This window comes from Lithobates pipiens, unplaced genomic scaffold, assembly GCF_037356315.1.
Source record: "Lithobates pipiens isolate NorthernLeopardFrog02 unplaced genomic scaffold, aLitPip1_a1.2 Scaffold_18, whole genome shotgun sequence".
NCBI lineage: Eukaryota > Metazoa > Chordata > Amphibia > Anura > Ranidae > Lithobates > Lithobates pipiens.
In genome coordinates, this window is record NW_027507758.1 from 291,591,056 (window position 1) to 291,735,234 (window position 144,179).

A 144,179-nucleotide genomic window follows, 5' to 3' on the forward strand; every position below is an offset into this window, starting at 1 on the left:
GGAGGGGACGGGGGGTAGGGTAAAATGAGGTTGAGAGAGTAGAGAAGATGAAATCAGGAGAGGTGGGTGGAAACAATCCCCAGTGCGTAGGAAAGTAATGCATCAGAGGGTTGGGCGATAGGAACCACTGCTTAAGACGAGTAGAAAATGGAAGAGTAACGCCACTGCGTGACAACATGAAATCAACAATGAAATAAGCTGATAAAGCTAAGAGAAAAAACATGCTAATAACAGTACAGTGCATACATGAGCACTATCGGTCCTAGGTGGGGTTAAACATGGTAAGCATACGGAGTACCTCCTGATCCCGGGGTCCACGAGGTAAAAATGTTAATATTGAACTGGTAACAACAATCACACATCACTTTAACCATGTGCCTTATGATACTAATAATGCGTGGTATACTTCCTTACTTCCACATTGTTATGTTATGGGAGTACCCAGGGAGGCCCACAGGAATCCCCCCCACACACGGGATATATTGCAGAACTAGGGGGGTGGTAACAGTCCCAGTCCCTCAAATCAGATGTGGGAGGAAAAATAAAATGACCTAATTTCCCCATCTTTTACCACCCCGCTCCCCACTTCTTCACTCCTGGGTAGGAACAGTTAGTGCAAGAATTGAAAACTGTGGTAAAAAAAAAAAGGACAAACAAAACCAAGTAGGATTGCACAGCAAAAGTAACAAGGTCAGTGTGCACATCAGGCAGGCGGTTCCGGACCATCAGTCCAGGAAACATGGCTGTAGGGCCTTTGCCCTAAGCTGGAGTTGAGAGAACATGCTCTGCTCCAGGGAAATGATTTTCAGAGTACTGGACTCTGAAAATGTCAGTTATCAGGCAACTTTTGGGAGGCAGATCATTGTGAATTAAATGGAAGGCCAGGGGTGATAGCTGGGAGAGGCCAATCTAGCAATGAGACCTGTGGAAGCTCCAGGGTGCTCAGAAACCGTGGCAGGTCACCCAAGGTGCGAAAGAGGGCTGTCTTGCCTTCATGATGAACCCGTGGTTAAAATGGGAACCTCCATTGATATTTGATTTGCTGCTCCTTCAAAAGTGATGTAAGGGGTTTCAGAGAGCGTCTCATGGCCACGTTTGGCGGGAGAGGTCTGGCAGCAGCATGACAGGAGTGTAATTGTCTGGTGGAATCTTGCGCGCTAGCGGCTAATGGACCCTGCATAGGGTGTCACGGATGAAGGATGAGTCAGGGTTCTGTGGTCCCAAGGTCCTGTGCAATTCAATGTGGGTGTCTTTGGGTTGTTGGAGTAACTGGTTGAAAATGACGGTTACAGCCCCTGCCAGGTCTTTGTACGCAATTGTTTCTGGGATACCACAGATTCTGATATTGTTTCATCTGTTACGGTTTTCAATGTCATCCTGGTGGTACATGAGCTGTTGTAATAAGTCAGTATGGGAATTCAGTGTTTCTTAATGGGATTGTAAGGTGATGCATGTACCTTCAGTAGTGCTCTCAATATCCTCCATGTGGACCCCTATGTCCCTCTTTAGCTCTGTGATCTCCTGTCTGTAAGTAATCTCCATGCGGGAGACATATTGCTCAAAGTCAGATTTGGTTGGGAGGGATCGCATGTAAGTGTGGAGGGATCGCATCTGCGATTCCATGTCCCATCCGTCACCTGAATTCAGGGATGCCTGAGAGTGGCTGTGGGGGCTATGTAGTGAGGGCTCTAAATCAGCCAGGGAGGCAGAGCGGCCTCTGGAGCGTACCTGCATGGTGTCTTATGGCTCTGAGAAGGCCAGGGACGGAGGCGTAGGTGCCATCTTGGATTTCCCCTGTATGCTGTAGAAGCCTGTGTCACAAACCTGCCCAAATAGCTCTGTGTCCGGTCGTTGGTGGGCTTAGGTTGTTCCTTGGGCTTTCCCTTGCCCATCGGTGTGGTTTGGGGACGGTGTGGATCACTGTGGTGGAGTTACAGCTTCGTGGAGATCGTCAGGACCGGAAGCTGCTGCGATATGCGTCCTACAGCTACATGTGCTAGGGCACACACGCACGCCCCCCCTAAGGAACTGGCTTATTTAAATAAAGACAGGGATCACCTGAAAGTAGCATTACTTTTGTAAAATGTTGTGATGGGTGGATTAATTTCCATGTCATTGCAATTAAACATCACATTTGGTCCAATACATGTGATGTAAGTTCACATGCACATCAGCTGCAAAGACGTCAGTGAAGGGAGTAGTATGTTCTTTTTAGTCATTGTTACATTTATTGAATTTTGTTTTTTCTTTTACCCTTGCTTTCATAAAAACGACGATTTAAAAAAGGATTGAGAAACTGCAAAGTGCAGACCACTCTGGGGATGTCATGAAGGAAGATGACCAGCAGAAGGTCGGATATTTCAGTAGTGAAATAAGAAGGCAACAGATCCTGGGACCTAATCTTAGAATCAGGGATATCATTAAAATCATTGCTTACCTTAAACGCTTCAGCCTGGGAAGATTTTACCCCCTTCCTGACCAGAGCTTTTTTTACAATTTGGCACTGCGTCAATTTAACTGACAATTGCGGTCATGCAATGCTGTACCCAAACTAAATGTACGTCCTTTTTTTCCCCACAAATAGAGCTTTCTTTTGGTGGTATTTGATCACCTCTGCAGTTTTTATTTTTTGCGCTATAAACAAAAAAAGAGCGTAAATTAAAAAAAAAAAAAAAAAATATCCCCACAAATGTTTTTAAAAAACAGGTTTCTCTATCAGTTTAGGCCAATATATATTCTTCTTCGCAAAAGTTATAGCATCTACAAACTATGGGAAAGATTTATGGCATTTTTATTATTTTTCACAAGTAATGGCGGTGATCTGCGATTTTTAGCAGTAATGCAACATTGTGACAGATAGATCGGACACTTTCGACAAATGTTTGGGACCATTGACATTTATACAAAAAAATGCACTGATTACTGTGTAAATGTCACTGGTAGGGAAGGGGTTAACACTAGGGGGCAATCAAGAGGTTAACTGTGTTCCCTAGTTAGTGTTGCTAACTGTATAGTGATTATACTGATTATAGGACTGACTGGGGGAGGAGACATCTCGCTGTTCCTACTTAGTAGGAACAAACGATAGGTCTCCTCTCCCCTGACAGAACAGGGATGTGTGGTAACACACAGAAATCCCAGTGCTGGCACTTGTGCCCACGATCGCGGGTAGTCAGCAGCGATCGCGCCCGCTGGCCGCGTGCATTGGGTCTCCTGCCGAGCTGCTGGGGCGCGCTCTCCCCCTGGTGGCTCTTAAAGGGAACAACGTATTCATACAGGGTTTTGCTCAGCAGAGCCATTCTGCCGACGTATATCGGTGTGAGCTGGTCGGCAAGTGGTTAAAATGTCAGTGCATAAAGCAGATCTCCAACTCAAAACAATAACCCTCCCCTTTCCTCAGTCAATATGCAACCTTTATTTTCTGTCCTGTAAGAACCTTACAGCTTCTCTAAAAATGTGTCTCAGCATCACAGCTGGAAGTAGGCAGATTGTTGCAGTGAGAAGAAGCATAGATGAAGGAAACAAGTGGTAGTGGAACTGGAGAGAGGACACCCTACTCAAAGTGGTCAATTTAAAAATAATACATTTTGCGAATGTCTGAAGTATTCACAGTACCATCACGAATACTCCCTAAATTTTCCTTATACATTTATTTCCTGTGATTGTCAGCTCCATCTAGTGGCTATAATGCAGTATTTTCATGATTGATGCACATACAGTATTTCAGGAAGATACTGCATTATGGGCACTAGATGGAGCTGATAATCTTAGAAAATAAACATATTGAGTATGGGGACTATTCATGTCGGTTGTGTAAATCCTTGAGACATTCGCACATCATATTCTTTTTCGTAAACAGGCCACCGAAGTTTATCTAAAGGCAATTTCATTTTTTGTATTTTGGATGGATCAGGGAAGGTTTTGATTTTTCTCATTTTAGAGAGATTTCTTCTTACTTACTGTTGCATCTATAGCAGTGTTTCTCAACTCCAGTCCTCAAGGGGCCCCAACAGGTCATGTCATCTCCAGAAAAGTCAACAATATATCTTCACGTTTTCGGACAGCTGTCATTTAAAATGTGACAAGATACTAGGGAAAATCTGTATAATGGCGAGTTTACATGAAATAAAGGGGTAAGGTAGAACATACATAATGATTTGAGTATCCTAAACTGTTTGTCATATACAAATTCACAAACAGGACTTATGATACTTTTACTAGATTTTTTCCTTTGCAATGATTATATTTAGATTAGCTGACATATATCTGCCTTCTTAGGAGCGACACATGATATGTAATGTCAGTCTCATATTCTATGCATGATTTATACTACCGGCTGTCAAGGTTCTCATGATCTCACTACTACCTTATTCATGGTGCTATTTTTTGTACAATGTCTGCTATATAATGTTACAAGCAGGATAAATTATTTTCTTGCTGCCCTGGTAATATGCATGCATCTCTCCAGGAAAGTGCTTGCTTATGACATCCAGTTGTACTGTGTATCGTTTTTCAATTGTAAGTGTGCTTTAGCCTCTGGCGGTATGATTATTTCAGATTTTAGGTGCTGAAAGCGGTACCATTATTTTGCATGGAAATTTGGCATTTTATATTGTAGGCCTGTAATTCTTAAAAATAATTCACTTAAATGCATCCAAGCAAGAGTCTAATAAACATCCCGGGTATGATAAAAAAAAAATTGAAATACGAAATCATAAATTATATATAATAACTAATTATAACAAATATTATAATAAAAATTATTCAATAGAGTTGCAGAATTGTCGCTGTCATTACTTTTAGTGTTTGATGACAAATTTCCCCACAAATTACTATCGCTCAATTCTGCAAGCGATTCCAATTTATTTTCACTGTTTTCTAGCTGGTCTATAACCACTTTTGATGTAAACATTTTTTTGGTTGCTATGGACAATCTCCAGTTTCCCGGCATAAAGAATAGTATTTATAATATAAAACTGCATCACGGACACTGGACAAACCACTAGGGACAAAGGGGATGTGTAATTATTTGATACAGTACTGTTATCTGTAAGATTACTGTAGCTATACTGTTTACTTTTTGAATTTGGCGCCAAACTCCGTCCCCATGCGTCACAACGCTCGCAGGGAACGGAGCTCTGCGCTGTCACAGATTGAGCGAGACACGGCAGCTTGCTGATCACAGCGGGGAGACATCGCTGGATCCAGGGGACAAGGCAAGTAACCTCCTACATGGATCCAGCGATGCGATCCCGAGTCTGACTTGGGAATACCGCTTATGGTAATGAAATCTCACCCCGAGCCAGACTCGGGAATACCGCCAGGGAGGTTAAGTGAAGTATCTGACACTCCAGTGGTGATTTCAGTTTCCATTATTACCAACTTAGTTGTAATTTTTAAACATGCAAGTTATAGAGGAACCTTTTAGATCTACTTACGAGTGTAGTAAAATTAATCTTGGCTAGAATAGGATATGGTGAAAACCCACGCCAGTTTTTTTTTTTTGCCAACCATGTTCTGTTTAAAAGATTTCTCTTTACATTCTATCTTCTAGACGCAACAGGAAATTGAAACAAATTACTCAAACATGAGGTTCATCCTGGTCACCAGGACAAATCTAGTATAAAATAATCGCCCTAGCACAGACACAGAAATCAATAAAAACTTAAAAAGTATTCTAATCCTTCCACACTCCAAAACGAAAATAAAAATGCCTTTACATGTACTTTAAATGAGAGAATGAGAGATGCAGGGGCAAAGCTCTTTTGAAAAATAAAAAATAGAAAAGTGCAGCACTCAAAAAAAAAAATCACTTATAAATGATAATAGTGAAATACTATGAAAAGTGACAACGCAATTAATAAACAATACTTGATATAACATACACCAGTGCTCTATATGTGCAAAAACAGTGGTAGTGTAATTAAAGTCCTTATGGATGAGAAAAAATATAATCAAAAGGATAATCCAAAATCCTATTGGTAAAGTCCAAATAGATCAAGAAGCAAGTAGTAGTGATGGTGATTCAAACAGTGAAGTAACAATATGCAGTCTAATGTGTGATATTCAGTGGGTGAAGAAATGAAAGATCCGCCACCATGAATATTAGGAGGCTTACCGGAGCGATTGGACACAGATGGGTGTACACCCACTGGGTCAATCGAACTTGAGTTAGTGGTAATACCAATTTCAGTGTCACAGATTTCAGGAAACGGTTAGATAACTCTCAATGTTGTATAAAAAAAAATAGCCACACGGATAGTTACCAAAGGAGAGAAATATACCTGTTACCCAAGATCCACAAGTATCCGCTTCACCCACCCGGTAGACCAATAGTAAGCAGCATAGATTCAATAACATCTCGGATTGGTCAATATGTCGACTTTTACTTGCAGCCATTGGTAAAACAAATTCCGTCATATTTGAAGGAAACCACAGATACCATTAAACTAGTATAAGTATATAGTACTAAGTCGACATATAGGGAGATTGTTAGTTACAGCTGAGGTAGAATCGCTGTATACTTGTATTCCACACGATTTGGGAATAGAGGCTGTTAACCATTATTTGGAATGTGACCCTTCCCTTACAGGCAGAGCCAGTATATTATTGAATTATTACAGTTTGCTATGGCTCATAACTACTTTTGGTTTGATCATTTTTTTGCAGCAGAAAGGCGTAGCAATGGGGGCGAAATTCGCCCCTAGTCTCGCCAATCTGTTTATTGCGAAATGGGAGGAGAATGTTGTCTATTCTGAACACAATCACTGTTCTTGTGGGCCAGATATATAGACTACATCCTCCTATGGGATGGTAACCCTGAGTTTCTTTCCTTAATTATAATGATAGAGGGATTTTTTTTGATGTTTGAATTCAGCACAACAAAAGTTGACTTCCTGGTTTTGGAGATAAGCATTTGTTCACGCAAGTTCATATTTCAAACTCATTTTAAGTCCACTGATTGGAATAGCTTCATACCGAATGACAGTCATCAAATCGGTCCCTCAAAGCCAATTTTTGTGGTTACGCAGAAATTTTACTAATGTTGATACATTTTTGATTCAGGCTCAGTCACTTAGATCGAGATTTATTGAACAAGGATATGATCCAGTTGGTATTGATTGCAAACTACATAAGGAACTGCTTTCGGTCATAGCTACCTTATCAACAAAACCTCCATGTGAACCTGATGAATCCTTTAAGTGTTCCATATTTACATCATTTTCAATACTGCATAAGGATGTTAAAGCGATTATTAATCACCATTGGAACGTGCTTAGGAATGACCGGATTTTGGGGACCATCCTACTGGAACAAGCCAAAGTCATCTTTAGAGGGGCCCCTTCCCTGAGAGCTAGGGTTGCTCCCAAGGTTATTGATCCTCCTGAACACCCGACATTTTTCCATAATATAGTTGGATATTTTCCATGCAAGAAGTGTATGGTTTGTCGTTACAATTCCTGTGGATCGTTTTTAGCGAGTGTACAACCAAACAAATTTCCATTGTTATGGTGGTCTGGTCTGTGCGGTGTCATGTACTCGTCTTTGAATGAACATTGCGGCATGCTCTGGTATGTTTTTTAATTTCGGCTGAGCCTCTTTTTTTCTAACACCTTAGAGCAGGGGTGTCCAAACTACGGCCCTCCAGTTGTTCAGGAACTACAATCCCCATCATGCCTAGTCATGTCTTTGAATGTCAGAGTTTTACAATGCCTCATGGGATGTGTAGTTCTGCAACAGCTGGAGGGCCGTAGTTTGGACACCCCTGCCCTAGAGAATAAAATGGCGGTCATTGCAATACTCTGTCAGACCGTATTTGCACAGAAGTCTTACAAGCACACTTTTTTTTGGAAAAAATGCACTTTTTTTAAATTAAAAAATAAAACAGTAAAGTTAGCCCTTTTTTTATATTGTGAAAGAGAATGTTACGCCAAGTAAAGCGATACCCAACATGTCACGCTTCAAAATTGCGTGCACTCGTGGAATGGCGACAAACTTTTACCCTTAAAAATCTCCAGGTGACGTTAAAAAAAAAAAAAATTCTACAGGCTGCATGTTTTACGTTACAGAGGAGGTCTAGGGCTAGAATTATTTATTTCGCAGCGATACCTCACATGTGTGGTTTGAACACCGTTTTCATATGTGGCCACTACTTAAGTATGTGTTTGCTTCTGCACGTGAGCTTGTTGGGACGGGTGCGTTTAAAAATTTTTTTCCTTATTTTACCTTTTATTTTTACACGGTTTAAAAAAAAAAAAAAATGGTCACTTTTATTCCTATTACAAGGAATGTAAAAAATACTTGTAATATCAAATATAGGATCTGGGGTCAAAAAGACCTCAGATCTCACATTTAGACTAAAATGCAATAAAAAAATATATATTTTCATTAAAAAAAAATGGCCCTTTAAGAGCTGTGGGCAGAAGTGACATTTTGTTGTCGCTTCCATCCAGCAATTGTATGGTGACGGGTGGGAGCCATCTTCCACTCACTCATCTCCATACCCAGCTAGTGACAGAACGTGATCGCCTCCACCAACACCTCCGGTAAGCCCTCTCCTGCCGATAAAAGTGATCTCACGTCAAATCCGACACAGAGACCACTTTTATCATGTAGCAGACCACCACCCGCTGAAGGGGATACCAGGGTTATGGAACTAGCTGCTGCCACAACAATGAGATCCTTCAAACAGCCAACGTAAAACTGCGGCGGGTGGTCAGTATGTGGTTAAATGACCCCTGTTCAAAAGTCTGCATGTCCTTAGTTCTTAATAATGTGCATTTTACCCTTTAGCGTCAATGACAGCATGCAGTTCTATGTCATAGTTGTCCATGAGGCCCCAAATTCTTTCAGATGGTATAGCTGCCCATTATTTGTCTTGCATGAACCTCACTTTTTTTCTGTTGTAACCACTGGAGTGTCAGCTTGGCCTTGTGCTTAGGGTCACTGTTGTGCTGGAAAGTGCAAGAGCCTCAGCTTTTGTGCAGAAGAATGCATTCTTCTTGCCATCAATTTTTAAAAGATTCCCGTTTCTTTAGAGCTCATTTTTTTTCTGTTTGCCAGTGTACAAACATCCTGTAGGCAGAAGTATATAACCGGATAGTTTCAGAATTCCTGTGTCCCTGAATGATTTAAAAAAAATAATCCACTGGCATTTGTCTTTATTGTCCTGATGGTGTAAAAAAAAAGCTAAAATTAAAAGGAAAAACCCAATCAATGACTCATGAATTAAGCACTTTATTGAAGCTTTATTGTGGTACAGAATTTCAATACAGGTCCAATGATTAAACAATGTAGAGGAAATAAAGACACTAACATTTCCCCTCATCCTACTGAGTTAGAGAACCTAAACACAGTGATTGATCTTATTCCACCCCCAAATAGGTCAGCAATATCATTTGATGTGGTATATGCTTAGGTACTTTACTTGTGCCTAATGTAAAGTAGTAACGGGGGGGGGGGGGGGGGTTGCAATAATTTAGACATAAGGCATTTCAAATATTGGTCCTCAAAATGAACACATGTTCAAATACCCTATTCAAGCAATAAACTGCTTGGAAACATCTGGAATGAAACATCCAAATGCACAGACATTTAACAGTGTCTAACACCACCAAAGCTAGTGCTATATCATATCCAGAATGGATATATAAATATTAGGATGTAGGCTCAAAAGCAACAAATGTCACTCCTGCAATACACTTGTTTCAAAAAAATGCAGCCACTTTCTGAAAAGCTTAAGTTGATCCTTATACAATTTCCATTATGCTTTAAATTCTTCATTTAAATATTACCAGTCCAGATTTCCCAGTTACTTCTCAAATTACATGATGGTAATGATGTATAAAAAAAAAAAAGTAATCACTACACCATTTCACAAAGGAGAGCTGATTAGGTCACAGCACTGTCAAATACAGAAGAGTAGTCACATGCACAATGTCACATGGTTTCCTTTTTGAGTGACAAAAGAAAAGGCAATATCTGGACTGGTTTACAACATATTGTACCTGCACAATCAGAAATAGTTACTGAGTTTTGTAGAGAACAATCCAGGCCAACGCTGTCAGAGCATTGAGACTGCAACTCCCAAGTCACCTGTAACTAATGCCTTTATTGCATGAACCAGATATTTGTGTAACACATTTTAGAAGCACCAGAAGAGCCAAGTCCCAAAGCTGTATCACCAGTAGGCTAGTTAATAGCCTTCGCCTTTATTCAAGACCTGTCACTAGATGCTATGCTACTGCAGAACTTTGTGTGTCATTTTCTTAGGTAGAAGTTTGCCTACAGGGGAACCTCTGTGCACCATTTCTCAATTTTCTGCATTCTGAACGAAACCTGCTGCTTACATGTCATACATGTGGTGCATGTATTTCAGTATACAGGTGATTAGTGTTATACAAGAAGCAACAGGGCATGTGCTATTGCTATCAATTCTGGGCAGACAGCCTGTGTAGACTTACAAGTGCATATCTATTAACAAATAAAGCTCCTTTTACAATCCAGTGAAAGAAACCCTACAGGAGGTGGAGAAGAGATGACCATAACCAAGTTGGATATGAGGAACACGCTAAGTTACAAATGAAACCACCCAAAACATGCAGAGTTCTACAAGGAATGTAATATGGGGAATTTCAAGGACACTCCCCTTCAAGGTGGTTACCCTCTTACAAGATGCAGTTCAAGCAAACTGGTCTGACAGCACAGAGCATTAAGCCTTTATGACCAAAAAACAACAAAGTAATAGTGATTAAGTGGCAGACCCCACCACTACTTTGACCAAAAGCACCTGCCTACAGTTTAAATTTTGCACTTACAGCAATCATCCACTACCTTGTCAGCAGATTTAGCACTCCAGAATGTAGGTCTACCCTACCAAGCTTCTGCCCATTTCTCTCAAGCCTACCATGATTCTCTCTACTTCTCTCACAGCCTACCATGATCTGCTTGATCCTTCACAAGGTATTTGTCAATAAACGGCAGAAAAGAGACTTTCCTTTTACCCATGCATTTGTCTAGGGTGAATGACGCCAGTAAAAGCATCTACATTAGCATAGTACAAGTAGCTTAAATTTAGTTTGTGCAAACTGATGTATACATAATTGCAGAGAATTCCATCCTTTTAGCTGGCAAATGAATTGTAGTTGGGCACTTGTAAAACTAGTTGTGTACTCCTAAATGCTTGCACATTACTTGACCTAAAAGGGTGTATGACACAAAGCAATAACACCTGTATCGAAACCCTCCAATGGAAGCTGAAATAAATGAACAGTCATCTTAAAAGCATACCTATTCTCTGAAGTTAAGTATTTTATTTAATTAGGCAGGCATTGAGAGGAAGGATAGCGATCTCTAAGAAGTTTCCTTGGATGCAGAAAAGCAGAACTCATTGCATTCCAGTTCACATAATCTGGAGCTGTAGCAGCAGTGCACCAACCTCAGCTGAGTCTTAGAAATAAAAGACGCCGACGTTGGTACCCTAATGTAGAGCTGATGCAGATCACGCAACCCAACATGTTGGGTTTGGATTACGTGATCTAGATTGCTGTGGAAACTGCCAATTGCAACCAACACACACATGGGCACGTTTTATCCCCATTCCCACCCCAACACTACCCAACTTTATAAAAAGTCATAACTTAAGAGTTCAAGTCCACTTTAACACTGTGCGACACAGACTGGAAATGACTGCCACCAAAAAAGCTTTCATACATATTGTGCAAAAATTCACTTGTATTACAATACTTCATCTTCCTGTTTATTTTTTAACATTTAAGCCCCTTTCACACTAGCGGACTGATAGGACCTTCCGGTCTCCTCTATAGACCAGCGAGTGTAAACGAACATGTGTCTACACCAGTTGACATCCAATCTGAAAAAAAGACCCAGAAGGATGGGGATCTGTTCCTTATCCAGATGGCATGTTTATGTTGATGTTTACATTCGACCAACCATAGAGGAGAGCAGACCAGCCATATGCCTACCAAGCGGGGATCAGAGAAAAGCTTTCCCACTGAGCAGGTGGACTCCAATGGAGCCCCTCTGTGTGGAAGGGGCCTTATTTTGATCAATGTTTCCCTATGGTCAGCTGCCCAAGTAATGCAAAATATAGATGTAGGCTGCACCTAAACCACTAGTAGAGTGCTCAGGGAGGTGCATTTGTATTTTCATGATAAATACAAAAATAAGGTGATGTCCTCTACAGTTTCATCTAGGTTCTATCCGTATTAAAAAACAGAAATGTAATTTGTGAAAAAAAAAAGGAATTACATATAGCCAGAAAATGTTCCCAGTGAAAATACGGCACACATGTAACTCTACAGTTAAAGCACAAGTCAAACAAGTTATGTGGACACAGGACAGACTAATGGGGACGAAAGCCTTGTCTGTGGGGAATTTTTGGCGACACCTGTAGAAAACCTATGCTGCCCGTTGAACTATGTGCATTTTTACAATTATGATACAGTCTAGTACAGTATGCATTTAACTTCTCTACATGCACTTCAATTTCACAGCAAGAGTGGCATAGAATACCTACACACAGGAGAGAGCATTCATGCAAATTACCTAACTCCTTAATATAATAATGGTTACAATTCAAACTTCTAGTAGGATAATAGTCAAGGCTTCCAGCTACTAGGTGATGGTTGTGGAAAAGATGGATCCTGGCAACATTAGCTAGCAAGCACCCACCACCTGCTTTATTGGTTTTCTTTTTACGCTTTCTCATATTCTCTAATCAACTCTGCTGTGGCTGGCACTTAGCAAAACTGGTAAACACAAAATTGTAATCATTAAACTGAGCAAACTGGCGATCAAGCTTCTTGAAGCCATCAATCTTCTGAGCACAAGTGAATGAAGTACGACATTTGGAGCTCTGTGGGGGAGAGAGAAAAATACAGTCAAAGATCATATCCTTCCTTATACTGAACATTAGAAGAGCAGTTTATATGACTTGTCAGATGGAACTACCACATGGAATTAAAATACAAGAGACCAAATTGCTTTAAGCCGGGCGACATGGATCAAAATTCAGCCGTTCAGTAGGGTCCAGCCAAATTTATATGAATGTATGGGCTAGGTGGTTGTACACAAGTCGATCGACTGACCTGTGTACAACCAGCCTGTCAGTTTTTTCCCAAAGGATGAGTGTTGCCAGCTATAGTAATTGTATTGTAGCCTTCCCTGCCAGCAGAATACAAAAGCGCACTTTGAGAACTTCCTGTGACACTGAAATTGGGTAGCATACCCTTTTTTCTCTTCTTTAAAACTAAGGCTGAATTCTATATGGCCAATCAAGGATTCATTTTTTTATTCAATCAGCAGGAAAAAAAAAAAAAAAAAACTGCTTTCCCCCACCCACACAATCGATGTGGATGGGGGAAATTGTTTTTTTGCATTCAAATTGCTGCTTGAACAAAAAATGAATCTTGTATGGCCAGCCTTAGGTTTTAAAAAAATGCATTTGCTGCCCAATCCTAATGTGCCATGGAGCTCCTAAGCTTATATTAAAGCTAGAAGGCCTCAGCTACAAGATTGGTACACAAATGTCCCAGTTTTAGGTCTCGTATATTAATCTTACCACTTCAGCCCTGGAAGGATTTGCCTCAATGACCAGGCAATTTTTTGAGATATGCCACTGACAATTGCAAGGTCGTACGACACTGTACCCAAACAAAATGGACGCCCTTTTTTCCCCACAAAGAGCAGGGTGCACAAGTGTGCATCGCCACGCTATCGTGCCTGCGCGAGCAGATGTACAGCTACAGCAATTTGCGCAGGAGAGCCAACCTGCCGCCATATAACGACGTTGGCTAGTAGTTAAATGAGCAATTTAGGTTGAATTTATATGTATGCATTGCAACAAGTCCTAAAGCGAAGTTCTGGTAAAAGCTGCTATAGTATCTCGCTGTATATTTGCATTACCATTTGGAATGGCATCCCAATGCGCACACAGTATATGGTAAGAGAAACCATCTATATTACAGCACACAGTAATAATGATGTTAATGCTTTGCCACAGCGCAGGTGCTCAATTTCATGTGTTGTGGGTCCATTAAATGGTCCTCCTTAACATGTGTCAATGTACAAAAGGGTGAACAAGAACGGTTCTGAAAAGTCTTGTTTAGAATATTTGAATAGTTTATTTGCGTGTTCAAGGTCACAATCAAGCCATGTGCTCATATTTATGAACAGTAAACTAATGCCTCTCAAACTAAGCATTTAAAAGTAGTTATCAAATAAAAGCCTGTTCTGATGCTCTTTTCAGTTTCATCAGTTAAACAAAGCCTTACCTGATTAACAAAGAGGGTGGTCACAAATTTCCTTGGCTTGAACACATCCACAACTTTACTAATCAAATCATCATAGCTTGTCCGCGACACATTAGTTTCAAAGCTAACATAGGAAAATTCTGGCTCTGGAGTGATGTGAATAGTCCAGTAAGTTCCCTAAATAAATAAAATGTATATATTAGCAAGCATGAACACACATCAAATAAAGTGGTAATCCAATCTGTTCTGAAAATACTTACATCTGATTTCATCCCATTCATTGAGTAACCACAAGGACTAAACATTGTAGCATCAATGACAGAACCTGGTATCAGGTCACGAATTCCACTCATCTGAAAACAAAGAAGTTTTTTTTTTTTTTATAAAAATGCTGTAAAAACTGCTCTAATTTGAAGGCATTATCGGATAAAGTGAAATATGTGGGCTCACTCTACCTTTCATTCTCTGCCCTGTTACAACAAAAACTGGCACTTCCAGATTGCCTGGTAACATCCTTGGATTGTTTTCAGTGACCAAGGATCCCCAAAACCTGTGATGCCATTTTGCATACTGTATATTGATCACATCTTCTATCACTTTGTTCTTTCCTACCTTCTACTACAACTATCCTACTGGCCACTGAGCCCACCTATCACTGGTATTGCATATCCTGCTACCATCTGTAAATCTGTGATATTCAAAAAAAAGTGCAAGGCAATGGCATAATGTGCTAGTATGCATCATATACTAGCACATTATGAAATACTTCCTTTGGAACGGAGCCCTCCAGCTCTGTAAATTCACCGCTGAGAGGGCCAACATGTTGCCGTCTGTGCAAGCTCCGGCTATATGTTTGGCCAGAACCATGATGTCACTACTGCTCATGAGCCGCTGTTTCTGGCACTGGCTCTGACAGTCCGCCATTGTAAGCCAGACCATAAGCTAGAGCACATGTTCCAATGAGCTCAAGTTTAGGAGATTCACAGTACCTACAGGTAAGCCTCCTTAGGCCCTTTTCACACTTGTTCGACCTGAAAGTCACATGATTTTACCCCAATTTTTTTGCCATGATTTTGATGCAACTTGAAGCAATGCCTGTGTAATCTTGAGGTCTATGGACCTCAAGCTGCATCAAAGTCAGACCAAAGTAGTGCAGGGACTGACTTGAAGTCACACAGATATGAATGGTACTCAATGGAAATCTAGGGGTACGACTTGTCATGCGACTTTTCAGTCCCAAGTCACAGGACACGCGTGAAAGGGGCCTTATAGGCTTACCTGTAGGTAGTGGTAGTAAATTCCGTACTACCACTTCTAACAGTTATTGGTAGAAAAAGGATGCCATCATCCTCCAGATCACCTAAAGCGGCTCCCAGTTTCCCCCATATGTCTAGACTGTATTGTTTACTCTTGCTGCTGTCAGCAGTTGATGCAATACTCCGAGTACTTATGTGAGGCCTAGAAGTATAGCTGTAGTATTTTTCTTAGAAGTATTAGATATATAAGCGGGTATTTTTACTAACCTGTATCCCCAAGTACTGAATTCTTTTTACTGCCTCTGCTTTGGATTAGCTACATTCCACACTCAAAACTAAAATAAACGGTATCTGAGCAACTTATTGGCAAGCCTAGGCAGTATGAGTGTGTAAGCCGATTGTGAAGATACTTTGCAGAATGTAGCCAATTGCATTGCAGAGGAGATGGTGACTAAAAGGGACGGTACCTGCTGATGAATTTTTAAAAAGGTGCACTTTAAAAGTTAAGTTAGACTTCCCGGCAACTTGTTTTCCAGAAGTATTTTTTAGGACAGCTCCCGAGAGAGTGACCATTGGACCACAGGAAACACCTTCCTCCAGATCTTTAAAAAGGGAGGCAACTCCCTACCACACCTCAGTTGTAGAAGAGAACCTCCGGTCTTGGCTGGAACACAAGCATGTACGTTAGTCACATCATAGCATATTAAACCAATACGGCGGGTCATTGCCGTCCTGAAAAACTTCTGGAAAACAAGTAACTTGAATTTTCCCAAGGCATCTTTCAGGACAGCACTTGAAAGGATAACAGAGACTTACCCCCTTAGGGCGGGACAACAGCCTGCAGGACCTTCCTACCAAATGCCTGGTCGCTGGCAGATGTGAGGTCCAGCCTATAATGTTGCACAAAGGTGCGGAAACATGACAGGGGTGGCACCAGCTCTCTCACACCAAGTGTCCGCAAGCGCTCTGGTTAAGTGTGCACAAATTCCTGCATATGCCTTCAGAATAGATAATTTCAGCCATCTGGCTAAAAAATCTTTAGAAGCCTGGCAACCTTTCCTGTTGCCTGGAAAAAACAAAATGAGTCTGTTCGCCTAAAGTCTTGTTTTTCTAGGCAACATAAAATCCTTTTGACGTCCAACATATGAAAAAAAAGTCCTTCTCCGATGGGTTAGCACAGAAGGTTGGAAGCACAATGTCTTGTGAATGATTATGTATTGAAGCAGCGTGTAGCTCACTGATCCTAAGTGCTGAAGTAATGGCGATCAGAAAGAGCTTTTAGAGTAAGACATCTGAGAGATGCTTCTTCCAGAGGCTCAAATGGGCTCTTTGCTAGGCCTTGCAGGACTACTGACTGATCCCATTTGGGGAAACTAAGCGGTACTAGTTTGGATTTTGTAAAAGCTCTAAAAAAATATATTATCTGACTACCAGTGGTTCCGAGGCCACTGATTTTTCCAATACTGCAAGTGCAGCAACCTGCACTTTCAAAAAGGTACTGACTGCTATTCCCTTATCCGCTCCATCTTGCAAGAACTCCAAGATGGAAACAAGGCTCCCTGGGTCTTGGTCATTTGAATTATAGGCCTTCCAGACCTTAGTATAGATGGCTCTTGTTACCCTTTTCCTGCTTGATAGTAATGTTATCACTAAACGGTCTGAAAACCCTTTGCTTTTTAGGAGCTGCTCTTCAGATATCAGGCTGTGAGAGACAGGCTGGCCACTTCTGGATGATTTACTGGACCTTGGATTAGCAGATCCTGTCTGAGAGGTAGATACCAGCAAGGCTTGGTCGCCATTCCCAAGCTGAGAACCGGGCCCTTTTCGGCCAAAATGGAGTGATTAGGATGACTGGTACCTTCTCCAGTTGAATTTTCTTTAATACCAGTGGGCTCTAAGAAGCCTGTCAAATTCTTCCAAGGTCAATTTAAATTTAGACAGGGTTACTGCCCCCTCACCCTCCTCCTCCTCTTCTGAACCTTCACTGGAAGGAGCGGGAGATTGTTTGGTAGAAGGGCCTTCCAAAAGGTTCTCTGGTGCAGAGAGCGACACCTAGGAAGACTCGGATGCAGAGAGCTGACTAGCCCTTGGATTAGCCAAAGAGTCAAAGAATGATTGAATCATGGCATACAGCTCCTTTTTGACTGAGGCCACAAAGTCATCACAAACGGAAGCCGATTCCTCTTAAACTAAGGAGGCAATGCAGGTACTGCATAAGGCTTTCTTCCAATTCTCTCCCATTTTAGCCTTGCATGAGGGGCATTTCCTTTTGCCCGAATCAGATCTTTTGGCCCAAGAGGAAACAAAAGGGGTTAAAAAAACAAACAAAAAAAATGAGGCCCGGAATCCCAAGTAAAGGAATGGGCAGATTTTAAGCTGCCCCCTACCTGAGCCTTGTTGGCACCTGTCCCCACCTCTGTAGAGCCCAGAGAGTCCTCCATTGTGGGTGTGCAGCACCTCATTTGTGGCTTTACTCTCCACTTCCGGACTCCCATAGTGCCACGGCACCTGACTGGAAATAGATGCAAGCACCAACTCTGCCTCTTACCCCTGTGCCGGAAATGACACCGACCCGCCCTTAAGTGAGGTCACTTCTGGTGCGGCCAAGACATCGGCCACAGAAAAATGGTGGCACTGCACGCATAGCCACTGTTTGGCCGGAGCAGAGCGGGCCGGATCCACTGTGGCACAAAGGGGGAAGAGGAGCCCGTACATACTGCTGCAAAGCCTGGGTAAGTCGGGAGGGCTGAGGTCCTAAAAAAAAAAAAAAAAAAAAAAAAAAAAAGTAACAGGTGAGGAAACCCTGTCCAACAGGCACACCTGATATACCATGGCTCCTCCCCCGTGGATGTTCCCTCTGGGCTGCAGGAAACAAACTAAAGTGTGGTAGGGAGTTGCCTCACTTTAAAGATCTGGCGGAAGGCGGTGTTTCCTGTGGTTCGGTGGGAGGAGTCACCAACTCTCTGCTGTCCTGAAAGATTCCTTGGGAAAAAGTGAATATACCAATGAAATAAAATGTCTATTTTTGTATTAGGTCTGTAGAGTGTTGCAACCACAATCAGTGCAACCTAGGTGCAATGCAAAGGCACTGAAAATGGTTGTAAACCCTCAGGGACAACTTTCACCTACAGGTAAGCCTAGATTAAGGCTTACCTGTAGGTGCTTGCAATATCTCCTTAACCTACACGGTTTAGGAGATATTTGCAAAAAAACCTGTACCGATGTCTACGGCGTATGCACGCCATAGACCATGGCACAGGCGCACTGAGCGTGCCGTTTCCGAGGGCGGCTCCCGTGCGGGAGTGACGTCATCGCAGCTCCGGCCAGTCACACAGCGAGTCCGCGAACATGGAAATCACTCCAGGAGATATGGCGGTGACGGAGGAGGGGAACGAGGAACACTGCGTGGGCTTTGATCTCAGGTAAGTAATTCACAATGAGCTAGTATGCTACTCATTATGCCTTTGTCTTGCAGGGTGTGATTTTTTTTCAGAGGGTTTATTGTCCTCTTTAAAGCTTTCCCCTTCCCTGTATCTTCTGGTGATGGACAGTCCTCGATGTAGAGTGCAGCACTATTATGGTGGCAACATAACTGAATTGCAGAGATGATCCTTCAGAAGGGGAGTCCACGACACCCTGTACTCACAGTGCGTCCTACTAGTTGTAAAGGAAAGACATTTATCTTAATGCATTCCCTGCATTAAAGTAAAAAATGTGTTTTGCATCACCCCCATTATACTTACCAGAGTCCTTTCTCGATCCTGTGCTGTGCTTGTCTGCAGCAATGCTGGTCTCTTTCCTCAAAGAACAGATAGGCTCCTGTTGTTATCAAATGAGAAGGGCAGGGCTGAGTCACAGCGTGTCTATGTATGCACACAGCATGAACTGGGAATCAGTCGGCAAGTGCTCCCATAGAATGCATCTTGCTATGGTGGCACATGCAGAAGAGGTGTTGCGACTCGCGTGGGGGGGAGGTTTGGAGCCGCTCTATGCAATATTGCATTTAGAACTGCTTCAGCTCTGAGGAACCACAATTAGTGATGAAGATGACGAGTATGGTAGCCAGAGCTGCTTTTATTTTAAACCTTTGTTGGGGGGGGGCATTTAAAAAAATTATCCAGAGTTGGCTTTTTGACCTGTAAATGCATTTAAAGCACAACTAAAGAGTTAGAGTGTGGAGATGGATTAGAACACTTGCTTTTCTTTCACTGTGTGCCTCTTATGAATATTCACACTGTGTGCCCCATTTACCATTACCTCCAACAGTGGAATTGAAAAATCCCAAATTCACTGTTGTCACCAGAACAGGAATAGAGAGGAAATCTTTCAATGGCGACATTGGTGCTGTCGACAACTAGGATTCTCACACTCTGGAGAAATTTCCTCGCTTTCTGTTTTGGCTATAGGAAGTAAAGAGAAATCCCCATAATAGGACAAAGATGTCTAAAACACTGACAGGGTTTATAACCCTCCCTTACACTATCCAAAATGAAAAAGTGTTACCTTTAGTTCTACTTTAAGTCAGCCCACACATTAATTTCACAAAAGGTGAAGTGCAGTAGAGGATTTTACATTTCAAGTTCAGCTTACACGAGTGACATCATTTGCAGTAACACCATCTTTCATGTAGAACTGGTCCATTATTTCTGGGTCAAGCTCACTCATCAAAATTTCCAGTGTTTGGTCTGGCTGATTGATGACAAAACCCTCTGGGACATCCAGAGTATACAAGTACCTATCAAAAAGAAAATAAAGAACAGTAGTTTGTTACTTTTGCATCTATTTCTAAGGTTTGACCTCAGCCCGTGCTTAAAGAATAAGTTTACCTTTTTTAAAAAAATAAATGCACACACATCTTTTTGTAGTTTTTTTTTTTTTTGTTTACTTGGAGCCTGAAAAGCATTGCACCAGCAATCAGCAGATCACAAGTTCCATGCTCCTGGACTCCTGCAGACTTGTCAGTGTATTGGTCTATTCATACAGATACACAGTAACAAGAGACAATGGCGCTATGGTAGTTAATTGAGAACTACAAGCCAACAGGCGCAAAGGCTGTTGGGATTTAGTTTCCCATTCACAGCACTCTGAATGAATGATGCCCAGCCATGTTGTCTTCAACTAGTGAGAGTGTGCCTGAAGATGACTGTTTGCTGTCACTGAGAGGAGAGGCTGCATCTGCTGGAACATGTAACATGTTCCATAAGTGAACTAATCCTTTAAACTGTAATAGTGGCAAACGCTCCAACTACACTACATTTCATACTGCAGACCATTAGGCTGAATAATGCCTTTGCTACAGGGCAGATTTTAACCATTCCCCAAAAGTAGTGCAAACAATGTCCGACAAGCTACAGCAACCAAATTTTACTTTAGTTTTGTCAGGTCATTTAAAATGACTACGGGTTACTATTCTTTGCATAGCTTTGAAGAATCAAGTTTATGCATAAAATCTAGAAAAGTATCCATCAGGATCCCCAAACTGGGAAACACGTACACAGGGTGCCATATTTGAGGTATATTTTGCATGTACAGAGTTCTTTATAAAGAAAATGAATACCCAACTCGGGCCAAACTTAAACTTCATTTCAGCTGTTGGGGTGATTTTTTTAACCATTAGGTGCATTTGACATTCTGACCTGCAAAATGACCCAAGCTCCATAAAAAAGATTTTGTAATCACATTAACTTGTATAGGGAGAAAAACTATTTAGTGGCAAACAAACTGCTGACACAGGGAGATTTACTAAAACTGGCGCAATCAGAAACTGGTAGCAAATCAGCTTCTAACTTCAGCTTGTTCAATTATGCTTTGGCAATAAAACCTAGAAGCCAATTGGTTTCTATGCAGAGCTGCACAGATTTTGCACTATTCAGTTTTAGTAAAAACAAAAACAAAAAAAAAACACAAACAGATCCCAATACAAGTGGTTTAAAGCATATACAGCCAGGTGTGCTCTCCACACTGATCTAGAGCAAATACCCTCTAGTCTTTTCATAAAAACTCACCAGCAATCAGAATTCATACGTCCCATGCAATAAGCTGCTCCATCTAAAACGAGAGGGAGAAAAAAAAGGTTTAAAAAAAATCATTGCTTCAGAAGCATTATCAAAGTTCTTAATCAAGGAACTGGCCAATAACGATTATTCCATAGAAATCAAAGAAACCGTTGAGCATGTTCGAAAACATTTACAAAGAAAATAACAAATGAGAATGAGTCTGAAGTTCAGTGTTGCCATCTGCTCCAAGGTCATGCATTGAGCGAATTTCTGCAACCTGTGGTTGCAGGAAAGAAATTGGCTCAATTCCCCCATCACAGACAGTGCTGAGGGGAATCCCTCTTGCCGATCCATTGTATTCTCCTGGTCAGGGAAGCCATCCCTGCCAGAAGACAGTAATATTGCTAGTGGCTATAACTGCTAGCGATCGCATGTAAAATCTTGCAGGCTAGTTGTACCCAAGTTGATTGTTTAACTTGGTACATTCAGCCTGCCCATATATGGTTTCAAAATTCGAACAGTCTATGGTTGGCTTAACACCACTAGTCATACAACAATCATCCTCATGGACAGACATACAACTTACTTGGAAAGATTTCATTTAGGAATTCAACTTCTTCCTGGAAATTTCTGTGCGGGTATTCCTGGTGGTCTGGTTTCATAAAATTTTTCCGTGAATAAAAAAAGTTCTACAAAATAAGACATTGAAACATTTAAAAAGGATTTGGCCAAACAAGATTAAAAAAGATGAAAAAAAAAAATTCAGACTAGACAGCAGAAAAGCGATGGTAGAAACCAGCAATACTTACAGTATCTCATAAAAGTGAGTACACCCCTCATTTTTGTAAATATTTTATTATATTTTTTCATGTGACAACACCAAAGAAATGACACTTTGCTACAATGTAAAGTAGTGAGTGTACAGGTTGTATAAGTGTAAATTTGCTGTCCCCTCAAAATAACTCAGGACACAGCCATTAAATGTCTAAACCGCTGGCAATAAAAGCGAGTACACCCCTAAGTGAAAATTTCCAAATTGGGCCCAAAGGGTCAACATTTTGTGTGGCCATTTTGAAGCACTGCCTTAACCCTCTTGGGCATGGAGTTCACCAGAGCTTCACAGGTTGCCACTGGAGTCCATTTCCACTCCTCCGTGATGACATCACGGAGCTGGTGGATGTTAAGATCTTGCATTCCTCCACCGTCCTTTTGTGGATGCCCCACAGATGCTCAATAGGGTTTAGGTCTGGAGACATGCTTGGACAGTCCATGACCTTTACCCTCACCTTCTTTAGCAAGGCAGTGGTAGTCTTGGAGGTTTGTTTGGGGTCGATATGTTGGAATACTGCCCTGCGGCACAGTCTCCGTAGGGAGGGGATCATGCTCTGCTTCAGTATGTCACAGTACATGTTGGCATTCATGGTTCCCTCAATGAACTGTAGGTTCCTATGCAGCCCCAGACCGTCACACTCCCACCACCATGATTGACTGTAAGCAAGACACACTTGGTCTTTGTACTCCTCATCTGGTTCCCGCCACACATGCTTGACACCATCTGAACCACATAAGTATCTTGGTCTCATCAGACCCAACAGGACATGGTTCCAGTAATCCATGTCCTTAGTCTGCTTGTCTTTAGCAAACCGTTTGCAGGCTTTCTTGTGCATCTTTAGAAGAGTCTTTATTCTGGGATGAAAGCCAGGCAGACCAATGTGATGCAGTGTGCGGCATATGGTCTGAGCACTGATAGGCTGACCCCCCCCCCCCCCCTCCAGCCCTTCAACCTCTGCAGCAATCATACGTCTATTTCCCAAAGACAACCACTTGATATGATGCTGAGCATGTGCACTCAACTTCTTTGGTCGACCATGGTGATACCTGTTCCGAGTGGAACTTGTCCTGTTAAACCGCTGTATGGTCTTGGCCACTGTGCTGCGGCTCAGTTTCAGGGTCTTGGCAATCTTCCTATAGCCTAGGCCATCTTTATGTAGAGCAACCATTCTTTTTTTTCAGATCCTCAGAGTTTTGCCATGGGGTGCCATGTTGAACCTCCAGTGACCAGTAAGTGATAACACCACATTTAATACACCTGCTCTGCATTCACACCTGAGACCTTGTAACACTAACGAGCCACATGACACCAGCGAGGGAAAATGGCTAATTGGGCCCCAATTTGGACATTCACTTAGAGTGTACTCACTTTTGTTGCCAGCGGTTTAGACATTAATGGATGTGTGTTATTTTGAGGGGACAGCAAATTTACAAGGTTATACAAGCTGTACACACACCACTTTACATTGTAGCAAAGTGTAATTTCTTCTGTGTTGTCACATGAAAAGATAAGATACAGCTTAAACAATAAAATGTGTATTTATTATATTATACAAGATTTCTATAGCGCCAACAGTTTGGACAGCACTTTACAATGGGGGGGGGGGGGGGAGCAGCACAATTACAATACAGAAGAGACAGAAGGGCCCTGCTCATGCAGCTTACATTCCAAAGGAAGGGGGTGGCAGTACGAAACGTAATAGCTGTGGGGGGTGGCTCAGGTAGTTCCTAGGTGGGTGTGGGATAGGCTTCCCTGAATAAATGAGTTTAAGGAATTCCTAAAGGTGGACAGGGTAGGGGCTGACCGCACATACAGGGGGAAGGAAGAGGCTCTAGAGACGTCCTGGAGGCGAGCATGGGAGGAGGTTACAAGGGAGCTAATGAGCAGGAGGTCTTAAGAGGAGCGGAGAGGACAATATGGGCGATATCTGCAGATAAGGTTGGTTATGTAGCTGGGGGTGATATTGTGGATGGCTTTGTATGTTGTGGTTATTATTTTGAATTTTATACGGTGGGGTAGAGGAAGCCAATGACGGGATTGGCAGAGAGGAGCAGCAGTCACGGTTTTCAATTGGTACTAAAATTGACCAAGAATATCTTTAAAGTCATATTAAACCCAAAGCCTAGAATACCATAATGCAGCCTACCAATCATTTGATCATGGTGGCTGCATTCGTTTTAGGCTCCCCCACCCCCCACTTTCATGTTCACCTGGTGATCTGGCCAATAACACCTCCTGTATTATAGAGCCCCCACTCTGGATGAAGGAGTAACGACACCTTTGGACAGCAGCATTGTGAGTCTGGGAGGAGAGGAGTGAGATGTACTAGCATATTTAAATACACTAACAGATAAAAGCAATGCTCCATCTAACAATTTTTAAGCAGTTACAGCAACAGTTTTGTTCCTTTTGGGAAAAAAGGTTTTCCATAAATATATAAAAGCTGATCATTGTAAGCACACCTGTCAGTAAGAGTTTCTCAATCCTCCAGCTTACAGCTGCAGGATAGATTGTTCTATTGAAAAACAGACTTACTGGCAGGATCACCTGGCTAAAATAAATACAATTTCCTTTTCGGTTTAATACAAATTTAAATACTTTAATCAGTATCCTTAAAGGGGGAACTGTAGTCTTAATGTTTTTGCTATACATATAAAAGTCACTGCGTTTGTCTTCAACTACAATGTTTCGGTGTATAGCTTTCATTTTACCTGTATATACAGTATATGGCACAGCCAGGTTTACCAACTACACATACAAGCTGTGCTTCCTTTGTACCTTGCTGATTACAACGGCAAATCAACTGGCAGCCAGAAAGAAAAAAAAAAACACAAACAGGCCAACCAGACAACCTGGAGCTCAGCGAGAACAACCTGGAGCCTACCTGACCATCAAAAAACAAACCAAACCCTAGACCACAGTCTGCAGAACCTTGCGTCCAAAAGAAGCACCCAGAGATGCCAGTAGATCCACCTTGTAAAATTTTGTGAAAGTGTGCACCGACTCCCAGAAGTGTTGAAAGAAAACCGCCAAGGCCGAAACCTGGTCCTTGACAGTACTCAAGGCCAAATTCCTTTAAACACCCCCCTGAAGAAAACGCAAAATCTGAGCCACCGAAAAGGAACATGGGTGAAACCCCACTCACACCATGAAATGTACATGTCCAATAATATACCTTACTGGAAGTAGACTTTCTAGGTTTGAGCGGTGTCGGAATCAGGGATGCAGATAAGCCCCTATCCTTCAACACATGGCTTTCAATAGCCAGGCCGTTAAAGCCAGCGAAGGTAAAGCAGGGTGGAAGATCAGTCCTTGGGATAGCAGATCCTCACTGAGAGGCAGTGGCCAGGGGGGGTGTCTGCAACCAGGCGCACCAGGTCAGCGTACCAGGGCCAACGAGGCCAGCCCGAGGCCACTAGAAGGCTGAAGGAATTCCTTTGGCCTCAACCCTGTGCAACTGCCGCGGCAGAAGCTTGAGAGGAGGAAAGGCGTAGATCAGATACTAGCCCCACGGAGCGACCAGAACATCTGAGGAGTCCACCAGAGGGTCCCGAGACCTGGCCACAAACCTCCTATTGGTTCGGGATGCCATCAGATCTACCTCTGGACATCCCCAGCGTAGACAGATCTGTTGAAATACCTCCTGATGGAATGACCACTCCCCTTGGTCCAATACTTAACGACTGAGCTAATCTGCCTGCCAGTTGTCCACCCCTGGAATGTGAACAGCGGAGATAGCCAGGATGAAACGCTCTGCCCACCGTAGGATGCCGGCTACTTCCAGGCCAGCTAACACACATCTTGTTCCTCTCTGGTGGTTGACATAGGCCACCACTGTGGCATTGTCTGACTGGATCCGTATCAGGAGCCCTTGAAGTCGATCTGTCAATGATCCAGACAGTCTGATCGCCCTGAGTTCCAAGATGTTGATAGGCAGCCTGGATTCCGCCAGCGTCCAGTGACCCTAAGCCAAGCTCAGGCCCAGGACGACTCCCCACCTGGACAGCTTGGCATCGGTGGTGACCACCGCCCAGTACAGTGGGAGAAAGGATTTTCCCTGCTGAAGAGCTGGGGAACTAAGCCACCAGATCAGGGACCCTTTGGTTCCTTGACTCAGCCGAATCTGACTGTCTAGAGATTCGGAACATTTGTCCCATTTTAACAAGATCTTCCCTTGCAGGGGTCTCGTATGGAACTGAGCGAACGGGACCACCTTGAACATAGACACCATCAGGCCCAGTACCCGCATGCAAGTCCGCAGGGAGACCCACATGCTGGACAGTAGCAAGCGGGCTGCTGCCTGTGATTTCTGGCATTTCTCCTGCAGAAGGAAGACTCTGGCCCACGTGGAATCCAGATACACCAATATTTCGAACTGGAAACTACGCAGACTTTTGGTAATTTATCAGCCACCCAAAATATGCCAGAGTCTGAACAGTGAGCTCCATGTTGCCCCTCAGGGCTGCTGGGCACTCTGCTCACAGCAGAAGGTCATCCAGGTAGCCTAGAACAACAATTCCCCGCTGGCACAGCAGCGCCAGAACTGGGGCCAACACTTGAAGACCCAAGGAGCAGAGGCAAGACCAAAGGGTAACGCCACAAACGGATAATGCGCCTCAGAATGTGCAGGTAGGCATCCTTGATGTCGATGGAGGCAAGAAAGTCCCCCTGATGAAGAGATGCCACCATGGAGTGAATGGACGCCAGTCTGAACTTCTGCACATAGTGGTTCAGGACCTTGAGGTCCAAAATATATTGAATAAAAGCCCTGGAAACGCAGGACCCTGGAACAATCACCCCTTGAAGCAACAGGCCTTGCACTGCGCCCCGGAGGGCTGACAAGCGGTCCGGAGACAGATGCAGATTGGATGGAAAAAATCTGCTTGGGGGACAAGTCTGGAACTCAATCTTGTAACCAATCACTTTGTGGACCCACTTGTCATGCACCAGGGAGGGCCACAGGCCCGGAAACCAGCGATGACGTCTCCCCACCCAGACTGCGGGTGAGGGTGCCTCTTCATGCCGAAGGAGCTTCATCTGGGGGTCTGGAGAAGCCTGCTCTCAGTTTGCCCAACCAGGGGTGCTTGGGAGCTCCCCAGGGGGGCTTGAAAGATTGAGCCTTTGTCAGTGGACCCCGAGGGATCAAAAAAGCTTGTGCCAAAATGGGCCATGCTTGCGACTTGGCTCCTTCCCCTTCTTTAACTGTGGAAGAAAAGTACTCTCCCCCCCATGACACTCTTATTATCCAGAGTGGCCCCAAATGAATGCCTTGAAAGGGGAGATCAGCTAGGGCCTTTTTAGAGGCTTGATCCACAGTCCAACACTTCAGCCACAATACCCGTCTAAAGCACTACCACTGAAGCAGATAGCATAGATAGCAAAGGAGTTGCGTCCAAAGAGGCAGCGCAGACCGACTGCAGCCCCTGGACCAGTCGGTCTGCTAATTCCATGAAGGCAGGAGGAAACTGGTCAACTTCCAGGTCATGGTGCAACAGCCCTATTCTGTCAGTGTTTGTGACACCAGAGCAATAGCCAAAACCAGCCAAAGCGCCGAACCCGCAATAGAGAACATAGTGTGGCTCAGAGACTCTGCCTTCCAGTCAGCCAGGTCTTTAAAGGCTGGAGAGTCCTCAACCAGAATCGGAGGTTTAATTCAACCGAGAAACTGGGGGATCCACCACAGGTGGAGTTGTCCAGCTTTTGAACAGACTCTCCTCAAAGGGATAACGCACAGGGAAACACTTTGGGATCACAAAGGGGCGTTTTGGACGTTCCCATTCTTTACAGACAAGCTTGTCAAAAAAGGAGAGACAAGGGAACCATTTTGCTGCGTGGTGCACCTCCACCGCAGCCACATCCTCCATTTTTAAAGTTTCCCACACAGAGGCAATCAGTGCGTCCACCAGTGCTTTCTTGTGCGCAGCCACTGGGGCAGAGGAATCCTCTTCACTGTCCAAAAGATCTAGGAGTGTGGCCATAGACCCCGCAGGGTGGGCCCCGTCCACGGCAACTGAATCAGATTCAGGATCTGACAAAACAGATGAAGCAGGGGAAGGCAGGGGATGCTTCTTGCTAGTCTGCTGCCCAAGAGCCACCTCCACCCAGGACACAAAAGGACTCCAGGGCCGCCGTCAAGCTGATGACTGGGAACCAGAGGGACCTACAGCCTCTGACAGGGGGTCAGGTGAGGAAAAATGCTCCCGAGACTCTATAGGAGGAGGAGGAGGGGGGGGGGGGAGGGAGAGCCCCACACCAAGAGTGACCACTACAATGGGACACCGCCCACACCAGAGGGGGGGTGTATATCACCTAGGACTGCCCATGGGCGTAGCCAAGTATTTTTTCTGCCTACGATCCTACTCCTGTAGGGGGCGATATAACCCCATGGCTCTGAATAAAGAAGGCTGTGTCTGTCAACGAATGAGAAATACCTTATTTACAGAGCCGCTGGGCACTCAAGTGACCCGCCAGAGCTCTTTCCTGCTCCAAGCATTGCAGAGGGAGAAGTTGCTAATGTCAGCTGGGAGGAGAGGAGAAGATCTCCAGCGGGTCACGCGAGGGCCCAGCAGCACTGTGAATAAGGTACTTTCCACAATAAAGTTACACAAAGAAAGACACTGCATACTATATAATCTTTTTACATAATGGATTAAATGATTTTACAAGGACACTATTGTGTTTTTATTCTTTATTAAAGTTTATTTTTCCAAAATATTTGAGTGTGCAAAACCGCTGGGCAAATACAGAGTGACAAACTGCAACGATTGCCATTTTATGCCCCAGGGCAGTGATGGCGAACCTTGGCACCCCAGATGTTTTAGAACTACATGCAGAGTGCATGAGCATCATGGGAAATGTAGTTCCAAAATATCTGGGGTGCCAAGGTTCGCAATCACTACCCTAGGGTCTGCTAAGAAAAAAAAAAAGCATAATGTTTGGGTATTACAAGTAATTTTCTAGCAAAGAAATATGGATTTAAACTTGTAAAGTGTTACAGGTCGGCAAGTGGCAAGGGAAAAAAACAAAACTTTTCAGTAATAAGCAGAAAATCTAGGTTAAAGCGGGAGTCCGCCGGGACTCCGCGTTTTTTTTTTTTTTTTTAAAGTCAGCAGCTACAAATACTGCAGCTGCTGACTTTTAAAATAGTGACACTTACCTGTCCAGCGCGCCCGCGATGTCGGCACCCGAAGCCGATCTCTAGATCGACACTCGGGTGCTGCCGCCGCCATCTTGGGTATGGGAATCAGGAAATGGAGCCTTTCGGCTTCATTTCCCGGTTCCCTACTGCGCATGCGCGAGGCACGCGGTGCAATCAGGACGGTCCCCGCTGCCTCTGGGATCTGTGTGTTTCCCAGCAGGCAGCGGGGCACTTGCGCAAAGGGGCAGGCACTTGCGGAAAGGGGCATAATCTACGCCCCTTTCCGCAGACAGCTATCCTGGAAGTGGGTGCAGTTACCTGGATTATCCAGGTAACTGCACCCCCCTCCCCCCTGAAAGGTGCCAATCGTGGCGCCGGAGGGGGGGGGGGGGGGGACGCCGATGAGCGGAGGTCCATTTTAGGGTGGACCTCCGCTTTAACAATTATTCACATTTGTGAATCTCCCTGGACAGTAACAATCACTTCAGGTCTGAACTAGAAAAGAACTCAACTTACCTGAATGGAATCAAACCCGCAATACTCCCTAGCGAGCTCTAACAGGGGAACCAGTGCTTGCAGTAAGAGGGTGGTACCACATGTCTTCAAAATGAAACGTCTCTTGGAGACAAACATGCTACTCTCACTGTATATAAGAAAAAAAAAAAGAAAAAAAAAGTTAAGACTTTTTGCAGTTGAGAGCAAGAAAATACAAAATTACTAAATGCTTGCAAGTGGTAAGAGCCAAAGTACAGGGGAAAGACTAGGGTTCCCTTATATGCCGACTTAGGCATAAAATTCAAAGTGCAGGGCAAACAGGATCACTTGATGCAGACCACCGCAATCCTACTTTCCTTTTTGCTCTTCTGCTGCTCCATTCAGCTATCAGAGAAAGAAAAGCAAACAGTCATCCCAGATTTAGCTCACATAGGGCTATAAACTACCCTGAGATAGAACCGATCTACCTCTTATCGCATGCTCCTTTATACCCAGAGTTAAAATTCTAAACATAACTTCCCAGCTCCTCAAACATTACAGAAAAAAAAGGAAGCCAAGCAGGATTTTCTAGTCCTGGAGTTTTTTTTTTGTTTTAGAAAAGTGCATTTAAAAAATGGTAAGCAGCAAATTGAATATATTTTTTAAAGTTATACTATGTGAATGGAAACATGTAACAAATAAAAAGTAGTGGTTATCCCAAATTGGCTATAAAGTGGAAGTACACCAAGTATGAGCCTAGTGACAAGGACATTTCCTACACAGAGCCATCTGCCTTGGCAAAAGGTTGCAGGTGAAAGTCAAATGACGGACTTTATACTGGGGTATTGAGGCAAGACAAGATACATCAAGGATTCCCCCAATTGCTCAAAACACAAAAATTTTTAAGGCCTCATGTACACTGGACATTAAACGTTATAAAAAAAAATGACAGTAGCTTTGCAGTGAGTTTTTCAACGTTTTCGCAATAGCGTCTTTTGATTTTTTGTTTTTTCTTCAATGGATCAAAAACTTTAAAAACGCTGGTGAGTCACGTTTGAGCATTTATCAGCTTTTTTGTGGTCAGAAAAAAACGGCTCCTGTGCGCGATTTTAGGGCGTTCAGACAACAGCCCATAAAAGCCACTGCTGATAAATGTCCAAAAACATCTATGTGTGCATGGACACATAGGATAACAGAGGTGTTTACGGGCTGTAAAAAAATAAAAAATAAAAAAAAAACTCCCAAAAACAGCTGTTTACGTGCATGGAGCCTTAATGCTTTTACAAAAAATTATGTAAACTGAATTTCTGTCACACTGGTCATTTTAGAAGTTAAAGCGGGGGTTCCACCCTAAAGTGGAACTTCCGCTCATCCGAAACCCTCCCCCCCTCCGGTGTCACAATTGGCACCTTTCAGGGGGGAGGAGGGTGCAGATACCTGTCTAAGACAAGTATTTGCACCCACTTCCGGGCATAGACTCCCACGGGAGTCTGTGCCTCTTCCTGTCCCTGCGTGCTGTCTGCTGGGACACATACGGGTCCCAGACACAGTGCGGACAATTCCTATTGCGCTGCGCGACTCGCGCAGTAGGGAACCGGGAAGTGAAGCCGCAATGCTTCACTTCCTGATTCCCTCACCTAGAATGGCGGCAGCAGCAGCCAAGAGGTCGATCGGCCTCGGCTGCCGACATCGCTGGATCCTGAGACAGGTGAGTGTCCATTTATTAAAAGTCAGCAGCTGCAGTATTTGTAGCTGCTGGCTTTTAATAATCTTTTTCACAGTGAAATCCCTCTTTAACTACCAAGCTAATCAAAATAAACTTTTGTAACATAATTACCTGAGTACATAAGCTTCCTGCTTGTCAGTTTTTGTCACACTTATGATCAGACAATGAACATTCTCCAAAAGTTTGTCCCACTCAAACCTGAAACAGAAAACATAGCAAATATATTACATAGGAGAAACCAGTATTCAAACGTCAACATATCTTTAAATCAGGATGGATTTGATTTAAATCACAGGTGAAAATTCTTGATTTAAATCATAATTTTTAAAGAGCAACTGTCATCTGTCCCCTCAGCGGCTGCTCCTCTGATCTGCTGTTGACTAACCGACAGTCCCATACACTTTAATGGGACAACTGGTGACGCGCGTGATGGCAACAGGTGAGTGGATGCCTGCTAATGGCCACTATCATGATGGGCCTGAAATGACAGGTGCTCTTTAAATGTAAGGACTTCTTGCTGGTAGTTAGAATCTTTAATATTTGCAAACAAAATGAAGGTTTCCCATTTTAGATTTTAGGTTAATCACACATAGTTGAACTACCCAAATTCTTTAATTAAAACAACATTGTCAGTACACGTTATTTCAGCTTGTAGGGCTTGGATCCATACAGTTTACCAAAAATTTAAATATTGCAGAATATACAGCCTCATGCTACATAACAAAGCTCCATTTCATGCTGAATAAACTAAACTAGTAATGTATCTTAAATATAAAAACATCTTTATATACTTCAAAAGCATTTTTCTTAAAAAATAAAAAATATTAAAAATCTGATTTAAATAAAAAATAAAATAAAAAAAATGACTAAAAATAGTTTATCTACCCTACTTTAAGTGCACAAAACTTCAGTAACTGCAACATACACCATGGGAAACTGAATCAAAGCCTTGACGCTAGGGTCCACATAAGGAATTTACAGAGTTCTGCATAATTTAGTTGATAAACCAAAAGTGAGAAATTAGTTAACCTCATGCCGAGCAGGCCATAGCCAAAAGACGGCTACAGCGCGGTCAGGCTTGTTCTGGGAGGGCGTCCATGGACGTCCTCCGGAACTTGCTCACCGCACGCCCCATGGGGAGTGCGCATGGAAGTGTCCGCGCTCACTGGGTTACGGAACCCGGTGCAACATGGATCGCGGTAAAGGGCCAATGACAGCGGGCCTTTACCACGTGATCGCTCCCTTCAATGAATAAGTGATCACAATGTCAACTGGGGTCATGCAGAGGTCCAGCTCTCCTCTCACCGATACAGTGTGAGAGGAGACAAGAGAGATTGAGTGTCAAACAGTCAGTGTGACTAATTTGCAGAGTACAACAGTGCCCAGCAATGCCACACAAGTGGCACTACAGTGCTCATCTGTGCCACCTCTGCCACTTCAGTGCCCCATCAGTGCCCCATCAGTGCCATTACAGTGCCTATCGGTGCTACGTCAGTGCCACATTAGTGCCAATACAGTATTTATTTGTGCCATCAGTACCACATCAGCGTCACTAGAGTGCTCATCTGTGCCACTACAGCGCTGCCTTATCAGTGCATCCTCAATGTGGTGTATTAGCGTACAGCAGTGCACCCTACTCAGCACCCAGCAGCGCAGCCTCAGATCAGCCTCATCAGCACCCAGTGCAGCCATATCTGTCCAAGTGTCCCTACCACAGCAGTTTGTCACCACAGCCCACTGTCATCAGTATGCCGAGAAAAAAAAATTCCCACTGAGGAGGCATACCAACTGCTTAGCATGACCAATGTGAGCAGAGGGGAGCTCTGAGTCCGATTCTGAATATGAACGTTACAAGCAGTGGGTCTGCTACAGAATCAGAGGAAGAGCAAAGCGTGCCCATGAAACAAAGGCATTCTGGCATGGAGCAGCAGGCTACAAGAAACCAGATCCACCATCCACCAGAAATGCAGTGGCATAAACTAGCAGCCCAGTGCCATCCACCAGTAGCACAGTGCCATGCAGAAGAAATGAAGTACCACTGCAGCAAAGGCCAAGAACTGGCAGGGTGTCATCTCAGCCCCAAAGTGTTAGGTCCCATGCCGGCCTTCCCCATTTTGCTTTGAAAACACTCTGTGGCTTCCACCTAATTCAAGGGCAGCAAATATCCCCCCCTTTCACCACCCAGCCAGGTGTTCACATGAACAGAGAATTTTGCCCCTATTGATTTTTTTTTAATTTAATTTTTACCCAAGACCTATTATCCTCAATCATGGCCCAGTGTCACCTCTATGCACTGCAATTCATAACAAGCAACCCTGGTTCAAGTTATGCCCATCCCTATGAGTGGAGAGCATTGACAGTAGACTGATTAAAATTTTTAGGCCTAATGTTTAATATGGGACTCACAAAAAATGAATTATACTCCTATTGGTACACCAACCCCATCCACCACATGCCAAGATCAAGATACCTTATGATAAACACGTTTCCTCCATTACAATGACAATACCCAGTGTGCCCTCCCCATGCCTTCAGCCGCAATCAGGGGATAACCTGACAGGCTGGTTGTACTGAAAAAGTAGTAAACTTACTTTACTATGACCTATAGGTAAGCTAATAAGGCTTACCTATATAGGTAGTGTAAATATCTCCTAAATGTGAATCATTACAGTACGTGCAGCCAGTGACATCACTAGCACATGTGCTCTGAATGGCCACCCATGGAGTTTCTTCAGAGCACTGTGCTGTGAACAGTGATGTCATCGCAGCTCCTGCCAGTCAGAGCCTGCAAACCCAGAGGAAAGACAGGTGAATATGGGAGCCCCTGCAGCGCTGACATCGCAGAGCTGGAACAGCTTCGTTTTAAGGCAAGTTTCACATAACGTGCTTATATGAAATGCATACAAGCACATTATGGATTTACCTTGCAGGAAAAAAAAAAAAAAAAAAAAAAGTACAGTGATGTATACAACCGCTTGAAGTCGGTCAATGGTACCAACCAGGCTGTCCATACATGGATCAAAAGCAGGAACCAGCCTAATTTCAAGCAATTTGTTAGCATTTGGCCCACTCAAACAACATTTTCCAGCTGTCTAACCACTTAAGGACCAGGCCCCTTTTTCAGACTAGGTGTTTACATGTTTTTTTTGCTAGAAAATTACTTAGAAAAAAAATATATATATAATGTTTGGGGGTTCCAACACCCTAGAGAATAAAATGGCAGTCATTGCAATACTTTTTTTGAATAAAAAAAAATAAGATAACAGTAAAATTAGCCCAATTTTTTTATAATGTTACGCCGAGTAAATTGAAAGCCAACATGTCACACTTCAAAATTGCGCCCACGGAATGGCGTTAAACTGTTATCCTCAAAAATCTCCATAAGCAACATTTAAAAAAAATTCTACAGATTGCATGTTTTGCGTTACAAAGGAGGTCTATCTCTAGAATTCTTGCTCTCGCACTAACAAATGCAGCAATACCTCACGTGTGGTTTGAATACCGTTTTTTTTCTTATTTTACTTGGTTTTATTTATTTGTATACTGGTAAAAAAAAAAAAAAAAACGATCAATTTTATTCCTATTACAAGGAATGTAAACATCTCTTGTAATAGAAAAAAGCATGGCAGGTCCTCTTAAATATGAGATCTGGGGTCAAAAAGTCCTCAGATCTCATATTTGGACTTAAATGCAATAAAAAAATAAAAATAAAATAAAAAAAGTCATTTGAAAAAATTACATTGAAAAAAATGTTCCTTTAAGAGGTATAGGCGGAAGCGACGTTTTGACGTCGCTTCCGCCCTCCCATGGTATAGAGACGAGCGGGGGCCATCTTAGCCTCACTCGTCTCCATACCCAGCAGAGAAAAAGGACCTAATCGTCTCTGCCACTACCGACAGCTCCGGTAAGTGGCGGAGGGCACAGGAGAGCAACGGGAGGGGGGTGGCACCACTCCCGCCGCTGATAACTGATCTTGCAGCGAACCCGCCGCAGAGACCACCATTATCATACACACGACCGGCGCCTGAAGAGATGGATATCTCGGTTGTGGCAGCAGCTGCTGCCATTATCAAGGTATTCCTCTTTAAAAAATGGACGTACATCGCCGTGCGCCATCGTAAAGTGGCTAAGGCAGGCCATACACAGTGCAAATTTCCTGCAACCTGGGGAAATTCACACAATTACCCCCATCATCACAGACCGGATTGACAGAAAATCCCTCCTGCTGAACAATTGTCTTCTCCCACTCCCTGCCATGAGAGAACAGCGATTATTGCTAGCCACTAGTAATAGCAAGAGAATCCAGCAGGCTGGTTGTACCCAGTTTGATTAACTTGGTACATTCAGCCTGGCCATTAACCGTTTGAATCTTGGCTGATCCCTGCTGAACCGGCCAAGATTCTAACTGCATATGGTCTGCCTAAGGTTTGAAGGATGCATTCTCCAGACTGACCGTTTCAGCTATTTGATAGGATTCAGATAAAGGCTCATTGAAAGGTACTTCAGATTAGTCTGACGTGGGCTGCAAGTAACGATTATTTGCATAATTAGTTGGCAAATTATGGTTTTGATTAATCAGATAACAACCTTAACAAAAGTGTGGTGTATAACTTAGTTAAGTTTAAAAAAAAAAAAAAAAAAAAAAAGGCAATTTATTCTTAACCGCTTCCAGCCCAAGGAACGTCCTCGACTTTGAGCGGGTATATCTGAATAATGCCTGCAGCTACAGGCATTCAGATATCGGCTTTTTCAGCCGGTGATTGCATACACCATAAGAATGATCATAGCGGCTGATCCACTGCTTGATCGTTCTCACAGGTGGTGGGAGGGGATGATCCCCGCCTCCGGTACTTCTACCGACTCAACGCTTCTATCGGTGAGTCAGAGAACGGATCCGCCGGCCCCAGATGGCGATCAGAGATTTCCGGCGGACCATATGGTCACCGAAGTCTTTATGATTGTTCAGAGGCCAGGCACGATGTTATGATGTCACGCCCTGCCTCTGCATTTAAACAAATGGTCCCGCCTTGGCTGGGAAGCTGAGAGTTTATTTTTTGATCTCAGGCTTCCCAGCCTAGGAGGTGAGATGTGGGGACTCATTGACCCCATATCTCACTGTAAAGAGGACCTATCATGCCATATTCCTATTACAAGGGATGTTCCTTGCAGTATCATTTACACAGGAATCAGTGCTGGTGGAATGGGGACAAACTTTTACCCTTAAAAATCTAAACAAAAATTTTACAGGTTACCAGTTTTGCATTACAGAGGAGGTCTAGGGCTAGAATTATTGCTCTTGCACTAATGATCGCGACAATACCACATACTGTGCTTTGAACACCAGTTTTCTATGTGGGCACTACTCACGTATGCGTTCGCATCTGTGCACGAGCTCGTCGGGATGGGGCACTTTAAAAAAAAAACTTCCCTTTTAATAGAAAAAAGCACAACAGGACATCTTAAATATGAGATCTGGGGTCAAAAAGACCTCAGATCTCATATTTACAATAAACTGAAATAAAATAAATTAATTTTCCTTTCAGAGCTATGGGCGGAAGTGACGTTTGGACGACGCTTCTGCCCTCCCATGCTATGGAGCCAAGCGGAGGCAATCTTCCCCTCACTCAGCAGCCAGGCATCCACGGGAAATGATGCAATAGTTTGCAAATACCAACGTGTCTGGCAAGCGGCAGAGACAACTGGAGCACAGCAGGAGGGGAGTGGGCACCTCTCGCCACCGATGAAAGTGATTTTGCGGCAATCGGCCACGGAGACCACTTTGAAAGAGAAACGCACTGCGTTTCTGCAAATGCCAGGGTTATGGCAGCTGGCTGTTGCCATAACCCCGGTATTTAGAGTCAAAGTACCAATGTAAGGTACGCCGCTTTGCGTGAAGTTGTTAAAGCAGGGCTTGACAAATTTGCTTAGAATCTAGTAGCCAGCTTAAAAAGTTAGGAGCCAATTTAAATCTCTGCCCAGCACCCAGAACTGCATGTCTGGGGCATTGGGCAATAAAAATTGCTCATGCCTGATGCCAAGCGAAAAAGAATATTTAAAAAAAAAAAAAAAAAAATCAGCTTTTGTTTTGTTTGTTATAAGATTTTGCAAATAATTTTTTTTTCTCCTTCACTGATGTGCTCTGATAGGCTGCACTAATGGGCACTGATGGGCTGTTTATCCAATCCTTCAGGTCGTTTATGAATTAAATAGGACCTCCCTCCTGAGTGAAATTTATGAAAGTGTGGAAACCATGGGCCACTCATAATGCTGTTATGCAACTGGACCACTTTTACTTTCAACCAGAGGTGATTTATGATATGCACATTGTTACTATGTGATGGTCTGCACCCCTCCTTACCCTCCCCCCCAACCCCCTCACTTTCCTCTGCTTTTTATTTTTTGGGGCCTTCATCTGCTACGGTAGTATGTTCAGGGGGTGAATACGACCTTCTCCATAAGGGTGTCGGCAGCCCCAATCAGCTGAGATGCAGACCCTGCGAGTTCATGAAACTCCTATGCACAGCTATATATCTGAAGCATGTTCATGTGGCCTTTTTGGCTGTTATTGTATAAAAAGCCATCTTCTCTTGCACTGCTCTCATTATTGACCCACTGGCCCATATTGTATGTTTTTTATTTTTTTATTTAGGCATTACCTGTTTTATTGAGATCTTGTGCTGTACATTTTTTCTAAAAAGCTCAATACATTGTAAAAAGACACAGACAGCTTGGCTCAGCCCCGACCTCCATGCCACTGGCTTTGATTGACACTGGGGCATTGTATTCCGACACTGACAGGGTACACTGATCAGTGGTTGTAGCAGCTGACTGCTACAACCACTTTCCAGCATGTCCCTTGTACAGAAGTCAATCACACGGTCTATGGCCAGCTTTGTCCAGTGTTTCAGAATACTATTCTGCCTACCACAACTAAAGACTGGGGGCAGGGAGACTAGGCAAAAAAAAAAATGAAGCTGTCAAAACAGTAACAGGCATTTTAAAGCAACTGTTAGCAGTCAGTAAAAAAGATCTTAGTAATTGTTCTTTAAAGCAACCATGTCAGGTAAGCACAAAAAAACAAACAGCTGCAGCTGTCCCCACAGAGGAATGGAGATGGGGCAATTCACACCTTTCAAGTGTAATAATGCATTGAGTGCATCACCACATTGCATGTCACATGCATTAGCATATTGCAGTGCCATTTATTCTCCGTAGAATCACAACACAGCTCATGCTGTATCAGAAAAAAAATGTGAAAGTGTTTTTTTCATGTTAGTGTTCACTCATTAATGCAATAGACAAAGTCTAGTGCGAATAGGTCCTAAATACTCATGTCTCCTGCTGGCTCTTCTACTGAACACTGCTCGGCTGGAGACTGTACATTTTCCTGTGAAGTCTGCTGAGAAAACAGACCACCTACAGTAGTAGCCAACAGCTCCCAGACCTCCACAATACTACTATGTTCTGTATTGAAATAAGGGCCAGCAGGACTACTGAAGGGTCTGGAAATTTTCAGTTTTGACTTCTCCGTAAACTTCACAAATCTATTGCTCTACAATGAACAGAATGGGCATTTTTCATGCTACACTTGTGTGCCCTGACAGGGTAAGCAAGGCTATATCACATTTACTCTATAGAACATAAAGCTGCAAGGCAATGTCATAATGCATACTAGCACATTATGCAAGACCTACCTTAGAATGAGGCTGACATCTTCCCTCGGGTTTCCTTCTGGGTTCATGGCCCCTGGCTACATGAGTGGCCTGAAGCCACAATGACGTCGCTCAAGCACTGAAGCTGGACCTTCAGAGTACATGCTCTGGGGATGTCATTGGCTGCATGCTCTGAATATCTCCTAAACTGTGCAAGTTTAGGAGATAGCCACAGTACCTACAGGTAAGCCTCTGATTGGTCGTGCAGTCATCTGGGACCTGTCACATGTCCCAGATCACCGACAGGAGGGAGGGGGCAGAGCTGAGCCCTTCCTGTGCCGAGGGGAAGTGATGTCACCAGCCCAGGCACTGAAGGAGGCAGACTATGAGGGACCCCCTAGCAACAGGCATTTAGAGGCGAGTTAAAAAAAAAAATTCCAAACATTTTTTTTTTTTTAGGAATTTTAATTTTTTTGTGTGTGGACCACCACTAATTACACCCATCTCCATTTTAGACGATTAAAATCAGTTTTAGTCGACTAAAATGTACTGGAGATTTAGTTGACTAAATACGACTAAAACAATTGCACACAACTTAAATGGGCCTAAAATTAAAATGCCATTTTTGTCCTAAGACCAAGACTAAATCGAAATTTGCTGCCAAAATTAACATTGATGAACACTGAGCAGCGTATGCAAATGCGTGCATTCTCTGCACACTTGGGCTGCGCTGGAATAACTGACTCCCACACACACGCAAGAGATGTCATCCGCCCCCAGCCAACCAAGAGGCCAAAAACCACCACCAGGGAAGATAGAGGACAGCAAAAGATGTAACTGCTGCATCACTGGAAGATGGAGGCGAGTATACTAGGGAGATAGTTCCACATTAAATTGATCAGCAGATGTTTGTGGAAAGTAAACCTGTTTGTTCAATATTTGTGAAAACCTTCCAGTGTTTTTACCTGCCTTTTTAAAAAAAACGCTAATATCTATTGACAACTCTATTCAATTGTCCTCAAGTACAATATACTATGCATACAAAAACTCGATTAGCCTGACATCAAAACTCAAATCGCATTCAGCAGCTTCTACCAGGTGTTCATTTACATGGTGCAATGCCCTGAAATAGAGAAGTCTTTGTATGAAAGCTGAACTTTAGTCAAGCCTATTCATATACAGCTGACATATTTGCAAACTGTTTAAAGTGACAAACTCTGGTAAAAACAAACAAAAAAAAGCTACTTTCTACAACCCCAAGTTAGGACATTATGTAAAATCTACATAAAACAGAATGCAATGATTTGGAAACCTCCTACGCGATCACATGTTCATTCATGCTGGGTATGGAGAGTGAAGGGGGCGCAAAGATGGCCCCCACCCGTCTCCGTACCACTGCCGGGGGAAAGCAATGTCAAGACGTCACTCCCGCCCAAACACAAATTTTTCCCTATTTTTCCCTATACACTTTTGTTCTGTTGGAGGAAATATTACCGCCAACCCAACGGAAGTTTGTGGCCTTTGCCGACTTTTTAACTACTTTATATAGTAAGTCTTCTCAGTTTCCTCTCGACCTGGCAGACTCCTTTCATGACCTTAATCTCCCCCCCTTTCCTCTGGGGCACAACCCTCAACGCAGACAATTCTGAAGCCAAAGCAGCCCAGGCCATCAAGGGTATCTGACTCTCAAAGGCCCCAGGCCCAGACGGCTTCTCCAGCCTGTACTACCGCAAGTTCTCTCTTGCTCCCCCACTTGGCAGCCTACTTCAATAACATAAAACAGGGAGCACAGCCTGCTCCTGACTCCTTTGCAAGCTCATACTTCTATGATTCCCAAGACCGAAGAGAATGTCCATGAACCTCAGGCCTTTCGCCCCATTTCTTTACTAAATGAGGACGTGAAACTCCTGGGCAAGATCTTGAGCTTGCGTATTAATATGTACGCTCCCTGTTCCACAGGGACCAGGTTGGCTTTGTCCCAGGTCGCCAGGCGGGGGACAATGTCAGGAAGGTGGTCCATTTGATCACCTTGTTACATCAATGCAAAATTCCGGAGTTTCTCCTCTCTATAAAACTTTCGACTTCAGCGGTAGGGTTTTGAAGACTCGATCCTTTCCTGTCTGGCAGGGCTCTACTCCTCTCCCTCAGCTGCTGTCCACTATGCAGTCCGTTCATCACCCTCCTTTCTTATATTTACAGGAACACGGCAGGGGGCATACCTTTCTCCTGTCTTTTGTATCCTAGCCCTTGAACCATTGGCTATGGCCCTTACAGCTGACCAACATTACAGGAATCCCATACGCGAGCGAGAGTTACAAAGTCAGTATGTTTGCAGACAATGCTCTCTTGACCCTTACTAATCAGAGATAGTAGGAAAGCGGTTCAAGAGATTGCAGGTTGGGTAGGGAAATTGTCTGGGCTCCAGATCAATTCACACAAAACCACCACGCTGAATATCTCTTCCGGATTCCTTGGTCTCGCACCTCCAATCTACCTTCCCATAAATCGCTGGGATGGCTCGACTCTAGACTACCTGGGTTTTAAGCCGACTCCCTCCTACTCTTTTCCGCCAATTTCTATCCTTTATTGCTCTCTATCATGGAGCTTATAACATCTTGGAGTTTCCCCACACTTTCTTGGATTGCCCGTATGCATGCTGTAAAGATGACCATCCTTCTGATGCTTATATTTTTTCCAAACACTGGCAGTTCGAGTCCCTGCATTTTATTTGCACATTCTCTCCATTTAGGCCTACAAGCGCCACAGGGTTTTCTGTCTCACCTTATATACCCATAGGTTGAGAGGTGGACTTGGATTTATAAATATCACACTACTACCAAGCAGCGCAAATCTAGCCCTACTTGCTATGCTCCAGTCAACCTCTGACATTCCATTCTGAGTTCATTTGGAGTACTCGGTATTCTGGTGGGCTGATCTCTCCCTTTCTTCCACGCCTCCCTCTCGAACAATTGCATGTTCCCTCTTGGCTTAGAACCACACATCTTTTCATGGTGGCCTGCCCATGGGTTCTCCCAGGTTCGACACTCTCAGATATCACACCTTCCGCTTGTGGGCTTTGCATCAAAAGAGACCCATGAGGCCACCTTGGAGGAATTTTTCCAATCTCTTCCACTGCGACACTAGGTAACCTCTCCATCATGCCATGACACCTTCCCATACCAGAAGACAGCCTTTGAGCACTCCTGAAGCCCCTGGTACTATATCCATAGTTTATCCTTCTCTCAACTCTAGCCTCCTTATCCTATGCCCATAAGTGGGAAAAAGACCTGCCCCCCCCCCCCCCCCCCATTGATTTGGCTGATTGGAGCAAAGCCTGGTCCAGTATTGCTAATTTCTCCTTTAATACAATTACCCTGGAAGAAGCCTACAAGGTGTTTGTACGCTGGTACTGGGTCCCGGCCCTTATCACGAGATCCAACCCAACTCGGTGATAGATGTTTCCGAGGTTGTGGCCAGCAAGGAGACAAACTTCATATTTGGTGGCCTTGCCCTCGTCTGGTGGTATTTTGGTTGAGGGTATTTTGTCTTCTGTTTACGCTTTTTCAAGTGCCCACTCGCAAAGATGCCAAATTGGCATTGCTGCACTGTCCAATCCCAGGCCTTTTCGCTCAACAGAAATTGGCCACCTATTTATTCATTACCATCAAAACGGACAATTGCTAGGGCATGAAGGAAGCCAAGGGGGTCGCGTTCATGGAAGTGAAGAGCTAAGGACTCATGATCCATGAGAAGATGACTAGTATCCTCCAGAACTCCCATGCTAAATTTATTAAGGTATGGGGCCCATGGTGCTTCTACACTCTTCCGACCTTGCATGGACCAGCCTAGGGGAATTCTCTCCCCTGTGCTTCCTTTCTCTCCTTTGCTCTGTGATCTTCTCTCATTTCCTACGACTGCCTCTGTTTTCTAATTCTTTGCCCCCCCTCCCAAAATAAATTTTCCCTTTTTTGTCATTGGTTCACAAGTTGGACTTTCAATGTTTTTATCCCAATTTTACAGACTATCCACACCCGAATCCTTGAGCACGCTTGCTCTAACACCTTGCGTCAACCCCTGGCTTTGACTAGAGGGTCGTTACCGTTGGATAGTTTCTCTTGTGGAAAACTTGCATGTATCTTAAAGGGGTTGTAAAGGTAAATGTTTTTTCACATTAATGCATAGAATGCATTAACATCTGACAGTCCCGGCGCCCCCAGCCCCCCCGTTTTACTTACCTCACCCTTCGAAAGTCCCGCGTTCGCCCCCCGACGTCCTTTCCACCGTTCAGCCTGGCTGCTGATTGGCTGGAGTGGATGGATGGAAAGCAGCGCATCCATTGGCTCGCGCTGCTGTCAATCACATCCACTGACGCGGAGCGCCGGGGGGCGGGGCCGTGTGATACAGCGAGCGGCTATAGCCGCCGGCTGTATCACGGGAGCGCGCCCGCAGATGCTTCTCACCATGCGAGGGAGCTCGCATGAACGTGAGAAGCATCTGAGGGAGGAAGCAGAGACAGCCGCCGAAGGACCCCAGAAGAGCAGGTTCGGGGCCACTCTGTGCCAAACGAGCTGCACAGTGGAAGTATAACATGTTTGCTATTTTAAAAAAATAAAAATTTTATCTTTACAATCCCTTTAAGTGGCACTAGGTTGTGCTCATGTTTTATATCCCCTGTGAAGGATTATTATTGCCTTATATTTTTTCATTTTTCAATAAAAATATTGTACCAGAAAGCCTTAGGCTTGGAAATTGCTTAAAATGTTTATATACCCATTTCTCCGTATAGTTGTAGGGTTTCCAATATGACATACTTTATTCTAGAACAGATCCGAAGTATCTTTATTGGTGTGGATTCCAAGGGGACCCTGTGGGATGGCCTCCAATCCGCCCCACTTCTTAGAATTAAGCATGTAGGGGGATCCTTGCCCTCTTATATGTGCAGGGTCTGTTAAATCTAATGGGGCTGACTCCTTTTGTGGGGTGCATCATCTCATTTGATCTTTAGATCCTTTCCTCTTACCAGGATACTCCCCTTGAGAATCCAATAAGTATAATAATGGTTATGCGGTGTTTACATGTTTGTCTAACTGGTGTGATATTTTACACGTTCTAACCCTCATTGTCAGGTTGGCTCTTTTCCTTCATTATATATTATTCATTAGTGCATCTTATATGGCAGCGTGGGACACTGCCTTGACACAGATTCAATTCTCCCTCCCCTCGTAGAATTCAGAGTTTCTGCCTGGTTTTGACTTTTCAAGACAGGTAGACACCTGTTAGCCTTCATAGCCATCCCTAATTAGGGTACCAAAGTGGTGCTAGATTCTTTACTAGCATCTTTGTTTTTGTTGCTTTTTTAAAGATTTTTATTGCAGTTTTACGATGTACAGACATAAAATAAAAAGGCACAAACAAAAACTACAACACTGATAACAGAATGCTCCTAATCCAGCATATCATGAAAATCTAGGCAGTGTGCAATAATCAACTGGATATTACATTTACCAGTGGATATAAACAGAGGAGTAAGCGATATGGTTTTTAAACATCCTGGGCATAACAGAAGTTCCTGTTTAATACAACACTCACAAGGTGAACACCTGTCATGGATGGTAGTACAGGAAGAGTCAATGGGCTAGCCAGCCATCTGCCCCATAGTTTGTGGAACGCTTTGGTCCTCTTACAGATGTCAAACCTTTATATAGGAGGCAGGGAATCATTTACAAGTTTCAGCCACATATTCCGTGTTGGTCTCTCTTCCCATGTCATCAGGAGGGACGTCCCTTGCATAGAAATAGAGGATACAAAGTAGTCGCTTAGCCTAAGGCTGGACAGCGAGGTCACCAAATATGCCCAGTAGACAGTTTTTAGGGTGCACTATATTCAACCCAGAAGTCGTGTACCAGTGGACAAGTCCAAAAGCAGTGGAGGAGAAAACTCGGCAGTATGTCCGCATACCGCGGAAGTAGTCAGCAGAGGGGGATTAGTCCCATTTTATACAGTCTATCAGAGGTCAGGTGTGAATGATGGAAAATTTTTAGTTGAATCACCCTGTTCCTCGAGGAGATGAGAGGTTTTGAATATATCACAGAACTCAGACCAATCCTCTTCTGTGATAGATATATCAAAGGAGGCCCACCTCTTGAGCCCTCCAAAACCTAGGGTTAGTGCCTGTCATGAGCGTGGAGTAATACGTGGATATAAGTTTCGTCTGGTCTGGGTCTCTCAGAAGTTTTTCCAGGTCAGGTGTTTTATTAGAACAGAGCAGAGAACCAAACTGAGTACGCAAAGCAGGTCTGAGTTGATAATAGTAAAATAGGTATGTCGATGGGATGTCAAAGTCTGGCTGTAGTTGAGAAAAGGATTTAAAACCCGGGGGGGGGGGGGTATATAGTTGACAGATATTTCACTCCCTTTGATGTCCAATTGTTGAGGTCAGGTAAAGAACACAACTCCTTAAGACCCCATTCACACTGGGGCATTTTTCAGGCGCTTTAACATTAAAAAAAAAAGCGCCTGAAAGAAGCCGCAACTGCAATCCCAATGTGAAAGCCCGAGTGCTTCCACACTGAGGCGCTGCGCTGGCAGGGCGTGAAAAAAAGTCCTGCAAGCAGCTTCTTTGCAGCGCTTTTGGAGCTGTGAATACAACGCTCCTAAAGTGCCCCTTCCCATTGAAATCAATGGGAAGCGCCTGCAAAACGCCTGCAAATCGCTTTTGGCAGCGGCACGTTGTGGGCTCTTTTACTCCTTTATTTGGCCACTAGCAGGGGTTAAAAGCGCCCCACTAGCGCTCGAAAAACGTTGGTAAAGCACCGCTAGTTTAAGTGGTGCTTTACAAGCATTTATTGGGCGCTGGCAGTGTAAAAGGGCTCTTAAAGCGCTTTCACATTGTGATTGCAGATGAGGCTTCTTTCAAGAGCTTTAAGGCCCATACACACGATCAGACTTTTTGACAACAAACATGCAAATTAGCTGTTTTGGAGCAACATCTGACTGTGTGTACGCTCCATCGGACAAACTTTTTTGGTTTTCATCTGACTTTTGTTGGCTGTGCGAACGGACAAACTTTCTGGCAACAAAAGTCCGATGGAGCAAAGTCTGATCGTGTGTACAGAAAACCATAGGACTTTTGTACAAACTACAAACAGGCATGCTCAGAACCAATGCAAAAGATCAGACAACAATACAGAAGTTGACCAAAGGTGGCGGTAAAGAGCAGAAAAACCACATGATTTGGTGAAAGTTGGCTGAAAAAGTCCTGCTGTGTGTATGCGATACAAGTTTAGGGCCGACGCCCTTTGTACAAAAATCCAAGGGAAAGTTTGTACAAAGTCCTATCGTGTGTATGAGGCTTTACAGGCTTTTTTTAATGCTAAAGCGCCTGAAAAACGCCCCAGTGTGAAAGGGGTCTAAGGTTAGAGTTGAACCACAGGGGACTGTTGGGAGAGGTCTGCCATGAATTAGTGGACATTTTCGCAACGTTTGGAATAGGGAGGTTTGGATTATCGACATGCTCAGTCCAGGTGGTGTGCATCCCCTATAGACAATGTTGTGGAGTGTTAAATGAGTAAACTATGGATCCCTCAGTAGCTGTGCAGGCATTATCAGTTAGGGTGGAGCCACGCATGAATGTTAACCAGCTGAGATGCTAGGTAGTAAAGGTAGAAGTTAGGGAATGTCAGACCTGCCATATGTGAGGGGAGGCGCAGAACTTCTAGCTCAACTCTAGGGGACTACCCGTTCCAAAGGAACGCAATATAAATGGAGTCAATGCTTTTAAAAATGGATTTGGGAATTTTGCAAGGTGAATTAGCCATAACATACAGTAGTTTAGGTAAGTAAATCAAGGACATCGGCTCTCCCCATGAGATCCAGGGACAGATCTTTCCACCGTTTAGCCTGTGTCTAGTTGTAGCAGTAGGGGGCGTAGACTGGCAATATACAAGGATAGTGGTAACTGAACCATAACCCCTAGATAGCTAAAAGAGGTAGGGACTTGCAGTTTAGCATTCAAGTGAATCAGCGGGAGTACAGTTTGATCTAGTGGAAATAGGATAGATTTATCCCAGTTCACCCAGAATAGTCAAACGTTTTAACTTCAGACAAGAGATGTTGCTAGATACACTAGAGTATCGTCAGCATAACAAGATATATGCTCTCCAATGTCATTAATAGGAAGACCATAAATCTGAGAGGTATGGATGCTTACAAGTTAAAAGGGCTCCATAGCCAAAGCAGGCAGGAAGGGCGATAAGGGACACCCCTGCCTGGTGCCTCTAGTAATCGGAAAGGGCTCAGTGACATGATTTAATTCTCAGCCGGGCAAGCAGTGATTTGTAGAGTAGCCATAAACATGCTATGAGTTGAGGGCCAAACCCACACAGTTGTAATACCCGAAATAGATAAGGCCGTGCTAAACTTCAAAGGCTTTACAAGTGTCTAGTGACACAATCACACAGGTAGAGGTACAGTCATGGGGATAGGTAAAATTGTGGAACAATCTATGAATATGTATTCTGGTTGAACGGCCTGGTATAAATCCCCCTTGATCACTCCCAACCAATTTTGCAAGAACCCCAGACGATTGGCCAGGATCTTGGCCAGAATTTTAACATCCATATGAGAGAAAGAGAGAAGATCTATAAGTCACCTTTGAGTGGCTCTTTCAAGTGGTTTGAGTATCAATATATTTAAAGCCTCTCTCAGGCAGGAGCACGCCATCTTTCAGGGCCTCATATGTACCAAGTAAGATGGGACTCAAGGTGTTCGAAAATTGTGCATACCATTTCAGTTGGAAAGCCATCTAAGCCTGGCGTCTTATGAGTCGGGAGCTGCGAAATTGCCAGGGTGAGCTCAGAGAGATTCGTCCAATTCAATCCGGTCTTGGTCAGAAAGTCAGGGAAGCACCATCTGGGTCAAGTAGTCGTCCAGTTGGGCATCAGAGTAGTGGGCCCTAGTAATGCTTAAATCACAATAGACAGCGAGGAAGCAGTCTCATCTCCTGAGGGACATGGCTAACCCTATCCTGAGAAGAATCCATAGAGATGGGAGTACGGTCCGGCCTAGTTAGATAGGCAAGTAGCCGGCCCACCTTATTGCCGTGCTCAAACTTCTGAGTGACAGCATACTTTTTTTTAGTAAGGTCCAAGAGGCAGAGCTCATATTCTTTACGACTATGTAGCCTGATTCATACGCCAATAATGCGCAATGTTCTTCCTACAGTCATTCTGTACCATCTCATCCCCAACCAATTGGCATTCAGCCACCAGACAAAAGAGCTTGAGTTTGGCAAGAGGAGGAGCTTCACAAAGGGCAGCATGATCAGACCCCTCAGGGAAGATAACAAGCCACCTACACAATAGGGAGTATTTCAACAGTAGAGAATGCCATATCTGTACGTGACAGTGTGGAAGGAGTCAGAGTGGCAAGAAAGTCACTCCTCTGGGTGCTTCCACCGCCACAGCTCAGTAAGACCATACACCTGGGTCCAGTCAATAAGTGAGGGGTAGGGTCTACCCTTACCCACCAAGCAGTCCATGGCAGGATCAAGAACAGCATTAAAGTCCCCAATATATAGAGCAGGGGGCCAGGGATTCTAGACAGCATAAGGGATAAACTGGAAAGTAGCTCTGAGGAAAATGGAAGCGCAACATGTGTTCACTAGTGTAAATACTACGGAGATAATTCGGATAGCAAGTATTAGAGGTCGACCGATATATCTGAAAAAAAAAAAAAAAAAAATTGTGAGGGATCTGAGGCAGGGGTGTGCTGGGTGGAAATTCTCCGCCCCCCCCCAGCTGCCTACCATCTATTCTAAACGGCTGCTATCACAGCCGCTTTCTGATGACTTTTTCCATGGAGGAGGTCGGCAGCCGCCAATTGGCTGTTATAAGCCACTTTGCATTCTGGGGTTTGTAGTCTGGAGGCAGGGGCGGGGCACGCAGCATGTCAGGGGACGAATGGAGCTGTCTTTGGCCAGGCGAGGGGACAGAATGGAGCCGGGAGCTCCGCTGGTGGGCACTGATGAGGTGGCAGTGAATTACATTAGGCTGGACTGGTGGGCACTGATGAGGTGGGACTGATGGACCCCGATGGGCTGCACTGGTTGGCACTGATGAGGTGACAGTGATGGGCCCTAATGAGATGCACTGTTGACACTGGGCTGCACTGATGGGATGGCACTGGTGGGCTGCACTGGTGAGGTGGCACTGATGGGCTACACTGGTGGGTACTGATAAGGTGGCACTGGCGGGCTACATTGGTGGGTACTGATGAGGTTGCACTGACAGGCTTCACTGGTGGGCACTGATGAGGCTGCACTGACAGGCACTAATGGACAATGATAGGCTCCACTGATGGATACTGATGAGGTGGCACTGAACACTGACATACAGTGCCTTGCGAAAGTATTCGGCCCCCTTGAACTTTTCAACCTTTTGCCACATTTCAGGCTTCAAACATAAAGATATAAAATTTTAATTTTTTGTGAAGAATCACCAACAAGTGGGACACAATTGTGAAGTGGAACGAAATCTATTGGATAATTTAAACTTTTTTAGCAAATAAAAAACTGAAAAGTGGTGCGTGCAAAATTATTCGGCCCCTTTACTTTCAGTGCAGCAAACTCACTCCAGCAGTGATGACTGATGGTGATAAATAGAATCCACCTGTGTGTAATCAAGTCTCCGTATAAATGCACCTGCTCTGTGATAGTCTCAGGGTTCTGTTGAAAGCGCAGAGAGCATCATGAAGACCAAGGAACACACCAGGCAGGTCCGTAATACTGTTGTGGAGAAGTTTAAAGCCGGATTTGGATACAAAAAGATTTCCCAAGCTTTAAACATCCCAAGGAGCACTGTGCAAGCGATCATTTTGAAATGGGAGTATCAGACCACTGCAAATCTACCAAGACCTGGCCGTCCCTCTAAACTTTCAGCTCAGACAAGGAGAAGACTGATCAGAGATGCAGCCAAGAGGCCCATGATCACTCTGGATGAACTGCAGAGAACTACAGCTGAGGTGGGAGAGTCTGTCCATAGGACAACAATCAGTCGTACACTGCACAAATCTGGCCTTTATGGAAGAGTGGCAAGAAGAAAGCCATTTCTCAAAGATATCCATAAAAAGTCTTGTCTAAAGTTTGCCACAAGCCACCTGGGAGACACACCAAACATGTGGAAGAAGGTGCTCTGGTCAGATGAAACCAAAATCCAACTTTTTGCCCACAATGCAAAACGATATGTTTGGCGTAAAAGCAACACAGCTCATCACCCTCAACACACCATCCCCACTGTCAAACATGGTGGTGGCAGCATCATGGGTTGGGCCTGCTTTTCTTCAGCAGGGACAGGGAAGATGCTTAAAATTGAGGGGAAGATGGATGCAGCCAAATATAGGACAATTCTGGATGAAAACCTGTTGGAGTCTGCAAAAGACCTGAAACTGGAACGGAGATTTATCTTCCAACAAGACAATGATCCCAAACATACAGCAAAATCTACAAAGGAATGGTTCACAAATAAACATATCCAGGTGTTAGGATGGCCAAGTCAAAGTCCAGACCTGAATCCAATCGACAATCTGTGGAAAGAGCTGAAAACTGCTGTTCACAAACGCTCTGCATCCAACCTCACTGAGCTCGAGCTGTTTTGCAAGGAAGAATGGGCAAGAATTTCAGCCTCTTGATGTGCAAAACTGATAGACATACCCCAAGCGACTTGCAGCTGTAATCGCAGCAAAAGGTGGCTCTACAAAGTTAACGCAAGGGGGCCGAATAATTTTGCACGCCCCACTTTTCATTTTTTTATTAGTTAAAAAAGTTTCAAAAATCCAATAGATTTCGTTCCACTTCACAATTGTGTCCCACTTGTTGGTGATTCTTCACAAAAAATAAAAATGTTATATCTTTATGTTTGAAGCCTGAAATGTGGCAAAAGGTTGAAAAGTTCAAGGGGGCCGAATACTTTCACAAGGCACTGTATATAGGCCGTAAAAATCTGCAACATATCGGCTATCGGCCACCCCGATTTCTAAATATCATCATCGCCACTGGTCAGAGAAAAATCTATAACAGTCGACCTCAAGTATAATGAATCTCCCCTCTGGGTCCATCTTAATCCACAAGATTTCAGCCGGGAGATATTTTGCAAGCCGGATAAAAACCCCATGGGATTAGTTGGTATGTGTAACGTGGTACTGTGTAGCCAGCCAGAGGCATTTAAGGCACCCCAGTTTAGCATTGGTGAGGCGAGTCTCTTGAAGGCATATAAATATGCTGCTTATGTTCAAGAAAGGAGGATGCCAAGGACCCGCTTAAGAGGCGAGTTCAAACCCCTGACATTCCAAGAGATCAGTTTTGGCACATTAGCCATAATCAGTCATATACAGCATAACATAGGGGAGGATCGTGGGGAGATGCAATACAACATAAAACATTACTGCATGAGAGACACACCTGAATAAATGCACTGTTGCAACATAAATGAATGTGCAATAGGAGCATAAACAGCAGCAGAAAAAACCTTGCTATCCAGTCGGTCCCAACAACTAAAAACATGAGAGGGGCCAAAAAAAGGAGAAAAAAATGAAATTCCCTTTCCCCCTACCCTGCTCAACTATCCCAAATATAGTGAGCTTTGGTTCCATAAAAAAGAAAACAAAAACCTGTGGCCTCACCACCTACTGGAGTGGGGGAGGTAGTGGGTGCAGAGAGGCTCTCTGTAATAGCAAAGGTTCCATGAGGCAAGATATAACAGTAACCTGTAAAAGGCGGCACAAACAGTGGTAGTCATAAGACAAGGCAGGTGGTTACCCGCTGATTAAGACAGGTGTTATAGCCTACAATGGCATCTGACAGTTCCGTCACAGGGGTAACATAGCAGCAAAGAAGGAAAGAAGGGGTGGGTGCAGTCCTCAAATCTGTAGCAATGGAGTAGGAGGCAAAAAGGATAGGGTGACCCATGGGTGCTCAAGCACAGCATCAGTTGAGGCGTTGTCTAGGTTGTTTCCCCAAAATGAGCATCTATCCAGGCCATAGCATCCTTTGGACAAGTGCAGACGTGAGCTTTACCCTCATGGATGATCCGCAGCTTAACAGGGAAGAGCATTGCATATGGCAGGCCCTCAGCGTGGAGGCGGTCTTTCGCTGCAAAGGATATGCGCTGGCGTTGAACTTCAGCCGAGAAATCCGGATATATGGAGATATTACCATTAAAATTGAGTGGGCCCTTTTCTCTAGCAAGCCACAGGATGGTGACTATTGAAAATTTAAGATGTTTGAAATCAGGGATCTTGAGAGGGCCCCCGAGGGAGGACGACAAGGGGGTGCGATGTGCATGCCTAATCACAAAGGCATGGGGCAGCCAGGAGTGAAGGAATCTTTCAGGGCGGGCCCACTCTGAACGCTTAGGGAACCCCCACAAAATGGAGATTGTTCCTGCGAGAGCGGTTCTCTAATTCCTCCATTTTGGCTCTGAGGGACACCAGATCAGTAGCTGTACGCACAGTGGCAGCTAAGGGGTGTACTGTGTCTTCCAGAGAGCTAATGTGTTCTTCCCCCCATGTGTTCGCTCCCTCAAGTTTTGCACATCTTGCTTCAATAGGGAAAAATCAATGTGGATGCTTTCCATCTGAACTGTAAGGGAGGCCTTGCAGTCTTTTATAGCCAGCAAGATTTCAGCCAAAGTAGGCTCCTCTGAAGGAGGGCCTGGAGAATTAGTCTTCAGAGCATGTAGGGGAGTCTAATGAAGTTAGGTCAGCCTGAGTGTGGAACACAGCAGGCAGTGAGTCACTCATCCCTAATGTAGAGAGCTAAGATGGGAAAGGGCTGCAGCGTGGCTTCAGGCTTGGCTGAGGGATCGGCACCATCTTGCCTGAGATACTTTGACCAGTTGTTCTGCCGCTGACTGGGGTGCGAGTGGCCCGTATATATTTACCACCGTGCATACCTCCCGATCCTACCGTCTAGGAAGGATTTGGTGCCTTTTGGGAAAGGATCGGACACAGGATGCCTGCAGGATGTCTGAGTAGAGCCAGCGCTAGATTAGAGCTGCACGATTCTGGCTAAAATGAGAATCACGATTATTTTGCTTAGAAGATAGATCACAATTCTCATGATTCTTTCGGCGCAACATCTTTCACATTAATGCAAAAAACATTGAAGTGTATTTTTTCCCCAAAAATTGCATTTGAAAGTCCGCTGGGCAAATACAGTGTGACATAAAATATTGCAGCAATTAACATTTTTATTCCCTAGGGTCCCTGCTAAAATATTATATATACATATATGTGTGTGTTGGTAAAAACTTGGCAGACTGCCTGGATTTTTTTCTTTACACAGTTTATCCCTTTGATCTAAGGGCCGGTTCACACTGCGGCGCGAGGCGAGGCGACACGGCTCGCCTCGCCTCGCTCCCGCAAGTCGCCCCCATTCTGTACAATGGAACCGCTCTGAGAGGAGCGACTCGAGTCGCTCCGACTCAGAAAAAAGGTTCCTGTACTACTTTGGGGCGACTTCGGGGGCGACTTGCATTGACTTCTATACAGAAGTCCTCTGCAAGTCGCCGCTGAGGTCCGTGCAAGTCGCGGCGAGGCAAGTCGGAGACGCCTCGCCGCGCATCGCTGTGTGCACCGGCCCTAAGAAGGAAGAGTTCATTACAATGTTTCATGTTAAAAACTTGGCAGACTGCCCAGATGTTTTCTTTTGACAGCTGAGTGAGCAGATAAGTCTCTCCACTTGTTATATGAAAGAATCAGCAAACTCTGCAGTCGGGGTTGAATCAAGGTCACGATCTTTTAACGCTCAATTGTGCAGCTCTACTTCAAATCTAAGCAGCCACACTCATGGACTCCAAGACATGCCTTGTTTTTGTTGCTTACTTCTCATTTCCTTATCCTTTTCTTCTCCGTTCACCACCACCTTTTTCCTCCTCTTCCCACCCCATGGGGGGATGGGGCCCTCGGAAGGATGCTACCACTTGTGCTCATTCAATGCCCGTGGCTTAAATAAACCTGGTAAGAAATCTCAGATACTATACAATTTTCACAAGTCCAAGATCGGTGTAAGACCTTGTCCATAAGGGACAAAAACACACAAGCTGTTGTATGTTGAGGCTAACAAGCCAGGCAGAATGCTGGCCAGTGCCCTCCATGCCAAGAATAGTATTACTTCTATTCCCGAGCTTAAACGCCCAGATTGTTGACCATCCTAATGAAAATGAGCTTTTCCGCTCATTTTGTGCCACATTATATAGCCTAACTACTTTCCCTCCTAATATCTCCTCAGACCTTTCAATCCAAAATAGACGAGTATATGACCACCACAGTGCTTCTGACTCTCCCTATGACTGTAGCGAAAGAACTGGAGAGACCATTTATAGAGGACAAACTTGTGATGACGATATCTTCTCTTAAGCCTAATAAAAGCCCAAGACTGGACAACTATTCTGTTCACCTTTATCAATCCTTTCAGGACTCTCTCCAACAGCTTTTCACAAAAACACACAGTACCATCTCCCTGATTCTCCCTTCGAGACAAGCCCTAGAAGCTCATATAGTAGTACTACCCAAGCCCGGGAAAGACCCTACATTATGTGGTAGCTATTGCCCTATTTCATCAATATTTGCTTATACTCTAAATTGGCCAATTGTCTTTTGCTACCGATATTTAACCTGATCCATCTTGACCAGGTGGGGGGGCGCATACGCCAGACCGAAATACCAGTTCTGAGCAAAGGCATCCACCACCCCCCAGGAACCCTGCTCCCTGATGAGAGAGAAGAACCTTCGAACTTTCGTGTTCTTCTGGCAGGCCACCCCAAGTCCCCTCCCTACACCAGCCGGATCACTCACCCCCTGTGGTGACCTCTGATGCTGCCAGTTCCGGTCTGCCCTCCTTCTCCATCCTCTACCGATGAACCAGCAGGTAGGATCGTTCACAGGAAAGTTTGAGGGACTCTGGACCGCGAAACCCCCTCTGCTACCGCCTTACATCCATTCGCCATTTTGGTGAAGACCAGAAGCACCGGAAATTAACTCACGTGAGCGCCCCACGGCATCCGGTCATGCGCAGTAGCGGCCACCAACGCCGCCAGAGCATAGCCACGAACAGGAGAACCCTCAGCTCCCTAAGCTAGGAGAAAACATGCCGGCAAGCACCCGGGACCCCTTCCCCAGCTTATGGGGGATATTCTGGCGGCCCCTCCATACCATCTACCATTGTCAGGTAGGAGGGGAGAGTGGGAACTAAGGTCCCTGGGGTTATTGACACCTCACCTGTCCTAGTGCCACCAGAACCTCAGGGGGGCCCTTGTAGTACTCCTCACCAAGTGCTCTCTTTTCAGGGAGCAAGCGGGGAAGACCCCCTTGGAAAAGGCAGAACCCTATCAGACCCTGCAGTCACCACTGGGAGCTCCACTGATGCGCTGACTCCACCTCATGTAGCCTGTATGCTCAGAAAAGAATGGCTGTAGTTAGAGCAGTGATTGGAGTGGGCGCATCAGTGGAGCTCCCCTCTATACTGGCTGGGGAATAGAGGTCTGGGGGCAGGTCCAGAAGCTCCACTTACGTGCCCACTCCGATCACTGCTCTAACTACAGCCGCTCCGTTCCAAGTAGAGCTCCCGGCACCGCACCCTCTCTGCTAGCTAGCGAATACAGCCTCCTGTGTCCTCTGCAGTGCACTCTGCAAAGCTGTCATTGGGGCCAGGCCCGCAGTCCCTGGCAATCGCCTGCGCCAGGCCCGCAGTCCCTGGCAATCTCCCGCGCCAGGCCCGCAGTCCCTGGCAATCTCCCGCAGCATGTCCGCAGTCCCTGGCAATCTCCCGCAGCATGTCCGCAGTCCCTGGCAATCTCCCGCAGCATGTCCGCAGTCCCTGGCAATCTCCCGCAGCATGTCCGCAGTCCCTGGCAATCTCCCGCAGCATGTCCGCAGTCCCTGGCAATCTCCCGCAGCATGTCCGCAGTCCCTGGCAATCTCCCGCAGCATGTCCGCAGTCCCTGGCAATCTCCCGCAGCATGTCCGCAGTCCCTGGCAATCTCCCGCAGCATGTCCGCAGTCCCTGGCAATCTCCCGCAGCATGTCCGCAGTCCCTGGCAATCTCCCGCAGCATGTCCGCAGTCCCTGGCAATCTCTTGCAGCATGTACGCAGTCCCTGGCAATCTCTTGCAGCATGTACGCAGTCCCTGGCAATCTCTTGCAGCATGTACGCAGTCCCTGGCAAACTCCTGCAGCATGTCCGCAGTCCCTGGCAATCTCCTGCAGCATGTCTGCACTCTGACCCTCTCCTGTAGTATGTGTATTAATATGCCGCTTTACTTGCTCAATGACTTTTCAGTTAGAAAGGGTTTGCCTTTGCATTTTGTTTGTTGATGCACTTTAATATAATAAAAAAAAAAAAACACACACACACACGATTCGAAATCGTAAATAGAGTTTTTTATAAAAAAAAAGCAGGGGGGGGGGGGGGGGGGGAGTCGCCCTAGGTCTGACTCCCCGGGGGGGGGGGGGGTGACCTTGGTCCTGTGGGAAATAAAAACTGAGGGACAGAGGGAGGGGTGGGGTCTTTTAAACTATGTTGATTGTGTTTCCTGTCAGGTGAGACCAGTCATCTCTCAGGTGTGCAGTCCTAGAAGAGGACTGGATAAACAAAGTTTGTTAAAAATCTTGTAATTTACATAGATCACCCAGAGGGGAATGTTTTTTCTCTCAACAAAAGTGGAGTTGCGCTTTAAGTCTGTGTGGTCTGAATCACTAGTCCATTTACCTGATCACCTTATGCACCAATTTCCAGGGTGTACCAACACCCTAGGAATCTTAAAGCATTACACAGGACCCAGGACTAGAATGTTAGGCCTTTCACAGTTTAGGTGGATCCGATCAGACCATCTATTACCTTCCATGGAGTGGCGGATGGGGGACCAGATCGGATGACAGTCAGATTGACAAATTAAAAGACAGTGGATCAGATGACAGTCCGTTCCCATTCGACCACCCAAAGAGGAAAGCGGGCTGTGTCCATGGTTGCTCTGCATAAGCAGAGCAGACACGGACCCGTCATCCACCTGCTCAGTGGGAAGCAGAGGACAGATTCCCAGCTGAGCAGGCAGACCTGCTGAAAGGGGCCTTAGTTGAATTCTAATTCTTGGCCTATTTTTTTGTAAATAGACAGGCTAGCTGAATAGCGCCTGATAAGTTAAAAAGTCTGGCACTGTGCTGTAGGTCTGTTAATCTGGTGATCTGTCGGTAGGCAGCACTAATATGTCATCACTCAGCTTATGAGAACTTTGGCAGTATATATCAGAGCTGGCGCCAGGAGACCTACATTATCGAGTGCCATTGTATTACTGAAGTAAAACTGTTTCCTCAGGAGGTTTATTACGTTTCAAACCTCAAGTGAATAACGAGGGAGGTTAATATCTAAAAAAAAAAAAGCTTCTCTTTGGTCACTGAGTTTAGGATTAATCTAACCAAGTCCGGGGTGGGCAACCTGCAACCCTCCAGTTTTTGAAAACTACAAATCCCATCATGCCCCTGGGAGTCACGATTGCAGCCATCCATCTTGCAAGACTTCATATGACATGTAGTTCAACAGCTGGAGGGCCGCAGGTCCCCTCCCCCCCCCCAGCCCTAGGTAGTAAGTGTCTGCGTTATTTTTTGCAGGGTTAATTATTTTTAGGGCAAACTGTCCAATTTGGACAAAACTTAAAGATGCATTATTGAAACCACTATGTGAACAGTAGTACTATTTGGCAATCATTCTATAGGATGACCGATTTTAGGGCAGTTCTACATTTTGAACAGAAATCAGATATCTTTCACACTAACTGCACTGTACACCAAGTCAAAATAACGTAATATTTGTGGAAAATTAGCTGCACATGCTTCTCAAATTGAATATCTTCACTATAGTATAAGCTCAAGCACTCTTCATATAAAGTAGGTTGCTTACAGAAAACACTGAAAATAAACGGTGCAGTAATTAAATAATGCGTCATATTATGCAACACCAAAATCAGAAAAGTAAATAACTCAAGCGTTTTTCCCCCTTAGGAGTGGTAGGAGTTAAAAGGATCTGCTGTGGCAGCTGACAAATTCCTCATATCACCACTGTCCTCCTATTGGATGCTAAAGACTTCAGTGTGGTAAGGGGCTGGCCTAATCTAACTCACGTGTAACTGCAGCAGGCACATGCTAGCCAGAATGAAGGTTTTACAGTGCTCTCTAACCCAGCAGATTTTTAATGGCTTTGGAAACAATACTAGCTGTGTTTAGTTACCAATATTCTGTATACACTGAACTACAAAAAGTATTAAAATGGTTTTATGGCAGTGTTAGATGCTACCTTTCAGTAGGTTATAGTCCCGTTTCATTTAGGTATTACAAAATCAGTATGAATTATTACAGCTCAGTTCACGCTAATACAATTTCAGATGCGACATGAGTCACACAGAATCGCACAAAAAAAACATGTTTTCAATGGGGCACGTTCACATCAATGCGACTCAACATTGTGCGATTTTGGAAAAGGTTCCTGTACTACTTTGGTGCGATTCCAGCATGGTTTTGCCCCCAAATTTGCAAACCACTTCCAAGTTGCACTACAAAAAGTAAACCTAATCCAATTATATACAAATTTAAATTTGCATTGTGCTAAAACTCCACTGCAACATGCATAAACCTGAACTGTTTCTCAATGTCAAGACTTTTGTAGGTGTTTCAAGGTTGGCCCATAAAATCCACCGTGCAAGTGCTTATCAATGTCAGAACTGTTATCGAAATGGAAATTCCAGCAATCTCACTTACAATCATTTCCTTTCCCATGGAGAAAAGGACCAGGCTGCACACACGCCACTAACACCTGTCTGCCAAATTCAAAAGATGAACATAGAACTGATCTAAGGAGCAGGGCCCTCCGATTCCTCCTGTATTGAATTGTAATTGTACTGTCTGCCCTATGTTTTAAAGTGCTGCGCAAAATGTTGGTGCTATATAAATCCTGTATAATAATAAATATGGTCTAGAATCATTTGTTATGGGTGGGAAACCTGCCCATGTATGCTATACCCTTTACAGTATCACCAGCCTGACATCACTATCACGTCTTTTGTGTTCAGGTTATTTCTTTACTTGCTTAGGGTCTATATATAAAAAATAAAAGTACTATTGTGTCCAAATAGTGCCGTCAGCTTTTTTTCCGCTGTATGAGGTTATGGGGTGGATGGTAAAAAAAAAAAAAAAAAATAAAATCAATGAGGACAGGTCCCTTTTCCTGCAGAGGTGATATATCTTCACAACTGCCGCCAGGAGCACTGCGACACAACAAAGTTTCCTTCAACCACGCTGGTAACCACAGTAAATTATGCTACATTGTCTCCATATAATCTAAGGGAGATAAAATAAACTCTCCATAGATCAATATGTGTATTGTAATGTTGCAATCTCCAGAACACTAAAGTCAACAGAATTTGGATGTGTCTAGGCATACGTATATACCTTTCACGCAGATACATTCATAATCTCATTGATTGTCTCCCCTTATAAGGGCAAGCAGCAAGAGAAGCCATTCGGAAACGTGTGCAAAGCAAGCACGGGCTCCGACCCGGGAAATCTCAGTGGTGAGCTCAGGAGCTGCACAGCCCCACCCTCTTCATACATTAGGACACATCATGCCTTATACCTGATCCACTTACATTGCATATGCCACGGAGCTTTTCATGCTTCGAAGGCTGGTCATGCATTATACAATTTTCTTGTAGAATTCTTTAGATTTACCAAAACCATATAATATGAAGTCAAACCTAACCTACCAATTTTACCACTTCACGTCTGGAATTAGACTGGCTTCTCAACCTCTCTTTCCCAGGGGAAAATCCCTAATATATAAACCCCCCCCCGTATTGGACCCAGAATACACAGGCACCATCACATGCAAAGCCCTTGATCACAGGGAGTCCCTTTGGCAGTGAAAATATCCCTGACATTAGTGGCAAGTTAAAAGAACACCCCTCCCCCACCTGATAAACAGCTATTATGCAGCACTTTACAACGGGGAAGACCGTACAATTACAATACAATTCAATACAGGAGGGATCAGAGGGCTATAAAGGACATTGGGGACCTGATGGCTCCACTGGGTGGTATTGGACCCAGAATTACGCAGGCACCATCACATGCAAAGCCCTTCCTATCGGGAGTCCCTTTGGTGGTGAGAATACACCTGACAAAGGTTATCAGTTAAAATAACCCCCCACCCCACCTTATAAACAGCTATAAAGGTAATGGGTGTCCTGCTGGTGGATTCATCGAGTAGTAATCAGACCCAGAATTACGCAGGTACCATCACATGCAAGGTTGGTGAGCACATTGAACCCCCACAAAGCCTTGTGTTGCATAGACCGCAGGTTGAGAATAGCTAAGGAATGGTTGCCAAAAGCCATCACCCCAAAAATAACCACTAGCTCCGCTCATGCCAAAATGGCCAATAAGCACGTGGCAAGACAGGTGGTCGGAATGGCAGCAGGGCGGCCTGGTAGCTTTCTCTATGACTGAGCACCAAATGAATGAACACCACCAAAATGGAACGAACACGTCAGGGATTCCCACCAAGCTGGCACGGGAACTAAGCTGGTGGTGGCCACTAAGGGGACAAATTTTGGAATCTCCCACCACTTAAGCGTAAAAACATAGTCATCGTGTGACGACAGCTGGAAATACGTCGGTCATGTCCGCAACAGCAGCAGGCCCCCCCCCCAAAAAAAATTAATTGATGGGTCCCTTAGCCCAAAAAGGCCTCGTGCTGCACATGGTACCCCCCCAAAGGGCTGCGACTGTCAACCTCCCTCCCACCCAGCATCAATTTCTATGACATTACGGGCACCCCCCATATATGTGACCAATAATGAGGACTACTCTGCCCTCCTGGTGACCTCACCTCCCTCCCCCATCTAGTGTCACCATGGAAGTAGAAAGAGCCTCCCTGCACCCATAGGTGGCCATCTCCAACACTGACAGGAGAGGCTGAGCAGAATCAAAATGGAAGGTCTGTGCGCCTTTTGCTCCCCCTCCCCCCACCACCCCCCGAGAGAGCACATGGGCAGACACGGATCACCATGGACGGCCGCTCCTCTCACCGGGAGGACACGTGACCCCGGTAATAGAAGGCGGGGAGAGCTCTCCTCACCTTGGGATGTCTCGAAGGTCTCCGGTTCCCTTGCTCTCGTCCTGCTGGCTAAACCAAAGCTCCAGCAGCTTCTCGGTGCCTTCGAAGAAGTGCGCGCCGTTCTCCTCCATCTCCTCGCCTCCCTCCTCCTTCACCGCCTCACGGCAGCCGGAAACCCACCGACAACGCAGAAAAAAAATAACGAGAAACGGAAAAATAGAGATTCACGTCTAATCCTCTCCTCTTCTTGTGTTTTTTTTTATTCTTGTTCACAATTTAAATAGTAGTGTTAGCGTAGAGCTTTTCTTTAATTTCTTGGTGTGAGGGAAGGTGACGTTCTGTGTTGTTTCCTGTATATGATGGATAAGAGTGTGAGTTTCTCCGCTACAGTCTCTTATTTCCCGTTGATTCCCCTGTTACAGAGAACGCAGCAAAGCAAGCGCTAGCTAATATCGCCGGCCATACTGTGTAAAGCAGCGAGTGCGCGGCTCCGGGGGACTTTTATAGTAGGCCCGTCCTACATCAGTCTGATGTCACGCGGTACTACCTTTTCCGCCAATCGCAGAAGGGTGTCGCATGCGGAAGCTTCCCCCCCCCCCCCCCGACGCTATCAGTGGCACTGCTGGTGTCTGGTTGCAGATTCTAGGAAGGGCGGAATGTAACGGCCGTGTGGGGGAGGGAGGTGGGCGGTCCTTAGTCATGCTGGCACCGCACATTGCGGATTCCTTGCTCAGGCTTTCCCATCATTAGTATTCATTCATTTTGGCTGCTTGGATTTCATGGGATTATTGGTCTAGACCGGCTGCACCTTTTGCTTTTTTTTTTTTTTATATATATACGCTTGGCGTTGTGCTGCATCTTTTCAGCAGTGTGTATGTGTTGTGTCTTTTTACTAGATGATTTTTTTTATTTATTTTTTTTAGCTCAGTGAGGCTGGAGTTGCACCACATGCGTCTCATTCAATACAGGCAAAATTGCATTAAAGCCGCATGCTGTACAAAAAATATTTTTTAATCCTAAAGCTCTCACTATCCCCACTATCACACTACTTTTCTGCTGATTTTTTTCTTTCAGATTTACCAAAACCATACCCATAGCTCCCAACTGTCCCCGATTTCGAGGGACTATCCCTGATTTGGAGCAATATCCCTCTTTCCTCTTCATTTGTCCCTCATTTTGGTCTGATCTATATAGTTGTATATAAAATGCACTTTTTAACTTTCAAAAAGTGATTCCCAGTGCTAAACCTTTCATCCAATTTCTAAATTGCTGCATTTTTAAATTTTAAAAGCCAATATAAAGGAATATTAGTGTTAAAAAAAGCACTTGTGGATTTCATTAACCTTTTTTTAGTTAATTTTCCTTTAAGGGGGTGTGGCAGGAGGCGTGTCCCATGCCTACATGCATTTGCCAGTAGGTGTCCCTCATTTTCATCTCAAAATGTTGGGAGGTATGCATATAATATAAGGTCAAACCTTTATGCCACGTACACACGATCGGAATTCCGGCCAGAAAAAGACAGATGAGAGCTTTTCATTGGAAAATGCGACTGTGTGTATGCTCCATCGGAATTTAGCTGTCCGCATTTCCGCCAGCCAAAAATTGATAGCATGTTCTCAATTTTCCAGACGGAAAAACTTTCTATCGGAAATTCCAATCGTGTATATGCAATTCCGACACGCCAAAAATCAAGCATGCTCAGATTCAACTACGAGACAGAAGCTATTGGCTACTGGCTATTGGACTTCCTTTTTCGGGTCCAGTCGTATGTGTTGTACGTCACCACGTTATAAAAGATTGGAATTTGGTGTGACTGTGTAGGCAAGACAGCTTGAGCCGAATTCCGTCAGGAAAACCATCAGAGCTTTTTCCGACGAGAATTCCGATCGTGTGTACGCAGCATAAGAGTTTTAATTTGTATGCAATCAGGCAGGTCCTTGCACTACATGGTTTTGGTAAATCTGAAGACAAAAATCAGCAGAAAATCTGATAGTGTGTATGGTGCTTAAGAGCAGTGCTGATACAAAATCTAGAGCCCAGGGCGAACATGCCAAACTGCACCCCCTCCCCCCACAAGATATGATCGTTATGTGTCAGCAAAAATCTCTCCACAAAAACATAAGCATAAATTCACCCTTCTCCCAGTGAAAATACACTCCCTTGCTGAAAACACCCCATCTTAGGACGAATCTTTGCCTCCCCACTACTCCAAACCCCCCCTCCCAGCACAAATTTAGCCCAAATCCCCCTACCTAGCACAAATATTCTTCCCTCTCCCAAAACAAATCCCGTAAATATCCACACTTAGCATCCCCCCCAAAAAAATTCCCCTCCTAGAACAGTAAGTCCCCCTTCCAACACAAATACCCCTCCCCAAAATCTCCTTGTAGTACCACCCATCTCACATGATACCACAGTGCCCAGGCAGCGTCCCTTCTGCCCACCCCTTGAACCCGGCCCTGCCTAATGCCCTGTACACACGATCGGACATTCCAACAACAAAATCCATCAGATTTTTCTGACGCATGATGGCTCAAACTTGTCTTGCATACACATGGTCGCACAAAGTTGTCAGAAATTCTGATCGTCAAGAATGCGGTGATGTACAATGCATACGATGGGTCTATAAAGAGGAAGTTCAATAGCCAATAGCTTTCATGTCGTAATTTATTCTGAGCATGCGTGGCACTTTGTGCGTCGGAATTGTCTACACACGATCCGAATTTATCCGATCAGATTTTGTTGTCGGAAAATTTTATATCCAGCTTTCACATTTTGTGTGTCGGAAATTCCGATGGAAAAAGTCAGATGGAACCTTCACACGGCTGGAATTTCCGACAACACTCTGCATTAGAGCAGTGATGCACTGAAATTAAGATTTCGGTAGAGAAAATTCAGAATGCACGTTTACTGAAACTGTAAATTGACAGTTTTTAGAAAATATATATATTTTTATAAATAACTGTATTATGATCAACTTTTTAGTTAACCACTTGACTTCCGGAAGGTGTACTCCCATTCATAAGCAGTAAACAAGCAAACACTCTTGCTAGTGACAGCCCCCGCCCACTCTAGGTCGGTCGCCCCCCCCCCTCCTCGGTCAGTCATCCAGCCCCGCACTTACCCCATCTAGGTTGTGGGCGGGCAGCGCTCCTATGGATGGCGGGCAGCGGCTCCTGTGTCCTCTCCTCTTTTGCATCATGGTGGCTTTAGCCATGCGTCTCCTCTTCCTAGGCTTCCAATAGGATTGCCTGTCCTCAAGACTTGCTTCCTGATTGGCCTGGGAGGAGGATCAGTGTGGCAATAACGAATGACCATTCACTATTATCACACAACTGGATGGGCTCGGAGCACAGTGCTCTGTGCCCCAAGCACACCCCTTTTTGAAGCCTATTAGAGCCTCTGGCTCTAATCATTTGCATTAAAAAAAAACACCTCATTGGAATCCATGATCCGGCTCCCTGCTTGTAGATCAGGGATGCATGGATAGGGGGGCCACTAATGGACGGGCTGCCACCGACTGTTCTTAGAAGCTATCAACATGAATATTGAGGAGGAATAGGATAGTCACTCGGCATAACAGGATAGTCACTCAGCATAGGCAGTCTTCGCAGGATCTCACATTCATAGAAAAATTTATCAGTTACATCAGCATCAGGTGCTTGGTAGCTGGTGATCCAAGACTGATTCATTTTTATGAAGGTGAGCCCATCAACTGAGCCTGTGGACAGGCACATTCTGTGATCGGTTACAAAGCCTCCAGCAGCACTGAATGGGCATTCAGAAAGAACGCTGGATGCAGGACAGGCCAGTAGCTCAATTGTATTTTGTGCAAGCTCTGGCCAGTGATCCATCCTCAACACACAGTAACCCAGTGGATTTTCGGTTGGAAAGGTCTCCAAGTCTTGCTCCTGCAAAATCAGACGGTGGCGATGGTTTCTAGAACCGATCAGACCTTGGGGCTGCGGACTAAAGAATTGTCTGAACGCATCGGTCAGACGGCCATCTTCTCCACCACTCCTTCTGTGACTGACTGAAGCCTCATGCCGCATACACACAATAGGAATTCTCGTCGGAAAAAGCTCTGATGGTTTACCCGATGGAATTCGGCTCAAGCTGTCTTGCCTACACACGGTCACATCAAATTCCGATCATTTATAACGCGGTGACGTACAACACGACTAGAAAAAGGAAGTTCAATAGCCAATAGCTTCTGTCTCGTAGTTGAATCTGAGCATGCGTGATTTTTGGCATGTCGGAATTGCATACACACGATCGGAATTACCGATAGAAAGTTTTTCCATCGGGAAAATTGAGAACATGCTATCAATTTTTGGCTGGCGGAAATTCGGACAGCTAAATTCCGATTAAGCATACACATGGTCGCATTTTCCGATGAAAAGCTCTCATCTGTCTTTTTGTGTCTGGAATTCCGATCGTGTGTACGCGGCATCAGCAACACGTTGTCCAGGAGGACCAGGAAATTGTAACCTCCCAGGCTCTGGAAACGCATTGCACAAACCTTTCTGCAAGGCCTCCCGAAGATGTTTCATCCTCTGCCCCCTCTGCGAAGGCTGGATAAGTTCCGCAACTTTACCCCTGTAACGTGGATCAGGAAGGGTTGCCAGCCAGTAATGATCCCTCTCCTTGATACCACGAATCCGAGGGTCATTTCGCAGGCTTTGCAGGATCAGGGAAGCCATGCAGCAAAGGTTTGCTGAGGCATTCGATCCGGAGTCCTATGGGTCACTAAGGATGACATGATCCACAGCCACCTCCTTCCAGCCACGTACAAGTCCTTGGGTTTCTCGGGTCTGAGAACGATCCCTTGAAGATTGCTGCTGATGCTGAGTGCTAGGCTCCACCTCCATGCTGACATGATCCTCATCCGCCTCCTCCTGTGTGATCGGCGGGCCCACAGTAATACTGTCTGGATAAAGGGGGCCTTGAGAGGTAAGGAAGTCCACCTCTTTCTCCCTCTGTTCTGCCTCAAGTGCCCTGTCCATTATTCCACGAAGCGTGTGCACCAATAGGAAGACAAGAGGGACAGTATCACTGATGCATGCACTGTCACTGCTCACCATATTCATGGCCTCCTCAAATGGTGACAGGTCAGTGCATGCATCCTTGATCAGTAGCCACTAACGTGGCGAAAAAAGGCCAAGCTCCCCTGACCCTATCCTGGTGCCATACTCACACAGGTACTCATTGATGGCCCTCTGCTGCGTGTGCAGCTGCAACAGCATTGCCAATGTTGAGTTCCACCTGGTGGGCATGACACAAGTGAGGCGGTTCCTGGGCAGGTTGCATTTAGTAGTTACATAGTTAGTAAAGTTGAATAAAGACACCAGTCCATCCAGTTCAACCTGAGTGTCTACAATCATCGGTCCCTACCCTCAAGGAGCCAATCCAAGGTCCCCATTCATATACTAGGGCCAATTTTTGGAATTAACCTACCTGCATGTCTTTGGAGTGTGGGAGGAAACCGAAGTACCCGGAGGAAACCCACGCAGGCACAGGGAGAACATGCAAATTCCAAGCAGTAGTGTCGTGGTTGGGATTCGAACCAGCGACCCTTTTTACTGCTAGGCAAGAGTGCTAACCACTACACCACTGTGCTGCCCTTTTGAAGGTCAGCTAGCTGAGCACTGGAATTATATGACTGGCAGAAATGCCCAAAGACTTTCCTGGCCTGTCTCAGGAGATCCTGTAAGCCTGGGTACCTGCACAAGAACCGCTGCACCACCAAAACAGGGAACATGGGTCAAGTGTCCCTGCCGTTGTCACAAACCACCATTCCTGGCTGAAGCTGCTGTGGCATCAACCACCTCTGAGTCTGCCCCTGCAGAGCTGACAGAATCTCTGCCCCAGTGTGGCTCCTGTCCCCTAAGCAGACCAACTCAAGCACCGCATGGCATCTTTTTGCCTGAGTGCTTGAGTAGCCCCTTGAACACCTACGGAGCACCACAAATCTGCAGAGGAAGAGGCCATAGAGGAAAAAGAAAAGGTGGGGGTGGAGGAGAGAGGTGGTATGGCAGAATCACCACTACTAGCATTTTGGAGGTGTGGTGGCGGAACAAGCTCCAACAATACTGCATCCTGTCCTGCATCCTTCCCAGCTGCCAGCAGAGTTAACCAGTGCACCGTTAAAGAAAGATAAAGTCCGTGTCCATGATTGCTGGACCATGAGTCAGCAGTAATATGCACCTTACCACTGACCGCCCTGTCCAACGAGGCCAAGACATTGCCTTCCACATGCCGGTAGAGAGCCGGAATGGCCTTCCGTGAAAAGAAATGGTGTTTGGGAACCTGCCACTGAGGTACTGCACATTCCACAAAATCACGAAAGGGGGGCAGAGTCTACCAGCTGAAAAAGCAGCAGTTGGAGTGCTAACAAATTATCTAAGCTAGCATTCAACCACTGAGCATGTGGATTTCTTTCTACGGTTTAGCAACTGCAGTAGGGTAATTTGCCTGCTACAATCGGATGTTGGTGTAGTGATAGCAGATTGCCTTCAAGTATTTGACACACCTAATTCTACATATTCACTTCTCTCAGTGCAAGTTTCTGAGAGGACTGAAGGTATAGTGGGGTTGGAGATCCCAGCTGATGAGGAGCAAGGAGAGGTCCACCTTATTTTTTTTGTGGGTCTTTTAAGTACTGTTGCCAATGGACTGCATGGGAGGTTGACATATGTCTGGTCAAGCATGTGGTGCCCAAGCGGCTGCTGTTTTGGTCACGCTTGATACGCTTCAGACATATGTTGCATACAGCAATAGTGCGATCTGCTGCACACATATCAAAAAAGCCTACACCAAAGAACTTTTCAAAATATGCGGGGAGTCAGCAGCGCCCTGCACATGAGAAGTTCTGCGGTGTGATGCAGTTGGGTGGCTGCACTTAAGCTGGACCCTGGAGGACATCCTGCTACATTGGAGATGTGGCTCCTCCTCTTCCCCCTCTCTTCTATCAGGCACCCACGTAGAGACAGTGACCTCATCATCCCCTCCCTCCTTGTCACTGGAGCAAACCTGCAGGTGGGGGAACATGAATGCCAATATCTTGTCCTTCTTGGGCACCCCCTCTCTCTGGGTTCACGTTACTGCCTTCCTCAACTTGGGTACCATCATCAGAGCCTTCAAAACGCGGTGCATCCTCCTGCAGCATGTACCCGACACTGTGGTGGAACAGTTAGGGGGACTCCTCCGTGCATGATGGTGGGGTTACGGAAGGAGCGACTGATGACATTGAGCCAATGGAATAGGCCGCTTTGGCAGCTGCATTGGCAGGCAAACTACTCTGAGCCTGGAGGATGAGGACAGCTTAGTTATCCACTCTACCAACTCTTCTGCATGTTGTGGATCAACACGGCCAGCTGCCAAAAAAAAGGACAAGCGTGCCCCACAGCCACGTGCTGAGGATGCACCATGTCCACAACTAGCACTGTTGGCTGTAGACACAGAGCCTGCTTGCCCTCTTTTAGTGGCCTGTGAGTGTCTGCCTCTCCTTGGTGGCCTTCCAGACATGCTCTAAAATTTTATTAGCAAAACACTGCCTGAAGTTTACTAGAAAAAGTACACTAGGAATGGCCTGCAGTCAGATATAGGCTTGGCTAGACTAGAATGCAGTGGATATATATATATATATATATATATATATATATATATATATATATATATATATATATATATATATATATATATGTAGGAGACTGTATATATATATATATATATATATATATATATTTAATGCACTGCAGATCACTGAATCACCTGCCTGCCTGAAAGTTTATTTGAAAATGAACACCAGGAATGGCCTACAGTCAGATATAGTCTTGGCTAGACTAGAATGCAGTGGATATATATATGTAGGAGACTGTATATATATTTAATGCACTTCAGATCACTGAATTGCCTGCCTGCCTGGAAGTATATTTGAAAACGTACACCAGCAATGGCCTGCAGTCAGATATAGGCTTGGCTAGACTGGAATGCAGTGGATATGTATTTGTAGGAGACTGTATATATATTTTATGCACTGCAGATCACTGAATGACCTGCCTGAAAGTGTATTTGAAAATGAACACCAGGAATGGCCTGCACTCAGATATAGGCTTGGCTAGACTAGAATGCAGTGGATATAGATACAGGGGCGGACTGACAACTCATGGGGCCCCCGGGCAATAGAAGATTATGGGGCCCCCAGGCTTACAGGTGGCCGCCATGCCAGGAGTAAGTAACATACAAAACAACAAGTACAGTCAGGATGAACGCCAGGCTCACATCAGCCCTACCTTACACCATAGTCCTAACATTCTCCCTATATATCACAGTCCACAGAGTACTAACTTATGGCAGAGCCCCCCCAGTGTGTCATCTTATATCAGTGTCCCCTTACACACACCTTTGCACCTTAATTTAAAGGCCTTTCAATTAGAAAAAAAAATCCACTGTTCCACCTCTGAACTGTGCAAGTGAGTCTTAGCCCTTGTACACACGGTCAGAGATTCCGACAACCAAATCCGTCGGATTTTGTCCATCGGCTCTTGTCCGAAACTGTTGTATACACACGGTCAGACAAATTTGTCAAAAAATCAGATCTTTCAGAACGTGATGACGTAATTTCGTTACGATGGGACTACGTTTAGGCTAGTAGCCAATAGCTTTGATGTAGGAATTTGATCTGAGCATGCGTGGCACTTGGTCCGATCAAAATTCTCTACACATGATCGGAGTATGTCCTATCGGACCAGTTTGTCGGAAAATATTTCCAGCAAGTTGGAAAATTTGGTCCGACGGATATTCCGATGGAAACAGTCCGATGCATACCACACACAGTCGGATTATCCGACAACCCGGTCCGATAGGACACATTCCGAGGGATTCTCCGACCGTGTGTACAAGGGCTAAGAGCCAGCGAAATAATGAACTGCTGTGGTTGGCCTCAGATCTGGCAGTGGGGCGTGTGAATAAAAGCCATACTTTATGTGTGCCAAATCACGGCACGCACCCAGACCTGCCCTGCTGCCTGATCCGAGGCCGGGCTCAGCAGTTCACCATTCAGCTGCCTCCGAATGGCTGTGGATTTTTCAGGGGCATAGGATTGTTAGATTGACTTCTGTTTGGTGGCAGTAGGCACAAATGAAACATACAGTATACATATACACACACACACACACGCACATTATACATATATACACATATACACATAGACACCAGTGGTGGCTGGTGCTCAAAATTTATGAGGGGGGGGGGGGCACAAACAAACTGAAAAACACAAACAAAAAAAAAACCATCAATTGCAGCCACTGTGCCCATCAAATGCAGCCACTGTGCCCCATCAAATGCTGCCAGCGTGCCCATCAATTGACGCTACTGTGTCCCATCAAATGCTGCCAGTGTGCCAATCAATTGCTGCTACTGTGCCCATGAATTGCTGCTAATGTGCATCGCCCTGTACTTACCTGTCTCGGAGCGGGTCAGCGGCGGTGTCCTGTACGCCCCTTGATGTCTTCTTCCATCCTCTGTCAAGCATCCAATCACAGTGCCTGACGCTTCAGCCAATCAGGTGACAGGTAACAGACCCGAGCACCTGATTGGCTGAGAGGCGGTTCAGTGTTAGCAAAGTGAATTCCTTTGCTTTTCTAGCACACACACACACAGCTGAGTGAACAGTGAACGCCCAGCATGACGCCTGCTGTTCACCTTTGTGGGCGCCTATTAGAGCCTAAGGCTCTAATCAGGTGCTTCCCAAAAACACACCCGCCGCTGTAATTCAGGTGCCCGAAAAGGAGACGGGTATCTGAATAGGGGGTGTCAGCGGCAACCATAGATAGATTCATGCAATGCATGAATCTATCTATGGTGATAGAGAGGTGCCAGGAGAGTGGGGGCAGCGCCCAAGCGCCCCTTATGGACGCACCGCCACTGATAGACACACAGTATACACATAGACACACAGACACACACCATAAACACACACACACACATATATATATATATATATATATATATATATATATATATATATATATATATATATATATATATTAGGGCTGGGGGAAAAAAAATCGATTTAAATCTTGAATCGAGCTGAGAGGTCAAATCAATTAAAAATGTAAGAAAGCATCGTGGGCTAAGCCAAAGCCGTAGCCTCGCCTAAAAACTCCTGCCCGCAGCTCCTCAGGACCGGCGCAGTGTCCATAAAAAAAAAAAAAACACAAAAAAAAACAACAACACCTTGATTCAAACCGTGTTTTTTTTTTTTTTTTAATTATCGCAGATTTTTTTTTGGTTTTTTAGAAAAATTGCCCAGCTCTAATAATAAAAAAAGAAAAAAATAAATAAATAATTAAAAAAAAAAGAAAAAAAAATATAATATATATATATATATATATATATATATATATATATATATATATATATATATATATATATAGACACCAGCACTTTTCACCCAATGAATCAGCCTAAAAAACACACTGCTGCCACCATCTCCAGGCATGCTGGGACTTGTAGTGCCCCAGCAGCTCACAGACACTTTAGGTGGTAATGCAGGAGAGGAGGGGACTGTGCCTGTGTACTGGTGGGCAGGTAATGAGTAGGCAGGGTAGCAGAGATTGGGGGAGGAAGTTCCTTCCTCCAGAAGCATGGCACTTCTCACATAGAAAATCGATCTAACAGCTTCAGAGCCCTGCTAGAGGAAAAACACATCCACCCTCCCTCCTGCTCACTAGGTTAAGCCACTGACACTCAGTTCATCTCGGCAAGCTTACCTTCCAGCAGGTTGCAGCCCTTCCCACACTGCACGTTGTGTCCCCTCCTCCAGCTGTTGGCAGTCTCCTGCTCTGAAATCAAATGAGCCGCGGAGAGGAAGGGGGCGTGTACACTGTTTCCATTGGCTGAGGAGGCAGTACAGAGGCGGGGCATCTATAGCTTCCTTTTTTTTTACAGCAAAATTATGTCGGCATGGGACATTTCAGGGACAGATGTAAAAAAACACAGATTTTTACATACTGTCCCTGCATTTACCGAGGCTGGCCAGTCTGATGGGGCCCCCTAGTGGCATGGGGCCCTCGGTCCGTGACCAAGTGCCAGAATGGTCAGTCCGCCCCTGTATAGATATGTAGGAGACTGTATATATATTTACTGCACTGCAGATCACTGAATCACCTGCCTGAAAGTATATTTGAAAAAGAACACCAGGAATGGCCTTCAGTCAGATATAGGCTTGGTTAGACTACAATGCAGTGGATATATATGTAAGAGACTGTATATATATTTTATGCACTGCAGATCACTGAATCACCTGCCTGAAAGTATATTTGAAAACGTACACCAGCAAAGGCCTGCAGTCAGATATAGGCTTGGCTAGACTAGAATGCAGTGGATTTATATGTAGGAGACTGTGTATATATTGTATGCACTGAAGATCACTGAATTGCCTGCCTGAAAGTATATTAGTAGCAGTACACCAGGAACAGACTGCAGTCAGATCTAGCTAAACTGGATACAGTGGATATATATATATAAACACACGAGACTGACTGTATATATATATATATATATATATATATATATATATAGATCTATATATATATATATATATATATATATATATATATATATATATATATATTAAATACACTGCAGCTAACTGAATCACCTGCCTGAAGTATATTAGAAAGAGTACACCAGGAATGGACTGCAGTGAGATATAGCTAAACTAGATACAGTGGATATATATATGAGACTGACTGTACATATATATTAAATACACTGCAACTAACTGAATAACCTGCCTGCCTGAAGTATATTAGAAAGAGTTCACCAGGAACGGACTGCAGTGAGATATACAGTGGTGTGAAAAAGTGTTTGCCCCCTTCCTCATTTCCTGTTCCTTTGCATGTTTGTCACACTTAAGTGTTTCGGAACATCAAACCAATTTAAACAATAGTCAAGGACAACACAAGTAAACACAAAATGCAATTTGTAAATGAAGGTGTTTATTATTAAAGGTGAAAAAAAATCCAAACCATCATGGCCCTGTGTGAAAAAGTGATTGCCCCCCTTGTTAAAACATACTATAACTGTGGTTGTCCACACCTGAGTTCAATTTCTCTAGCCACACCCAGGCCTGATTATTGCCACACCTGTTCACAATCAAGGCATCACTTAAATAGGAGCTGCTTGACACAGTAAGGTCCACCAGAAGATCCTTAAAAGCTACACATCATGCCGAGACCCAAAGAAATTCAGGAACAATTGAGAAAGAAAGTAATTGAGATCTATCAGTCTGGAAAGGGTTATAAAGCCATTTCCAAAGCTTTGGGAATCCAGCGAACCACAGTGAGAGCCATTATCCACAAATGGCGAAGACATGGAACAGTGGTGAACCTTCCCAGGAGTGGCCGGCCGCCCAAAATTACCCCAAGAGCGCAGCGACGACTCATCCAAGAGGTCACAAAAGACCCCACAACAACGTCCAAGGAACTGCAGGCCTCACTTGCCTCAGTTAAGGTCAGCGTTCATGCCTCCACCATCAGGAAAAGACTGGGCAAAAATGGCCTGCATGGCAGAGTTCCAAGGAGAAAACCACTGCTGAGCAAAAAGAACATCAAAGCTCATCTCAATTTCTCCACAACACATCTTGATGATCCCCAAGACTTTTGGGACAACATTCTGTGAACCGATGAGACAAAAGTGGAACTCTTTGGAAGGTGTGTGTCCAAGTATATCTGGCGTAGAAGGAACACTGCATTTCATAAAAAGAACATTATACCAACAGTAAAATATGGTGGTGGTATTGTGATGGTCTGGGGCTGTTTTGCTGCTTCAGGACCTGGAAGACTTGCCGTGATAAAAGGAACTATGAATTCTGCTGTCTACCAAGAGATCCTGAAGGAGAATGTCCGACCATCTGTTCGTGTACTCAAGCTGAAACGAACTTGGGTTCTGCAGCAGGACAATGATCCTAAACACACCAGCAAGTCCACCACCGAATGGCTGAAGAAAAACAAAATGAAGACTTTGGAGTGGCCTAGCCAAAGTCCTGACCTGAATCCTATTGAGATGTTGTGGTATGACCTTAAAAAGGCCGTTCATGCTCGAAAACCCTCTAATGTAACTGAATTAGGACAATTCTGCAAAGATGAGTGGGCCAAAATTCCTCCAGGACGCTGTAAAAGCCTCATTGCACGTTATCGCAAACGCTTGGTTGCAGTTGTTGCTGCTAAGGGTGGCCCAACCAGTTATTAGGTTTAGGGGGCAATCACTTTTTCACACAGGGCCATGATGGTTTGGATTTTTTTTCACCTTTAATAATAAACACCTTCATTTACAAATTGCATTTTGTGTTTACTTGTGTTGTCCTTGACTATTGTTTAAATTGGTTTGATGTTCCGAAACACTTAAGTGTGACAAACATGCAAAGGAACAGGAAATGAGGAAGGGGGCAAACACTTTTTCACACCACTGTATCTAAACTGGATACAGTGGATATATATATATATATATACACTGTATGTATATATATATATATATATATATATATACACACACACATACAAGACTGACTATATATATATATATATATATATATATATATTAAGTACACTGCAGCTAACCGAATTGCCTGCCTGTCTGAAGTATATTAGAAAGAGTATACCAGGAAAGGACTGCAGTCAGATCTAGCTAAACTGGATATAGTTTATATCCAGTTATATCTAAATGCTCCTGGCTCTGCCAATATTTGGTACGTGAGCTTCTTTGGAGCGGAGGGAGGCCCATTCAGATGAATAGCGGCTCTCCGGAAACGCACTACAAAAACACACAAAACAGCAAACAAAAATGTGATGCAGCAGGTGTCCACTTCAGCTCGAAAGATTTTACCCCCTTCATGACCAGGTCATTTTTTGCTATTCAGCACTACAATGCTGTAAGCAAACAACATTTATATAATTTTTTCCCCCCACAAATAGAGCTTTCTTTTGGAGGCATTTGAGCACTACTGGCTTCTTTAAAAAAAATGTTTGTGCTATAAACAAAAAAAAGAGCATACACATTTTGAAAAAAAAATTTTTTTACTTTCTGTTATAAAACATATCCAATAAAAAACAATGTAAAAATTGAATTCCTTAATACATTTAGGCCCAAATGTATTCTGCTACATGTCTTTGGTAAAAAAAATCCCAATAAGTTTATATTGATTGGTTTGCATGAATGTTATAGTGTCTACAAACTATGAGATATATACTGGAATTTTTATTCATTTTTTTTAAACTAGTAATGGCAGTGATCAATGACTTATCGTTGACACTGAGGGAACTGGCTAACTGCCACTGGCATCTCCAGTGACACTAATACAGTGATCAGTGCTAATAATATACCATGACACTGGCTGGTAGACATGGGCACCGTCAAAAATTTGTTTTGTTTCGTTCCGCTTCGAATTAAAAAAAATAGTTTTTCTTAATTCGTGTCCGAAATTCAATTCGGAATCGTACGAAATACAAATTTTCGTAAGCTTTTAGTTAAAATAGCGAATTTGTTATGATGAATTTATCATTATGGGGGGCTCCCACCATCCCTGTGCTGTGCTAACTTCCTTAGGTTTTTAACCTTTAGTTTCGTTAACTTTTCGTAAAAATAACGAATGTTCGTTATGATGAATTTATCATTATGAGGGGTCCCACCATCCCTGTGCTGTGCTGACTTCCTGGGTTTCTAACTTTTAGGTTTGTTAACTTTTTTTTACAATTACGAATGTGCGTTATGATGAATTTATCACTATGAGTTTCCCACCATCCCTGTGCTGAGTTCCCAGGTCTATACACCCGCTGTGCCCATTATGAGGGGTTCCCACCATCCCTGTGCTGCGCTGACTTCTTCTGATTGGTGAAGAAAACACCAGTCACGTTTCTGTTAATTTGGATCTGAAATTCTTTAATGAAATTTCGTATTTTGTATAAAATTCGTAAGCATAGAAATTCCCATAGGGTTCCCACCATCCCTGTGCTGAGTTTCCAGCTCTGTACACCTGCTGTGTACCCATTATGAGGGGTTCCCACCATCCCTGTGCTGACTTCCTGGGGTTTTAACTTTTAGGTTCATGAATTTTTCGTAACAATTATGAATTTTCGCTATGATGAATTTATCATTATGAGCGGTTCCCTCCATCACTGTGCTGTGCTGTGCTGATTTCCTGGGGTTTTAACTTTTAGGTTTATAAAATTTTCATAACAATTACAAATTTTTGTTATGAATTTGAATCCGAAATTCACTCTCTCCGATGATTGGCGAGTCCCATCCATAAATCATTGGGCAGGAACTGCTGATCGGCATGTGCTGGAGCCAGTGACAGCACAGCCGGGTGGGCAGGTGCGCACTTCCCCACCCAAAATGCAGGACCTCTATAGGAACACTATAGCAGTGAAATTAAAGTGCATGGTCGGCAAGTGGTTAATGATTGCAACCCACTTGGTCTTATACTCACCTTCATCCTTGATCCAGAAATATTAACTTTGTGGCCCCACTGGGCACCATACAGCCTTGCTTATGAAAACATCCTCCCTGGATGACATTCAAACAAAATATATATTATATATACAGTATATATACATAATCTCACAAAAGTGAGTACACTTATATATATATTTGCAAACATATCACTACATTTTTATATTCATAATGAATTATAAATGTTTCAATGTATAGATATATTAAATGTATCCTAATTATAAAATAACAATATGACAATAGAACAATAAAGAAAAACACATTGGTCTGGCTGGGATTATTTTCCTAAAAAAGTAACAGTAAATAAAACAATGACACTATGTTAAAGAACAAGGCACACTACTGAAACATAACCCAAAATAGCTGCATTGTCTCATTCCTTATTTCAGTTACTGATTATATACCAGAAGCTGAGGACTATATTTGATTCATAAGATAGTGTGTATTTTTATCTTTCATTTAACCCCTTAGGGGCTAGCATAAAAAGTGTAAATATCCAATAGATCTCCTTCTGACATATTTTTTGAAATCTCTCTGCAAAGGATCAGTTTTTATATATTGTTTCCATTATCCAGACTTTAGACCTTTTGTAGACTTTTTGTGCTTCGGCGTACAATGTCTGGGGACTTTAAAATCAACATGATCTTGGTCAATTAGCCACCAGTGTTCACCAAATATTTCATATGGTCCTAATAGTGTGACCAATTTATAGAAGGCCACATTGGCATATCAGGCAGTAAATGACGAACTCGGAAGAACACTTGTAGAATTCCTTCAGCTAATATACCTTTCCTTTATTATCAAGAAGGATTTCTGCCTATGCTGAACAAAGGTACACAGGGATCAACTTTTTTCCCACATTGATACATTCCTATGATATTATAGAAAGAATTCAAAGTATTGGCCACACATTTCATTGTGATAAACTTTTGTGATCTTACCGGGATGGGGCTATTTTATTTCTAATTACTAGGGTCCCTTTGATATACAAACTTAGTTTTTTTTGGGATAAGAGGTCCTAAATTTGGGATCTTCCAATTTTCATATTCCTATATTGTTGGTGAGATTGATGAAATAAATCTTAGTTCCTGCTGTGTTTCTTTTTTAGGTAATCTGCTAGAGGTGTGTAATATACCCAAGACAATTGGGTACTCATTAATAAATGGGCACCATACAGCCTTGCTTCTGAAAACATCCTCCCTGGATGACATTCAAACAAAATATATATTATATACACAGTATAAATACAGTATCTCACAAAAGTGAGTACACTTATATATATATTTGCAAACATATCACTACATTTTTATATTAATAATGAATTATAAATGTTTCAATGTATAGATATATTAAATGTATCCTAATTATAAAATAACAATATGACAATAGAACAATAAAGAAAAACACATTGGTCTGGCTGGGATTATTTTCCTAAAAAAGTAACAGTAAATAAAACAATGACACTATGTTAAAGAACAAGGCACACTACTGAAACATAACCCAAAATAGCTGCATTGTCTCATTCCTTATTTCAGTTACTGATTATATACCAGAAGCTGAGGACTATATTTGATTCATAAGATAGTGTGTATTTTATCTTTCATTTAACCCCTTAGGGGCTAGCATAAAAAGTGTAAATATCCAATAGATCTCCTTCTGACATATTTTTTTAAATCTCTCTGCAAAGGATCAGTTTTTACATATTGTTTCCATTATCCAGACTTTAGACCTTTTGTAGACTTTTTGTGCTTCGGCGTACAATGTCTGGGGACTTTAAAATCAACATGATCTTGGTCAATTAGCCACCAGTGTTCACAAAATATTTCATATGGTCCTAATAGTGTGACCAATTTATAGAAGGCCACATTGGCATATCAGGCAGTAAATGACGAACTCTGAAGAACACTTGTAGAATTCCTTCAGCTAATATACCTTTCCTTTATTATCAAGAAGGATTTCTGCCTATGCTGAACAAAGGTACACAGGGATCAACTTTTTTCCCACATTGATACATTCCTATGATATTATAGAAAGAATTCAAAGTATTGGCCACACATTTCATTGTGATAAACTTTTGTGATCTTACTGGGATGAGGCTATTTTATTTCTAATTACTAGGGTCCCTTTGATATACAAACTTAGTTTTTTTTGGGATAAGAGGTCCTAAATTTGGGATCTTCCAATTTTCATATTCCTATATTGTTGGTGAGATTGATGAAATAAATCTTAGTTCCTGCTGTGTTTCTTTTTTAGGTAATCTGCTAGAGGTGTGTAATATACCCAAGACAATTGGGTACTCATTAATAAATTTGTGGACAAGGGATATGAAGTGAAGATTTATAGTTGGTCATTTTACATTGTGGTTCCAATTCCTACTCTACCAGATTACGTAAAAAAGACACACCATCTCTGATAAACCAAAGTTTATATATCAAAGTGTCCCTTTGTTTTTATCCAAAAAAGATACAAAGCTTTATATCGGAGCCCACTCTCCGTTTATCTTCTAAATCATATTCAGTCTGTGCATGCGCACTGTGGCCCCATTCAATCACATGGGTAGCTTTACTGATGAGAGCTTATAGAGGTGCTGCAGTGTAAGGCAGGCCATAGATGATGCGATTTTCTTTCCTGCAACAACAGGTTACTGACTGTGTTGATTGGGAATCCCTCCCGCAAAGGCTATTGTGTTCTCCCAGCAGGCGCATGGAGCCATCCCTGCAAGGAGAACATAGTGATTATTGCTATGATCATATGTACCTGGCAATGATTGTATGTAAAAATCCAACATGCTGGTTGACTTGGGTACAATCAGCCTGCCTATAGATTGTTTGAATTTCGGCCGGTCCGAATGTCTATAGCCAGCTTAAGGCACTGCACAGTGAAGAACGCTAATTCAAGGACAAATGTGAGTATCTGACCAAGTGGGCTACACTTAGCAGGGGGGCTGAATTCAAGGACAACTTGTGCCAACAGTTTTGCTGCAGGACAAATGATTAAATTTTTTTTACAAACATATTAAAATGCATACTTCTCTCCTAAAAACTTGAAACCCTAAAAACGATGTAAATTCTCAGAAAAAAGAAGACCTAAAGAATAAAATTATGATAGCTGCACTTTTTCACAATATTTGTAAAGCAAAAATACAGTAAATTATTTTAGTGTACACAAACACAATATAATGTGTATATGTGAGGTCCAGTAAGCAGTTTACAAATACAGTATTCAGAAGTTGAAAGACTGAGTAGAAGTTGGTGCTATCCAAAAGTCAAACGTAGCTCCTTACCTTAAAGTTAATAATCAAAGGTGGTGGAGGGTATGAAAGATGTATGTGGAAGGTCAGTGGTGGAGAGCGGTGTCCCTGGTCACCTGGGGTAGATTGGGGAGAAAAAAAGGCGAGGGGGTATGGGGACAACTATAGGAATGGGTCTCAAGATAAATCTCCTATTACAAACTCACTGCCTGAGGCTAAAATAGGTTCAGATGGGTTGGACATTTGCAACATTTGACTCATAAGGGAAGGAGCTAGGGATTAATTGGCCATTTGAGCACTCTATTCCCCCAAATATTTCTTGGCCAGGTCTTGTAATGTCAGGGTGAGAACCAGTATTATTTATTGGGCTGTTCTGTTTTATTTTCCCACAGTACAGGTGTACATGCTTTAGCAGCTGCATGGCATGGCATTTTACTGGATTTGGGAATTCAGTTAAATAAGTGGATGCTGCTCCAGGTTGGTCTGCTACATAATCTAACACGCTATCCTCATTCCATTGGGTGCAATGCCAATCTCGTCAGTTCCAAATCCAGGGTATAAAAAGTTACTTCAGATAGCCGCACTCCACAAAAATTCGAATTTATTGAAAAAACATGTAAAAACACATGTACAAGCAAAGAAGGTACAGGGTGTGCATTTTTCTCTACATCAAGAGCATGTTCTCAATTTTTCCGAAGGAAATTCTGATCGTCTGTGGCAATTCCAAAAATTTTGACGCATGCTCGGAAACAATTCGACGCATGCTCTGAAGCATTGAACTTAATTTTCAGGGCTCGTCGTAGTGTTGTACGTCACCACTCTCTTGACGGTCGGAATTTGGTGTGACCGTGTGTAGGCAACACAAACTTGAGCGGAATTCAGTCAGAAAAACCATCCAAAGCTTTTCCGACGAGAATTCCGAACGTGTGTACACGGTATAAGGGTTTCGTTTTAAAAACAAAATTAGGGATGGCAGTAATGTTAGTTCCTAAATATCTGATATGGGAAAAGGACCATTTGAAAGGAAAATTCCCTCTAAGTTTGTCCTGTAGGATATTGGAAGTGGCTATATTCATAGCTTCCAATTTAGAGAAGTTTATTTTGACGTTTGAGATATTGCCATACATTTACTGTAGACTTCTTTTAGCAATACTGGGATAGAGTTTACTGGAAAAGTCCCAAAGAAAACGTTAAGTTATCAGCATACTCAGTGACCTTGTGCTAAGTGTGTTAGTACGCAATCTGTTGATATCCATTGATATCTGGGTGTGCTCTAATGGTTCAATGGAAGGATTTAAGGTTAAGTATAAAAATAGGCGATAGGACCCTGCCTGGTCCCATTGCAGATAGTGAAGGAGTCTGGCATAGCGTCATTAACTTTGACTATTGCTGTTGGCATTGAATAAAGAGCCTTGATCAAATTTCATTTTTTTAACCCATGATGCTCTGACATGGATGCTGCAGTATTACACATGGGAGAAAAAGATGAGCATTGTAAGCACTTCATGCAGTGTTATAGCTTTTCCCAACCTCTGTCATTTTATTCAGCTACAAAGCTTTGACTGCTTATAATATGGAGTAAACTATTATGCCCCGTTCACACCTGGCAGAATCACTGCAGTTCCAAATCGCACTGCAGTCGTGGCAAAACATGCCACGCAAGTTTCAGTGCCATTCATTTTTAATGGCACCTCAAATGCAGTGCAGTTTTGCTGCATGATTTGATCCCAAATTGCCATATGTGAATGGGGCCTAAATAAAGGCAAGTAAAATAAAAAACATAATATGGGTATTAGAATGAAGCATTGCTTGTAAATTTGCACTCAGTGCCCGAATGTTGTGGCAAGTTGTAATAAAGTGGAGGTATTGAGAGAATTCAAAAGAGGTTGCATACACGGCCGCACTGACCAAACACTTACAATGAACTACACAGAGGATATCCAGGTACACTAATGATACCGGCAGCCCCCATCAAAGGAGACAGCTGGAAGGCAGTCCTGCAATTGGGCACCTGAGAAAGGGATGGATGAGATATATTGACAGTCCCTTGTATGTCCTGTCTCCACAGGAACCTGTTGCTATGCTAGAAAATCTGTCCCTTACCAGTGGGGGTTCTATTGATTACCTGACCACTCACAAAATACGTGCCAACCAGAGGGGGACAATGCAACAGGACAGCTGCTCCCCTGATGACACACACACAGGCCTCAAAGGAACATGGGTTCCTCATTGTTCTCCGCGCTCTCAGTACGGTGACTGCCTGATAGCACCACCTTTGCAGGGAGGCCAAACTACACCTGCCTACAATTTTACTGCAGCAGCTCAAGTTTTCATATATTGAACACTATCATTATTTGTATCAACTCCATACAGTTATCTTTTTGTTACAGGATACATTTAACATGATCCTCTGGCCAGGTCATTAATTTCAACAACAATCTTCCCATAAAATTACATGTGCATTTACTTTTTTATTTTTACTATTTTATTTAGTTAGCTACCAAAAGGCCTGAAAATGCTGCTGGATGTCACTATCTTGGATATGATGTCAGCAGCCCCAGCAGACTCAGAGCTGTCACTCAAGTTACATTCTATAGAAGAGGTCGGCAACCCATTGCTTGTGGGCAGGTGATGGGTAGATTGCATCCCTATCGTGCCAACCCTCTGTATGAAGTGCTCCTACCCCCATATTCAGAGCATCACAGGCAAGTAACAAAGCTACGTGTCATGCGCTAATCCTAGACGATCCGCTTCTTGCCTTTATTCAAGGTGCTTGTATGTGACTTCACATATAAGCACCTGATATGGATGAGAAAGGTTGGCCGCTGGAGATCAGTGTGTCTGAACAGGTAGCAATGGGAAAATTACATTCTACTCTACAAACTGCTAACCCCTTTAAGTTGCCCTACATACTGCTGACCTCTTTAATCTTCACTACATGCCACTGACACCTGTACTCTGCGGACATACCACTGACCCATGTGCTCTGCCTTACACCGACCCCTGCTCTTTGCGCTACATATTACAGGCCCCTGTACTCTACCCTACATACCATTAGCCCTTATACTTTGTCTTATATAATAATGACCCCTGTAGTCTGCTCTACATACTATTGACCACTAGAGCCTAGATTACATACTACTGACCTCTGAACTCTGCATTACAAATTACTGACCTCTAAACCTTGCATTACAAAACACTGACCTCTGAACTCTACTTTAACAATTTCTTTCTAAGCCCTCCATGTCCTAAAGAAAATCTATACTGCTCATACAGGCCAGACACAGCCCAGCCATACAGATCAGAATTCAAACCATCCAGCCAGGCTAGATCTCAAACCAGTCAGCCTAGCAAGAATTCAAACCAGTCTGCTAGGCCAGAACTCTGAACAGTCTGTTGGTTCAGAACTCAAACCAATCTGCCAGGCCAGAACTCAGACCAGTCAGGCATGCTAGAACTTAGTCCAGTCTGCCAGGCTAGGACTCAAAACAATCTGCTAGGCCAGAGCTTAAAGTGGTTCTAAAGCCTAAACATTTTTTACCTTAATTCATTCCTTGCATTAAGGTAAAAAATGTTTAGGCATCAGTATTGGCCTCTCATTCCCCTTTTATTTACCTGAGCCTTCATTCGATCTAGTGCTGTGCAGATCTGTAGCTGTTCTCTCCTCTTACTTCCATGTTTCACTGGCTTTGCTGGGAAATCGGTAGCCATTGGCTCCCACTGCTGTCAATCAAAGCCAGTGACAAGAGAGTGGGGGTGTGGGCCGAGTCCTGCTGTCTGTGTCAATGGACCCACAGCGGAGCTCAGGAGTGAGCTTGCACAATTACCCCCATGGGAAGCGGCACTGGACAGAGGAGGGGGCCAGGAGTGCCGGCGCAGGTCACGAGAAGAGGAGGTTTGGCCACTCTGTGCAATTCCACTGCACAGAGCAGGTAAGAATGGACATGTTTGTTACTTCTTTTACACCGATACCCCTGAAGGAGCTGCTTTGTTTGTTCAGTCCGTTACTCTGCCTCTCAACCCTAATAATAGCCTCAGGTCACTCTGGCCCACCGGGCAATAGTGTAAGTGCAATGACCAATGAGAAACACACACATTATGATAAAACATAGAAATTGTCTTTACTGCAATATATATGTGTAAGAATGTAAGAATAACAGACAATAACAATATATATTCAAGTAATCAACTAGAGAGCAATAACTGAGACTGAAGAGCATTATAGCTCTCAATCCTACGTTCAATATGCCCTATGAGTGTCATGGGAAAAATGAGCCAAAAAAACACATCCTTCCACTACTCTAGGTGTGGATGGTATGTTTACACAAGAATAACGAGGCTCTATTCACACCTTTGTGTTTCCAAACGCATGCCAAACTGCACGAAAATGCATGCTTTTCTCTGCGTTTCAGAAAAACGCTGCAAATTCACCAAACAACATTGTAAAAAGTGCACCACACTCTGCTCTAATATAAAGTCCTGGAGCTTCTTTGGAGCGATTGTTGCGAATGGGCTGCCCTATGGATAACAAGCAGAAATGCTCCAAAATGCCCCCCCAAAAAACACATGTGAGTTCCTGTTATGTGAAGATGTGAATGGGGCCTGAGAGACAGAACTATGGAACAGGATGACCCACCTGAACAATTAGGTAAGTAAGAGATAAGAATATTGGGATGGCTGGGGCAGAAATTATATTACAAAAGGATTCTATTTATTATGAAAAGTGAAATTCTGCTCGAAAGGGTGAACTTATTCGTAGTATACTGCACCTTTATAAAAAAAAAACTGCAAGACAATGGCATAATGTGCTAGTATTTATCGCATTACTAGCACATTATGAAATACTTAGAATGAAGTCCTCCAGCGCACACTGTCACCGCTGACAGGGCTTCCATCTTCAAATGCTCTTCCTTCCAGGTACGAGTGTTCTGGCCATCTGATTGGCTGAGCCGCAATAACGTCACTGGCCACTGGAGTCATGGCCAGGTTAAAGGGCTTATAAGGCACTGAGTTTAATTACCACATATGTAATTAATATGTGTTCGGTTTTATAGAGATGAAGTAGCAACCATTGAGACATTCTCTGTACGTACAGGAAAGCCTTATTATAAGCTTACCTGTAGGTACAAGTAACAAAAAAAAAGAAAAAAACTTTACTACCACTTTAACTCAACCAAGTCAGCCATGCCAAACTTGAACCAGCCAGTCAGGCCAGAACTCAAACCAAACAGACCAGAATTCAAACCATTCAGTCAGGTCAGAACTCAAACCAGCCGGTCAGACCATATCACACATCCTCGCTGTCATTATGCGTCGATACTTTGACGTTGAATAACCTTGTTATGGCAACAGATAGCTGTCATAATCCAGGTATTTTTAACCACTTTCAGACCGGACCATTTTGCTGGTAAATGACCAGAGGTCTTTTTACAATTTGGCACTGCGCTGTTTTAACTGGTAATTGCGCGGTCATGCAATGTTGTACCCAAACAAAATTTGCGTCCTTTTCTTCCCACAAATAGAGCTTTCTTTTGATGGTATTTGATTGCCTCTGCGATTTTTATTTTTTTCGATATAAACGTAAATAGACCGCAAATTTTGAAAAAAAAATGATATTTTCTACTTTTTGTTATTAGAAAAATCCAATAAACTCAATTTTAGTCATACATTTAGGCCAAAATGTATTCAGCCACATGTCTTTGGTAAAAAAAAAGTCAATAATTGTATATTTATTGGTTTGCGCAAAAGTTGTCACATCTACAAACTAAGGTACGTTTTCTGGAATTTACGCAGCTTTTAGTTTACGACTGCCTATCTCATTTCTTGAGGTGCTAAAATGGCAGGGCAGTACAAAACCCCCCCAAATGACCCCATTTTGGAAAGTAGACCCCCTAAGGAAATTGATAAGTGGCATGTTGAGCCCATTGAATATTTTATTTTTTTGCCTCAAGCGATTGAATAATGACAAAAAAAAAATATATTTTTTTTTTTTACACAAAGTTGTCACTAAATGATATATTGCTCACACATGCTATGGGCATATGTGAAATGACACCCCAAAATAAATTCTGCTGCTTCTCCTGAGTACGGGGATACCACATATGTGGGACTTTTTGGGAGCCTAGCCGCGTACGGGGCCCCGAAAACCAAGCACCGCCTTCAGGCTTTCTAAGGGCGTAAATTTTTGATTTCACTTCTCACTACCTATTACAGTTTTGAAGGCCATAAAATGCCAAGATGGCACAAAACCCCCACAAATGACCCCATTTTAGAAAGTAGACACCCCAAGCTATTTGCTGAGAGGCATGTTGAGTCCATGGAATATTTTATATTTTGCCACAAGTTGCGGGAAAATTACAAACTTTTTTTTTTTTTTTTTTTTTCACAAAGTTGTCACTAAATGATATATTGCTCACGCATGCCATGCGCATGCCATGAGTGTAAAAAATAGGCCCAGTCCTTAAGTGGTTAAAGTGAATGCCAAGTTTTTATCTCTAGCTAGATTTTGCTAGCAAGTTCAGACTTATTACAGGTTAATAAAAACGTATGGAAAAGAAAAACACTGCAAGTAACAATTTACAATACATAAATTTTCTGTTCTTCTACCTGCGTTTTTTTGCTTCAAGTGGATGTACTGGGGTGATGCCTGAAGCTGCAGGCATCACCCTGATGCCATCTTTTGGAGCTGACAGTCTGCTTTTTTGTAATACCAACCAAAGTGGATACTCCGCCATTCGGCTGTTATTACAAGCAGAGGGAAGGGACGTACCCCTCCCTTACCGCCACCTTTTGCGGATCGCCGGGCTCTCCTGTCCTACCAGGAGGCCCGAGCAACCAGCCGACATGTCAAAATTGGCTTTGATCAGGTGTCGGATCTAGTAACCCGGGAAGAGATATCATGACATCAGTATGCAAAACAATAAAATTTGACATTTTGAATGCTTTTAAGTGCAAAGTAGGAATTATAGACCCCAAAGGAACAGTGTAAAAATAATGAAAAATAAAATAATTCCATCCCTCCGTGCTTGCGTGCAGAAGGGAAATGTTGGATGTCAGGCTGTTTGCGGAAAATCCGACTGTGTGTATGCCAGGGGTGGATCCAGAGTCTAGTGTCGGGAGGGGCACTTTTTTTGCGGGCAATTTATCGGGAAAATGGCTGGCGTTGTCGCTTCAATCATCACGGCGCCATGCTTGATATGGTGTCAGGATGATTGAAGTGCATTATTTATATTATTACATTGTTATATAAAATTAAATGGTTCAACTCACCATAATCCAGAATCAGTGGGAGCCCTGAGGGTGTCACTTGCCACCGTCGCCTCCCACCAGATGTGGCTTGTCACTTGCGACGTCGCCTGACACACCTTGCGGATTGTCACTTGCCACGTCACCTGCTACACCTTGCGAATTGTCACTTGCCACGTCACCTGCCACACCTTGCGGATTGTCACTTGCCACATCACCTGCCACACCTTGCGGATTGTCACTTGCCACGTCACCTGCCACACCTTGTGGATTGTCACTTGCCATGTCCCCTGCCAAACGTCCCCTGCCAAACCTTGCAGATTGTCACTTGTCACGTCACTTGCCACACTGCGGATTGTCACTTGCCAGGTCACCTTTCACACTGGGGAGGCAGTAAATGCCTGAAAACTGCCTCAGTGGTGCAAATCGGCACATATTTCCACTTGAATGGTGCTTCCCCCTTTCTATATAGCAGCTCAGTGACAGAGTTCACTCACAGCCCCCATTTTTCTCCCACCAAGCCCTGACAGCACGCCCACTCTCCTCTTTCCTTCAGACATGCACTCCTTCCAGCATGCAAACTCCATCCAAAGCCCTTCGCGCCACCGCCCCTTCCCTCACACACTGCTCAGAGGGCGGAGGGGACCCGGAAATTACTTTGCGCTGCGTGGTGTTATAGGTCCAGCGTTGCATGCCTCGTCATCACGTCGGCTCCGTGACTGACTCCAAGACGTCACTCGTTGCTAGATACCAGGCAGCCCAGGCGCTAGCAACGAGTGCAGGGTTGCCATGCCAGCGCCCCAGCTCCACCCACCTCCAGGCTCCTCCTGGTCCCAGCGCCGCATAATTGATCTCTAGAGTCTCTCTCTGTGCCGCTGATCGGATGATGAGAGAGAGACTCGGGCAGCGCTGCAGCCTGCAAATGACTGTGACAATCATGTCGGTGTGATATTTTCGGGGGGGGGGGGGGGCAATTGCCCTGTTGCCCCCCTGGATCCGCCCCTGGTGTATGCTCCATTGTTGTCAGATTTTCCACCAACAAATGATGGCTAGCATGTCTTCAAATTTTCCGCTGACAAATGTGTGTTGTTGAATTTTCCGATCGTGTGGACACAAGTCCGTCGGACAAAAGTCCAAAGTACAAACATGCATGCTCGGAAGCAGAAGCGGTCGGTCTTGTAAACTAGCATTTGTAATGGAGAATTAACATTGGTGACGTAGCAAATAATGAAATCTCCAAATGCAGTGCGCAATTCTCTTCTTCTTTAAAGGGATAATAATGAAGCTGCTTTGCTGGTGATGCTGATGGAGTTATTGAAAACTAATTTTCAAAGGCTTTTTTTTCTAGTAATACCAAGATCAATATTATTATGTTTTGTTTTGTTTTGTTACCACAACACCATTATCCCGTAGTTTTTAAGAACAAAGATACAACTATGTTGGTGTTCCTAGTCAATTTTACATTGTATTTTTTAAAATGTAACTGCCTACTCCCAAAATGTCATTTGAAGTAAAACACATTTTTTTTATTGTTTAATTCATAAAAAAAAATAAAAAATTAGACATGCTATCTGCCAATAGAACTTAACTAAAAAATGCATTCTATTCATCCAAAAATATAGAAAATATGCCCAAATCAAATCATTATTCAGCCAAAAAAAAATGTCAAAGAAATAACTCCAAGGCCAATAATAAATTAAACATTATCTCCTCCGATTCCGCAACATGGCTGATTGACGAACGGCTGTTCAGAAACAAACTGAAAAGCGCTAAATGAAAAACATTCTACTAACACAAAATTAGCAGAAGGAGCCCAAAGGGTGGCGCTAAAGAGCTGAAAAATCACGTAGTATGTCTAGTACATCACTATATTCGTAATTGTTGCCCAACATTTGTGTGACCGTGTGCATGCAAGACAAGTTTGGGCCAACACTCTTTGGATAAAATTCCATGGTTTTGTTGTCGGAAAGACCGATCGTGTGTACGAAGCATTACTCTTCAAGAGGTTAAGTTGGTGACAAGGTATTTTTACTTAAAAAAAACATGTTTTAAATACTGAATACTCAGATCCTCACATTTGCCTGATTGTGACTAGTTTCTTTAACCACTTGGCGACCAGTGCACGAAGGTACACTTCAGCACAATGGCACTGCTGCACAAATGGGCGTACCTGTACATCCCCTATAAGACACAGCATTGTGGGCGAGTGCGCCAGCCCCATGCTCTGTGACCTTGCCCGGGGGTTCCGCAGACTCGATGTCAGGTAATAAATGTAAACAAGGCATTTCCCTGTTCTGCCTAGTGACATGACAGGGATCTACTGCTCCCTGTCATTGGGAGCAGGGATCGCTGTCATGTCAGTGGTAGCCCATCCCCCCACAGTTAGAATCACTCCCTAGGACACACTTAACCCCTTGATTGCCCCATAGTGTTTAACTCCTTCCCTGCCAGTGTCATTTATACAGTAATCAGTGCATTTTTATAGCACTGATCGCTGTATAAATGACAATGGTCCCAAAATTGTGTCAAAAATGTCCAATGTGTCCTCCATAATGTCGCAATCATGATAAAAATCGCAGATCGCCACCATTATTAATAAAAAAACAAATAATAATAAAAATGCCATAAATTTATCCCCTGTTTTGTAGATGCTTTAACTTTTGCGCAAATCAATCAATATACGCTTATTGCAATTTTTTTTACCAAAAATATGTAGACGAATACATATAAGCCTAAACTGAGAAAGAAATTTCGTTTTTTTTATATATTTTTGGGGATATTTATTGAAGCAAAAAGTAAAAAATATTGCTTTTTACAAAATTGTTGCTCTTTTTTTGTTTATAGCGCAAAAAAATAAAAACCGCAGAAGTGATCAAATACCACCAAAAGAGAGCTCTATTTGTGGGAAAAAAGGATGTCAACTTTGTTTGGGTGCAACGTCGCACGACCGCGCAATTGTCAGTTAAAGCGGCGCAGTGCCGTATAGCAAAAAAGTGCTCTGGTCATAAAGGGGGTAAATTCTTTTGGGGCTGAAATGGTTAAAACATACTGTAAATTCTCTGTTTGAGGCTTTTTTTCACCAATTAAATACTTTTAGTCAAACTGTGCTCTTTCTAAAAAAAAAAAAGAAGTATAGTTTAGCACAAGATTGGTGCATTAAAGCATTGTATACCCACAAAAAAACGAAAAACAACCTGTATGGAAAGGCATAATAAGCTAGTATGCATCGCATACTAGCTCATTATGAAATACGTACCTTAGAACAAGGCCCCCGCCATCACCTCCCCGTCACCGCTGAGGGAGCTGACATGTTCCCTCAGCATTTCTTCTGGGTTCACGTCTTTGGCGCTGTGAGTGGCCGAAGCTGCGATGATGTCACTCTCGCGTGGGAGTCCTTTTTCCAGCAAGAAGCTCTGATTTTCCAGAAGCGTCCACCGGACCTTCAGATGGCATGCACCGCTGACGTCAGCGGCTGCATGCAAAGTGAATATCTCCTAAACCGTACAGGTTTAGGAGATATTTATTTTACCTACAGGCAAGTCCCATTATAGGCTTACCTGTAGGTAAAAATCACCTATAGGGGTATACAACCGCTTTAAATGTATTAGCCAAGAAAGCTGCTTCCCTTCCCCGCACTGATTTATTTTCAGGTTGCAACTGGTTCCTGGTATTCCCTGACTTCATAAGTAGTATCCCCCTGTCCAATGAGAGTGCCCTTATTAGCCACTGATGTAGTCTCATTGAATATAGATGTAATATCGGATGCCTTGCGGCATGTGCTGCTAGGTAATAGGTTTATTTTTAAACGTTAAGGTGGAATTTAAGTTTAATCCAAATTGATTTTGATTCCAGAAACAATTGGAAGATTCTTAGATCACTTTGTAGACCTCGGTTAGGAAGCAGTGTGACATTTTTAAACAGTTGCAACAGTTGATAGTGATCATGATTCATATCCATGTGATCACTTGACAGAGTAAATATAGCCGTTACAGAGATTAACTATAGAAGTGGCTATGAGATTTATACAAGCCTTAACTAACTTTGTTAAATATTACTCCTCTGCAGATTGTGGTAAACATCAGTATTTAACTAAAACATTGTCAGCACTGCATAATCAAGACCTAATGCAACCGAGAAGTGATCACATCAAGGCCTGATTTACTTCGGGAGCAACTGTGCTAGATCTGTAACCCTGTACTCACTTCAGGCTGGGTTCACACTAGAACACGTAGCGGCTCACAGCAGGAGTCCGGTGCCTCTCCATCCAATGTTTCAGGTCTGATTTCAGCACAAATTTTGGGCTGAATTTAGACCTGAACTGGACCAAAAGACATACAGGGCTCCTGTGAAATTCACACCAAAGCCCCTGCAAAGATGTGTTAACCGGCTCCATAGAGAGCCAGTCACAATCTCCTACTATGCGAATTGTGTGAACCCAGCCTCAGACTTTAATACCTTCTGATTCACCAAACAAGTAGGAAATTCTGACTATAGTCTGACTCAGAATTGCCAGCTCATCCTTTTAATTATATATAACTTGGGTTACCCCTACATGGGTGTGCTTGCCCACATTCCTCCTCTAACTTTGACAGCTATCTGTTGTGCTTGGGAGTTAAAACAAGCTCCAACATTAGAAAAAAAATACAGCAAAGGTATAAACGCTCCTTCACTAAGCTAAGTCGTTAAATCCTTTGCAATGGAAGACAACCGACATTCCAACTGTTAAGGAACGGTGCCTGAAAAGGACACAATCTATGATATGAGAGAGACACTGGCCATGGCCAAGGAATCTACTTTTAAATTTCATAAAACCTGGACAGCCTGGTGCATGTTTGTGTGCTGATGATAAAGATCTCACCGAATGAATAGGACCTTTGATTTTTACACAGAACCCCACATTGCTCTACCTGATGATCTTGGATAATTCCACCCTGCTGGTGGAATCCAACTCCCCTCCACCTGCTCTCTTTTTCATTTTATTCTGTTCTATACCTTTTTTTTATGTATTTTAAGGTTGCAGTTGGCAAGCCCCATACACACTATCAGTTTTTCTACTGAGATTTTCCTTCAGGTTTACCAAAACCATGTAGTGCAAGGGCCTGCCTGATTGCATACAAATTGAAACTCCTAAGGTTTGATATTATATGGTTTTGGTAAATCTGAAGTGTGTATGGGGCTTATTGTTAATTCCTTTTCCTGTTTTATTTCTCCCTCCTAGAGGAAAAACTGCATAGTAAAACAGGTTACATGTACATATGATCTAGAGTGTAAGCTCTAACGAGCAGGGCCCTTTGATTCCTCTTGTATTGAATTGTATTGCAACTGTACTATTTGCCCTAATGTTGTAAAGTGCTGCAAAAACTGTTGGCGCTATATAAATCCTGTATAATAATAATAATAATAATAATAATAATATTGTGATATCATGTTAACTGATGATATAATAGACCTGACTAAATCTATAGATGCTGGTTATACTCTGTTATTTTGAGCAGTTATGGTTTATATGCACTGAATGGCATGTATGCAGTCTTGTTGTTAGCTAACTATATTGAACTTTGCTTGCTTTTTCATATGCATACTAACTTCAATAAAACTCTATTGTAAAAAAAAAAAAAAAAAAAAAAAAAAAAAGTATTGAGTTTACTGTTTCTCAACCTGGTTTGTACTGTATAAATGATTTACTTTAAATGTAGACGAACTGGCTGCTGTGCATTAGTTACTACATATTATGCTGAATTACCACCAGTGTTGGATGCGTTTCAAAGCTGCTAATAGTCAGCTGTAAGGCCTGTTTCACATGGGTTTCAGCTTTTATAAGAGCAATGTGAACAGCAAGCTTTTTTCAAACTTTCAGCGAGCATTTGGCAAGTTTAGAAAAGCTTTCTCTAATGCCCCATACAGACGAGTGGAATTTCCGTCTGAAAAATCTTGGATGGTTTTTCCGACAGAATTCCGCTCAAGCTTGGCTTGCATACACACGGTCACACAAAAGTTCTCTGAACTTTTGTCCGTCAAGAACGTGGTGACGTGCAACACTACGACGAGCGGAGAAAATGAAATTCAATGCTTCGATGCGTCGAATTGTTTCCGAGAATGCGTAGGAATTTTGCTGGCTGGAATTCTGCCAGCAAAAGTCAGATGGAGCATACACACAGTTGGAATTTCTGACCAAAAGCTCACGTCTGACTTTTGCTGGCAGAATTTCTGAACGTGTGTATGAGGCATAAGCCTTTAACACACCCTTCAGCGCCTGTTTGAAAATGTTTTACACAGATGTTAATGGGAGTGCTGATTGTCACTTTAAACAAGCTGCTAGCAGGCTTTGCAGGCTTTTAGCAAGCTTTAAGTAGTTCTAAAGCCTGCTAGCAGCTTTTTTAAAGTGGCAATCAGTACTTCCAATAGGATCTGTGTTCAACATTTACAAACTGGTGCTAAATGGTACTTTAAGGGCTCATTCACATAAAAAATTGCATGTGTACTGTGTGTTTTTGCATTCATAGTAACATGCATTAGACAAGCATTTTTAGGCACATTTGCATGCTTTTGCTGTTCATTTTTCTGTGTTCACTGAACTGCATTGTGGTACATTTATTTGCACAAAAATGGCTGCAAAAGTGGACACACATAAAATTGGAACTTAGACCCCGCACTTCAGGTGAACCTGTGTCATCAGCCAGGGTGACCTACATGTATACCTGTCCTGTTTGTCGGTGGGTGCTCCACAGCTAAAGCTAATTGGCCTCCGAGCCTGACTCTAGACCGTGACAGCTAAACATGCTCAAAAAACTTTATCAAAGTACACAGAGAGCATATGACATCCAGTCTTTCTGCCACTGATCAACACGCTCAACAGTTTATTCAGACTACAAATTTGTCTGTGGATGGGTCGTTTTTGAATGACATGGCTGTGTGGGTCGTGGGAAGGGGATCAGAGAGTGAGCGGGGGGGCTGTGCTGCCTAGTAACATGTTACACCCTAAATATCGAAATATGAGGGGTCACGTCCTGGGGAAAAAAGTGTGGGAACACCCACCCATGATCCACTCCCCCCACAACTGCACGAGCACTTCAAAAGTGGTATTTTTCATCCAATTTTCGTATTGTGTGTATGAAGCTTAACTGTTAGTACATAAAAAAAAACAATCCTTAATAAAATAAAAAACGATAATTCTCTGAATAATCATTCAATTGTGCTTCCATGCAAATGTGAACATCATGTTCTGATCTTTATTGGAGAATGTTAATTTGTATATAGTGTTTATGTGGTGAGTTTACACTTTTCATTGAACAGAGTTTGGATAACACAGGGTTAAACAGAAAGGTCATAAATTGACTGCACATTATCTGGGCAGAATGCTTAGGGAGATAGTGATGTGTTCCTGCTTAGGAGATGTGTGTTAGCTTGGGGGACTGCAAACTCTGCAGGGTTCCAACACACACTCGCTGCTATTCCAACCCTTCACATATTTCCACATAAACTTCCCTCCTGGCATTAAACTTTGCCAGGTATTGTGCTCAGCTTACCACTCCAAACTGATGTTCCTCCCTCAGCTCACCTCTCTCCCTGCATGTCCTGTGAGCAGAATAGCTGTGCTCCTCCTCTGGGTTCTTTCATTATATGGCACTGAAGATAGAGGAGGGGGGATTCTGCGAGACACACAGAGCAAGTATGCAGGAGATTGGGGGGGGGGGAGGATGAGGAGACAGAAAATCAGGAGGGGCCGGCGGGGAGGAGCGTATGATGAGAGGTCTGACTAAATATAATCTCTAGCAGCAGGGGCCTGATCTACCCATCAGGTAGCTGTGATTGACAGGTAGATCGAAGAGGAAGCTGTCATGGGGCTCCCTACTGGCAATGCCTGAATGGTCAGTCCACCCCTGGTGTGCGGCACTTACTATTGCGAGCTGTGTCGGTGGCTGCTGGTGTAGCACCTGCCACACAGTTCGCATACTCGCATAAGTCTTGCAGGACACGGCTGCTAACAGGAACTGAGTTCCTGTTGTGGAAAAAGCGCAGGAAATCCGTTCCCATGCGTTCCTGCAGGACTTGAGCCATGAGTGTAACATGTAACATGTTACTGAAGGAGAACTTATCCTTTAAATTGAAAATAACATGGAATATGCTAAGCCATATTTTTATTCTGTAGGCCTCGAATTCCTTTTTTTCCCCTTTAGTAAATACCTATTATTTGTTCAACTAGTTGAGGACACTGGGACACTCCAAAAAAGTAATGAAAATACACAGGGCATGTGTTGCATGCCCAGTCTGTCTGCCCTGCCAACACACCCATGCCCCTGGAAAATCTTGACATAAATCGCTGTGTGAATACAGCAGCTCTAGTAGCTGTTGCTGTTAACAAAATGCCATTTGGCTCAGTCTCAGTTATCAACACTGTTCAGATGCGAAACAGAGAAAAACAACGCAACATCTCTGTTCAACTATAATTTTCCTGCTGATGTTGCAATTTAATTAGCTACTAATATTTAAACTTTTTTTTTTTTTTAGTGCCATATTGAAAAAAATGAAAAATATTGCTTTATCTTATTTGTAAATGAATTTGCAAATCTTTGTAATCATTTTAAACAAGACAAATTATAGAATAACATTTTTACTTTTTATCTACAGCAGCATTTTTAAAAAAAAACTAAAACTGATCAAAAGAGAAAACGTGTATTTTTTAGTTGTTAATTTTTTTGTCTATTGATTGCACAAAAAAAAAAAAATTGGAAGAAAAAATCACAAACAGAAAGACTTGTCTGTCCTTAAAAAAAGGATAACAATATGTGTATTACTTTGTCTTAAGCATTTACAAAGTTATTGCTAAAAAAAAACTGATCCATAGCAGAAATGTAAAAAACTGTACTTGTGTGTTTATAAGGGGTGTGACAGGTGAAGCGGTTCAGTAGACAAATCTACTTAGTAAGGCTAAGTTTACACTTGAAATTGGGGGTCAGTAAAAAGTTGAGCGGCAAAGGCAGCCTCACAAGGGTGTACAAATGCCATGGCCAAGATGCTTTACATCATGGCAAAATTATCCCCTGTCCCATTCAGTGGGCAGTACAGTTCCCAAATGCACCATATTCATGTGAATGGGGCAGTGCTATAACGGTGACATTAGGCTCATTGTTAAACCAATTAACAGCATGAATAATTCATACTGCTAAAATTTATTCCACAATATAAACCATTCCTTTTGCTCACTGAAGTACATTTTGGCATACTGTCAGTGCATATTATATACAGGTTACACACCCAGTAAATAAAATTGGTGACTTAAAGCAGTATGAAACCCAAAAACAAACCACTTGTCTGCTGTCACTAACGCTGTGTCAAATACCTTGCAAAACTAGGGAAGTAGAGGGGACGTATTTCAACAATAAATTACATATTAACCAAGCCAAACCACAAACTGCCATCCATGTTACAATGGTAATAAGAACTAAATATAACTTTGGACCTCCCTGGCAAACAAGAATTAGCTAATGACTTGTAAAAAATCTCTATTAATATAACACTTGTATAATCATTTACAGAACACTGGCATGATTTTATATGGTTAACCAGGATAACCAAGATGTGCCTACAAGCATAGTCTAAATGCTACAAAAACTGTGGTTAAGTGGGCACCATGCTTAATATTTTGTGGCGATGCCTCAACATAAATATATTCTGGATTAGAATCTTTAACCATTTCAGACCCGAACCATTTTGCTGGTCAAAGACCAGACCACTTTTTACGATTCGGCACTGCGTCGCTTTAACTGACAAATGCGCGGTCATGCGATGTGGTTCAAAATTGACGTCCTTTTTTTCCCACAAATAGAGCTTTCTTTTGGTGGTATTTGATCACCCCTGCGGTTTTAATTTTTTGCGCTATAAACAAAAATAGAGCGACAATTTTGAAAAAAATGCATTATTTTTTACTTTTTGTTATAATAAATATCCCCCAAAAATATATAAAAAAACATTTTTTTCCCTCAGTTTAGTCCGATACGTATTCTTCTACATATTTTTCGCAAAAAAAATCGCAATAAGCGATTATTGATTGCTTTGCGCAAAAGTTATAGCGCTTACAAAATATTACTAGTAATGGCGGCGATCAGCGATTTTTATTGTAACTGCGACATTATGGCGGACACATCGGACATTTTTGACACATTTTTGGGACCATTGTCATTTATACAGCAATCACTGCTATACAAATGCAGTGATTCCTGTGTAAATGACACTGGCAGTGAAGGGGTTAACCAGTGGGTGGCAGTGTAGGGGTTAAGTGTTCCTAGGGGTGTGTTACTAACATTTAGTGAACACAGAACTCTGCTCCAATCACATGGAGCAGAGATCAGCGTCACTAGTTGGTAGGCAGAACGGGGAAATGCTGTTTACAATGGCATTTCCTCGTTCAACCGCCCCGTGAGACGAGCGCAGGTATGCCCGCAGCGATCGAGTCCGCAGGACCCGCAACCAGACTCACGGGGGTCCCGACCAGCACACGAGCGTGCCGCCAGCGGCGCGCTCGCGATGGCAGGGCGGCATTAAAGATTGGACGTACGCCAATATGCCTGTCCATGTCATTCTACCGACGTACATCAGCGTGCGCTGGTCGGGAACCAATTCAATACCAGGCACTTGCCACCCCCTCCCTTCCTGCCCAAGCTTTCAGCGCTGTCACTTTTTAAATGACAATTGCATGGTAATGCTACACTGTACCCAAACAAAATAATTTTGCTCCCACAAATAGAGCTTTCTTTGCCCCTGTACACACGGTCGGAGATTCCGACGGAATGTGTCTGATCGGACCGTTTTGTCGGATATTCCAACTGTGTGTGGTCTGCATCGGACTCCGACGGACCAACTTTTCCAACTTGCCAGTAAAATTTTCCGACAAAATGCTCCGATCGGACATACTCTGATCATGTGTAGAGAATTCCGATCGGACAAAGTGCCACGCATGCTCAGATCAAATTCCTACACCAAAGCTATTGGCTACTAGCGTGAACATAGTCCCGTCGTAACGAAATAACGTAATCACGTCGGATTTTCTGACAACTTTGTCCGACCGTGTGTATGCAACAGTTTCGTACAAAATCCGTCGTATTTTACCGACGGATTTGGTTGTCAGAATCTCCGACCGTGTGTACAAGGGCTTTTGGTGGTATTTGATCAGCTCTGCGTTTTTAATTTTTTTTCTAAACAAATGAAAAAAGACCAAAAAGTTTGAAAAACAAAAGGTTCTTTGTTTCTGTTATAAAATGTTGCAAATAAGTACGTTTTCTCCTTCACTGATGGGCACTGATGAGACTGCACTGACGGGCACTGATAAGGCAGCACCGATGAGGTGGCACTGAAAGGCTGCACTGATGGGTACTTATGAGTGGCACTGATAGGTGGCATTGATGAGCACTGATGGGCACTGATAGATGGCACTAATAGGCACTGAATGGTGGCACTGATAGATGGCACTGGCAGGCATTGCTGATGGGCACTGATTGGCATCTGCCTGGGCACTGATTGACATATCCCTGGTGGTTCAGGGTGGCATACCTGGTGGGTGTCCTTTGTGGGCATTCCTGGTGGTCCTGGTGGCATCCATGATGGTCCTGGGTGGGCATTGGCGGGGGTGGCTGCGATGATAAACAATCAGCACAGACCCCTCAAGCACACGATCACGGCTTATCCTGCTCTACATCATGTGATGCCCAGTCAGGATAACTGAAGCACTCCCCGGCCATCATTTTGCTATAGGCCGGGCGGGAAGTGGTTAAAGGGTAACTCCACTTACGTGGGGAAACAAATTGCAAATAAATAAATAAATAATATAGCACATATAATTGCAACACTAATCATATTGTAATTGAATATTATTAAAAATGACCTTTGCTGTTCAATCTGCAGTCAATGTAATTTTCTGAGAATACATTGCAATATGGCTACCTGGAGCTGTTCTGTACACAGAGTATGTACTGGCCACTCCCCAGAAACATAATTTCCTGCTTGTGTGATTGGCTCACCAATTTTCCCAGAAGTCTGCCTAAAATACAAATCAGAAGTCAGGCATCCCTTGCAACAAAAATGTAATTTTTTTGAGAGATACATTTAAAAGAAACCCATCTAAAGGGATGCAGGCCCAGCAGATTTCCTTATTAGTGCCCTTCAACTCCACACTTGATAGTTAATTATGAAACCACTCCACACAAAAGATATATCTGTTCTGGCTGTACATACAGGAGAATTTCCTGTTTACACGGTGGCCTCTGTAAAAGGAAGTCACGTCTCCTGTGGGACTTTCTATTAAAGAGGCTGCCGAGGAAACAGGAGTTTCTTCTGTATGTCTGTTGGTGCTCGTTCTGCCCCCTCCCTGTCTTCTCCAAGGCTGCAGATGGGCATGAATCAGGCTGCACTGATGACAATGGTGAGTCTGCATTCATGACAATTCATGGCAAAGGGGTTTGCTGCATTCATGACAATGAGGCTTGCTGCGTTCATGGCAACGCGGGTGCTCCATTCATAGCAATGGGGGTGCTGAATTCATGGCAAATGGGGTGCTGTATTCATGGCAAAGGGGGTGCTGCATTCATGGCAAAGGGGGTGCTGCATTCATGGCAAGGGGGGTGCTGCATTCATGGCAATGTGGTGAGGCTGCATTCATGGTAATTGTGGGGCTACATTCATGGCACTTGTGAGGCTGCAGATGGGCAATGATTAGGCTGCATTGATGGGCACTGACCCTTATTTTGCTTCACAGTTCTTTATTTAAAATTTAAGATTTTTTCCTGAAACTTTCTTTTTAAAGTGAAGGTGCGTGTTATAAGCCGATAAATACAGTATATCCAAATAACACGCCCTAGCTCACCTCTTCACCACACACAGCCACAAAGGCAAGAGAATTCTTATTGGGCAGTGTATTAGTGCACGGACGAACACACTTAGACCAAATTTAAAGAATGTCAGGCCGCGTACACACGCGGGGACTGTTCGCCCAACTTTGTCCGTCAAACAGTTTCAGCAAACAGTCCGCTCAAAATTAGCATGGACGGACATGGCCACACACGACGAACGAACAGTTTGCTGAAATCGTGCGCGATGACGTGAACGGCACGTACGACGGGACGAAAAATACGACGTCCTATACACTGCATTATAACTTTCGGCGTGTAAATCCTTTCTGAGCATGCGCGGAACTTAGTTTGACGAACAAGCCTACACACGAGGGGACTGTTCGCTGAAACAAAGTTTCAGCGGACAGTTTTTCGGAAATTCCGAAAAACCTTGTTCAGCGGACTGTTCGCTGAAACTGTCCGCTGAAAGCCCACACACGAGCGGACTGTCCGCCGAAACACTGTTCAGCGGACAAAGTTGGGCGAACAGTCCCCGCGTGTGTACGCGGCCTCAGGCAAAATGGTCAGCCCTCATGCATGTTCACATCATCAAATCTGGCCCTCTTTGAAAAAAGTTCTGCTATAGAAGGAAGATGCATATACTTACCTATTCTGAGGACACTCTGACCCGTTCATGTGATCAGTTCCCAGCAGAGGCTTCTGTGGAGAGGACAGACAACTGACAACAGATGCCCCACTGGAAGCCTAAGGGTGATATCATCCCGCCAGCTGCTGGGAAGATCATGTGACCAGACTGGAGCGCCCTCAGAATAGGTAGGTATAAGCATCTTCCTTCCTTCCTTTCACAGTGTAATTAGGATAGGATTTAGAAGGGGGTGGCAGCAAGTTTAGGCATTATTAGCAATAGCCTGAAATTCCATTTTAAGCTAATTTACTCTGTTACAGGAGTAAATTTTCCTAGATGACCAGAATCTTCTTTGCTCCAAAATTAGACAATTATATCCTTAAACATCCAAGAAGAATAGTATCATATATAGTCCTAATGAACTCCAATGCAGCGCTACCCTTTTAACAGTACCCTAGGTGTTAAACAGGGGATATGTTCCCAACATTTGTATTAAAAAAGAATAAGAAAAATATATTTTTTAACAACTGCCTATTTTAATTCCCGGAGGTTACCCTATATGATAGGCTGATGAATGAGGCGTGGCTTGCCTCCAAAACACGTTCCTATTGGCTACCGATCCACAGGCTGACAGATCATTCAAACAGACTTTAAGATCTCTCCAGGTATCCACTGCACCATTGACCCATCGGTCCCCAGCTTCTCAGGCCTTGGCTTGTTCTTCTCTGGCCCCTCAAATTGTTGGCTCTCCCCGAACTGACGGTCCCCTTGCCATTTCGAAAGCTGCCCCCCCTGGACCATTCCAGACTTATCATCCTCCATTGTCTTTCACCTGTCACCCTTACAATCTTGTGGGTGCATTTTTGTTTTTCATTTTACTTTTTTTACATTAAACTGTGCCACACAAAAGCCGGCTTGGCACCTTTCTTTCCCTCCCCTTATATATAATCCTAGCTGTTGGAATTACATTAGCAAGGAGCTGGAAACAGTCAACATTATCCATTGAATATAAACTGAATTGGATCATGATTAACATCAAACTCTCATGTACGCTAAATAACACGCAAACCTAATTTGAAAAGACATAGGATGCCTGGATACAATACTTGTTGCTGGACTTTTGAGACCCTGGAGGAACCAACCCTTTTCTCTGCTTCTAATCCCCTGTTTCACTCCCTCTTTCTCTTTTTCTTCTTTCTTTCTCTACAAATGAGTCTTACCATTTGCAAATTTGCAGTCTTCTGCTATGCTTTCACTTTACAATTGTTTATGATATTGTCCAGTAATAACTATTATCAGATAACAATGTATACTCAGAATTATGTTTTTATTGTTATTGATGAAACAATGTTTATTAATCCATATCTACATCTATTATTATTATACATTATTTATATAGCGCCAACAGTTCGCACAGCACTTTACAACATGGGGCAGACAGTACAGTAACAATACAATTCAATACAGGAGAAATCAGAAGATCTAAGGAGTATAACATTGGAAATGTGACCAGACGACACAGTAATGATCTGTAATGGTGACTCTTTACACAAAAACAGATTAAAATATAAACGCAAAACCAAAAATGTAATATACTGTAATGGAACTTTTCAATCTTTAAATGTTGCGGCATTTTCTTAAAGGATTTTTCTCCTTTATTTTTACCCGGTGAACCAGCGAGTTACACACTTCCCGTCTTTGCTACGTCCCGGTTGTCTACTCTCTGAATAGAGAAGCGATGGAGACACCTTTGGACAGCAGTACTGGCAATTTGGGAGAGGATAATGTAAGAAACATTAGCAGATTTAGATGAACTAACAAATTAAAGCTGAACTCCAGCTAATACTTTTCTCTGTTACACCAACAGTTTTTCCTTTTGAAATTAATAAAAAAGATTTTTGCGCTAAGTGTAACAAAGGAAACAAAAAGTGAGTTTATGAGTCACACAGGTGACACAGATGTAAATGCGTGTCTTGATAGTTCCTACACCAACTGAAATCTTCCTCCATGTGATAAATCACCTCCAATAAAGGATGTGCTGTTACCAGAGAACATTGACCACCTATTACGGGGGGTCAAAAAAGGCTTAGTATCTCAAATGCTCCATCGCTATTGGTAGGTCAACATATGGAAGACGGGGAAGATCATTCCAGGCAGCCAAAGAGAGAATCACGGGTCCTCTTGCTCCAATTGGACACACCAAATAGCATATCACAGCAAGAGATAAAAGGCCACAATAGTGTAAAATCTCAATAAATTTTTATTAAAAGTAATGCACTTGCATGCCAGCAGACAAAAAACAGTGTGAACTTATGAGCACAGAAACACCCATGTGCCTACTGGGCGTGATTACAGGAAGGGATACCTCAGTCCAGTTTTTCCTTTTGGTTTGGTGTAATGCAAGCACCTCTGGCAGTGTTAAATGGTTGTCCTATTGCCACTTTTACTGGACAGCTTGGTCTGTCAAAGGAAATCGAAAAATAACTGACCTACTTGCCGGATCAGCAGGTCAAAAAAAGGGGAAAAAAGACTATAAAAAGAAATCTAATGCAGCCACCACAAATAATAATTAAAAAAGCTACAATATGTTACATTTTTGGTTTTGTGTTTAATACAGCTTTATGTATAAATGTTTATTCCTAACCTCAAATGTCAACAATTTCTATGTCTGATGAAGATATGAAAAACTATCCAATCCTTCCTGTGCGAAGGAGTGAGTATCTGCATAGCTTTGTTTGAAAATGTGAGGAATTTTGGTTGTGCAATAGTCAGTCATTGCACTAACAGTGGGAAAAATGCTTCCACTGAATTTCTGAATTTATTTAAAATGTTCCTGTTTCCCCGCTAAAGCTAAATTTGATTGGTTTCATTACTTTTGTATAGTGTATTGGTGATGGTCTCTCTCCTGAGGTCCTTACTGTTAATTAGACAGAGGTCAAACAGCTGCCAAATACAGTATACAAATAATTAGTCAACATTTCCCTTAGCCCTGGATACCCATTACAACATTGAGATACCTATAGGTATTACAGATTATGGATGAAAATCACCAGGTGCATCTGAGTAAAAATGTCATGTCTATGGGTACTTTTGATCTTAGGCCTAAGTATTTCATAAGTCCTTTACTTCTCTCTAAGTGTAAATTAAGCACTTTCTCCTTACAGTTAGGAATTGATTTATTAAAAAATACGTTTTTTCCCCCTAAAAATCATACTTACCTAGGTGGATGCAGCATTGGAACTGAACCTACGGGAGTCAACAATGGACTGTACTTCCTACTCCTCATGGTTCTCAACCTGTAGAGGGTGAGGATGTGGCACCGAGGTGGTATAGCGGTTTCAGACCAAAGATTTTAATAAGGAGACATGAAATACATTTGAAATAAGCATGTTTAGAAGGAAGGTCTATTGCGTAAGCCACTGGGTTAATCCTGCAAAGAATACAGAAAGGCCCAATAAACTGATGTGCGAACTTCAGTGAGGGAACACAAAGTCGGAGGTTGCGAGATGACAGCCATACCCTCCCTGTGGCTTCCTACCAACCTGGTAGGAAGGCGCAGGCAGGCATCTGTGGTCAGAATGGTGTCTGTACCTATCATTAGCATCTCACAAAGTCTCCTGGACTTGTGCCCAAGTTGGGCGAAGACCACGGGGATGCTCCTCCAATGCAGGAATATTCTGCGGAACAAGCGAGTCAGGCAACATGGAAGGTTGGAAACCATAATTCGCCATAAACGGGGACAATCGGGAAGCAGAATTCAAGGCACTGTTGTGAGCAAACTCTGCCCATGGTAATAGATTTGTCCGGTTGTTATGATGGTCATAAATATAGCAACGTAGGAATTGCACCAAGGACTGATTGGCTCTTTCTGTGGCTCCATTAGACTGCGGGTGATACGCAGAGGAGAAAACAAGCTGAATTCCCAACTGTGTACAAAAGGCTCGCCAGAACCAGGACACAAACTGACTACCCCTGTCCAAGACAATCACCTTGGGTAGCCCATGTAAAAAAAAGATATCCCAAGCAAAAATGGAAGCCAGTTCCTTAGAAGTGGACAAATTCTTAAGTGGAATACAATGGGGCATTTTCGAGAACTGGTCAACCACCATAAGGTAAACTGTGTTGCCCTGGTAGTTGGGTAACTCCACAATAAAATCCATAGACGGGTGGGTCCAGGGCCTCTCTTCATTGGGTATGGGTTGTAGGAGGTCCACTGGAAGGTGTTGTGGAGACTTACTCTGAGCACACACGGAACAGGCAGCTAAGAAGGCAGTTACATCAGCACGTAGACTAGGCCAACAGAATTGGGAAATGGCTCAAAAGAGTTGATTCTTCCCAGGGTGGCCAGCCGCCTTGGGAGAATGGTAAATCTGGAGCACGGCAGAACCGAGGCTCTCTGGGACAAAGCAGTGGTCACAAGGTTTCTCAGGAGGAACATGGAAATGAGCAGCAAGGATTTTGTCACCCAAAGGAGAAGTGAGACTGGTGCAAACTGTAACCAGAATACGATCAGGAGGAATCACAGGGACCGGAACTGACTCCAACTTGGAAGTGGAGGAAAATTCTCTGGGTAAGAATGAGACAATGTAATTCAAACTTGACAAGAAAAGTGCCCATCGTGCCCTTCTGGGAGAGAGGCATTTAGCCTCAGACAAGAATGTGAGATTCTTGTGGTCAGTAAGAATGAGAACCGGTGTTCTGCCCAATTGAGTCCGACCATCGATATGTGTCCGTTCCGTACTGCGCATGCGCAGTACGGAGCAGACGAAGCTTCGGAAAATCTCCGAAGCTGAACGGCGCCTGCGCCGTGAGTGGAGGAGGTAGCCCCACTATCCAAGCGGACATAGGGTTTAGAATTTTAGAGGGCCCCTCGCGGGCGAGCTTCGCTCGCCACGCTTCGGGCTCGGCCTCGCTGCGCTCGGCTCTTTTTTATTCTAACTCTATGTCCACTTGGATAGTGGGGATAGAACCTGGACTCACGGCGCAGGCGCCGTTCGTCCTCGGCAAATTTCGGAATCTGTGCTCCTGTGTACTGCGCATGCGCAGTACGCAGAGGACAGCATCTGATGGAGGACCCTATTTTACAAGACACCGGCACAGTGGTACCTTCGAGGAGATGTCTCCATTCTTTCCGGGCTAAAATGATTGACAACAGCTCTCTGTCACTAATCTCGTAATTGCACTCTGCAGGTGACAATTTCTTGGAAAACTAGCTACAAGGATGCAAAGTGCTCTTAGAGGCAGGACGTTGAGACAGAATGGCGCCAGCTCCAGTCTCAGAAGCATCAACCTCAAGGATAAAAGGTAACGTAGAATCAGGATGTGCCAACACAGGAGCAGAAACAAAGGCAGCCTTGAGACTCTCAAAGGCCTTTATGGATCCCGAAGACCAACTCTGTGGGTTACCGTCCTTTCTGGTCATATCAGTCAGGGGCTTGACCAGAGATGAGAAGTTATGAATATATTTCCGATAATAGTTGGCAAAGCCCAGGAAACTCTGCAGAGGATGTAAACCCACAGGTCAGGGCCACCGTAGGACTGCTGAAAGTTTATCTGGGTCCATCAAAAAAACAGCAGTGGAAATGACATAACCCAGGAATTTAACCTGTTCACGATGGAATTCACACTTATCCAATTTACAATAGAGATTGTTCTCAGTTTCTGAAGCACACGACAGACATATCATATATATGTAGCACTGAAATTTTTGCCTATTAATGCAATGTTAATGTGAATACAATGTAAACCTCTGGACAATGTTATTCATTAGTATTTGGCGCCATCTAGTGACCAAAACTGGAAATGTAATTTAGCTATTTTCCTTTTCATGGTGTTAGAAAGATAGCAGGAAGGGACTGTGTTTACTTTTGTTATTTGACCTCATCTACCCAGAATGCCAGGTGACCTACCCATGATCACCCTCTACTTAACTGCATGCTGGGTAGGCTATAAAAGGGCCCACACAGCCATTTTCTTTCTCTTCTGGACACATGGCCTGCCTGTGAGGACCAGTGAGGAGGTCTCCAGAGAACTGCAGCCTGCAGAGCAGCAATCTAAAGCCAGAGGAGGACTTCACACCACAGTGTACTGGGACAGCAGTGTGGTCGGATTGGGAAGGATCCAGAGGCACCCTGACGGAGGTACCTGAGAGCTCCTGGTGACCTTGTGAAGCTGAACAGCATGACGGCGTGGCCGCAACAAATGGACTGAGACCAGCGGAGTGGAGCTGACTTATTCTTCAGACCCAGTTTGGTGAGAGGGCTGTTGCCAACAGTTTCTTGCGCACTTGCATACACCTAGACTTTAATACAGTGTTGCTGGGACTTGTGGTCCCATGGAGGAGAATCTAATAGACAGACTGAGTTTAAGCAGGTCTCAAGCCTATTCATCACCATCAGCTCCACACCTACATTGCACCACAGCTGTGTCAAGGTGACTGAGCCAAGTCAGTGGGGGTTCACTAGCAGAGTACAGGCCCAAACAAATTCAGCAGCTACTTCAGGGGTCAGTGCTACATATATGAGGAAATCATTGAGATAAACCACCACACATAACTGCAACAAATCTTGGAGGACATTGCTAATTAATTCCTGGAAAACTGCCGGGGCGTTATAAAGGCCAAAAGGCATACAAGGTACTTATAATGGCCTGTTCTGGTATTAAACGCAGTTTTCCACTCATCGCCCTCCTTAATCCTCATGAGATTGTATGCCCCCTGAAATCAAGCTTCGTAAAAAAACGTTGCTCCCTTGAGGCGGTCAAATAACTCCATAATCAACGGAATCAACGATTGAGCCCCTATAATCAATAGAAGGTCTCAGTTCACCACTCTTTTTCTTCACGAAGAAGAAACCATCACTAGCAGGGGATGAGGATTTGCGGATGAAACCTTGAGAAAGTGCGTCTGCAACATACTCCTCCATGGCCTTATCCTCCAAGACCGACAAAGGGTAAACCCGGCCACGAGGGGGTATGGCAACAGGTTGAAGGTCAATTGCACAATCATACGGCCGGTGTGGAGGCAAACTACTGGCTTGACCTTTGTCAAAGACATTGCTAAAATCACAGTATTCCTCCGGCAGGGAGGACAGTGAAGAGGTGCATAGATCCTTGGCTACCTTATGGAAGCATGTTTTACTGCATTGTGGCGACCGGGAGAGAACCTCAGCATGGAGCCAATCAAAAGAGGGGTTGTGCCTCTGTAACCAAGGATAACCAATAACCAGTTATTTGTAATTGAATTATCTCATGGCAAAGAGCCCCTACAGCCATGGACAAGGGAACCGACTCATGAGTCTCATGGGCAGGCTGTAGAGGTCTCCGTCAAGAGCCTCAATGGAAAATGGAGTGTCATGCAGCTGCAGTGGAATCAAGTGCTTTGATACAAAGGCAGCATCAATGAACAGGCCTGCAGCCCCCAGAGTCGATTAGAGCCTGTATCTCGATGGACTACTCAGCCCAAGAAAGGGTGACCGAAACCAGGGGCTTATCCTTCTGGATAACTGGGGATGAGACAACACCACCTAAGGTCTGTCCATGACAGGACCTCAAGGTTCGGGCGTTCCCTGGATGGGTAGGACAAGATTTCAAAAAGTAACCTGCCTGGCCACAATAAAGGCACAATATCTCCCTCCTCCAAGTGCATGGGTTCATCTTCACTGACCAGCTCAGTACCAGGAGGCATGGGAGGTGAGGGAGTCTGAAGTCGATGAGGATGGCAAACGTGATCAGCTTCTCCAGCTCAGTGGGTATATCTCGGGCAGCTATCTCATCCTTGATGGAACCCAAGAGACTATGAGAAAAAGCAGCCACGAGAGCCTCATTGTTCCAAGCAACCTCTGCTGCCAGAGTACAGAATTCAATGGCGTAGTCGGCAACAGTTCCTGTACTCTGTTTGATGGACATGAGGCACTTGGCAGCAGAAGCAGAGCATACAGGAACATCAAATACTCTTTTAAAAGAGGCCACAAACTCAGGGTAACTCAAGACAACAGATTTTTGTGTCTCCCATAGAGGGTTTGCCTAGGCCAAGACTCTCTCAGAAAGCAAAAATATCACAAAACCTACTTTGCTTCTGTCCATGGGAAATGCCTGGGGCAGCATCTCAAAGTATATCTCAACCTGGTTACGAAACCCTCTGCATTGAACTAGATCACCCCCAAATTGCTGGGGATGCGGAGCGGAACGAGACATACCTCTTATAGAGGTAATACTCAAGGTGGGTGCCTGCAGAGAGACTGGCGCAGCAGCAGGGATGGCCTGCAACTCAGGTTGTGCCGGAGCAGTCACAGTGGGAGATTCCAGGTGAGCCGTGTGACTCAGGAGCGTTTGTAACGCCATGACAAACTGATCCATGTTCTGATCTTGCTCATCCAATCTGGAAAAAATATTACCAACAAGTGGACTATGTCAGGTCACCTGAGACCAGGTGACAGATGCACTCCATCGGTGTCGGAAGTGCACCGCTAAGTTAGTGGACCCTAGGACTGACTGCTACGGATTGTACCCAGGGAGATTCAGGAAGCAGGTCTACTGGATCACTAACACAGATCCCAGTTGGAGCTAGAGCATAGATTACCCAGGGTGCAGAGTCTAAGGGCCAGCAGGTGTTGACCAGAGCCTCTAGGGTCTCACAGTTCAGGCTCACGGTAGACTACAGGAGAAGGAAACAGCAGGCTGGAACAAGAAGTATAGTAAAGAGATGAGGCAGAGGTTAGGACAACTAGCAGGAACAACAGAGTACATGCCAAAGGTTCAGGGTCACAAGCAGACAGGGATAGTCCATAACACACCAAGGTCAGTAACAGAGACAAACGTAGCGCACACAGCAAGCAGGAAACAGGAAGCCAAACACACAGTGAATACACAATGGTTGATCAGCACCGCTGGCTTGCAGTGCACAGATTAATATAGGGTTCCCTGATAGGGCCTGGGGTGGAGCCATGCTTAGAGGAGAGGTTATAAAAACCACCAGGTGGAAGTGGCTGGCCTCTTAGTCTGAACACATGAGGGGAGGTAAGCAGACAGAGGAAGATTACTGCATAACCATGACAGACTGACTGTATAATGGCCTTCGCCTACAGTCAGAAACCATGAAATCAGACTGAGACAGAAGCACAGTTAAATCACACTTGTTTAATAATGATACATTCGGACGTCTGCCCTATCAACTTTCGATGCATAAACGATGCCGACTGGCGATCCGGCGGCGTTATTCCCATGACCCGCCGAGCAGCTTCCAAAGTAAATAGAACAAACGTAGTCAAAACAGCCAGAGTTCAGGAACTGGAATGGATCGTCAGACAAGACAAACGTCAGGGAGCCGGATGAGCGTAGTAAAACAGCAAACGGGAGCTGGAGCCAGAAGGGATGTCAGCAAATCAAGTCTTTTAACAGGAATTCAGGAGAGCGTATCTGTAAAGTTGTCTAAGGCGAAGGTAGAGCTCCTCTGGACTGGGTTTAAGTAGGCAGGACTGACGAGCAGTAACTGTGGAGAGATAGGAGCTGGCAATTAGCCGACAGCTAAGCGGCCAGCTCAGAGATGGAAGGGCTGAGCCCAGCCATGACATGACCACTCTGTATGTAATTTGAAGCTAGGACGGAGGTTCACCTTCCAGCAGGACAATGACCCCAAGCAACACTTGAGTGGTTTAAGGGAAAGCATGTAAATGTGTTGGAATGGCCTAGTCAAAGCCCAGACCTCAATCCAATAGAAAATCTGTGGTCAGACTTAAAGATTGCTGTTCACAAGCACAAACCATTCAACTTGAAGGAGCTGGAGCAGTTTTGCAAGGAGGAATGGGCAAAAATCCCAGTGGTAAGATGTGGCAAGTACACAGAGACGTATCCAAAGCGACTTGGAGCTGTGATAGCTGCAAAAGGTGGCTCTGCAAAGTATTGACTTTAGGGGGATGAATAGTTATGCACATTTACTTTTTATGTTATTTTGTCCTATTTGTTGTTTGCTTCACAATAGAAAATAAAAAAAATCTTCAAAGTTGTGGGCATGTTCTGCAAATTAAATTATGCAAATCCTCAAACAATCCATGTTAATTTCAGGTTGTGAGGCAACAAAACACGAAAAATGCCAAGGGAAGTGAATACTTTTGCAAGGCATTGTATTTTAATATTAAAATATTACATTTGTCACTGCCAGCCTCTCTATTACAGGCTGGCATAGCACAATGTGTAAGTTGTATTTAAAAATGAGCACTGTAAATACTGAATATCAGCTGTCTTCAGGCTGGTCACGTGACTCATGGCCGCTTTCCAGCTTCGATGGGTGGTTTCTGCAGAGTGATCTCCTTCTGACTTCAAAGGGAGCTCACTGTCCCTCCCACAGAAAACATCTATCAGAGCTGGAAAGCGGGCGCGAGTGATGTGACCGGCCTAAAGACAGCTGATATTCGGTATTTAGAAAGCTTGTTTTTAAATACAACTTATACATTGTGCTATGCCAGCCTCTAATAAGAGGGGCTGGCACAGACTTATAATAATGCCTTAACAAACACTTTAAGGCCTGATTCACACTTGTGCATGTTGCAGTTTACATATTTCAGGTGCATTTTGCATTTTTCAATACATGATTTTCATCCATTAAAGTATATGGTACAAATAACCAGAAAAAAGTCTCTGGGCCCTTTCCATAAAATGCATAGATATGAACTACAGCCTTAGGATGCCATGTTAATGGACTGTAGTGTGTTTATGCACACCAGGCCTTATTACCTGCTGATCCTGTTGATACCTGTTGCTTGCAGAATTGGGACATATCATTTACCATTGAAAGGAGTTGTTATAATGGACAGCTTTTTTATTCCTACGGCGTAAACCTCCATTTTCAAAAGAAAATGCTTAACTGCTTAAAATGATTTAGCTAGAGTTAAACTTTAATTTGTTTGTCTTTTCTACTCAAAGTTAAAGTCTAAGCCTACCTTTGTGAATATGTGTTACACCTGTATTTAGGGTGTAACATGTACTGTAACATGTTCAGCATACAACCCTCCTCTCCCTTCTCCCTGTGACAGCAGGCGGGGGATCCTCTCCCCCCTCTGTCACAATTTGAAAAAACACAGTTGTGTAGGGCTCCACCCACATGTCCTTGTCATATATTTGATTTCCTGTGAATGAATAGACTACAAGTACTGTCTGTCATTTAAGCTAATAGCTTGCAGTTCTCAATGAAATGTGAGGGCGCTGGTGAGTGCTCTCATAGTTTACTATTCTTCCTGCTCTCAAGTAACTACCTGCCTGTGCAGGAGGTATGGAGAGACAGCTGATCTGAGAGTCTGCAGGAGCCTGGTACTGCTTTTTTACTTGAAAAAAATGTGCATTTAATCTTTTTTTTTTTCAAAAGGTGAACCATCTAAAGCTGCCTATACATTGGGCTGAATAAAAAAAAATGTTACCTCCATCCACACAAATTAAGTTGATGGAGGGATTCCCCCCTCCTGGGACATTGTATATTAACAGCAGCAGGAGCTGACACTGATAAGTGGAGTTGCAGCCGCTGACAGAGAAAAGATTTCCAGCATGTCCCTTTGAGAGAAGTTGAATAATATGACTGACTTTAGTTGAGAAGGGATGACCACACACTGAACAATTTCAACTTCACCAGTTTAGGGATGAGCCAAACACCCCCGGTTCGGTTTGCAGCAGAACATGCAAAAAATTAGTTTGAACACGCCAATGCCATTAAAGTCTATGGGACAGGAACGTGACAAATCAAAAGTGCTAATTTTGAAGCCTTATATGCAAGTTATTGCCATAAAAAGTGTTTGGGCACCCGGGTCCTGCCCCAGGGGATCAATGCAAAACAAAGTTTTAAAAACTGACGTTTTTTCTGGAGAAGTTATTTTAATAATGCTTAAAGTGAAACAATAAATAACAATAACAATAAGTAATCTTTCCTATGTTTATTTTTTTTTTAAATGGCATGGGGGGCCCCCAGGCACTATATACTCTGAACAGCATTTTATATACTATACGGCCTGTCCTATATACTCTGCAGAAAATTCTACCTCAGGTATAGGTTGTACCAGAACACTGTAACCCCTCACAGATACCCTTGTTGGGTGCAGGAATGGGCCCTGCATTGAAATATTATATCAAACATTTTAATTACATGCCCCTGTTAAACAGGCGCAGAAAAATTGGGCCTTGGGTGGTGGTGGTGGTGCCACAACACTGTAACCCCTCACAGATACTCTTTGTGGGCACAGGAACATGCCCTGCTGTGAAATATTAGATCAAAAATTTTAATTACATGCCCCTGTTAAACAGAGGCAGAAAATTTGGGCTTTGTGTGGTGGTGGTAGTGGTGCCCTAAACCAAAAATATTGTTGGAAGCTAGCATCATCAAGATTGAGGAGGAATAGGATATTCAGCATAGGCAGTTTTCAAGGGATCCCACAGCCATAGCAAATTCAATCAGTTACATCACCATCAGGTGCTCGATAGCTGCTAATCCAAGACTGATTCGTTTTTATGAATGTGAGCCTAGCAACAGAGTCTGTGAACAGGCGCACTCTTTGATCCGTTACAAACCCTCCAGAAGCACTGAATGTGCGTTCAGAAAGCACTCTGGATCATGGACAGGCCAGTAGCTCAATTGCATATTGAGCAAGTTCTGGCCAGTGGTTCATCCTCAAGACCCAGTAACCCAGTGGATGCTTTCGGAAAGGTCTCCAAGTCTGCTCTTGCCCCTAGACATTCCAGCACTATGTAATGCAGATGCTGGCGATGGTTGCTTGAACCGATCAGACCTTGGCGCTGAGGACTGAAAAATGCGTAGTTTAAGGGCATTGGTCAGCCGGCCACCTTCTCCACCGCTCTTCCTCTGACTGAACAAAGCCTCAGCAACACATTGTCCAGCACCAGGAAATTGTAACCTCCCAGGGTCTGGAAAGGCATTGCACAAACCTTTCTTCAAGGCCTCCTGAAGATGTTTCATCCTCTGGTCCCGCTGTGAAGGCAGGATGAGTCCTGCAACCTTACCCTTGTAACGTGGATCAAGAAGGGTTGCCAGCCAGTAATGATCCCTCTCCTTGATACCACGAATCATAGGGTCTTTTCGCAGGCTTTGCCGAATCAGGGAGGCCATGCAGCGTAAGTCTGCAGAGCATTAGATTCTGAGTCCTCTGGGTAACTAAGGATCACATAATCCATAACTACCTCCTCCCAGTTAAGTACAACGCCTTGTGTTTCTGGGGACCGAAAACCATCCCTTGAAGTCTGCTGCTGAGTGTTATCCACTACATCCATGCTGACACAATCCTCTTCTTCCTGTGTGTTTGGCGGGCCCGCAGGAATGACATATGGATAAAGGGGGCCTTTAGAGGTAAGGAAGTCCTCCTTATTCTCCTGCTGTTCTGCCTCAAGTCCCCTTTCCATGATTCTATGAAGTGTGTGCACCAACAGGAAGACTAGAGGAACAGTGTCACTGATGCATGCATTGTCGCTGCTCACCATCCTTGTGGCCTCCTCAAACGGTGACAAAACAGTGTATGCATCCTTCCCAGCTGCCAGCAGAGTTACCCAGTGTGCCGTGAAGGAAAGGTAATGTCCCTGCCCATGCCTGCTGGACCATGAGTCATTGGTAATATGAACCTTACTGCGGACCAACCTGTCCAACGAGGCCAAAACATTGCCATCCACATGACGATAGAGAGCCGGAATGGCCTTCCGTGAAAAGAAATGGCATTTTGAAACCTACCACTGAGGTACAGCACATTTCACAAATTCCCAGAAGGGGGCAGAGTCTACTAGCTGAAAAGGCAGCAGTTGTAGTGCTAGCAATTTGGCCAAGCTAGCATTTAGACACTAAGCATGTGGATGGCTGGGACCAAATTTCTTTTTTACGGTTCAGCAACTGAGGTAGGGAAATTTGCCTGCTGAAATCAGATGGTGGTGTACTGCCAGCAGATTGGCTGCAAGTACTTGGGACACCTATCGCTATACCTTCATTCCTCTCAGTGCAGGTTTTTGAGAGGGCTGGAAGTATAGTAGGGTTTGGCGATCCCATATGAGGAGCAAGGAGAAGTCCACCTTTTACTTTGATGTGGGTCTTTCAAGTGCCTTTACCAACTGACTGCATGGCATGTCATCATATGTCTGGTCAAGCATCTGGTGCCCAAGCGGCTGATCCGTTTCAGACATAGGCTGCAAACAGCAATGGTGCGATCTGCTGCATTTGTGTGGAAAGAGGCCCACACCAAGAAACTTTTAAAAGTCAGAGGTGTGATGCAATAGGGTGGCTGCCCTTAAGCTGCCCCCTAGAAGACATCCTGCCTCGTTGGAGTTGTGCCTCCTCCTCTCTTCTCTCAGACACCTAAGTACAGTCAGTGACCTCATCATCCCCTCCCTCGTCACTGGGGCAAACTTGGCAGTATGCTGCAGCTGGGGGAACATGACTGCCAGTTTCTTGTCCTTCTTGGGCACCCCCTCTTTCTAAGCTCATGTTACTCTCTTCCTCAACCTGGGAACCAACATCGTAGCCTTCAAATCACTGCGCATCCTCCAGCAGCATGTGACCGACACTGTGGATGAATAATTCTGGGGACTTCTCCATGCATCATGATGGGGCTACAGAAGTAGTGGCTGTGGACAAGGAGCCACTGGAATAGACCACTTTGGCAGCTGCATTGGAGGGCAAACTACTCTGAGCCTGGGTGACAGAGGATGAGGAGGACGGCTTTGTTATCCACTCCACCAACTCTTCTGCATGTTCTGGCTCAATAACAAGGCCAGCAGCAGAATAAAAAGAAAGCGTGCCCCGCGGCCACCTGCAGAGGATGCACCATGTCCATGACCACCACTGTTGACTGAAGACACAGAGGCTGCTTGTCCTCTTTTAGTGGCCTGTGCACTTCTGCCTCTCCTTGGTGGCCTTCCGGACATGATGTATTTTTGTTTTACAACACCGCACTACACTGTATTTGATACTGTGTTCACCACCTGAAGTGTATTAGAAACTGTACATGCTGTATTAGTTACCGTGTACACCGTCTGGACTGTATTAGCAACTGTACAACAACTGCACTGTATTGTATACTGTGTACACCACCAGAAGTGTAGTAGAAACTGTACACACTGTATCAGATACTGTGTACACCGCCTGCACTGTATTAAAAACTGTACTACAGATGCATTGTATTAGCAACTGTACAACAACTGCACTGTGTTGTACACTGTGTACACACCAGAATTGTAGTAGAAACTATACACACTGTATTAGATACTGTGTACACCACCAGAAAAGTAATAGAAACTGTACTATGGCTGCAATGTGTTGTGTACTGTGTACATCACCAGATGTGTAGTAGAAAATGTACAGACTTGTTGTGGAAATTTTATGATCATCCTAGAGGATCCTTAGATCATCCTAGGAGGTAATTGGCTGTTGGAGGTTGGGCTTCCAGTTTGTGGTTTCCTGCTTGTGTGTGAATAAAAGCAAGAAGGGTCAGCTGAGATTACGTAAGAATGTGGTAATGTCTGTTTACTGGGGAAAGGGGGAGACATGGGTTATTTTAGGATGAATTATACCATTATGGTGAAGGGGCGCGTGTTAGCGCAGGTGAGATTGGTTATGTATAGCCAATTTCTCCACCACACACTGTATTAGATACTGTGTATAGCGCCTGCACTGTACTAAAAAGTGTACTACGGCTGCACTGTATTAGCAACTGTACAACAGCTGCACTGTATTGTGTACTGTGTACACCACCAGAAGTTTAGTAGAAACTGTACACACTGCATTGGATACTGTGTACACCACCAGAAAATTAGTAGACACTGTACTATGACTGCACTGTATTGTGTACTGTGTACACCACCAGAAGTGTAGTAGAAACTGTACACACTGTATTAGATACTGTGTACACTGCCTGCACTGTATTAGAAACTGTATTAAGGTTGCACTGTATTGTGTACTGTGTACACCACCAGAAGTGTAGCAGAAACTGTACACACTGCATTAGATACTGCGTACACCGCCTGCACTTTATTAGAAACTGTACTACAGCTGCACTGTATTGTGTAATGTGTACACCACCAGAAGTGTAGTAGAAACTGTACTCACAGTATTAGATACTGCGTACACAACCAGAAAAGTAGTAAAAACTGTACTACGGCTGCACTGTGTTGTGTACTGTGTACACCACCAGAAGTGTAGTAGAAACTATACACACTGTGTTAGATACTGTGTACACTGCCTGCACTGTATTAGAAACTGTACTACGGCTGCATTGTATTGTGTAATATGTACACCACCAGAAGTGTAGTAGAAACTATACATACTGTATTAGATACTGTGTACACCACCAGAAAAGTAGTAGAAACTGTACTACGCCTGCACTGTATTGTGTACTGTGTACACCACCAAAAGAGTAGTAGAAACTGTACACACTGTTTTTGATACTGTGTACACCACCTGCACTTTATTAGAAACTGCGCTACAGCTGCACTATATTGTGTACTGTGTACACCACCAGAAGTGTAGTAGAAACTGTACACACTGTATTAGATACTGTGTACACCGTCTGCACTGTATTAGAAACTGTACTATGGATGCACTGTATTGTGCACTGTGTACACCACCAGAAGTGTAGTAGAAACTGTACACACTGTATTAGATACTGTGTACACCAAGAGAAAAGTAGTAGAAACTGTACTATGGCTGCACTGTGTTGTGTACTGTGTACACCACCAGAAGTTTAGTAGAAACTATACACACTGTATTAGATACTGTGTACACCGCCTGCACTCTATTAGAAACTGTACTACGGCTGCATTGTATTGTGTACTACGTATACCACCAGAAGTGTAGTAGAAACTTTACACACTGAATTGGATACAGTATACACCACCAGAAAAGTAGTAGACACTGTACTACGGCTGCACTGTGTTGTGTACTGAGTACACCACCAGAAGTGTAGTAGAAACTTTACACACTGTATTAGATACTGTGTACACTGCCTGCACTGTATTAGAAACTGTACTATGGTTGCATTGTATTGTGTACTGTGTACACCACCAGAAGTGTAGTAGAAACTGTACACACTGTAATAGATACTGTGTACACTGCCTGCACTGTATTATAAACTGTACTACAGCTGCACTGTATTGTGTACTGTGTACACCACCAGAAGTGTAGTAGAAACTGTAAACACTGTATTAGATACTGTGTACACCACCTGCACTTTATTAGAAACTTTACTACAGCTGCACTGTATTGTGTACACCACCAGAAGTGTAGTAGAAACTGTACACACTGTATTAAATACTGTGTACATTGCCTGCACTGTATTAGAAGCTGTACTATGGCTGCACTGTATTGTGTACTATAAACACCACCAGAAGTGTAGTACAAACTGTACACACTGTATTAAATACTGTGTACACTGCCTGCACTGTATCAGAAACTGTACTACAGCTGCACTGTATTGTGTACTGTGTACACCACCAGAAGTGTAGTAGAAACTGTACACATTGTATTAGATACTGTGTACACAGCCTGCACTGTATTAGAAGCTGTACTATGGCTGCACTGTATTGTGTACTGTGTACACCACCAGAAGTTTAATAGAAACTGTACACACTGCATTGGATACTGTGTACACCACCAGAAAAGTAGTAGACGCTGTACTATGACTGCACTGTATTGTGTACTGTGTACACCACCAGAAGTGTAGTAGAAACTGTACACACTGTATTAGATACTGTGTACACCGCCTGCACTGTATCAGAAACTGTACTACAGATGCACTGTATTGTGTACTGTATACACCACCAGAAGTTTAATAGAAACTGTACACACTGCATTGGATACTGTGTACACCACCAGAAAAGTAGTAGACGCTGTACTATGACTGCACTGTATTGTGTACTGTGTACACCACCAGAAGTGTAGTAGAAACTGTACACACTGTAATAGATACTGTGTACACTGCCTCCACTGTATTAGAAACTGTACTACAGCTTCACTGTATTGTGTACTGTGTATACCACCAGAAGTGTAGTAGAAACTGTAAACACTGTATTAGATACTGTGTACACCGCTTGCACTGTATTAGAAACGGTACTACAGCTGCATTGTATTGTGTACTATGTATACCACCAGAAGTGTAGTAGAAACTGTACACACTGCATTAGATACTGTGTACACTGCCTGCACTTTATTAGAAACTGTACTACAGCTTCACTGTATTGTGTACTGTGTACGCCACCAGACGTGTAGTAGAAAATGTAAACACTGTATTAGATACTGTGTACACTGCCTGCACTGTATTAGAAACTGTACTATGGCTGCATTGTATTGTGTACTGTGTACACCACCAGAAGTGTAGTAGAAACTGTACACACTGTATTAGATACTCTGTACACCGCCTGCACTGTATTAGAAACTGTACTATGGCTGCACTGTATTGTGTACTGTGTACACCACCAGAAGTTTAGTAGAAACTGTACACACTGTACTATGACTGCACTGTATTGTGTACTGTGTACACCACCAGAAGTGTAGTAGAAACTTTACACACTGTATTAGATACTGTGTACACTGCCTCCACTGTATTAGAAACTGTACTACAGCTGCACTGTATTGTGTACTGTGTACATCACCAGAAGTGTAGTAGAAACTGTAAACACTTTATTAGATACTGTGTACACCACCTGCACTGTAGTAGAAATGTAGAAACTGTACTACAGCTGCACTGTATTGTGTACACCACCAGAAGTGTAGTCGAAACTGTACACACTTGTCAGAAACCATGAATCAGACCAAGACAGAAGTACAGTTAAATCACACTTGTTAATAATAAAAGTAAATAGAAAAAAAGTATTCAAAGCATAGTCAAAGTTTGGTAACCAGATCGGATAAAGTAAACAGGACTGACAAGAAGGATATCGTCAACAGGTGAGCAGGGGTGGACTGACAACTCATGGGGCCCCCGGGCAATGGGAGATTATGGGGCCCCCAGGCAATCAGAGATTATGGGGCCACACAGTATACACACACAGTATACAATCACACAGTATACACATACATGTACACACAGTATACACAGACATGTTTCTATTGGCTGAGAAGGTACTGGAGAGTTGGGGCAGCTATCATTTCAGGATTTTTAGACCAAAAGGATGTCGGTAAGGGACATTTCAGAGACAGATGTAAAAAAAAACACAGATTTTTACATACTGTCCCTGGTTTTACTGAGGCTGGCAACCCTGATGGGGCCCCCTAGTGGCCCGGGGCCCTCGGGCAGTGCCCGAGTAGCCAAATGGTCAGTCCGCCCCTGCAGGTGAGTCACTGTGGGGAGATAGGAGCTGGCAATTAGCCGACAGCTGAGTGGCCAGCTCAAAGAAGGAAAGGCTAAGCCCAACCCTGACAGTGCCCCCTCCTCAATGACCCCTCCCCCTCAGAGGACCACCAGACTTGAGGGGAAAACGTCTATAGAAATCATGGAGGAGGACAGGGGAATATACGTTACAGGATGAGACCCAAAAGCACACCTCTGGACAGTACCCTTTACAATGCACCGAGTACTGTATGCACCCACGGAACCTACGGGAGTCAACAATGGACTGTACTGCATACTCCTCATGGTTCTCAACCTGTACGAAGTGAGGACATGGCACCGAGGTGGTAAAGCGGTTGCAGACCAAAGGTTTTAATAAGGAGACATGAAATACATTTGATATATGCATATTAGAAGGGAGGTCTAACGTGTAAGCCACGTGCCAAGGTGCAAACTTCAGAGAGGGTACATAAAGTCTGAGGTTGCGAAATGACAGCCAGACCTTGTCCCCAGTCTGGTTGGAAGGCGGTCAGCATGGAGTCTGTACCTATCATTAGCATGACGCAAAGCCTCCTGGATTTGTGCCCAAGTGGAACGAATACCACAGAGATGCTCCTCTCACGCAGGAATACTCTGCAGAACAAATGAGTCCGGCAACATAGAAAGTTGGAAACCATAGTTCACCATAAATGGGGACTAGTTGTTATGATGGTCAGAAATATAGCAACGTAGGAACTGATCCAAGGACTGTGGCCCCATTAGACGCAGAGGAGAAAGCAAGCTGAATTCCCAGTTATGCACAAAAGGCTCGCCAGAACTGGGACACAAACTGACTACCCCTATCTGAGAGGATCACCTTGGGTAGCCCATGTAAGCGAAAGATCTCTCGAGCAAAAATGGAATGCAGTTCATTAGAAGTGGGCAACTTCTTGGGTATGGGTTGTAGGAGGCCCACTGGAATGTGTCGTGGAGTCTAATGCCGCGTACACACGACCGGAGTTTCCGGCAGATGTCTTCCCGACTGACTTTTGGTGGAGTTCCGACAGACCTTCCAAATGAATGGACTTGGCCACACATGAACGGTCCATTCGAAAGTCCATTCGTTTTGAACGTGATGACATAAGACAGGACTAAACAAGGAGGTTCAATAGCCAGTAGCCAATAGCTTCCCTTGCGTCGTATTTGGTCTGTCGGACCAGCACACAGACAAACGTTTTTCCCGATTTTTAGTCCATCAGAATTGAGATCTGCATCTTGAGATTTGCAACATTTCTATTTCTAGGTCCGTCTGATTTTTTTCCCGAAAACCTAGGCCACTGTAGAACTGCTGAAAGTTTCTCTGGGTCCATCAAAAACCAGCAGTGGAAATGACATAACCCAGGAATTGAACCTGTTCATGATGGAATTTGCACTTCTCCAATTTACAATAGAGATTGTTCTCTTTTAATTTCTGGAAGCACACGACAGACATCCGTGTGGTGGCTCTCCAGGGTCTTGGAAAATATGAGGATATCATTGAGATAAACCACCACATATAACTGCAACAAATCTCAGAGGACATAGTTAATTAATTCCTGGAAAACTGCTAGGGCGTTACAAAGGCCAAAAGTCATTATGAGGTACTCATAATGGCCTGTTATGGTATTAAATTCAGTTTTCCACTTGTCGCCCTCCTTTTTTTTTTTTTTTTAACAGTAAAGTTTTATTAAACACATACAGCATGTACAAAGCATAGACAGAGCATTCAATAACAGTTATTTGATTCATTGCCTGACAAAATGAGAAGAGAAATAAATCAAGGGAAGAGAATGATCACAATAATAATTCTAGGTGGATAGACTGTGTCACGTTCCTAACTGTCTAGAACTGACCGGATCCAAAAGGTCCTCGTCGCCCTCCTCAATCCTCATGAGATTGTATGCCCCTCTCAAATCAACATCAAAAAACATACTTTATTACAGAGACAACACTGTGTGTTTTGCTATGTGTATTAAAATTAACCAGTTGCCGACCGCCGCACGCCGATGTACGTCGGCAGAATGGCACGGGCAGGCATAATGGCTTACATGTACGTCCCTTGCCTCCCGCGGGTCGGGGGCCCGATCGGTTTTCGTCCGGGAGCGATCCGGGACGAGGGGGCGGCCATTCATTCATGGCCACCCCCTCGCGATCGCTCCCGACGAATAGAAATCCCCCGTGACATCACTTCCTCTCCTGTAATGTAAACACAGGAGAGGAAGTGATGTATTCTCTCCTCCGTGTCGGTATTTTTCGTTCCGACACGGAGGAGAGCGGATCGGTGAGTTGCACCAACACTCTACACACACAGTAGAACATGCCAGGCACACTCACACCCCCCCGATCACCCCCCCCAATTACCCCTGCCCCCCAGTCACAGTGACACCAATGTCATTTTTTTTTTTTTTTTTTTGCATTGGTGTCATTTGTGACTGTAATAACTGTTAGGGCAGTTAGAGTTAGCCCCCTTTAGTTCTAATGTACCCCCCTAACCCCCCCAATAAAGGTTTAACCCCCGTGATCACCCCCCGTCGCCAGTGTCACTAAGGCTGGGTTCACATTGCAGCGGTTTATGAGAACGAATGTGATTCGCACCGCACTGCAGTGCAAATCACATCCGATCTCTGTGCGATTCGAGTTCAGCCATTCGCCGCACCCGCCACACCCGCCGCACCCGCCGCACCCGCCGCAAATTCGCACGGGACCCTTTTTTTGGCCCGCAGCAGAATCGGATCGCATGGGTGTTCACACCATGCGATCCGAGTTTGCAGATCGCACTGCGATATGCGAACTGATCTGGGGGTGTCAGTAACATTTCACTGACACTCCCAGCAGTTCGCATAGGGCAGTGTGAACTGCCGCCGGGAGGCTTGCGATGCGGGAACCCGCCGCGGATTCGCGCCGTTTCCGCATCGCTCCAGTGTGAACCCAGCCTAATAAGCGATCATTTTTCTGATCGCCGTATTAGTGTCACAGGTGACGCTAGTTAGGCAGGTAGGTATTTAGGTTCGCCGCAGCTTTTTATAGCGCCAGGGACCCCCATATACTACCGCATAAAGCCCCCTGATTGCCCCCTAGTTAACCCTTTCACCAGTGATCACCATATAACTGTTACAGGTGACGCTGGTTGGTTAGTTATTTTTTTATAGTTTCAGGGCACCCGCCATTTATTACCTAATAAAGGTTTAACCCCCTGATCACCCGGCGGGTGTCATTTGTGACTAATAACTTTTAGGGCAGTTAGGGTTAGCCCCCTTTAGTTCTAAGGTACCCCCCTAACCCCCCCAATAAAGGTTTAACCCCCGTGATCACCCCCCGTCGCCAGTGTCACTAAGGCTGGGTTCACATTGCAGCGGTTTATGAGAACGGATGTGATTCGCACCGCACTGCAGTGCAAATCACATCCGATCTCTGTGCGATTCGAGTTCAGCCATTCGCCGCACCCGCCGCACCCGCCACACCCGCCGCACCCGCCGCAAATTCGCACGGGACCCTTTTTTTGGCCCACAGCAGAATCGGATCGCATGGGTGTTCACACCATGCGATCCGAGTTTGCAGATCGCACTGCGATATGCGAACTGATCTGGGGGTGTCAGTAACATTTCACTGACACTCCCAGCAGTTCGCATAGGGCAGTGTGAACTGCCGCCGGGAGGCATGCGATGCGGGAACCCGCCGCGCATTCGTGGCGTTCCCGCATCGCTCCAGTGTGAACCCAGCCTAATAAGCGATTGTTTTTCTGATCGCTGTATTAGTGTCACAGGTGACGCTAGTTAGGCAGGTAGGTATTTAGGTTCGCCGCAGCTTTTTATAGCGCCAGGGACCCCATATACTACCGCATAAAGCCCCCTGATTGCCCCCTAGTTAACCCTTTCACCAGTGATCACCATATAACTGTTACAGGTGACGCTGGTTGGTTAGTTATTTTTTTATAGTTTCAGGGCACCCGCCATTTATTACCTAGTCTCACTAGTGTACCCCTAAATTTAGGGGTGTCTACTTTCCAAAATGGGGTCATTTGGGGGGGGTTTGTGCCATCTTGGCATTTTATGGCCTTCAAAACTGTAACGCCCTTAGAAAGCCCGAAGGCGGTGCTTGGTTTTCGGGGCCCCGTACGCGGCTAGGCTCACAAAAAGTCCCACATATGTGGTATCCCCGTACTCAGGAGAAGCAGCAGAATTTATTTTGGGGTGTCATTTCACATATGCCCATGGCATGCGTGAGCAATATATCATTTAGTGACAACTTTGTGAAAAAAAAAAAAAGTTTGTAATTTTCCCGCAACTTGTGGCAAAATATAAAATATTCCATGGACTCAACATGCCTCTCAGCAAATAGCTTGGGGTGTCTACTTTCTAAAATGGGGTCATTTGTGGGGGTTTTGTGCCATCTTGGCATTTTATGGCCTTCAAAACTGTAATAGGTAGTGAGAAGTGAACTCAAAAATTTACGCCCTTAGAAAGCCTGAAGGCGGTGCTTGGCTTTCGGGGCCCCGTACGCGGCTAGGCTCCCAAAAAGTCCCACATATGTGGTATCCCCGTACTCAGGAGAAGCAGCAGAATTTATTTTGGGGTGTCATTTCACATATGCCCATGGCATGCATGAGCAATATATCATTTAGTGACAACTTTGTGAAAAAAAAAAAAATAAATAAAAAGTTTGTAATTTTCCCGCAACTTGTGGCAAAATATAAAATATTCCATGAACTCAACATGCCTCTCAGCAAATAGCTTGGGGTGTCTACTTTCTAAAATGGGGTCATTTGTGGGGGTTTTGTGCCATCTTGGCATTTTATGGCCTTCAAAACTGTAATAGGTAGTGAGAAGTGAACTCAAAAATTTACGCCCTTAGAAAGCCTGAAGGCGGTGCTTGGTTTTCGGGGCCCCGTACGCGGCTAGGCTCCCAAAAAGTCCCACATATGTGGTATCCCCGTACTCAGGAGAAGCAGCAGAATTTATTTTGGGGTGTCATTTCACATATGCCCATGGCATGCATGAGCAATATATCATTTAGTGACAACTTTGTGTAAAAAAAAAAAAAAAATTTTTTTTTGTCATTATTCAATCGCTTGAGGCAAAAAAATAAAATATTCAATGGGCTCAACATGCCTCTTATCAATTTCCTTAGGGGGTCTACTTTCCAAAATGGGGTCATTTGGGGGGGTTTTGTACTGCCCTGCCATTTTAGCACCTCAAGAAATGAGATAGGCAGTCGTAAACTAAAAGCTGCGTAAATTCCAGAAAACGTACCTTAGTTTGTAGATGTGACAACTTTTGCGCAAACCAATAAATATACAATTATTGACTTTTTTTTTACCAAAGACATGTGGCTGAATACATTTTGGCCTAAATGTATGACTAAAATTGAGTTTATTGGATTTTTCTAATAACAAAAAGTAGAAAATATCATTTTTTTTCAAAATTTGCGGTCTTTTTACGTTTATATCGCAAAAAATAAAAATCGCAGAGGCAATCAAATACCATCAAAAGAAAGCTCTATTTGTGGGAAGAAAAGGACGCAAATTTTGTTTGGGTATAACATTGCATGACCGCGCAATTACTAGTTAAAGCAGCGCAGTGCCAAAGTGTAAAAAGACCTCTGGTCATTTACCAGCAAAATGGTCCGGTCTGAAAGTGGTTAATATTACCTCACTGCACATATTTTTTTGTTATATTTTCAACTGCATTTGATTGGTATTGTGTGTAACTGTAAGATTGTATTATATAATCCAGTTCTTATGAAATATTTTGCTATGTTTTTAGAACCTATCTTGCACATATATCAATGAAATTCTGTTTGTACACTGGTCCTTATACAAAGTGTTCATATTGCCATAGCAACCAGTTTCCAAATGCCTTAACCTTATTAGAAGTCTGAGAATACAATTTAAAGAAAAATATTTTATGAAGTCATGGTAATGGACATACAGCACTGAGTTCAGCATTTTCTTTCAATGCAAAAAAAATTAAATTATTACAGTATTTTGATGTCTTTCAACACTATGTAATAAAGTAATATAAAAGAATGTGCTAAAAAAATATATATACGCCAGCCCAAATAGCACACTACTCCGCGCTCTTGGATGCTTAAATACAATATTTATGCGGTACTCCACTATTATAAGATACCCGCTTCTAAGCTGCTGCTTTTAAAAACACAAACATATAAAAATACACAAAACAGGTAACTTTAAATCAAAAAGTCCACTTTTCATGTATAGCAGCGCATGCACATTTTTCACAAAACATGCGTTTACATAAAGTTCAGTTCAGTGTCCAGAAAGCAAGGTGTTTGTTCTATCCGTTCATATTGTGAATGAGATACAGCTTCCACCATGTAGATCACCACTTGTGGGACGAAAAACAACCCCCTATGGGGATACACTCACCAAACACTTGAAACCAAAAAGCCTTTAAACTGCTAATACAGCATCCTCCTTTGGCAGTTAGTTGTCTCCCTTATTGGAAATCGGCTGAAATCTTCCATAAACACTCTGCAGACCAATAAGAGGTAACAGTAGCTAATCAGATGTTGTGCAACTGGTTCAGTATACCGGAAATCCAGCAACCCCCCCCCCCCCCTTACTCAGGGAGGTCACAAAGTGCTTAGTTGGATCTCTGATCCTCTGAAAAATAAAGGGGGTAGGGCCAGGTTGGGGATCCACATCTGAATGGATACAAAAAGCTGTTACTCTGCTCCATTTCCCCCCATAGGAACCTGCTAACTGTGGGGGCACTCGATTGGAGGGAGGAGCCAGGAACAGCAAAGAGGGACCCGAGAAGAGGAGGATCTGGGCTGCTCTGTGCAAAACCAACTGCACGGAGGTGGTAAAGCCCCATACGCACATTGTAAAGTCTTGTTTTTTGTTTTGTTTTTTGTTAACAAACAGACAAAAACCAGCAGAAAATCTGATAGTGTGTATGGGGCTTAAGTATAACATGTTTGTTAACAAAAAAAAACAAAAAATCAAGACTTTACAATCACTTTAAGAGAGCTTATTCCTTTTTGGCAATCCAGCTTACACAGGTGTTAATTAGGTAAAACCAAGTTGGGTTTGTGCAAGCAAGAGTTGGTGCATTTGTTACTTCCTAATAGGTCTGCAAAAACAGAATTTAAAGTATTCGAAACATTGAGATTCTTTTAAATAGCTTTAAACTGTTATTATTTTATTTTTTTAATTTTCAAATTGCATAAGCTAAGAGTGTTTGTTTGGCACTCAAACTTCCATCTAACCTTGCTCTGTACTCTGTGCCAGCATATCTTTTGACATTTATCTTTCCAGATAAAAGTTGCCATTAGCTACTGTGCATAACTGAGAATACTACATATAGTGAGTAGTGATAACACGCCATAGAAAAAAAAAACTGCAGTGAAATAATCTTTGCAGCTTTTACTTCTGGCAACTACAGTACTTTAGAACAGTAGTGTCTGATGATATCTGTCAGCTTGTGCTGTACAACCAGTGTTTGTGAGAAATATTACATAAATTCTTCAAACATTTTCACAAAATTAAGATAGACCATTTGTGAATTATTTATCACAGAAATGGTAAGTCTTTATTCTACCATCCTGTAATAGTGAGCTTACCATTTTTAACATAGCACAACCAAGCCAGTTCTAGAGCTACTTATGAATATTATGGCATTCTCATTACAAAACCAATATGCTAAGTGGTAACTGAGTTTCAACTTAGCATTGTAAAGTTAATCTACTAATATAATGTACAGTTATTGACCTATGATTATGAAGAGGCTAAGAAAGGTTTAATAGAAAAATAAGATTTTTGTACTTCTTTTAAAGTCTGTTGAGGGACACAGGATAGAAGTAATTCTTGGACATGTGGTAATACATCCACATATTTACAGCTGCCTACAAGAGTTAGAAACTGGCAAATAGAGAAAAGTTGAAGGTCAGTCTTTATAAAACCCTGCCGCTAACCATCATGCTTCAGTTTGGGGCCAATAAACACAGAGGAATGGCACCGGTGTCCCTCATTGGATTTCAAGAAAAATATTTTATGGTAAGTACAAAAATCTTATTTTCTTTATCAGTCATTGAGGGATACAGAATAGAATATAGAATAATTTATTATTGGACATGTGGGATGTCTAAAAGAAGTCCATCTGAGGATACATACCACTGAAACATCTTACAGTTGAGGTATTTCATTACAAGAGTAGATGAAATCAATGATTTAAACAAAGTATGGAGGAAAAGAGCCAACCCATTATGGAGATGATCTGAACCAAGTAAATGACACCAATGAGCAACCTGATATTCCACACCAGGACAGATAATCCCAGAGAGCGAGATTAGAACTGTCAGGACCTGGTTCACCTGCTGGTGGCGCTGTGGTTCTCTGGGCTGTAAACTGTAGATCCAGTGACCCCCCAGCGGGTATCTCCCAGCATCCAGCAGGTTCTAGTAATCAGCTCCGCCTGGTCTCAGCTGCCGGGAGGGTATTTAATGCCTTTTCCACTAGTACACTGTTTGTCAGTGTTTTTGCTGCGCCTGCCTATTCCTAGTTTTAATCTGCTGCTGGCAGACCCCGTTGCCATTCATTTATTCTGATCCTGACCCTAATCTTCCTCTTGCCCCTGCCCTGCTGCCTTTTTCTGCTCCACTTGTTCCTGATCTCAGTCCTGGTTCCCACTTTCCATCTGCTTTCTGCATCATCTGTTTACCTGATTGATCTGTGTTTCCTCTTTTGTGTATACAGTGTATATAGTTTGTTTGTTAGGCTTGTTATACTGTTAGGTTGCTAGTTAGGCACCTTGTCATTTCGTTTTTGTTTACTGTTTGCTGGTGTGCGGTTGTCTTTTGTTCACTCTAAATAAATCTCACTTTAAATATATATATATAGTCTGGTCCCAATTTCCTTGTGTAGCTATGCAGATCTGGCTATCTCAGCCACAGACTCCTGACAAGAACCTAAAGGAGCATTAAACCACAACTAGGCAAAGTAGAAGACAACCAATCATCACCTTAAGGACCAGGTGAAACAACAGCAGAATAACATCAGCTAATAGGTGGTCAATGAAAGTAAAGTTATCTCTAAAAGAAACAATTATATATATATGAATTATAGCACTTGGAACAGAAAATCTAAATGGAAAAGGTGATCAGCAACACCTGTATAAAGGGTAGGCGGGTTGAGGATTCATTGTACTGCCAATAGGCAAACAAGGATGATAGCAGCAGAAGAAAAAGGTGTCCCTTCAGATTTCAGTTCAGGAAGTGTGAGATTTAAAAAAATAAACATTTATACTCACCTAGGTGTATGCAGCATCGATCCAATGCTGCAGCTGTCCCCTGATGGCTCTACACTGAGAGTGGGTCCGCTCTGAACACAGAGCGGTGATTGTTAGTCACCTGCTCTGTGCTCTGCTCCTCCAGTGCTCATTGGATCACTGGGCAGGAGAGGAGGTGGGAGTGGCTGGTTCATCTCCAAGCAGCACGGGTAAGGCATCTGGGCAGATCCCAGCATTGTTGTCAGGATACCTGCAGAGCCTGGACCGATTCTGTGATGTCACCTGCCAGCAAGCTTTATCCAACTATTGCTGAATCTAGGTCACAGCAATGCAGAACTAAGTGCACTTCTGTGACCCACAGGAAAAATATGTCCAAAAGAGCTTTGGCTGCAGTTCTCCTTTAAAGGTGGTTTTGGTATGTGAGAGTCACACCATAAGCTGCCTGATTAAATACTATATATTTGATTACAGTATAAGAAGCAGAAAATGTGGTCCTGGAAAGGGTAGAATTCATCATAGAGAAGTTAGGGTTAGGAATCTACCTACGAGCATGTTGGAAAAATAAGTGCAATAAATAACATGAAAAACAACTATTATCCTAGAACCAGGTCCCAAGAAGGCCTCTGGATTCACAATATTTCAGTGTTCAGTTGAATTAAAGATTTGTTTTCATTGTTGACCCTCCAGGGAGGTAGAAACATAAATTGTAATGCTTCCTTGCAATGAGGAAGGAGGTGTGCTTATAGGAAGGTGGATAACATCAAATACAGCGATCTGAAAACTGTCTGTAAAAACAGACTTAAGGAGTGCATGAAAGGATGCATTCATTGTGATGGTGCTCCCAAGAAAAGAGAAATGATAGTCGATACTGTGTCTAAAATGTAACAAATTTAGAGGGTCTTCCAGGAGGAATGTACAAGATAAGTGCATAGTTTGAAACTCCAAGAATCGCAAGTAATAGCACAAAAAGGGCAACTATGGTTATCCAGGTCATTCCACAATGGGGAAGTAAGAAAATAGGATGCACTAGAGAAGATGCAATAAACTATGCCATAGGTAGAGACAAAAAACGACTGGAGTATTCTGAGCCTGGTGTCACAGGGACAAGCAAGCAGTGGAAACGTGCCCCTATGGAACTAGAAAGTCACAAACTCTCTACAGAGGCTTGACAAGGATCAAGTATTAATAGGATTACTATGCAACCTAATGGAATGAACCCCCACTGTGGAAATGTGAATACGTGGGATACACACTCACAAATAGATTTCTACTAGGGTAAGAATCAAGGAATGAAAGATCCCAGAGCACAAGGAGCTCAGATAATTAAAAAAAAATACAAAAAAAAATAAAAAAAATAAAAAAAAAAGCAAAATGGGTTTCAATAATTGTATAAAAGGGAGTAAAGATGCTTGATCTAAAAAAATTAGAATGGAGCTGCAGTAGAACCCTGAGCATGGGATACAAGGGAATATATGTGTCACAGTCAGGGGTCAAGCTTAGAGGCCAGTATCTATAGCAGTAGAAAGGCTCCCACTGATCAGCTGGATAAGTGTAGCAGGTCACCCTAGTGGATCACACAGACTCAGCCGAAGTGCAAAGTCTCAACACTAACTGGTGCTCACCAGAGCTTCTGATGGTGGAGATGGGTTTTGCTGAGTGCTAGTACCAGGTCACTGTCCTCGGGATCATCCCACCAGGAGGTGAGCAAGCCGGGGTCCAGTAGCAGATATAGCAGGTAGAGATCAAGCAGAAGTGTAGTCAGTAAACAAGGCAAAGGTTGGCAACAAGTGGTTGAAGGTTGGGATTCAGCAGAAGGATAATCGAGGAACAAGCCAAAAGTCTGTAACGAGTGGTAGCAGAGATACAGACGGCAGCAGAAGTCACAAGAGTGAGATACTGTCTGGAGAGCACAAAAATCTGTCAAACCGGAAGTGCAAAGGCATGGGTAAAATAGAAAGTTCATAAGAGGAGCAAGCAACTCAAGTTTCAGAAGAAACAAAGTACAAGGTAAGATTGTCCAGTGTATCAGACAGGGTGCTGTCTATCATCTCAGGTGGCTCAGCAAGAAGAGACACTTGCCAAACACAGTAAAGGTCACAGGTTCAGAACTGGGTCCTGACTATATGAATCAGCAGGACGAGGCAGCCTCCAACATAGAAAAGTGGGGGTACAGTGCAACTTTGAGATCTGCTGCTTGAATGGGAAGTAGACAGTGACCGTCTACACTCTGACTACCAGAGGTTTCAAGAATGTCATAGCCAAGAGAAGTTTACCCATAATTGGTGAGTAAAGTAAATGTTCCTTTAGGGGGTCCTCATTTTGCCAGTCACAAAGCCTAAGCTCCCTATGCATGTATACAGACATTACGCCCATGGACAATACAAGCTTAGATGTTTGCATGAGACCATCATATCTGTAATGCTCTGCTTTAGAAACTTGTTTCAAAAGCTCCAGGTTATGAGAGTTTGACCTCAAGATGAAGCGGTCTTTTTTAAGAATATAAACCCACTCTGACATAGATGCACAAATCATGCAATAAGGGTCGGACAGTTGCAGCAAATAACTCAAGCTGAGACCTTAGAATTAAATCCAACTCAGCTGGCCAGTGAAATCCTTAAAGATTAATCATTATCAATGTGTTGGGTGGTATGACTGGAGTGGATAACTTGAGCTTCTACAGTGGTCAGAGAGCACTTATCAAAAGATTCCCTTTCAAACAGAATAGCTCTTTTAGATTGTCAGGAGAGCCACATCCATATGTTTTTTCTCCCAATCCTCATAAAGGAAGGTTCTACATAAAGAAAGAACAAACTGCATCAATTAGAGGATCGACAAACCTCTGTAAACTTGCTAAAATACAGACTCTGCAGGAGAATGCTGTGAAGGCTCTGATTCAGAGAAGGTAATAGGGGCCCCAGGCACCCTTAGAGATGGAGGCAGTAGCTGGTTCTGATAAGAAGTACAGTTAAAGCAGAATGTTAATTACAGACTGATAAACAATCTAAAGTTGATATTAAAGTAGAACTAAAGGAAAAACTTTTTTCATTTTGGATAAGGTAAGGGAGGGTTACCCTGTCAGTTTTTTTTCTGCCATCTGTGTCCTATCATGGAGATTTATTATCACTTCCTGTCCCATAGACAAAACAGGAAGTGAGAGGAAATCCCTGCAGATTAAGGGAATTCCTCTGGGTCCCCTCTATTACTTTTCTGGGGACAACCTAAAATCTAGGACTTTCTTTTACTTTCATTTTCAATCATAATGATAAACAACTTAAGATACACTCTCAATGACCTCCCAATTAGTGTATCATCACAGCGCTCACACACCCCCTCCCTCCAGCTGCCACTTAAAAAATTAAATATATCTATCAGAAGGTGGAAAGAAAGCAATTCTATCACTCGAAATGCAAACAAAGGCACCTAGTGGCGCTAAACAAAATCCACACTGTTGATTAGCAGTGTGCTATAATAACTAAAAGATACCCAACATGAAAAAAAAAAAAAAAATGTGCATAAAAAATAATCAACAATACAATCAATATTGATGAAATAGCAACAAAAAATACAATCAAACAAAAACTGTAAATTTTTTTTGTTTGATTGTATTTTTTGTTGCTATTTCATCAATATTGATTGTATTGTTGATTATTTTTTATGCACATTTTTTTTTTTTTTTTCATGTTGGGTATCTTTTAGTTATTATAGCACACTGCTAATCAACAGTGTGGATTTTGTTTAGCGCCACTAGGTGCCTTTGTTTGCATTTCGAGTGATAGAATTGCTTTCTTTCCACCTTCTGATAGATATAATGATAAACAAGACAAATACAGAGGGCGAATCTTCCTAATGGGGACACAGACAGCAATAAAATCGGACAGTTGTTCTAATCCATCTCCAATCTAAAACTAAAAAAAAAGTTTTGTCCTTAGTACTTTAACCACTTTCAGTCAGGGCCATAGCTGACACTTCTCCCCTACATGTATAAAACATGTTTTGCTAGAAAATTACTTAGAACCCCCAAAGATTATGTATTTTTAGGCAGAGGCCCTAGAGACTAAAATGGTGGGTGTTGCATATTTTTATGTCACACTTTATTTGCACTTTTGTTCTGAAAAAATACACTTTAATGAATTTTAATGTACAAAAACACAATATAATACCCAATTTTTTATAAAAAATTATAAATGACGATGTTACACAGAGTAAATATACACCACATGTCAAAATTACGTCCTGTTGTGATACGTCACTAAACTACGGTACCTAAAAATCCCCATAGGCGACACTTTAAAAGCCTTTACATGTGTAGCACTGACCCCCGAAGGAGCGGCTGGTTTGATGGGCTTACCATTACCTTTTCTCGCTCGCTCTTCGTGTCTAAGGGTTTTCCATGGTAGATGGCCCAGAAACTTTAGAGACTGATGATAGATCTGCTTAAAGGGATTTTTATTTGTTAAAACGTAGTTAACAACAGTCTCTAGTGTAGGATCAGAGAGTTAGGTGAAAAGTGCAGGTACTCTTAGTGTCAAAGTCAGCAATACTTTGAATAAATCCAGAGAATAGCCATTCACAGCTGGATGTTCACTCTAGTTGTATAGTCCTTCTCTCACAAGGCCTAGCAGCCAACAGGGTGCCTAAATCAGGAACAAGTCTCTGCCACAGACTTTGTTATAGAACATGAACAAGGAAACTTGAATACTTGTAGAAAGTTTGTGTGGTACCAGTATCTTGTAGTTGGTCCGGTGATACCGCACGGAATAGGATTCACTTAGGTCCTTCAGCTTTACCAGGCTCTTGCTAAGAAGCCAACCCTTGCGTGGCCTTCTTCTGAAGAGTCCTCCCCTGGATAACTACGAAGTTGCTGGGCCTCTCCACAACCTGACATGGCACCGGACCACTTCCGAACCCTTTCTGTAGTTTCCTTGTCTCGGGCTAGCCAGCCCCGAGACATAAAGTCGAGTGGATCCGCACCCCAGGCCATAGCCGTCCTGGGGGCTGGTCAGGAGGACCAGGACCATGGAGTCAGAACATACTTCTGGACCGGAACCCCGAACCACGTGACACCCGCATCTTAAGTACCCTCTCCCAGAAAACACAGCAAGAGTGACCCTCCCACTGGGCTGCCTCCGAGAGAAAGTAACACTAAAGCACCCAACCAGACTGTGTTTCCATGCCTGCCAGAAGAGACAGCACCCCCTATGACCAGGCTGAACACCCTATAGTCCAGTCAGACTGATGCTGAGGTCAATATTTGGAATAATTATACCCAAACCAAACTGCAGTTCAGGAGTAAATTTCAAAAACACATAGCGCATGCTCTTCAGGAGCCGGCGCTACACACTCCCCCTGGTGATTTAGACGATGTCCCCATCGTCTAGGTAAAAAACAGTTCCTAAACCTAGAAAAATTTGAGTACCTGAACTTTAGGGTAGGAATGAGGAAAGGGAAGGAATGAAAAGCAACATATTACACCATCACAGTATATAAAACCGTTTGCATTAAGAGAAATACACATACCACCCAATTTCTACCTATCTTGATAGGAGATCTTTGGTGAATCCTAAAAGAAAGAAGAAACACACAAACAAAAAAATGCACACAAACTTATTAGAAAGCAGGGTTCCATCCCAGTCTCAACGGAACCCTCTCTTCTAAACTTTAAACCCTTTTTTCTTTTAACAGGTAAGAACGGTAAGATTTGTGCCGACTCATGCCACCTAGTGGTCAGAGATACTGAAGTGCAGTCTTTCCCTAAAGCAGGTACTGTGACCCATAAGGTAACCCTACAATCCCTGCTTGCTTTTTTTTTCAGGAACCAGGGAAAAAGTAAAAATTCTTGCAAGTCCAGAAAAACACAGTTCCAGTAGCCTCTCTTCTACCAATAGAAATGTGGGTCTGGTAGAATTAAGTCTTTTCCCTGTGCGTCTACAGTAGTAACAAAGTAGATGGCACTGTCTTTGTCCAGTCGGCAAGTAACTTTGTCCCCATAAATGTGCCGATCGTAACTCCAATGCTGCAGACATCCGACAAAACGTTCATACAGCTCCGGTGAAAAGGCCTTCTTGCGAAGCGGCTTTGGTACTTTTAAATAGTTCCAAACATCGTCCTCATACCATGCCTCGCGGTTCTCCTCAATTACATCCATAATTTCCCTTGGGACATATGGGAATTCTAGTCCATATTCAGTGGCTACTCTTTTGTTAAGGAGCTGCTGCGACCTTGCAAGCCTTGGCAGCGCGCGGGCACTTCCCTCACCGGAAGGTATGCAGGAGTTTGGGGACCTTTGCACCAACGCGGCAGAGTCCTATTGAAGTGTGGGCAAATTCACGGGTTTGGGCAAAGTCACATTCACTGTGATGGGATTTTGGTAAATCTGAAGGAAAAAAACAGCAGAAAATCTGATAATGTGTATGGGGCTTAAATATAACCTGTTTGTTAACAAAAAAAACAAAAAAACAAGACTTTACAATGTGCGTATGGGGCTTTACCACCTCCGTGCAGTTGGTTTTGCACAGAGCAGCCCAGATCCTCCTCTTCTCGGGTCCCTCTTTGCTGTTCCTGGCTCCTCCCTCCAATCAAGTGCCCCCACAGTTAGCAGGTTCCTATGGGGGGGAAATGGAGCAGAGTAACAGCTTTTTGTGTCCATTCAGATGTGGATCCCCAACCTGGCCCTACCCCCTCTCTCCCCTGATTGGCAGACTGACTTTGACAGCCACTGCTGTGGTTCAGCCAATCAGGAGCAGTGTCCACCTCTGTGGACAACGCTGGAGAGAGATGGGGCTCAGGTAAGCAATTAGGGAGGTGCTGGGGTGGCTGCTACACACAAAAGGTTTCTTATCTTAATGCATTAAATGCATTAACCTCCTTAGCGGTATTCCCGAGTCTGGCTTGGAGTGGAATTTCAGAACCAAAAACCTAAGAATTACAGGCCTACAATATAAACCGCCAAATTTCCATGCAAAAAAAATCTGAAATAATCATACCGTCAGGGAGGTTAAGATAGAAAACCTTCTGCCTTTACAACTCCTTTAAGTCTGTTACACATTGGCATGGATGAAAAAAAACTGAGGAGCTTGCGAGAAGCTCACTGTACTATGCAAAGTTAGTACAGTGATCTCCCTGCTGAGCTATTGTGTTCTATAAAACGGGAGAACACCGGAAGCGCCACCTATGTGCAGTATTAAAATCAGGGCTTTAATGGCAAGGTACACATACACATTTACAAGAATCAAGAAGAACATAAGCGCATCTGTATCAGTGGTCCTGGGGGCTCCTTGTATCCGGAAAAGGTTCCAGTATGTGGCTGTGTTGATTGTTGGTCCGCAGCATGTCCTATGGCCATCAGGAAAGAGACCGGAACCAGCACGGAACGCATCAAAGTGACGTTACGGGCCGCGGGATCACATCAGGGGGAGCTGTCACAAGGAGAGAGGACAGGCTTGCAGGCTACGCGCTTGGAGCATCAGCTCCTTCTATTGGCCTGGGGTGGCCGTGTCCCAGCAGTGCTATTTATGTGTCCACGCTGTGGAACAACAGATCCCAAGGTGGACATATCTGTAAACAGCCACACTGGGAAAGCAAATAATTATAAATGGTTGCAATGGTGCTAGTGTATCAGGATCAAATTAAACAACTGGCAAAAATTGTGGCATAAGTTACAAATAAATCAAATATAAATTGATAATTAAAAATCAATGATTAAAAATTAATAATCAATGAACAAGAATTCAAAATTAATAATTAAAAATAGATGAAAATTCATAGGAACATGTTCAAGTAGCTCAACAATAATAACATGACATGAACACAACTTATTAAAACTCACTCGTAAAAAGAACAAGCCTTATTGGCAGGTATTAGTGCTGGTACTCAACTACAGGAATAGAGTACTAGATTCCTGTGTGAGGGGCTAGAAACTTGTACAGCAGTATGAGGGTTAGTGTATCATTGGAATTAATCGCAGATGCCCTTGCATGGGTGGGAACCATGGGTACTTTAAAGACTCACACATATATACCTAGATTGCAAAAAGGGGATCATACTTGTACAAAGCAGGACCATATGCTCGCACACACACTCACACACGTATGTATATATGCGTGTGTGTGCGTACATACCCATACACGCTCATGCATATGTAAACACATATACATACACGTGCGCACCCAGCATGTAGAAGAATTGAAAAGTAGGAGATTAAAATCACATAGGGTATAACTATTATAACAGCCATATGGGCCTTAATGGTACTGTACTTACTATGGTTGTAAGTCATAGCTGTAATGTGGATGGGATAGGTCTGCTACAAAAGAAGACAATGGGATCTTAATCGAATGGACGTATACATATAGATAGAGGTGTAAAAAGTATTTATCTTTATAGATTACAAAGAGGGTCTAAAGGGTACCTAAAGAATAAATCCAAAATTTTTCCTGCTAGCACAGACGTTTATATCGTTTGGCTAATAATTTGTTTATGGACTGATGATTCCCTTATGAATTGATATCGACTCGGTAATAATGATATTTATTACTATAATCCCCTTTAATTACACTGTATCTTACAGTTATTGTTACCATTATCTCTCTGTCTAAGCTTGAACTGAGCTGCATAACAGTGTATCATATCTGCCATTGTCTCTTGTGTATTACCCTTGGATAATGTGCTATTGCTACTATGGAACGCTTATCTGCTATTGAGAATAATAAGCACATCATCTTAGAAGAATTTTATACCCTATTCCCCGTCAGCTTCTTTAAAACCAAATGCTTTATCATTGGTTCCAAAATAACTATCCCTGATCTTTGCACAGATTTTAGAAGGTTAGAGGACCTAATCTCCACTGCTAACCAACAGTGGTGGGATAAGTTCTTCCTCCAATTATACGTATTCCACGAGATTTCCCCCAGGGGTCTCAGAGTCCTTAAACAGTGTGCGTCTCTTGACCCAGATCTCCACACTGAATGGACACACATCTGAATTTTGTACCACCAAATGGATGGATATCATCACTCAGCAAAGAGACAGAAAATAAGCTCTCAAAGATAAGATCATCACCCTTTGTAAAACCTTAGAACCATTTCTAAGAACGATTAGAGCTAATGGAGATGTGAGGGGGATTCGGACGAAGAGTAGAGAACATAAAGTTGCTGCTTATGCGGATGACTTGATTTTTTTTTATCACGTCCCCCCTGACATCTCTTCCATCATTAGTACAGGAAATACGTAGATATGGAGAACTGTCCAACTTTAAGGTGAATTGTGAAAAATCAGAGGCGATGGGGTTGGAGTTGAGCGATACCCTTCATCATCAGATCGCCTCTCAATTCTCCTTTAAGTGGACAGATTCACATCTCGGCTATCTGGGAATAAAGATACCAAAGAAACTAGTTAGAATCTATGGGTTGAACTATGCTTCAATGACTCGACAACTTAGACTAGATTTCCAGCAATGGAAAAGAGAGATTTTCACATGGTTTGGTAGGATCAATATTATCAAAATGAACGTTATGCCAAGACTGCTGTATTTGTTTCAAACAATACCCTTAGAAATTCCAATAACATTTCTAAGCCCACGTACACACGGTCGGAGATTTTGCCAACCAAATCCGTGAGATTTTGTCCGTCGGATTTAGTCCGACGGATTGTGTCCGAAACTGTTGCATACACAAGGTCGGGCCAAGTTGGCGAAAAATCTGATCTTTCAGAACGTGATGACGTAATTTCGTTACGATGGGACTACATTCAGGCTAGTAGCCAATAGCTTTGATGTAGGAATTTGATCTGAGCATGCGTGGCACTTGGTCCGATCAAAATGCTCTACACATGATCGGATTAGGTCCGACCGGCCCAGTTGGTCGGGAAATATTTCCAACATGTTGGAAAATTGGGTTCCGACAGAGATTCGGACGGAATCAGTCCGATGCATACCACACACAGTCGGATTATCTGACGACACGGTCCGATAAGACGCATTCCGACGGATTCTCTGACCGTGTGTACAGGGCATAAGAGATATCAGGTTGGAGTTTATGAATTTTATATGGGCGGGAAAACCATCGAGATTAAGCAGAAACATCTTATCCCTTCCTAAGTAGAAAGGAGGGGCTGGGGTCCCAGATCCAGTTAAATACTACCAGGCCTCACAGCTGGTAAGGGTGTTAGATTGGTGTGTCCATAAAAAAAAAACATGGATTGAAATGGAACAGGCAAATATCAATCCTCCCTTAGAGGGAATTGTGTGGATGCCAGACAGAGATATCCCGCAATCTGCTAAGAGACATCCAGTAGTGGGGGGAACTATACGAACTGTTAAAAGATTGTTTAAAACTACTCCCATTTCGCCAGCTCCGACTCCGATGGTCCCAGTTTTGGGTACACGACCTTTCAACCAGGAATGATAGATCCCTGTTTTAGGGCTCTGGCAAGTAGGGGTATTAGCAGGCTTGTGCATTTTTCAACAGAAGGGTGAGTTATGTCTAGCAGAGAGATAGAAAGAAACTTTTCAGAAGACCTAGATTTTTTATGCCGGGGACAGTTGAGTACGTATATCTGGACTAAGACGGGGACGGTACGGGATCCATCTATTTTTGAACAACTGTGTCTGAAGGGAGAACCACTAAGACACTCCCTGTCATATCTATACACTTTATTAATTGAGGTTGAGACTCCACAGATCCTGCCTTTCCTACAGCGGTGGGAGGCAGATCTAGGGGGGTCTTTTTTGCAGGCCCAAAAGGAGAGGATCTTGCTTTTTGCTCATAAGGCCTCAGTGGCAAGTAGGTACCAAGAAGGAGGTTATAAAATCCTCACTAGGTGGTACAGGACGCCGGCAGCATTACATCAGATGTTTCCTGAAGTATCTGTTGTCTGTTGGAGATGTGAGCAATCAGAATGCACCATGATACATATCTTCTGGGAATGTTCAAAATGGAGAGATTTTTGGAAGATGGTTGAGGTGATGGTAGAAGAGATTACAGGGGTGATGCTTGGAGATAATCCAGTGGCTTATCTACTTCATGATACCCAGTTACCAAATGAGAAGTATAAAAACTCAATGCTAAAGCATCTGCTTACTGCAGCTAAAGCATGTATTCCAGCTATGTGGAAAAGTAATATACCTCCCTCAAGATCTCAATGGTTGGGTAGGATCTCAGAGATCCAACAAATGGAGGACCTGACTATGACACTGAAAGAAAAGGAGGAAAAATATCGGAAGATCTGGGCCCCATATTTGCAATACAGGGAGCGGGTCATTCTGGCTGATAGAGGATGAGGACTGGGGGGGGGGGGGGAGAGGAATGGATATTGCTTTTTCTTTTCTTTTTTTCTTTTGGGTGTCCCTGTGCCTAGACGTTCTCATCACACTAGTGGGAATGTACCAGTGTAAAAACCTCTTTGCTTGACATGTCAATTCGTTCACCACAGCCGAAAAACTTTTACAGTGGTCTGTGGATTATTTTATAATTTTATATTGGAAGAACCATTAGGGCCCTTAGAGCACGCTTTGGTGAACACAGGCACTTCATTGAAAAGAGCCGCTATCATGACAGTGTTCCAAAACACTTTCTAATACATCATAACCAATTCACAGCTGGCCTTAGGGTGTGGGTCATTGAGTCTATCCCCCGGTCATTTCCTGGGGTTGAACGATATAAATGTCTGTGCCAACAGGAAAGGTTTTGGATTTATTCTTTAGGTATTTTGACACCAGGGGGGTTGAACGAGGACATTGAGGTACACCCTGTATTGTGAGCCTCTCTTGCCCCATGAGACCCTCTTTGTAACCTATAAAGATATATACCTTTTTACATCTATATCTATATGTATAAATCCATTTGATTAACATCCCAATGTCTTCTTTTGTAGCAGACCCATCCCATTCACATTACAGCTATGACTTACAACCATAGTAAGTACAGTACCGTTAAGGCCCATATGGCTGTTATAATAGTTATACCTTATATATTTTTATTCTCCTATTTTTCAATTCTTTATGTATGCATGGGCATGTATGGGTATGTACGCACACACACGCATATATACATATGTGTGTGAGTGTGTGTGTGTGTGTGTGCATATGGTCCTGCTTTGTACAAGTATGGTCCTCTTTTTGCAATCTAGGTATATATGTGTGCGTCTTTAAAGTACCCATGGTTCCTACCCGTGCAAGGGCATCTGCGATTAATTCCAATGATACACTAACCCTCATACTGCTGTACAAGTTTCTAGCCCCTCCCACAGGAATCTAGTACTCTATTCCTGTAGTTGAGTACCAGCACTAATACCTGCCAATAAGGCTGGTTCTTTTTATGAATGAGTTTTAATAAGTTGTATTCATGTGGTGTTATTATTGTTGAGCTATTTGAACATGTTCCTATGAATTTTCCTCTATTTTTAATTATTCATTTTGAATTCTTGTTAATTGATTATTAATTTTAATCATTGATTTTTAATTATCAAGTTATATTTGATTTATTTGTAACTCATGCTGCAATTTTTGCTGCATGCTGCAATTTTTGCTAGTTGTTTAATTTGATCCTGATACACTAGCACCATTGCAACCATTCATAATTATTTGCTTTCCCAGTGGTCATAAACCATGAATCAGACCAAGACAGAAGTACAGTTTAATCACACTTGTTTAATAATAATAATAATAAAAAAAGGTAAACAGAGTAATCATAGTCATAGCCAGAGTTCAGAAACCGCAACGAATAGTCAGACAAGCCAAAATGTCAGGGAGCCAGAAGGAATGTCAGCCAAGCAAGTCTTTAATAGAAACATAGGAGAGCGTCTCTAGAGATGTATAGAGATCATCTGGACTGGACGGCTTAAGTAGGCAGGACCGACGAGCAGAATCATCAAACAGGTGAGTCACTGTGGAGAGATAGGAGCTGCCAATTAGCCGACAGCTGAGCAACCAGCTCAGTGAAAAAAGGGCTGGGCCTAGCCCTCACAGTACCCCCTCCTCAACAACCCCTCCCCCTCGGAGGACCACCAAACTTGAGGGAAAAACATCTATTGAAATAACGGAGGAGGACAGGGGTATGTACGTCTGAGGACGGGACCCAAGAGCGTTCCTCCGGACCTCACCCTTTCCAATGCACCAGGTACTGTATGCGCCCACAGAACCTACAGGAGTCAACAATGGACTGTACTTCATACACTTCATGGTTCTCAACCTGTACAGGGTGAGGACGTGGCACCGAGGTGGTAAAGCGCTTGCAGACCAAAGGTTTTAATAAGGAGACATGAAATACATTTGAAAATATGCATATTAGAAGGAAGGTCTAATGCGCACGCCACTGGGTTAATCCTGTAAAGAATACGGAAAGGCTCAGTAAACCACGGTGCAAACTTCAGAGAGGGGACTCGAAGTCGGTGGTTGCGAGATGACAGCTGGACCCTGTCCCCAACCTGGTAGGAAGGCTCAGGCAGGCATCTGTGGTCAGCATTGAGTCTGTACCTATCATTAGCATGTCGCAAAGCCTCCTGGACTTGTGCACAAATGGAACGAAGACCATGGTGCTCCACTAATGCAGGAATACTCTGCGGATCAAAAGAGTCAGGCAACATGGAAGGTTGGAAACAACAGTTTGTCATAAACGTGGACAATCGAGAAGCAGAATTCAAGGCAATGTTGTGAGCAAACTCTGACCAGGTCTGACCAGCTGTTATGATGGTAAGAAATATAACAATGTAGGAATTTCTCCAAGGACTGAGCATCTCGTTCTGCGGCTCTATTAGACTGCGGGTGATATGCAGAGGAGAAAGCAAGCCGAATTCCCAACTGTGCACAAAAGGCTCGCCAGAACCAGGACACAAACTGACTACCCTTGTCTGAGACAATCACCTTGTTAGCCCATGTAAGTGAAAGATATCCCAAGCAATAATGGAAGCCAGTTTCTTAGAAGTGGGCAACTTCTTAAGTGGAATACAATGAGACATTATCGAGAACCGGTCAACCACCATAAGGATAACTGTGTTGCCCTGGGAGTTGGGTCACTCCACAAAATGAAATCTATAGACAGGTGGGGCCAGGGCCTCTCTCCATTGGGTATGGGTTGTAGGAGACCCACTGGAAGGTGTCGTGGAGTCTTACTCTGAGCACACACGGAACTGGCAGCTAAGAAGGCGGTTACATCAGCACATAGACTAGGACTCCAGAATTGTTGGAAAATGGCCCAAAAGAGATGATTCTTCCCAGGATGGCCAGCAGCCTTGGGAGAATGGTAAGTCTGGAGCACAGCAGTACGGAGACTCTCTGGGACAAAGCAGAAGCCACAAGGTTTCTCAGGAGAAGCATAGACCTGAGCAGCAAGAATTTTGTCACCCAAAGCAGAAGTGAGACTGGTGTGAACCATAGCCAGAATAGAATCAGGAGGAATCACAGGAACCAACTCCATCTTGGAAGTGAAGGAAAATTGTTGTGACAAAGCGTCAGCCCTTACATTCTTAGTATCGGGTAAGAATGAGACAATTTAATTTAAACATTACAAGAAAAGATCCCATAGCGCCCTTCTGGGAGAGAGGCATTTAGCCTCAGACATGAATGTGAGATTATTATGGTCAGTAAGAATGAGAACCGGCACAGTGGTACCTTTGAGGAGATGTCTCCATTCTTTCAGGCCT

The 144,179-nt window shown here is 43.5% G+C and overlaps 1 protein-coding gene across 1 annotated transcript; it reads right to left on the bottom strand.

Moving 5' to 3' along the window:
- Positions 1-9,221: 9,221 nt before the first annotated feature.
- Positions 9,222-61,989, bottom strand: AMD1 (adenosylmethionine decarboxylase 1). The gene is made up of 9 exons (XM_077487111.1): positions 61,525-61,989; positions 31,807-31,893; positions 30,012-30,138; positions 22,112-22,214; positions 21,535-21,577; positions 20,120-20,264; positions 14,534-14,626; positions 14,295-14,450; positions 9,222-12,877 (listed from the first exon to the last, which is right to left on the bottom strand). Exons 1-9 carry the CDS (start codon positions 61,632-61,634, stop codon positions 12,740-12,742), a joined length of 1,002 nt encoding a protein of 333 aa, XP_077343237.1. The 5' UTR covers positions 61,635-61,989; the 3' UTR covers positions 9,222-12,739.
- Positions 61,990-144,179: the final 82,190 nt, after the last annotated feature.

Bases quoted from the DNA above. Each gene is read 5' to 3' on its own strand.
- AMD1 (XM_077487111.1), bottom strand. From the start codon at position 61,634: ATGGAGGAGAACGGCGCGCACTTCTTCGAAGGCACCGAGAAGCTGCTG. The intron at 31,894-61,524 runs GTGAGGAGAGCT...TTTCTGTTTCAG, and splicing joins GACCTTCGAGACATCCCAAG to GTTTGAGTGGGACAAACTTT. The intron at 12,878-14,294 runs GTAAGGCTTTGT...TCTCCCCCACAG, and splicing joins CCACCCTCTTTGTTAATCAG to AGCTCCAAATGTCGTACTTC.